Source organism: Triturus cristatus, chromosome 8 (assembly GCF_964204655.1).
Source record: "Triturus cristatus chromosome 8, aTriCri1.1, whole genome shotgun sequence".
NCBI classification, from domain to species: Eukaryota; Metazoa; Chordata; class Amphibia; order Caudata; family Salamandridae; genus Triturus; species Triturus cristatus.
The window spans coordinates 1295125649-1295269827 of record NC_140591.1 but is presented as its reverse complement, the minus strand read 5'-3'; the positions used below and the strand labels follow the sequence as shown (position 1 = coordinate 1295269827).

General features: G+C 46.3%; 1 long non-coding RNA gene across 2 annotated transcripts; it reads right to left on the bottom strand.

The window, feature by feature from the left end:
* Nucleotides 1-27809: 27809 nt before the first annotated feature.
* On the bottom strand, nt 27810-98487 carry LOC146805729 (uncharacterized). 2 transcript variants are annotated; one of them, XR_014967497.1, is made up of 4 exons: nt 98443-98487; nt 97943-98004; nt 90163-90255; nt 27810-29815 (listed from the first exon to the last, which is right to left on the bottom strand). It is a non-coding gene; the product is annotated as an uncharacterized LOC146805729 (long non-coding RNA). The 2 variants fall into 2 exon arrangements; XR_014967498.1 differs by lacking the exon at nt 97943-98004.
* Between the last annotated feature and the right edge of the window lie 45692 nt (nt 98488-144179).

Sequence of the window (144179 nt, the reverse complement as noted above, 5' to 3'; positions counted from 1 at the left end):
CCCCCACACAAGTCACAAATCACACATGCCCTGGACATACCTGACCTGCAGGACCTGGTCACCTCGAGCGGGTGGGGGTGTGTCCAGCAACGCAAGCGTCCGCCACAACGGAAGTGGATGTTGACGCGAATCGGCAACACAACAATACCGGTACGTACCGTACCCATGCCTTAAGAGCGTGGGTACGGGTTGTACCACGCCCACCCCTACGTCACCCCAACAATGGCGGTACGGCCCGTACCCATGTTCTGAAGGCCTGGGTACGGGCCGTACCAGCAATGTTGGGGTGATGTAGGGGTACGCGTGGTACGACCCGTACCCACGCTCTGAAGGCCTGGGTACAGTGCAGACCCCCAATGGTGTGCCGTAGGGGTAGGGGTACGTACCCAGGCCTGCAGATCGTGGGTAAGGGAATGTACGGAGCGTACCCCCACCCGTGTATGAATGGAGCGTACCCACACCCCACCAGTGTATGTACGGAGCGTACCCCCACCCGTGTATGAATGGAGCGTACCCACACTCCACCAGTGTATGTACGGAGCGTACCCCCACCCGTGTATGAATGGAGCGTACCCACACCCCACCAGTGTATGTACGGAGCGTACCCCCACCCGTGTATCAATGGAGCGTACCCACACCCCACCAGTGTATGTACGGAGCGTACCCCCACCCGTGTATGAATGGAGCGTACCCACACCCCACCAGTGTATGTACGGAGCGTACCCCCACCCGTTTATGAATGGAGCGAACCCACACCCCACGAGTGTATGTACGGAGCGTACCCCCACCCGTGTATGAATGGAGCGTACCCACACCCCACCAGTGTATGTACGGAGCGTACCCCCACCCGTGTATGAATGGAGCATACCCACACCCCACCAATGTATGTACGGAGCGTACCCCCACCCGTGTATGAATGGAGCGTACCCACACCCCACCAGTGTATGTACGGAGCGTACCCCCACCCGTGTATGATTGGAGCATACCCACACCCGTGTATGTCCCGAGCCTACATGCCCAGACACAGGAGGGGTGGGTGCCTATCACTCCCAGCAGTGCCCAGACATAGGAGGGGTGGGTGCAGAGTCCTCCCAGCAGTGCCCAGACATAGGAGGGGTGGGTGCCTATCACTCCCAGCAGTGCCCAGACATAGGAGGGGTGGGTGCAGAGTCCTCCCAGCAGTGCCCAGACATAGGAGGGGTGGGTGCCTATCACTCCCAGCAGTGCCCAGACATAGGAGGGGTGGGTGCCTATCACTCCCAGCAGTGCCCAGACATAGGAGGGTGGGTGCCCATCACTCCCAGCAGTGCCCAGACATAGGAGGGGTGGGTGGAGAGTCCTCCCAGCAGTGCCCAGACATAGGAGGGGTGGGTGCCTATCACTCCCAGCAGTGCCCAGACATAGGAGGGGTGGGTGCCTATCACTCCCAGCAGTGCCCAGACACAGGAGGGGTGGGTGCAGAGTCCTCACAGCAGTGCCCATGGAAAGAAAAGGGTGCAGTACCCACAGATACAATGCACACAATTGTCAGTCAGGTGCTCAAAGACCCTGCAGAACACGTAACATGTGTGCGAGACTGGGAGTACACACATGCATAGTGTGTAAAAGGGAACATGTCCACATGAAGTAACTTCAATATACTCCACACACAAGTACAGTGACCACCAAGGATGCCACAAATGATGCAGGTGGAGACATTGCCCAGCATGCATGGCCAAAGTTGAACGGATCCGTCACACACCAAGGATATGTAGACACAGCTCAGCACAACATTTAGGAAACACCCTGCAGGGAAGATGTCAGGGTCCACAGAGGAAGGAACACACCTTGGGACAATGTCACCATTCAGTAAGAGCATACATGAACAAAGTTTTTTTCGCAAATACCTTGTGATGGCACACAGATACCAGGGTCCACCCCATGAGCAGCACACCACTACATTTCCCAGACACCTAACACATCATCCCCACCCCAAATCATGGAGCAGCACCACCAACAGCAATATCAGAAAAGCAGTAGTGTGCAAAGGGAAAAAAACATAGCTTTATTCAGCATTAAAAAAAGAATTGTTATTAAAAGATGCATATGTACAAGGCCCATAGGGCAGTCCATAGTCCAATTCCTGGTGGGGGACACATAGGGATGCGTGTCCCCTAGCTTGCCTGCACAGTTCATACCTCCTTTGCTTCCACAGGGGGGAGGGGCATCATGTGGGGGGAAGGACCAGGCACCGCAGGGACAGGAGGGGCAAGGGTAGGTGCTGTGGGTGCAGGGACGGAGGAATCCACCACAGGGGGTGGGGCAGCGCCAAAGGTGGAGGTTAGAATGGCGCTGCACACGGTTGCAAGGTCCTCCAGCGTCTCCCCTGCTCCCGAAGGAACCACATGCCCCAAGGAAGGGGGGTGTCGGAGGGATGGGTCACAGCGCTACTGGGGAAGGGTGTGAACAGGGGGGGGACTCAACTACCCTGACCGGGGACTCCTTCGACCGCTTGCGGGGTGGTGTCACACTGGGGCTCAGGGACAGAGCGGCCATGAAGGATTCTTTGGTGGAATCCTGGCCAGGAGAGCTGAGGGGAGTGGATTTGGAGGTAGTGGGTTGTGATGAATGTGGACTTCCGTTTGCCCCCGACCCAGTGGGTGTGCCTACTTCACCCTGTGTGTGCGTGACAGGAGGTGTGCGCTTGGCCTTCCCTGGTGGTGTGGTGCCTGTGTCTGGTGGGGTGCGTGCATGGCTACGTCTGGGTGTGCTTTGGACAGGCATGGGAGTGGGAAGTGTGGATGGTTCAGGGGTAGGGGGGGACGTAGCGCTGCAGGAGACCCACTGCTGCAGTCAGTGTCGAGTCAATGGACCTCAGCAACTGGCGTTGGTCAGACTGCTCAGCTGAGATGCCCTCCATGTATGCCTCCATCTGGGTGAGCAATCGTGTGTGGCCATGGAGGACATTAAGCATCGCAGTCTGACCAACCTGCAACTGGCGCAGGATGTCCAGAGACTCGGCATTCACGGCAGCAGTGGAGACAGGGGCAGGGGGTGTGGTGCCTGGCAAGAAGGAGACACGTGGTGACCTAGCATGGTGGGAAGGGACCAGAGCAAGTGGGAGGCCGGTGATGGGAATCGAGGGGGCAGGTAGAGATCGAGTGCTGCTGTCAGCTGTGGGAGCAGCCTCCGCCCTCTCTGGGAGTTCAGCCTCGGACCCGTCAGCGTCATAGTCGGTGGTGGTACTGGACAGGTCCTCCGCCTCACTCCCCTCGGCCTCCGTGCCACTCGATGCGCCAGACAAGACAGCACTGCTGCCACTGGTGCCTGCTCCCTCCTCACGGTCCGTGCCAGTGTCTCCCTCGGAGTCCCCCGACGATGCTGTGGGCAAGGTGAAGAGACAGGAAATAATCAGACACCTGTATACATATGTCACATGAGTCAAATCTACATAGGTCACAGTGCATAGCCTGAAAAGCAACATGAGTAACATCTACAACACAAGGTACATATGTAGGCCCTGCAACACACAGCCGGTTGACCCACCATGCCACTGAGAAACAATGGAGAGCATGACCCAACAGCAAATTACTTGCTATCAAATAGGACAGAGGAGCCAGGCTCTGGGGACAATCGTGCACAGCATCTGTACCACACAGCGTTGACAAAAAAGGGATGAGCATTAACCATGTCTATTAACTTTTAGCACATGCTGCAAAGCTAATACATTAAAACATGCACAACATGACTGGGTCACTGCACCTTGAGTGTATGTCCAGACAAACATCACACACAGGCCAGACCTAGCAGGGAGACTTCAGATTTGGACATGTAGGCCTTGCCCGCACAAAGCACCCCCTACCTGAGACAATGTGATTGAGACAGAGGAAGTACTTACACCTCTTACTCTGGGATAAAAACACATGGCCTGCACTTAATCCTGATTGTACACAAACTACCCCTGGTGCGCCTGTCCACATATATCATTGACAATCAACCATCATCAGATTGTCGTTCCAAGACACACAGGCACTGCCCACTGTGAGTATGCACTAGCAAAATTGGGTCACACTGTACAGTGGACACATGTAGCACAGTTTACGTCAATACAGATGAGGCCAGGGTACAATGCCACAGAGCCCAACCTATGCCGAAGACACAGAGAATGTCCACATTGTTGGATGACACACATGATACGTAGGAAAAGGTGCCCCAGGGCACGGTAGTGGCCACACACCTCCATGTTCCTGGATGGATATGACTGCAACTGAAGCAACCGTCCCTGCACTATGCATTACTCCCACTCATGCACATCATGTCAGAGGGCACAACATTGGACATGCATGCTGGAAGGCATTACACTTTAAAGACACACTCCTATGTTGGGACTCACCATCAGTGCCAACTGACATGGACCCCACAATGACTGAACTGGCCAGGGCACAGCCAAGGTCCCAAAACCTGTTACACTCCACCCCCACACATGATGCTGCAAGCATTGGGCACTTGGATTAACTGCCAGGCTAGATTACCTTGTGCAAGAGTGACTACACACAGACCAGGGAACACATGGCAAGGAGGGGAAGGGAGGAAGAACAGCACCGGTTTACTATTGGGAACTGGTTATGCACTGCACATGTAAACCCTGGCAGTGTATCCATGCAACTGCGCACTTCCAAAAGCTGGTGACACACAACAAACACACATGTACCTACCCCCTTCCTGCTGCTGCTTCTCCTGTAAGTGCCTATCCAATTCGGGGAAGACCACCGCCAGCACACTCTTATGGATGTGGGTCAGACGCCGGCGCCCACGGTTCTTCCGGCTCTCAGATGAGTCCCCCAGCAGGACCCGTGCAATCCTCCTCGTCCAGCGCCGGATATCCTGCCAGCGTTTCCTCACCTGGGCTAGGCGCCGCGTCCGACCCTCCGTATTCCTCACGGCACTGACGGCTTGCTTCCATATCTCCCCCTTGGCATGGACGCCTACCTGTGAGGATGCAAAAGTGAGAATACTTTAATTCACCTGAGCAATGACACAGAGACACACATATTAACAATTTGTCTTCTTTGAACAGGCCATGGTATGCAGGCAACTCATTGCACATTTGTAATAGGGACATAATCCACTGTGGAAGGCAAAATGCACTACGTGGCATTGAAAGTACACAGGTGGCATGAGGGGTGCCACACAATCAATGATCCTGGATCACACTGTGCATCACAAGCTACACAAGGATTATGTACAGCACCTCAAAGCAGTCACATGCCCCAGCCCACTGACGCTACCTCAGCAGAGTACACAGACACACACAGGCACAGGACAATCACCTGCCATTGCCAACTGCGGGTACAAACCTCACTCTGCCCATGTGCCACTAGACTGGGGGGTGTCACAGGTGTGGGGCTGGCTCAGCACGGCAGTCACACAGCACTGCTCCCTGCTCACATCACATGGGCAGGGTATATCCATCCCTCATGCAGCTGGTGTGCAACACTCCCCATATGCACTCACCCACATGACAGGGGACTTACACACACACCAATGTCCAGGGGACAAACACATCATTTGGACACTCACAGCACAGGTACACTAAACAAACACACATCTATGGGTACTGTCACCTGTCACACTGGGGGGACCACAGAATCACATCAGGACTGTTGCAACAACATTACCAGGAGGTGTAGCCAGGCAGAATGTGGCATGCACCATGCATTGATTGTCACAGTAAGCACAATGCAATTGAGGAGTGCACACAGGAACCACAGCATGCTCTGCATGGGAGACATGAGGCCTTCCCCACCCTGGGACCCACTCGAAACAACATTGCATGTCTGTCACACAGGGACACAATGCCAGAAGTCACAGTCACAAAAAAGGGGCACAGTCTAAGCTAGTGGAGTCTGCACTCACCTGCTCCCCTGGTCGACCATACAGCATGGTGTACTGTGGGAGGATCACATCCACCAACGCCATATTCTCCTCCATGGTGAACGGCTGGGCCCTCTCCACAGACCTGGACATGGTGCCAGAGGAATCACGAGCAGCAGCAGTGTTGTGGAATGAAAGGATGTGCAGGCAAGTGCTCTCTCATGGGACCTGGCTGCCTTATATCTGCCTTGCTGGCCTGTTTCATTTACAGGAGTACAGAGTGATTGGTCAGTCACATTAGCATCCTACGTTTCCTCCAATCCCTTTAAACCTACCCCAGTGAGTGGCTTTGCATGGTTTAGAAATTGAGCATGATGTCAAGTCAACAACCACTTTGCAACAAAGTATATTGTTTCCAACCGACTTCTGCTGTCCACCTGATGCAATAATTCAAACTTTAAACTGGGTCTCCATGACAACCAGCATGCATTTAGGCCCTTATACTTGTCCCTCATGTGTCCCCTATGTTTTTTCAATATTTACACACAGGTACGGTCCATTCCATGGCCCTAGGGCACCCCAAATGCAGTGATACGGACCGTACACGCGTGTGTAGGGTCCCTATCAGTATGGGAGTGCTGGCATATGCGTACGCCACAGTGATACGGACCGTACACGCGTGTGTAGGGTCCCTATCAGTATGGGAGTGCTGGCGTATGCGTACGCCACAGTGATACAGACCGTACACGCGTGTGTAGGGTCCCTATCAGTATGGGAGTGTTGGCGTATGCGTACGCCACAGTGATGCGGACCCTACACGCATGTGTATTGTCCCTATCACTATGAGAGTGCTGGCGTATGCGTACGCCATAGTACTATGGACCGTACACGCGTGTGTAGGGTCGGTCTGTATCACTATGGCGTACACATATGCCAGCACTCCCTTAGTGATAGGGACCCTACACACGAATGTACGGTCCATATCACTATGGCGTACGCATACGCCAGCACTCCCATAGTGATAGGGACCCTACACACGCGTGAACGGTCCGTATCACTGTGGCGTACGCATACGCCAGCACTCCCATACTGATAGGGACCCTACACACGTGTGTACGATCCATATCACTGTGGCGTACACATACGCCAGCACTCCCATACTGATAGGGACCCTACACACGTGTGTACGGTCCGTATCACAGTGGCGTACGCATACGCCAGCACTCCCATACTGATAGGGACCCTACACACGCGTGTACGGTCCGTATTACTGTGGCGTACGCATACGCCAGCACTCCCATACTGATAGGGACCCTACACACGCGTATACGGTCCGTATCACTGTGGCGTACACATACGCCAGCACTCCCATACTGATAGGGACCCTACACACACGTGTACGGTCCCTATCACTGTGGCGTACGCATACGCCAGCACTCCCATAGTGATTGGGACCCTACACACGCCCTCAGAGCGTATGTACGGTGCGTTTCACACCTGACAGTGGTGACAGGCGGCACACAGAAAGGAATTGAGCTGTCATACTTGGCCAAGGCTGGACATCAAGGCATTGTCTGTGCAGTACTACATGTGTCGGGCACAGGTGGGTCAGGCTGTGATGTGGCACTATACTCCTGAGGTGTGAAGCTAATAAAAGTATGATGAGCTGTGTACACATGTCATGTGTGATGGTGCCCTATGTGCCACACATCCCCTTCACTCCTTTGACATGTGTGCATGTAGTACAGACTTGTTGAGCCATGCGTCACTGGCATGGCACAGTCACTGACACCCGCAACTGTCCCCTGATGCCAGGTACACGGAATACTACCCCTGACATGTGAATGCCCGCGTTGCACGCTGTAACTATGTCATGTGTGTGTCATGTGTTCCCGTAGGTTTGCTGTAGGTGTTTGGTCAAATGCATCTGCAGTTGCTGCAACCAACATATATCTGTGTGTAGATGGGCATGGCACACTGTTACGCACACCAGCCCACATGTGTAATCCGACGTAAGGTGTGTATGTATGCATCAACACGGAGTCTGAAAACAAGGACATATCTGCATACTCTCAATGTATGTGTGATCAGTCTTGACATGTAATCCTTCATGGCAAGGTGTGTGGTCTGTCCTTTTTCTATGACATGTGACCTGTGCCTCTAGTGTTCCGCAACCTGTCTGTACGATAAACATCCTTCTTCTGCACATATGTGGATGTCTGTAACTCCTGTGATACGTCTGCCTGTTCACTTACACTGGCCCACAGCTAGTTTCATGGCATGGCATATTGAGGTTGAGAATCAACGTTTGTAGCTGGCTCTTGGTAGGAGTGTCACCTGCCTGGCATACGTGTCCAGGTCATATTGCACAGACCTGACTCTGTATGTAGCATATGTGTATTGCCTGTTGAACATGTGCTCAGTACATTGACATTGGTGGTGTTCGGTACTCACTCTTCGTTGTCCCTTCTAATTCACTGCAGGGCTCCGCCTCTCCCTCGACCAATTCTGGACATGGCTGACCTGAGGGAACATGACTGTATACGCCGCTACCGCTTCCCCCAACATTTGATTGAGGACTTGACGACACGGCTGGCACCACACCTCCAACCGCTACACAGGTATCCTACTGCACTGACACCCAAGATGAAGGTGATGGCAACCCTACATTTCTTTGCCACGGGTACCTTTCAACATACCATTGCCCATGTCGGTGGCATGTCCCAAACCATGTTCAGCCGTGTTCTGCATGAATTTTTAGAGGCCATGTTGGATCACCTGGATGAGTTCATAAGATTCCCAACTCCTGAGCAGTTGACAGGTGTCAAGCGTGAGTTCTATGCCCTGGGAGGGATGCCCCATGTCATTGAGTCCATAGATGGAACACATGTGGCTTTGGTACCACCACAGGCACAGGAGGTAGCGTATAGGAACCGCAAGCATTACCACTCCATTAATGCCCTTGTGGTGTGTCTTGCCAACATGGTGATTTCACATGTCTGTGCTCGTTTTCCAGGATCAGCACACGATGCATACATCATGAGGCGTAGCAGGGTGCCTGAAATGATGCTGCAGCTACGCAACGAACGAGCAGGTATTGTTGGTGGGTATACTTTGGCAGTCCTGTATTTAACGTCATCTTCCTGTCTTACTGCTTCTCCTGACCCACTGTTGTCCATGATGTTTCCATGTAGGGGACGCTGGCTATCCCAACATGCCATGGCTGATTACGCCTCTCCGCAACCCCAGCACGGCTGCCGATCACCGCTACAACAACGCCCATGGGTGGACCAGGCGAGTGATAGAGAGGACGTTTGGCCTCCTGAAGAGCCGATTCCGTTGCCTCCACAAGACCGGTGGCGCACTCCCATATGCACCGGTGAAGGTCTGCAAGATCTTCCTCGTGTGCTGCATGCTGCACAACATGGCAGTGGAGAAAGCTGTGCCACTCATCCTGGATCCAGATGAGCAGGACCATCCACCCGTGGAGGATGAAGGGCTTGGTCACGAGGCAAGTGATGTGGAGGAGGAGGAGGCGGTAGAGGACATCCGGAGTCGGCTCATACGCAACTTCTTTGCTTAGTGGTGAGTTCCAGTGTCTGAGTGTGCACACATTGGGCCGTGTGTGGCATGTGTTGCAATGTGTGTGTCCATCTGCATGTCTGCCAAGTGAGTCAGAGGTGTGTTTGGATGTGTCACTCGAGTGATGGTGCAATGGAAGAATGTTTTTCCAGAGTCATCATTGTCACCCAGCATGTTGACAACCTTATACGTGTCGAGTACATGCACATGCATGCGGATGTGCTTCTTTTGGCTGACTTCTGGTGTGTCTCTCATCCACAGGTACTTGCGCATGCTGTCTGCTGGTGGCATTGTTGTGCTCCTGCTATTCCTCATGAACACAGCAACATGTGCTGAATCAGCGTTACATGCACGGACAAGTTTGAAAATCTCCTTAGGGTAAGGGATGCAGCACGGCTTTTTGGGAGTGGTATTTGTTTTGAATGTGTGTGCACTGCTCCTGTTCATGTTTGGATACTTTACATACATGTAGAATCACCATGGGGCACATGACATGGAGCTGAATTCACCTGAATTGATGGTCAGACTTGGTGACAGTCATCTGTAATGGGATTGTGGATTGTGATGAAGCCATCAATGTGTGTAACACTGCCCTCGGAAACATACGGGTTGCACCGGGTTGACATGGTGTGTGAATTCCCCATTAGGGGCTCAATGGTGTATAGCAGCCTCTCCTTGAGCAGCAGGGGGTGTTTAGCTGTAACCCGTCACTTGTGTGCCAGTGCTATGGATATCCAGCATCTGTGGTGCAAAGGGGGGTGCCAGTGTTGGTCCCACGTGTTCATCCACATGACCTGTGTATGTGTTGACAGAGTTGCATTAGCATTCCGACACACATGAGTAATAAAGGTGTCCCTCTTCCTCCAAGGTGACTCATCTCTGTCAATGGTGGTCTGTTGCCACTGTGCATGCGGCATGTCTGGCATTGTTCTCAGAGATGGTGCATATGAGTCTATGTGTAGAGTAGCAAGATGCAAGCTGTTTGTCAGGGATTAGAATCTGTATTGTGCATGATGTCCATGGCTGTGTAGGTATTGTGGCATGTCAGTATCCACGACGGCCACTGTGCTGCATGTGAATCCATTGTGTGTGTGTGCCATGTTGAACCAGACATTTCTTCCTTGATATACACCTTTTGCATAGTTCCTTCCTGAGATCCTTGTCTTTGTGTGCTACTTGTGGCATTGTTTTCTTGACATGGCGCATGCTGCTGCAGGCCTTGCAGCAAGGGCACCCAGTCCACGCAAGCAAACGAGCTGGTGTTCATCATGGATTGCTTGCTGACATGTGCTATGCTGATCAGTAGCATCTGTGCCTCATGCGGCAGCACACTCTGCATTATGCACAAGATCCCCAGTTCCATCCACCTCAAGGCAAGAGGGAGACCATCCCCCAGGTCAACTACGATATCCGTGTCTAATCCTACCCTGCACTCTACGGACATGTGCGTTACAAATCCCACGATACTTGTCCACATCCAGGGTGCATCTGCACAGCTCTGCTTCTACATCCTGCGACCAGGCCACATCAACGTCCAACAGAGATGGGGGGAGTGGATCACTGCCAGCTGCAGGATGACCTTCTCAATCCACGCACACACTCAGGATGCAGCCCACAACCACAACACAACCTTGTGGCACTGTGATCCAACACAGCTGAGTAGTGTCTTGCAGAGATCTGCAAGTACATCCCCTGGGTAGGCACTCCAATGGGTAATCAAACTAAGTTGATTCATGCAAAAGTAAATCCTTTTAAGATGCGTGTTTTTAAATGCTTTTATTCAGCAAGTTAGTTCAATTCGATATTGTTTGGCATATCAAATGTTCATTTGTACTCCATACTAGCAGATCTATGAATCTTGATCTCCTATGCATTTCGGGCTGGGACGCCCTTGGTCACGGAGCACTGTTGAGGAAGGGAGGGAGGGATGAGTCAGTGAGGGTATACCGCCTGGATTTACACGTGCTTAATGTGACTAAGTGCAACAATGACTAAAACGGGTGTGTTTGCTAACGATTTAGTGACTAAGTGAAGGTACTGGGTAGTGCAATGGAAATTACTGCGTGTGTTGGTTGAACGCGCGCTGCGCAATGACATGCTGGGTTCTGTAGCGCTGTGGGCGAAGAACACTTACTTCATAGATACCGGTGGCAGAGCGTGCCGTCCATCGCTTAGTCGAGGGGTCTACGTGTGGTGCGGGCGGGTGCTCATTATGTTTAAACACTCGGTGATGTGACGTGAAGAAACGTAAACATAAACAAAGGACTACTCGGAAGTATGCACGGTGGCGACCATCTTAGAATGTGGGGAGATAGAGTACAGGTAATGCAAACTGGGGAGAATGCAGGGAGACAATGTAAAAAACAGAAGTGGTATTACATGAATAAACGGTAACATAATAAGCAATGCATCATATTAGTATTACAGGTAACAATTATACTCAATACGGTCATTAAGACCATGCGGCTTCAGAGTCTGTAACAGATAAATCCATTCAAGTTCTCTTTTTAACAAGAGTTTATGATTGTCAATCCCTTCTCGTTTGGTGAGGGTTTCAAGTACTATGAATTTTAATTGGGCGATGGAATGCCGAGCCTCAGCAAAATGCATGGCGATGTTGGATTTCTCAACTTTCAGCCTGATGTTAGATTTATGCTCGTTGAGGCGAGTTATAATTTTCCGTTCGGTTTTACCGATGTACAGCTTTCCACAGGGACATTTCAAAGCATATATCAAATTCATCGAGTCACAGGTAGCATCAACTTGAAGTTTAATGTTGTGACCTTTCATTGGGTGCTGGATACTGTTGCCTTTGATGACACTATTGCAGTGATTGCAATTGAAGCAAGGTATGGTGCCACGGTGTTGTGTGTGGGTTTCAGTGGGTTTAGACAAAATTTCCTTGAAATTTCTGCTTCTTGTGTGTGCAAAAATTGGTGGTTTCTCAAAAATGCCCTTGAAGTCGGGTTCACTTTGTAAGATGGGCCAGTGCTTCCGTATAATCTTCTTGTATGTAGGGCTGGCTGTGGAGTATTTGGATACTATCACCATACGTTGTTCTTGCACTCTATTGCTTTTCAAAAGGCTATCTTCTCTGGTGATGAGATCAACTCTAGATTGTGCTTCATTCAGAGTATGTTCAGGATATCCTCTAGCACGGAATCGTTCACGCATCTCATTAATGCGCATAATATATATCTGTTCGTCTGAAACGATGCGTTTAACACGCAACATTTGCGAATATGGCAGGTGTTGCTTCAGGGACCCTTGGTGGAAGCTGGAAAAATGTAAGGTATTGTTTCTGTCTGTGTTTTTTCTGTGTAAGTCGGTAATGAATCCCTCTGGTGTGATCTTGATATTGACGTCAAGGAAGGAGATATCTGTGTCACTTATGTGCCATGTTAGTTTTATTCTTGGATCTTTGCTGTTGATTTCTGTTAACAGATCCTGAAGAGACTCTTTGGTGTTGGACCACATGAAAAACAGGTCATCTATATATCTGACGTACATTTTAGCATGATCTTTGAACTTAGAGTTGGTATATATGTACTGTTTTTCAAAGTTCTCCATGTACACATTTGCATACGTTGGGGCAGCACAATTACCCATCGCCATTCCGGATAGCTGTAAAAACCATTGATTGTCTAGCTTGAAGTAACTGTGATAGAGAATAAATATCATCAGTTCCATGAGGAAGGCCTGCATGGATGTCTTTATCTCACTGTTAAGCAAAATTTGTTCGATGGCTTCAATACCTCCAAGGTGAGGTATAGATGTATAGAGAGAACTCACGTCTGCAGTGCATAAGATCAGTGGTGGCATATTGTTGACTTGGATGGATGATAGTTTCACAAGGAAGTCTGTAGTGTCTTTGATATAACTAGCTGTGTTAACAATGAGAGGTTGGAGGTACTTGTCGAGAAATTTGCCTGTATTCTCATGTATGGATCCTTTTGTTGACACTATTGGTCTACAGGGTGGGTCTGTAAGATTCTTGTGTATTTTGGGACACATGTGGATCGTTGGACTTCTTGGATGTTCTGTTATCAAGTAATTTTTAGTTCGGTCTTCAATTGTACCAGCTTCATGGGCTCGATTAATGATTTCTTTAAGTAGATTCTGGAACTCAATGGTGGGATTATTGTCCAGTGCCTGATAGGTCTCCGTGTCTTGTATATGTTCCCATAATTTTTGTATGTACATACTTGAGTTCATAATTACTAATGCACCTCCCTTGTCAGCCTTGGTACATTTTATTTTGGGGTTGTTGGCCAGTGCTTTAAGTGTGTCATGATCCTTGTTGGTAAGGTTGAATGCTCTCCTTGGTGCTTTGTAATTGATCGTCTGTATCAATATCGAATTGAACTAACTTGCTGAATAAAAGCATTTAAAAACACGCATCTTAAAAGGATTTACTTTTGCATGAATCAACTTAGTTTGATTACCCATTGGAGTGCCTACCCAGGGGATGTACTTGCAGATCTCTGCAAGACACTACTCAGCTGTTCATTGATGGTGTTAGGACGGATAACACCACCCTGATTGCGCACCCAGACCTTATTGAACGAAAATACCTTTCACTTAGCTTATGCAGTGCACCACCCACGCCTCTTTCTGTATTCTACGTTTGTCCGCCCCGGGTGGTTTAGCACGCACTTCAAGCACAATGCAATTTGAGGAAATTAGTAAAAGCACCGAAGCGAGAGCCCATACATTAGCATATGATGAAACTGAGAGACAACGAATATATTCACTGATTGAGGAAGACATCACCCCTGCTCCTACCAGTCGTAACAAGGAGCAATGCATTAAACAGTTGTTATACCTATCCAAGCGTCATATCAACCAAAAGCTCCACGCGAGCACATTACTGAGATACCACCGGGCACTCAGAATCCCACGTGGATTGCGCATAGCATTGAAGCCTTCCCTTTGCAAAAATTCGAAACCTTTCCTAGAAAAATGGAATGGAATATTGAATAAGTGCAGCCTGGACTTAATACTCTTGATAGTGGAGGAACTAGCCGGCATTCTAAAAGAGTTGGAAACAGAGATGAAAGAAATTGACAATGAAATGAAAAATCTTCTCACATCCGAGGAACTATCGTCTACCTTAGAAGACATCAAAGGTATTCTGGACAAACACCAAAAAGACATCAATGAACGCAAAATTAGAAAGTTCCGACGGGACACGCTTGATTACAAGCTTGATGAGGTTTACTCCTGGGCCGACGTGTACGCCCAAAGGCGACGCAACAAACCCTTTAATGCTCAAACTGACACATCATCCTCTGACTCCGATACCACTAGCCGCACTTCAAGAAAATCCACCACTGGCCCAAGACCAGCACCAAGTTCTGAAAGAGCTAGCACCTCAACCACTAGTCATGAGCAAACATCGACGAGTCATTTTTTAGAGGTGGACACCACCGAACTCGAAGACTCAGGCGCAGCCAGGCCAAAAGACAAAGAAAAAAGCCCACCCAACACCCGAAGCATGGTAGCCAAAAAGGACTTGAAACCAAAAAAGACAGTCTAGTGATTAACATCTCTGACATACAAATCTCGAGCCATGAAATGAACCTGCTTGAACGAGGTACCTCGTTCATTCCAACCACTGTGACTAATTTGCTTGAACTAGAGGTCAGTACCTTTAAGTTCACAAGGAAATTAAGACTTAGACATTTCTTTGACAATGTCTTACCAGTAACAAACACCACAACTAGCACAAGAGAGGATGAGCTTAAAGGCTTAAGACCCCCCAGCACCTACCAGGCTCCATGTAGTCATAAATGTATTGATTTATTTGAAACACTAGTACGCAACGATCTACAGACGATCAATTACAAAGCACCAAGGAGAGCATTCAACCTTACCAACAAGGATCGTGACACACTTAAAGCACTGGCCAACAACCCCAAAATAAAATGTACCAAGGCTGACAAGGGAGGTGCATTAGTAATTATGAACTCAAGTATGTACATACAAAAATTATGGGAACATATACAAGACACGGAGACCTATCAGGCACTGGACAATAATCCCACCATTGAGTTCCAGAATCTACTTAAAGAAATCATTAATCGAGCCCATGAAGCTGGTACAATTGAAGACCGAACTAAAAATTACTTGATAACAGAACATCCAAGAAGTCCAACGATCCACATGTGTCCCAAAATACACAAGAATCTTACAGACCCACCCTGTAGACCAATAGTGTCAAAAAAAGGATCCATACATGAGAATACAGGCAAATTTCTCGACAAGTACCTCCAACCTCTCATTGTTAACACAGCTAGTTATATCAAAGACACTACAGACTTCCTTGTGAAACTATCATCCATCCAAGTCAACAATATGCCACCACTGATCTTATGCACTGCAGACGTGAGTTCTCTCTATACATCTATACCTCACCTTGGAGGTATTGAAGCCATCGAACAAATTTTGCTTAACAGTGAGATAAAGACATCCATGCAGGCCTTCCTCATGGAACTAATGATATTTATTCTCTATCACAGTTACTTCAAGCTAGACAATCAATGGTTTTTACAGCTATCCGGAATGGCGATGGGTAATTGTGCTGCCCCAACGTATGCAAATGTGTACATGGAAAACTTTGAAAAACAGTACATATATACCAACTCTAAGTTCAAAGATCATGCTAAAATGTATGTCAGATATATAGATGACCTGTTTTTCATGTGGTCCAACACCAAAGAGTCTCTTCAGGATCTGTTAACAGAAATCAACAGCAAAGATCCAAGAATAAAACTAACATGGCACATAAGTGACACAGATATCTCCTTCCTTGACGTCAATATCAAGATCACACCAGAGGGATTCATTACCGACTTACACAGAAAAAACACAGACAGAAACAATACCTTACATTTTTCCAGCTTCCACCAAGGGTCCCTGAAGCAACACCTGCCATATTCGCAAATGTTGCGTGTTAAACGCATCGTTTCAGACGAACAGATATATATTATGCGCATTAATGAGATGCGTGAACGATTCCGTGCTAGAGGATATCCTGAACATACTCTGAATGAAGCACAATCTAGAGTTGATCTCATCACCAGAGAAGATAGCCTTTTGAAAAGCAATAGAGTGCAAGAACAACGTATGGTGATAGTATCCAAATACTCCACAGCCAGCCCTACATACAAGAAGATTATACGGAAGCACTGGCCCATCTTACAAAGTGAACCCGACTTCAAGGGCATTTTTGAGAAACCACCAATTTTTGCACACACAAGAAGCAGAAATTTCAAGGAAATTTTGTCTAAACCCACTGAAACCCACACACAACACCGTGGCACCATACCTTGCTTCAATTGCAATCACTGCAATAGTGTAATCAAAGGCAACAGTATCCAGCACCCAATGAAAGGTCACAACATTAAACTTCAAGTTGATGCTACCTGTGACTCGATGAATTTGATATATGCTTTGAAATGTCCCTGTGGAAAGCTGTACATCGGTAAAACCGAACGGAAAATTAAAACTCGCCTCAACGAGCATAAATCTAACATCAGGCTGAAAGTTGAGAAATCCAACATCGCCATGCATTTTGCTGAGGCTCGGCATTCCATCGCCCAATTAAAATTCATAGTACTTGAAACCCTCACCAAACGAGAAGGGATTGACAATCATAAACTCTTGTTAAAAAGAGAACTTGAATGGATTTATCTGTTACAGACTCTGAAGCCGCATGGTCTTAATGACCGTATTGAGTATAGTTGTTACCTGTAATACTAATATGATGCATTGCTTATTATGTTACCGTTTATTCATGTAATACCACTTCTGTTTTTTACATTGTCTCCCTGCATTCTCCCCAGTTTGCATTACCTGTACTCTATCTCCCCACATTCTAAGATGGTCGCCACCGTGCATACTTCCGAGTAGTCCTTTGTTTATGTTTACGTTTCTTCACGTCACATCACCGAGTGTTTAAACATAATGAGCACCCGCCCGCACCACACGTAGACCCCTCGACTAAGCGATGGACGGCACGCTCTGCCACCGGTATCTATGAAGTAAGTGTTCTTCGCCCACAGCGCTACAGAACCCAGCATGTCATTGCGCAGCGCGCGTTCAACCAACACACGCAGTAATTTCCATTGCACTACCCAGTACCTTCACTTAGTCACTAAAACGTTAGCAAACACACCCGTTTTAGTCATTGTTGCACTTAGTCACATTAAGCACGTGTAAATCCAGGCGGTATACCCTCACTGACTCATCCCTCCCTCCCTTCCTCAACAGTGCTCCGTGACCAAGGGCGTCCCAGCCCGAAATGCATAGGAGATCAAGATTCATAGATCTGCTAGTATGGAGTACAAATGAACATTTGATATGCCAAACAATATCGAATTGAACTAACTTGCTGAATAAAAGCATTTAAAAACACGCATCTTAAAAGGATTTACTTTTGCATGAATCAACTTAGTTTGATTACCCATTGGAGTGCCTACCCAGGGGATGTACTTGCAGATCTCTGCAAGACACTACTCAGCTGTTCATTGATGGTGTTAGGACGGATAACACCACCCTGATTGCGCACCCAGACCTTATTGAACGAAAATACCTTTCACTTAGCTTATGCAGTGCACCACCCACGCCTCTTTCTGTATTCTACGTTTGTCCGCCCCGGGTGGTTTAGCACGCACTTCAAGCACAATGCAATTTGAGGAAATTAGTAAAAGCACCGAAGCGAGAGCCCATACATTAGCATATGATGAAACTGAGAGACAACGAATATATTCACTGATTGAGGAAGACATCACCCCTGCTCCTACCAGTCGTAACAAGGAGCAATGCATTAAACAGTTGTTATACCTATCCAAGCGTCATATCAACCAAAAGCTCCACGCGAGCACATTACTGAGATACCACCGGGCACTCAGAATCCCACGTGGATTGCGCATAGCATTGAAGCCTTCCCTTTGCAAAAATTCGAAACCTTTCCTAGAAAAATGGAATGGAATATTGAATAAGTGCAGCCTGGACTTAATACTCTTGATAGTGGAGGAACTAGCCGGCATTCTAAAAGAGTTGGAAATAGAGATGAAAGAAATTGACAATGAAATGAAAAATCTTCTCACATCCGAGGAACTATCGTCTACCTTAGAAGACATCAAAGGTATTCTGGACAAACACCAAAAAGACATCAATGAACGCAAAATTAGAAAGTTCCGACGGGACACGCTTGATTACAAGCTTGATGAGGTTTACTCCTGGGCCGACGTGTACGCCCAAAGGCGACGCAACAAACCCTTTAATGCTCAAACTGACACATCATCCTCTGACTCCGATACCACTAGCCGCACTTCAAGAAAATCCACCACTGGCCCAAGACCAGCACCAAGTTCTGAAAGAGCTAGCACCTCAACCACTAGTCATGAGCAAACATCGACGAGTCATTTTTTAGAGGTGGACACCACCGAACTCGAAGACTCAGGCGCAGCCAGGCCAAAAGACAAAGAAAAAAGCCCACCCAACACCCGAAGCATGGTAGCCAAAAAGGACTTGAAACCAAAAAAGACAGTCTAGTGATTAACATCTCTGACATACAAATCTCGAGCCATGAAATGAACCTGCTTGAACGAGGTACCTCGTTCATTCCAACCACTGTGACTAATTTGCTTGAACTAGAGGTCAGTACCTTTAAGTTCACAAGGAAATTAAGACTTAGACATTTCTTTGACAATGTCTTACCAGTAACAAACACCACAACTAGCACAAGAGAGGATGAGCTTAAAGGCTTAAGACCCCCCAGCACCTACCAGGCTCCATGTAGTCATAAATGTATTGATTTATTTGAAACACTAGTACGCAACGATCTACAGACGATCAATTACAAAGCACCAAGGAGAGCATTCAACCTTACCAACAAGGATCGTGACACACTTAAAGCACTGGCCAACAACCCCAAAATAAAATGTACCAAGGCTGACAAGGGAGGTGCATTAGTAATTATGAACTCAAGTATGTACATACAAAAATTATGGGAACATATACAAGACACGGAGACCTATCAGGCACTGGACAATAATCCCACCATTGAGTTCCAGAATCTACTTAAAGAAATCATTAATCGAGCCCATGAAGCTGGTACAATTGAAGACCGAACTAAAAATTACTTGATAACAGAACATCCAAGAAGTCCAACGATCCACATGTGTCCCAAAATACACAAGAATCTTACAGACCCACCCTGTAGACCAATAGTGTCAACAAAAGGATCCATACATGAGAATACAGGCAATTTTCTCGACAAGTACCTCCAACCTCTCATTGTTAACACAGCTAGTTATATCAAAGACACTACAGACTTCCTTGTGAAACTATCATCCATCCAAGTCAACAATATGCCACCACTGATCTTATGCACTGCAGACGTGAGTTCTCTCTATACATCTATACCTCACCTTGGAGGTATTGAAGCCATCGAACAAATTTTGCTTAACAGTGAGATAAAGACATCCATGCAGGCCTTCCTCATGGAACTAATGATATTTATTCTCTATCACAGTTACTTCAAGCTAGACAATCAATGGTGTTTACAGCTATCCGGAATGGCGATGGGTAATTGTGCTGCCCCAACGTATGCAAATGTGTACATGGAAAACTTTGAAAAACAGTACATATATACCAACTCTAAGTTCAAAGATCATGCTAAAATGTACGTCAGATATATAGATGACCTGTTTTTCATGTGGTCCAACACCAAAGAGTCTCTTCAGGATCTGTTAACAGAAATCAACAGCAAAGATCCAAGAATAAAACTAACATGGCACATAAGTGACACAGATATCTCCTTCCTTGACGTCAATATCAAGATCACACCAGAGGGATTCATTACCGACTTACACAGAAAAAACACAGACAGAAACAATACCTTACATTTTTCCAGCTTCCACCAAGGGTCCCTGAAGCAACACCTGCCATATTCGCAAATGTTGCGTGTTAAACGCATCGTTTCAGACGAACAGATATATATTATGCGCATTAATGAGATGCGTGAACGATTCCGTGCTAGAGGATATCCTGAACATACTCTGAATGAAGCACAATCTAGAGTTGATCTCATCACCAGAGAAGATAGCCTTTTGAAAAGCAATAGAGTGCAAGAACAACGTATGGTGATAGTATCCAAATACTCCACAGCCAGCCCTACATACAAGAAGATTATACGGAAGCACTGGCCCATCTTACAAAGTGAACCCGACTTCAAGGGCATTTTTGAGAAACCACCAATTTTTGCACACACAAGAAGCAGAAATTTCAAGGAAATTTTGTCTAAACCCACTGAAACCCACACACAACACCGTGGCACCATACCTTGCTTCAATTGCAATCACTGCAATAGTGTCATCAAAGGCAACAGTATCCAGCACCCAATGAAAGGTCACAACATTAAACTTCAAGTTGATGCTACCTGTGACTCGATGAATTTGATATATGCTTTGAAATGTCCCTGTGGAAAGCTGTACATCGGTAAAACCGAACGGAAAATTAAAACTCGCCTCAACGAGCATAAATCTAACATCAGGCTGAAAGTTGAGAAATCCAACATCGCCATGCATTTTGCTGAGGCTCGGCATTCCATCGCCCAATTAAAATTCATAGTACTTGAAACCCTCACCAAACGAGAAGGGATTGACAATCATAAACTCTTGTTAAAAAGAGAACTTGAATGGATTTATCTGTTACAGACTCTGAAGCCGCATGGTCTTAATGACCGTATTGAGTATAGTTGTTACCTGTAATACTAATATGATGCATTGCTTATTATGTTACCGTTTATTCATGTAATACCACTTCTGTTTTTTACATTGTCTCCCTGCATTCTCCCCAGTTTGCATTACCTGTACTCTATCTCCCCACATTCTAAGATGGTCGCCACCGTGCATACTTCCGAGTAGTCCTTTGTTTATGTTTACGTTTCTTCACGTCACATCACCGAGTGTTTAAACATAATGAGCACCCGCCCGCACCACACGTAGACCCCTCGACTAAGCGATGGACGGCACGCTCTGCCACCGGTATCTATGAAGTAAGTGTTCTTCGCCCACAGCGCTACAGAACCCAGCATGTCATTGCGCAGCGCGCATTCAACCAACACACGCAGTAATTTCCATTGCACTACCCAGTACCTTCACTTAGTCACTAAAACGTTAGCAAACACACCCGTTTTAGTCATTGTTGCACTTAGTCACATTAAGCACGTGTAAATCCAGGCGGTATACCCTCACTGACTCATCCCTCCCTCCCTTCCTCAACAGTGCTCCGTGACCAAGGGCGTCCCAGCCCGAAATGCATAGGAGATCAAGATTCATAGATCTGCTAGTATGGAGTACAAATGAACATTTGATATGCCAAACAATATCGAATTGAACTAACTTGCTGAATAAAAGCATTTAAAAACACGCATCTTAAAAGGATTTACTTTTGCATGAATCAACTTAGTTTGATTACCCATTGGAGTGCCTACCCAGGGGATGTACTTGCAGATCTCTGCAAGACACTACTCAGCTGTTCATTGATGGTGTTAGGACGGATAACACCACCCTGATTGCGCACCCAGACCTTATTGAACGAAAATACCTTTCACTTAGCTTATGCAGTGCACCACCCACGCCTCTTACTGTGATCCAACACCCCATTGTGCCATTTCCATGCATCCAACCTTGGCCGGCCCACCATTCTCCACATCCACCTGACTCAAGCATGCAGGACATGGTTCTGCCACGTGTCTCCACATACCTGGGACTCCCACCCCAGGACACTCCACATGATCCCTGACCTCTGCGCATGACTGTTGCTCTTCTAAATAGGTCTGTAGGCACAGTTGTGTGGGCACCCCCTCAGCTGGTTGGGCCCATCACGGGTGAGTATGGTGCTCCATGTCTGTATTGGATGATACATTGTGACCCATGTGTGTCCTGTGACAGACTCAGACCCCAGGGTATGGATGGTTGGAGTTACTTCTGAAATCAGGCATGGTTTGACTTTGCAACACACACATGTAGTGGAATAATGCAAAATGATGGCATCATCAGGTGATTGTGATGATTTTTATTTGTGGTGGGGCACGTGTTTGGGGGGATGACAAGAGGTGCTTGGTGGGAGTGTAGAATCCAAAGTTCACAGGGGGAGTTGGTATCCTTGCCATTGAAAGTCATCAGAGTCTATGCCACAGTCTTTGTCTACATTGGTCAGACAGTGACCAGCAAGGCCATGTGGAAGAGAATGTCATTTGCTGATGTGCTGCTGTTGGGCCAGAGGGCCAGGTGCCAGGCCAGGTGACCTGGGAGATGGTGATGTTCTGCTGACTCTCACGGTCTTTTGCGTGGACGACCCACCCTCCTGCGGGGACCCCCCGAAGCAGGCCATGACGATGCTTGTGATGCTCCGTCGGATGTTCTTCGCCTGGTGGCACAGGGAGGGTTGCCCATGTTTTCGGCAATCCGACGGAGTACACGGGTCATGTCCGTTTGCACTGCCACGAGCTCAGCCTGTCTTGCCTCCATCCGTCCTTGGTGTCGCTGTTGACAGTCATGTTGCTCGGCCTGCAGGGTCTTCATCTCCTCGATGGTCCCCTTGATGTCTGTGAGGGTGGACGCAATCTGGACCATGCCCCTGGCGTCACGCCGGTATGAGTCGAGGATTTTGCTGACGTGTGACATTACCGGTTCCTGAGCCAACTGGTCAGGTTCGCGCCTCCGCCGTCCTCCACTCCCACCACCCCTGCCCACTTGCGCCTGGCCTGCCGTTGTGGGCACATCGGGTCTCCGGGACCCCTGAGGGATGGCATTTTCGGTGTCTCCTGCCCTCTCCTGGGTACCCGGAGCACCTTGTCCCTCCTAGACAGACTGGCTGTCTTGTTGTGTGCGGGCAGGGCTCCTGGGTGTCTCCTGGGATGTGGCAGGAATGGGGGTGGTGGTTGGCACAGTTGTACCTGACGCAGGTGCTGCAGGTGGTTGGACACCAGAGGGGCCAGGTTGGTCTGGGTCATCCACGGAGTGGTGAGAGTCGTCGCTGCCGGTGGGGTCCTCTTCACGCAGAGCCTGGTCCTGTGAGTCTTCCCCCCAGTGTTGGGGGGAGATCTACGACGTTGACCTGTGTGTGAGAGAGACAGTGTTAATTGTGTTACATGCGACATCCATGTTTCATTCATTTTTGAGTTGGCACAGTTCCTCTGGGTGGTTGGATTTGGCTAGCATTCCTATCACAGTGCACTTGTGCATGGGTATGTCCCTTGGCCACAGCTTTCGACACTTTACCTATGTGTGACACAATCTTAGTTGATGCATCTTTTGGGAACGCAGTCAGCAGTGTAGTGAGCGGGCGTAGCAAGCCATGCAGAGCCGCCTTACGTGTTGCACTGTACGTGGCCAAATGGTGTTTTTTCCATGCTAGTTGAGAATGCAGGTAGGTAAATTAACCATTTGTGACAGGGTTCTGACAAACACAGTGGGTGGGTATACTGGGTGTAAGCTTATGTTTGTGCCTGCAGCACGGATGTACTCGTGCACAGATTGACACATGGCCAAACCTTGTCTACATGCACACAGTCCACCTGCTGACGAGCGGACATGGCCACACCACCCAAGGGTTATTTGGTCTCCCTCTGTCTCCCTTTCTCCCTCCCTCTGTCAGACTCCTCCCACTGTCCCGTCTCCCTCTGTCTCCCTTTCTCCCTCCCTCTGTCAGCCTCCTCCCACTGTCCGTCTCCCTTTCTCCCTCCCTCTGTCACCCTCCTCCCACTGTCCGTCTCCCTCTGTCTCCCTTTCTCCCTCCCTCTGTCAGCCTCCTCCCACTGTCCCGTCTCCCTCTATCTTCCTTTCTCCCTCCCTCTGTCAGCCTCCTCCCACTGTCCCATCTCCCTCTGTCTCCCTTTCTCCCTCTCTCTGTCAGCCTCCTCCCTCTGTCCGTCTCCCTTTCTCCCTCCCTCTGTCACCCTCCTCCCACTGTCCGTCTCCCGCTGTCTCCCTTTCTCCCTCCCTCTGTCAGCCTCCTCCCACTGTCCCGTCTCCCTCTGTCTCCCTTTCTCCCTCCCTCTGTCAGCCTCCTCCCACTGTCCCGTCTCCCTCTCTCTCCCTTTCTCCCTCCCTCTGTCAGCCTCCTCCCACTGTCCCGTCTCCCTCTATCTCCCTTTCTCCCTCCCTCTGTCAGCCTCCTCCCACTGTCCCGTCTCCCTCTGTCTCCCTTTCTCCCTCCCTCTGTCAGCCTCCTCCCTCTGTCCGTCTCCCTTTCTCCCTCCCTCTGTCACCCTCCTCCCACTGTCCGTCTCCCTCTGTCTCCCTTTCTCCCTCCCTCTTTCAGCCTCCTCCCTCCCTCTGTCTGTCTCCCTGTGTCTACCTCTGTCTCCGTCCCTCTCTCTCCCCCTCTCCCTCCCTCTGTGTGTCACCCTCTGTCACCTCAGCCCAGCTTCCTGGGCACACACAGTTTGCAGGTCTTTCAAAGGCCATTGGCTTGTTCATGTGGGTTTGTTTCTTATCTCCGGGCACCTATTGGGCGGAGTGTCTGTGTCTGTGCTGCTGCTGTTGCGGTGTGTGCTGACACTCTTTCAGAGTGATGCGCCTTCATTAGCTGCTGTTATGTGCAAATTGTGCCTTCATACCCTTGTAATCCTGCAACGCAGCCACCATTAGCAGGCAACACAGTACTGTGTGGGGACACACTGTTTGTATGGCTGTGCCCTAGGCCATATGGGCTGAGGGCAGTGTTGTGTGCTTCAGAGTTGCTCTATGTTAGTTTTGAGGCCCACCCTCCCGGCATCGGGGACATCCTGTCTTATGTTGGTGTTTTGTGTGGCCTGTGACTTGGCATGGCCTTGCTTGGGGCATGGGGCATGGAGGCGCTAGTGGCATTTGTGTGTTTTTGGAGTGTGGTTGTGTACGGTGCTGGCTTTGGGGGGGTTGCGTGCATGATTGGTATTTTGGTTGTGTATGGCGTTCCCCCCATGTGAGGTGAGTTGTTTGTGTACTCACCAGGCTCTCGGACACCTTCTACTCCGTCTACTCCCACCGGCGGCAGCGTGGCCATCACCTTCTCCTCCCAGGGATGGTAGTGTACCAGTCTGCGGGGCGGCCCTCCTCCAGTGATATTAGCCTGGTTGTGATCGTCCGTCATTTTTCGGCGGACTGTCCTCCGCAGATCATACCACCTGGCTTGGCACTCATGCCTGGTCCTTCTGGTGGACCCAACAGCATTCACAGAATTGATAATCCTTTCCCACATGGCTGATTTTTCGGATATGCTGGTCCGTCTGACCAATGTTCCAAAGAGCTGTGGCTCGACTCTGACGATTTCGTCGACAAGGACCTCCAGCTCCTCCTTTGTGAACTTTGGATTCTTGTTAGTGGGCATGGTGTGGGGTGTGGGTGTGGATGGTTGTGGGGGTGTGGGTGTGGATGGTTGTGGGGGTGTGAGTGTGGTTGTGCAGGTGTGTGTGTGTGTGAATGTGATGAGGGTGTGTGTGTGTGATGGTGGTTGTGTGAAGGAGTGCAAGTGTAAGGTGTATTGATGTATGTAGTATGGTGCAGTGCGTTGTCTCTGTGGTCTGGCAGTAGTGGATCTGTTGCAAAGGATCATGGTTCGTGTGTGCTGGGCCTTTTTATTGGTCCATTTGTGGGTGTGGCTGTGTTTGAACTTTGGGTGGGTGTGTTATAAGGAGTCGTAGTGGTTTGGGCCTCTGTTTAGCTGTTTGTCAGTTGCAGGTCAGTTTATAGGATGTATTTGGGCCTGTTGGACATGTTTTGTGGTGTCGTGTGCATCGAATTGACTCTCCTTGTGTTTTTTTGGTTTGTCCTGGTTCAGTACGAGTGTTTTTTGCGTCTGTACCGTGCGTACATGGGCCATGTTGTTGTACAGTGCTGTCCTTTGCTATGGCTTGGTAGGACTCGTACATGCGCGATGTTGGGTGAGGGTGCTGGTGTGGGGGCCTGGGGTAGGGTGCGTACAGACACGGGCAGGGTGTTGGTCCGCACCGTCCATCGGTGGTGGTGTTTTGCACCGTACATACAGGGGGGTCTGGGTGTACGCTCCGTACATACACTGGTGGGGTGTTGGTACGCTCCATTCATACACGGGTGGGGGTACGGTCCGTACATACACTGGTGGGGGTACGCTCCGTACATACACTGGTGGGGGTACGCTCCGTACATACACGGGTGGGGAGTTGTTACGCTCCATGCATTCACGGGTGGGGGTACGGTCCGTACATACATGGGTGGGGGTACGCTCCATACATACACGGGTGGGGGTATGCTCAGTACATACACGGGTGGGGGTACGCTCCGTACATACACTGGTGGGGGTACACTCCGTACATACACTGGTGGGGGTACGCTCCGTACATACACTGGTGGGGTGTTGGTACGCTCCATTCATACACGGGTGGGGGTACGGTCCGTACATACACTGGTGGGGTGTTGGTACGCTCCATTCATACACGGGTGGGCTTACGGTCCGTACATACACTGGTGGGGGTACGCTCCGTACATACACGGGTGGGGGTACGCTCCGCACATACACTGGTGGGGTGTGGGTACGCTCCATTCATACACAGGTGGGGGTACGGTCGTACATACACGGGTAGGGGTACGCTCCATACATACACTGGTGGGGGTTCGGCGCGTACATCCGCGGCCGGGGGGCGTTTGGCGCGTACATGCATCGGATGGGGGGGTTCGGCGCGTACATACGAGGGCTGGGGGGGTTTTCTGCGCGTACATACGGGGTCTGGGGTGGGGTGCTCGGCGCGTATGCGGGCACATGTCTCCATGGTTGCTATGGGAGTTCGGTCCGTATGGTGTTTTTTCCATACAGTTGTAAAATCGAGTGGACGGGAGTGATCGTACTTGCGCGGTCGGACTTCAGTTTTCTGATTCGTACGGTAAATCGTCTGCGGATGTGTCGGACACATTTCCCGACCCGAGGACGTGTGGGGGAGTGTTCCCGATGTGATTCGTATGGAGTTTTTCCCATGCAAATCGTACTTGGCAGTTTGTACGCTACTTGTACGATTCGTACGGAAAAAAATCCGGATACGATTCGTACGGGGGAAATTTTTCCAGGATCGGAATCGGCCCCTAAATGTTCCCAATATAGCAAAATAGTAGCAAGTAGTCCTACTATGTGCATGGGAACTGTTTCTCAGAAACATAGTTTCATTTCACATTGTGAATTCACTACGATTTTCCATGAGAACAGACTCAAGCAAATAAGCAAAATGCAGGCCTAAATTGAATTTTTTTAATGAAATGCAGAATATAAAACAATGAAAATATGCATTACATTTTGTGTCTTTTCATATTTAACTTTCAATTCAGTACACTCATAAAGTAATTTGTTTTTATTGTAATTTTCACGTGCAAGTATGGGACATCACTACATTCCCAAAGTACCCACATGTAGTTTTAATTCAAAACACAGAATTCTAATATTGCTTCTAGTAATTGTTATTAGTATGTATCTGAAGATCATCTGTAGAAGTTCCAAAGTTATTGGAATTAATATGAGCATGTAGAATCACTTCCTTCTTTTCCCCTTGGTGCACATTTTCATGTATGCAAAACATAGGGCCTCATTATGATGTTGTTCGCACCGCAACCAACCGGCCATCGCTTGTGGTCCAACCTATCTCAGCCCCTGCACATTACCATGTGGCGGTTGGAGGCAGCAGGCAGAAGGGCTAACAGCTGCTATTCCAACAGGCTTCCTACAATAAGGGCAGTGCCTGCTCAGGTACTGCTCTAGGCATTTCAATGTCCCTTTCAGTCTGCCGTTCTATGACAGACACCGACGTTGGGGGCCCCTAGCAGGGTCCCCGTCCCTCTGCGGCCTCCACTATGATGCCTGGGGGGCACCTGTGTTGCCCCTTAAACATACCTGTACTGTGTGGCATGCATTGCATGGTGCCTACCACACGGTGCAGGGATGTTTAACAAGTGCATGTTTACTATTGCTGCTTGTGCTGCGGCCCACAGCACAAGCCTCAATAGTAAAATTCACTTAACGACCGCTGTGAAAGCAGTCGTATCGTACTTTGGAATGCGGGACCTCCAAAGGCTTGTCGGGCAGTCTCGCTTCCGACATAATACCGGTCAGACGCTAGTCCGACTGGCATTGTAACCGGGCCCATTGTGTACTAAGCTGATACAATACATGTAATGTCATCGAGATTGCATTATTTTCATTAAGTCTTTACACATATCATTGATAATGGAAAAATGAATAATAAACCTCTATGTATATCAATACCTTCACATTTCTACTCCACGTTAAACAAATGCACCATTGCAATTTAGTATAACACAAACCTATGTTGTTTCAACAAACATTTTCATTTTCATTTAATATACACTCTTCTGCATGCTTTTTCAATGCAGTAACTAAGGGACCGATTATGATGGCAGTCGGAAAAGCCTTTCAACCGCTGTGATGTCGTCAAAAAAATGCCTGCCGGGTCTGGGGAATATCCAACAGTCAAACTGCAATACATGGACTGCAGAAATGCCTGAAACTCTGACTCATGTGGAGGGAAAAGCATTTTCTCGATAACCAAATGCCGATTCCTCAGCGGTTCCAGCGCAGAGGAAATTATGATGTCACTGCAGTCCTGTCGCAATGAACTCTGCGTTCCGACTGCTGCGGTCCTGCTAAGATAACATAAATATAGGCCCAAAGCAAACTCAGCAAGTGAAAACACAGCTGATGGTCATTCCTTAGGTGGACACACCCACATTGCTGAGTAGAAAACACAACCCTTCCTTGACCAGCATTCTTTGCCAAAAACCAGCATGCTAGGCCAACACAACTACTAGGAGAGGCGATGTTTCACACTGCGCATCATCTTACCTACCTATATCCACACATGAACCCTCATTAAACGCACACCTCACACACTTCTTACACCTTCACCACCACATCCACATTTGCTCTAGTTTTCCTTTTATTAACACCCTTCACCATGTCCCAGAAAAAAAATGTCAACATGTTTTTTACAATGAGTTGTCAGTGATGGTAGATGAGATCATAAGAGTTGAGCCACATTTGTTTGGTGACCTAGTCCAACAGACCCCTCTTACCAGGAAGAATCAAATGTGGGAGAGGATAGGAAACAAAGTCAATGCTGTAGGTACCACTCTGCGCACAATGCGTGACATCAAAAAGAGGTGGCATGACCTCAAAACCTGTGTCAAAGAATGGGCCAACAGGAACCACCTGGCGGCTCAGAGGACTGGTGGGGGCCCTTCCATTCCACCACTAAAATCCGCTGAATGGGGGTGAAGGTGTTTGCCATCCTGCATCCAGAGAGTTCCACAGGAATACTCGGGGAGAGCAGACTGGTAGGTAACAACTACAAAAAAAACACTACATTGTCATGTCATTTTTTACACACCAATTGAGAAAGACTACAACTTTCAATTATCACATATGTTGTTCCCACTGCTCCCACCCCATCACCCACTGGACAGCCATTTCACTCCTCTGATTTTGACCTTACAGGTAGGTAGCAATCTTACTAGGGAGGGGGTGGTTGGAACAGGAGAACACCACTACAACTCACACCAGGCCATCATGCCTCACTATCAAACACCATGCAACACTCCTCCCACCCCCGTGCCATGTTGCAGCAATCGCACCCCTCTGATTCACCTCACAGGTAGCTAGCCACCTTACTAGGAAGGGGGATGTTGGAAAAGGAGAACACCACTACAACTCATACCATGCCATTTTGCCTCACTCTCAAACAGCATGGAACATTCCCCTCACCCCAGAGCCATGTGGCAGCCATCTCACCCCTCTAATTCACCTCATAGGTAGCTAGCCATCTTACTAGGGAGGGGGGTCTTGAAAAAGGAGAATAACACTCCAACTCCCACCAGGCCAACATGCCTCACTCTCAAACAGCAAGGAACACTCCCCCACCCCAGAGCCATGTGGCAACCATCTCACCCCTCTTATGCACCTCACAGGTAGCTAGCCACCCTACTCGGGAGGGAAGTGGAGACAGGAGAACATAACTAAAGCTCCCACAGACCATCATGCCTCACTCTCAAACAGCATGGAACACTCCCACACGCCAAAGCCATGTGGTAGCCATCTCACCCATATGATTCACCTCACAGGTAGGTAGCCATCTTACTCGGCAGGATGGTGGATACAGGAGAACACCACTACAACTCCCACCAGGCCACCTTGCCTCACTCTCAAACAGCATGGAACACTCTCTCCACCCTAGAGCCATGTGGCAGCCATCTCACCCCTCTGGTTCACCTCACAGGTTGGTAGCCATCTTAAGCTCTCTTGACTCACCCCTGAACAGCATAGCAGTGACATTTCATCTATTGTGCACAATGTTATGTGTACATACAATGGATGGTAATCATGAAGGTGACGCAGCAACAATGCATGCATCGACACGCATCCAAAGTACAAAGTACATATGATTGTCAATGCAAAACGGCTTAAATAAAATTTGAATATGCCCACAGATTGTAAACATGTAATTGCTAAATGACTAATACACATGCTAGAAACACAGTGGTTGATCAACAATTTGCCAGGTGATGAGATGTCTACTTTAACAGGCAATGTAAATATGTATGATAATCTTCAAGTACATAAAAGTTCACAAACAAATAATGGTTGTACCACTGTTTAATCTACTACAGGTAAAGCGCATGGATAATGTCTGGTATATACAAATACAAGTCTTTTGTTGCATTACTAACATTACTTACTATGTCATTTATTTTTGGGACTGAACTCAACATCCTGACACTGTAACCTTTCTCCAACAGGCGAATCCCAATCATCATCAGTTGAGACTCAGAAAACTGAGCAAACCCAGTCCACACCCCTGGGTCAAGAACTCTTGGATGCTGAATCTCCCCAAAACATGGACGTGGAGGACCAACCCGGGAGGTAGGGCTGGTGGGAGGGCCAATGGGGGCCAATCATGGGAGCCCAATGTCGAGACTGAAGCCCTGGCCACCATTAGTAAAGTACTCGGGCCTATGAAGGCAACCAGGGACAGATGGGCCAGGTCTTGGAAGAACTCCGGAATCAGGCTGCTGCAGCGGTCCATGGACACCATATTTGGTCAACTCATCGATGTCATGGGCCAGCTCATTGTGGTTGAAAAAACAAGGGTTGCGGTGGATACATTCTGACCTCAGCGGTGTGTTACCGCCGATGTGCATAACATGGCAACCAATGGGACATGCCGGAGCGGACAGGATGCGAGGACTTGAACATCACGGTAGGGGTGATCAGCCACTGCAGTCACTGCCATTGGAGAGATTTGGGAAAAAACTGTGGTGCGGTGGAGACATACTGACCTCCGCTGTGTGTCATCGCCTATGCGCAGAAAATGGCAGCCAATGGGACATGCTGGGGCGACCAGAATTTAAGGATTTGATCCTCATGGTAGGCATGATCAGCTACTGCAGTCACTGCCATTGGAGAGATTTGAGAAATGCGTTCAAGGCGGACCAATGGCAATGAAGGAAAAACACTGAAAACACCTCAGTGATCATTATAAGTAGGGCTCCCGGTTTTATGGTATTTATTTTTTTGCCATTTCCGTCATTTTATCAGTATTTATCCACATTTATTTTTGCCACAAGCAAAAGTCGAAGCTGCATCTATGTTTTTTTCCGCGTTTATGACAATGCACACATGCACTCGGTTGTTATTGGTCAACACTATACATTCATCTGAAAACGTTGCCATTTGCAGAATGTCCCAAATGCGCTTAAAAGTGCTATCACAAGCCATTTGTCTCAGAGCCTTGCAGTTTCTGTTATGTGCAGAGAGCCACATCCTCTCCCCCACTTAACACCATACTGCCCCACTGAGAGAAACTCACACTGCCTTCAGCTACAACCCAATTGTGCACCGCTATAAACACCTGGAATCAATTCAATTAAAATTATGCGCTAGACTAGGCTAATATGCTGCCTGAAAAAGTAAGCCACAACAAAACAGCAAAAACCTTACAAACACTCTAGAGTGTATGTGACGCACCTCGCTCTGTACAGAGGACTGAAAAGCCCTCAGTACCTGTTCCTCTTATATCTAAATCGACATCGAGCAATATGCTCCAGCGATGTGCAACGCCAATGCCCCTCCTGTTTCAAAGGGACGGTCTGAATGACCAACATAAACTTTTGCCAACTGTGGGTTGCACCACCAAATCAAAGTGTCCACAAACTCAAAAAAATAAGAATATCATGATTGTCCATCCAGTGATGATACGGTTCACATTTCTTTATTCTTCAATCGATTAGATACTAAACACTAAGCAGCCAACGCGTTTTGTTCATTCAAGAACTTCGTCAGGGTAAATTTGTTATTTCTGTCAGGTACAGCCTGGATAGAATATCGTAGGAATAAAGAAATGTTAACCGTATCATCACTGAATGGACAATCATGATATTATTATTATTTTTTTGAGTTTGTGGACAGTTTGATTTGGTGGTGCAACCCATAGCTGAAAAAAAAGTAACAACATACTGGAAAAAAGAAAACACTCATAGGGAATACAACTTAAAGCTTTCACACTCATTATTCAGAAATAAATGAGTGTTTTTGCTTGAAAAACTAACAACATGAAAAGAAAAGTAGTTCTTTACTGCCAAATTTTGTAAGGTGGCGCTAATTTGTTTAAGTGTAAATAGAACCAATCTGGCCACTTTACGACTACTCTGTCTTGTTTTATATAGTTATGTATTTATTGTTCATATTTTAAAACCTTTTTTCTCTCCTCCTGAGGTTGCATTTTGGAGTCGAAAAATGTCAGACTAAGTCATTTACAGCAAAAGTGTTTCTTCTTTTTTTGGATCCATTTCAAAGAGGAACAAATGACGGAGAGGAGAGGAAAGAGCAATCACGGTTTTCCACAAGTGGGGAGCAGCGCAACAGAAAGAGAGAGAAGAAGAGGAAGAAAGAGTGGGGGCAGCGGAAGTGGACACTGTCCTTGACCTTGTCCGTGAAAAAAGGAAGAGACCGTAGCGGTTATGGGCTATGCAGTCATGCCACAAACTCTGCAAACACTCCAGTCAGTGGCGTAGCAAGGCTTTGAGTTTGTGCCTGGATTGTTCTTGCAGCCACACATACACAGTGTACTGTTCTGCAGTCCGGCGACACACTCGGCAAAACTCCACTGACGTAGCTAGGCTTTGCTGCCCCAAGGGGTGCTGGCATTCGATTCCTGCTTTTGTCGCCTACAAAACTGCACACACCAATGATTCCAGCCCCCCACCCACTTCCTTGAGGGCATCTACTTTTGTTTTGAAATGGCTCGAGGGGCGGAGCAGAGCCCCGAAAATGGCAACTCTGCTGAAGCATGGCAGCTAGTATTTTCTCGTTTTAATATATAAATACAGACAAAGAAAAACTTGTTTTCCATCTGTATTTATATGTAAAATCTGTTTAAACGGAAAACCGGGAGCCCTAATTATAAGGCTGGCATTTGTGCATACTTGCCACTTGCCCACAGACACTGCTGCCTGATTGACCTCCCCATCACCTGCTGCTGTGTTTGACTCTCTGGGAGCTCTCATGGCCCATACTGAGAACATCATGGCCCGTCCCTTTACCCCAGAGGAGCTGGATATCCTGGTGGATGAGGCCCTTGCCGAGTATAGTTAGCTCTTCAGTGCACCAGAGGTTCTGGCAAGGGAATGTATGCATATTTTAAAAACTGTCAATGCTTGGCTTGTGTAATTGTACAATAGTATGTGCCTCAGGGTGCATGACAATGTGGATGCCTAGTTTTTTGGCTGAATACATGGCCCATACATTACAATCCAGAAGTTGCACTTAAGTCTGTGTAGGATATGGCAATGTTCCGGGCAGTGAGCTCTATCTGTCACTTTTGATGCAGATTTTTAATAAGGCGTGTTTCTGATTTTGTTTTGCATGCTGACTTCACACTTATAGTGCAATAGTGTGTTGACACTCCATCCCCATGACCCCTGACTGCATGCAATGATGATCTGGACAGGATGGCTTTTACAAACTGTACACTTACACGGATGACTGGGCCAATTCTCACTTTATGCAACACTTCCCTGTGTGCTGTTTAGCAATCTAGATCATACTTAGCATGTCAACATGAATGTGATGGGTCATGTCTACTGGGCTCAGAGAGCAAGTAAGTTATGTATAGATGTATACAGGGAGATAATGGAGATGAGTGTTGTCTGCCCATGAGCTCAAGGCGTGTTTCTGCATTGGCCAATGTTTATCTCAATTCACCTCTGACACATCTGAGGCATGCACAGTGTAGACAAAATCCTATCATTATGATCATTATTAGGTGTGGGACATTTACTTGAGACATGCAGCTGAGTATTGTGATGAAATGCCAGTGTCAGTGTACCATTTGCCTAAAGGGATGTCCTGTGAATGCACAATGCAGAAAATCATATTCTCAAAACTGACTATTACAGCTATCTGAGTAGTGCACTCTAATATTTGGAAGAAAATGTCATGTAGATCAATTGTACACATGACTGCCCTTAGCCTCGTCACCTTAGAGATTAAATGTTGTGTCATGTACATTACTGTGCCCTCTGTACCATGTGATGCAACATACTGAGCCAGGATTTAAAGGTGTCTGTGTGTCAGATACAGTGAGCATTTATCAAAGGCTTCAATTACTGTCTAATGTTTGTCATGGTCACTCAGATTACGCACCACAGAAGATGTCCATGCTTAGCCTGATCTAAGTAGCCAGCCTCAAAGTGTTAATGTAATGATCAGTTAGTAGGGCTATCCTCACAGACATTAAATTGTACCGATCAATCTTGATCAGAGCATGCTATGCTATGTTTGTGTTCTATGTAGTATTGCGCTCAGACTGACACAAACATTTCCACCACATATGAATGTAAACTTGCACTACATGTCTCCCATGCCTACAGCTCAAAGTCCTTTAGTGCAATGCCATCTGGAGGGGCATTGCCGAGAAGGTGCGGGCCCTTGAGGTCTCCAACTGGCACACTACCCACTGCCAAAAGAGGTGGGATGACATCTGCTGCCTCAGCAGGAACGTCGCAGAGATGAAGTTGAGGCTGGCCCCTTGAACTAAAAGATTGGCACACGGAGCTTGACTCCACTAATGTCCCGCATCCTGGCGGTGACCCAGCCTGAGTTGGATGGATGCTTGAAAGCCCATCAGCATCAAGTTGGAGGTGAGTATTAGTCTGAGTGTATCTTTGTGCATGATTAACCAGCTTAATTCCAGACATTATCAAAGTCAGAGATGTCTCATGTGTGATGCAATATTTAGTCTTTTTTAGTGTGGGTTAATGTCATGTGGTGCCAGCATCATGAACGTGTTTCTATATTAGGTATCATTGACCTGACCAGTGTCAGCCCAAATGTCCTTAGCATGATTGCAGATTCCATCTTGGAACTGATGTCTGTCGAAGCCATCTGGACACATGAATGTAGGTCTGTAAATTGGCTATCACAGTACCCTTGCCATCCTTGTGTGTGCATTGTGACTCACAGACTCTTGTGACTGATGGGATGGGTGTAGCTTGAGTTATGGCCACTTGAGCACTCAGGGTGCTATGAGTTAGTGGTGTATAAACGTGACCCATGTGTTGTGTAAAGCCAAATGATACAAATAACAGTGCTCTCCCTCTCCAGTCCAGTGCACCCACTACAGCATCTAGCCCTCCCCCTCCCAGTTCCAGTCCTCCCCAAGTTTGAGCCAGCCTCCCACTTCATACCCATATGCCCCCTGAACTGTGCCAGGAGTGCCCCTTTGATGGCCCTATCCTAGGGAGGCTTCCCTGTCAGTAATCTGTATGTCACGTTTTCAGGCACACAAGTGCTTAGTTGTATTTGGACTGGCACTTTGCCTTGACATTTTTGCACTATGTCCAAGAGATGTTCTTGTTGAAAAAAAAACAAAATTGTGGATGACCCTAGTGGCTGTGCTTGCTAACGATGCTGGACAATGTCGGTGTATAGTTTGTCAAATCAAGTTAATTGGTACCACTGTCACTGTGGCATGTGAGTCATTTGCAGGTGTGGAGGACCTTCAGAAAGTTGAGCAGGTAATGTGATTTGTGGATCATAGGGTAGGTGGGTACATGATACATATCTGTGATGGGCAACTCTTGGCCTCTACATTGGCTTGTTTGGGCTCAGCTTTGAAACACATAAACACCTGCAATTGTCCGTACTGCATGACTTGTATGGTGGACAGGGTGCATAATATGTGAATGGATAGTTTTATGTGTAAACACCTTGTTAAGTAGACAGTTCTCTTTGATGTGTAGTGTTTCACAGGCACATGGGTACATTTCCATATTTGTACTTGACAAGCTAAGCATATTGATTGTCATGTTTACTGCAGATGTGGTAATGTGTACTGTGGACTAAGTTCAAGCTCAAGCATTCGCACATGTACATGACAGTTGGTGACAGCATGAGCAGTGGAAAACTCAGACACATGCAACAGATTGTGTGCACAAGGGAACATTGCTGTAGGTTTTATGTGCGGTGTGTCGTTGTGACCTTGGCTAACTAGAATCAAGCTACTTATGGGCCACATCAGCTGGGATTAGGGAGAGCATGTTGATCTAATGTGTGAGACAATGGTTTCTGGATATCTCAACTTTCTTTCGTAACCGTGAATTCACTGTGCTGCATAACTCTGCACAAGATATTTGTACTTGCTGCGATTTCTCCGACATTAATATTCCATGGCTGTTTCCACTCAGCGTAATGCTAATACATTCTTTGCCAGTCCTGTATACCAGGCAAGTGTACGCCACTGTACTGTATGCTGTTATGCTGTACCTGCCACCACTATATGACACTACAGTCTACACAACTGCATTATCCAACACCACAATTTTCTAACCTCCAATATTTCATGTAGCACTTGAAACCAATCCAATGTGCAAAATTCCTCTCTACGCTACTCCACTCTACACCATTACACTGTATAGCATTTCAGTATATGACACTCCACTACCCACAACTCCAGTGTGTGCCGCTATACTGTGGCACAATCCATTCTGACCTACTCCATTGTGCACATCACCAGTGTTTGACACTCCAACGTATCCTATGGGACCCTATCACATGCCAGTTACAACAAATCCATTGTAGTACACTTTACTTTTCAACACTGTCCTCTACGCTGATCCCTTGCATGTGTAGTTGCTTATGTTGTATAGCAGTATGTGACATCCACAGTGTTGATGTGTTTGGTGAGCCAATCCCAATCATCCTGACATTTGTTGTAGATGAGTATGTGACGTATGTGGGGATGTATTTGAGGTAGTGGCATGAGATGCAGATGGCGTCATTTGAGAGGATGTGCAGTCAGTGAGGACTGTGGTCTGCAGACTGTACAGAATGGGCATGTGGTATGTGAGAAGTAGTTTGAATGGTTTTTGTAGGCCAGTCCATGTTGATTTTGGCCGCCACAGGGCAACCAACTTACATGTGAGTGGGGGTGAGGGTTGAGATGTTGCATACATGATCAAAGTTGCTTGTTTTTTGGTATGAATGTGTGAGTGAAGACCTTTGCCACTGTGTTGATGCTTTCGGTTGGGGGTGGCATGTGTGTTGAGAACACCTGCTTAGATGTTTTCTGTATACTATGTATTTAATAGCCCTTCATGTATTGTTATTGAGTGTATGTGAAAGCTCATTAAGTATGTGTTTTTGACACCCTGACATGTACAGGTACTAGCTGTTTGCTCTACTGTGTTTTGAGTGTACATTGTGGGCATGGTAATGTTCCTCCTAGTAGCAGATGTGCTGTAGCTGGTGACCTTCATTGTAATGCATATGGAGGGTGGAATGTGAAAGCGATATGAGGGGTATTATGCTGGTCAATCATGGATAATGCAGATTGCAATGTACGCTGTGATGAATTGTGATGTAGTTGAGCATGCTCTTGACATTAGTTATCTGTGCCCTTTGTTGTTGTGGTGTTGGCCCACTGCTGTGCGCACATGCAGTGCTGTCAGTTGCTGAACCATGCCCTTTGATAGGTGTGAGATCCTTTCTTGTCCAGCTATGTTTGTTGTGGGATGTATTTGACTGTGAATGGTTATGAGTTCGATTGGGATGAGTGGAGTGTATTTTGTGTATTGGCCTTTTCCACAGAGCAATGCATGTGTGTTCTGCTGTTATTGTAGGAGTCTGTGTAAGGAGAGTGTGTCAATAAGTGCACTCAGATGTGTGTTGCTTTTGTATTTCTTTTGTGCACGTCAAATCAGACAATCTTGAATTTTGCACAGTTTTATATGTGAGTGTTCCCATTTTTGCTCTGGCACTCTATCTGCGACAAATCTGCTGTCAGGAATATGTCTGCTAATGCTTGGGAAGTGTGAATGACAGAGTGGCACCTTTGTGACCAGTGGAGTCCCTGCAGCAGTGTTGCCATATTGGTCTAGATCATGCCCATGAGGGGTCCAATTCATCGGTTGTCCTGTGAAGTAAGGTGTTTTTTGGTTTCTGGGGTTTATGTGGTTGGACAAATAGGAAACTGGTATGTGTTCCAGGGAGAACTATGGGTATTTTGGCCTGTCCCTCTCTCTTACTACACCTCCCCATAGTGTGTGAATACATTTCAGATGTTGTCAATGAGGGTGATCCTTGGGAATTACCTTGTGTGCAATTTAGATCTGACATGCTTGACCTGGGCGCCCTAAATATGGTACACCCTCCAGTCTGAGGCATTCTGGTGTGGCACCTGTATCAGAGACTGAAGAGGGTGTATATCTGGAAAATTGATGGCTGGGTAAGTGAGAGCTGATGTAAAATTGGATTTTACTTTGTTCATGACAGGGCTGAGCACAGAGAGCCAGGGGAAGGGTGACAGTGGCATACTGACATTGGAATCATGTAGGCAATTATGTTTCATATCCCTGCATGCCTATTGCCAATGTACAATCATTGTGCTTCAAGGGCTTCCTTGCATTGCTGGACCATGGTGATACTGCATGGATGATATCTTTCCTTCTTATTCCAGCTGTGTGCCACACAGAGGTCAGTAGACGACAAGGTGTGATCTCAAGAATGAGACCTCTTTACTTACAGCAACATATGCAGCCAATCATTTCTACAAACAGTTATTGCAGTGCTTGATCAACCTTGTACCAGTTTATTGTTCTTATACTGTGTTTGAGATTTACATAGTGTGGACGAAGCAGGGGAAAGTGACTTAGAGGCTGGCAGAGATTGGACTATGGAGCTGTAACATGCAGACTGACCAGTGCAAGGTCTAGAATCTGAGCAGTCAAATACTCATAAATCAGTTCTGCAACATTATTCACAGGAGGGTAAGGCAGGGGGGACAATGATGACTTTTGCCAGGGTGCTTAGGTCATGTGTCACCATTTTACTAGTGGCCTATTCATTACACATCAGCAATCCATTCACCTTTTGTGCTTTATGCTACAGTTGTACATGTTAAGTACTGGGCTGGAGCAGTTAAGTTGATTAGATGCATAGTCAATGTTTTTGGGTGCCGGTACTAACACACATGGGAAATTGTTGTGCTGCTAAACAGATAGGAGTCAAAATGTCCACTGTTGATGCCATGAAGTTTACAGAGCAGGGCAGCAATACGCTGGTGTGATGAATGGCATGTCCTGTCATTTTGCTGTATGTTCTGCCATTGTATGGTATGTGCCTGTCATTGGCTGATTGTGGTATGATATGGCCAGTGATTGTATGGCATGGTACCTATCTTCATTTGTCATCTACCTCCACTATGTGACGCATGTCAGAACTCATTGTACTACTGTGATCTCCAATTTAACATTTGGTTTAGTCTCCCTTCCTCTGGTCCTCCTTTGATCAGTCCAAGCCTCATTTCACTAGCATGAGCTCCCTAATCCCTTTCAGGAGACTCTGCCTTCCTCCATCTTTTGTATTGCTCATCCCAAAACTCATATTCCTATTATGATCTCACAATGTAAACTTCCTGGACCTTTCTCTCTAACTCCCTCCACTATCGTTTTAAATCCACTTCATATACTCACATGGCCACAGTTCACATTAAATGAGATATCACTAAACTATCCCATCACTAATCCTTTATGGGTTACAGCATGGCCTGCAACTGACCAATAAGCTCTCCATCGCCTATTCAGTAGGAGTAGGCTAGATATGATCTCACAGATGATGTGCCTGCACAGACTGTGACCTTAGTGCAGCCCAATGAGTAGTTTGTGCAACCCACTTGTAAGCTGAAATTACTACACATGCATTGCAAGAGACAGAGCCTACCTTTCCTCTTTGCAAACTTAGCAGGTGCATACATTCTCTGCAGGCCACTTCTTGGAAATAGTCCTGACAGGTTTCTTCATTTACTTCCTGCTTGACGCTGTTCCTGCCCCTCCTTCATTACAGTAGCTACGTAGGGCTACTTTGGGATATCTCTGGCAAAATCTTTTGTTTGCCTGTGGGCCAGGGAATCCTGTGATGATATGGCAACAACAGGGTTTTGAGTGTGCTGAGTCTTGTCGGTGCTCAGCACCAGCAGTTCGATGAAGCAGGTGACAAAACGTGCCTCTATTGATCTCTCCATTTTTGCACTCAGCCTTGTGCTTGTTAGATAATCTTCTTTCTGCAGCAGGAACACCCTCCATTTCCTTTGAGGTTACTTCTGAGAGACTCGTTTTGAATAGTTTACTGTGTCATCATCATTTAAGTAAGAAAGTATTTTCAATGACCTATGTCACAGAGACAAAGGCATTGTTGTTGCTTATGTATCTAATGCACTTATCACTCAATAACATAGCCAATGGCCCGAGCTTGGCAATCAGGCAGCACACCATGATGAGCACAGATTTACTGCTTAGGCATTCTAATCCATGACCTTCACTGCATCTGTAATGCTCCTTTGAGAGCCCCACCAGTATTTTGGGATACCACTAAATGCGTTGGGGGACACTGTCCTCATCTGAGGAACATCTGCATCCATGTGGCTATCTTTGTCCACAGCTTTGCCGCTGCTGTGCCGTGAACGCCCCAGCCAGACCAGTTGCCTGCATTGTGTCTACCAATTGACCCGGCCGCAATTGAGATGACAAGCTGACAACTGACAGACAGGTTAGTACTCCCAGAGCTGGGTTCGTATCTGATTGTAGTTGATCAGGTAGATAAGCAGCAGGACTTGTAGTGCAGTATCCATGACGTGCAGGTACATGGAGGGGTGTGTGTCAGAAAGTTTCTTCTCTCTAAGTTCCTGTTTCTGCCATCACTGATGGGCAGGTGGGTGGCGTGATTGGTGCATCGTTATGCAGTAAGCGGTCGGATCGCTTTACCGCCTGTGTCGTACTTTAGAATTTGGGACCGCGTAGGAGGCAGGGCCCTACCCCTGTCTATCCCGGTATTAGTGAACCGCGAATGGTTAATGCGGTATGTACAAGTGCTTTGTGTAACGTTTTAGCTATGAATGCACTGTGTATACGCTATTATACATCACTACGCGGGTTCCATTTTAGAGCAGTGGCCATCTTATGGTTGCCCTCACATAGGCTACATAACATGAAGCAAATACGGGCCTTTGTGAGCACATGTGCCTTCCTTTGACTTCTCTGTGACCTGGGCAGCTGGCTCCGCTGCCCCAGGTCAGTCCGGTCTCACGAGTTCCCCGTCCTCTGGCCACCTGTGATTAGCATCAGGGTTTGACACACCATAAAGTCTTTTCATCCTACACGAGCCTCCAGCTAATCTCTTTCTCACCTGACTGTTCCTGCTTTATGGCTTGTTTTCCAAACAGGAGATACTCATGTTTATTGGGGCCTATCGATATCTGATGTGGGATCTGAGCCTTGCTGTGTAAATAATTGCGGGCTGGCTTAACTGGAATGTGGGATGGTCATCATGACTCTGCCTTTTCGTTTGTAATGTATACTTTAAATGACCATGCCATAAACCTAGGAATGTATGCCTGAAGCAGGATATTCTGTATTTAAGAAGAAGCCCATTTCTGTGATTTTCAGCAGTCTCCTGAGAACATACACGCTGTTGTACTTCTAGGACGCCTGTAATTGGTCTGCAGCCAATAAACTGATCTTTGACTTCACCCAGAAGACTCTGTGTTTCTGTAGGTCTGAAACAGGAAGAACCCGAAGTCATAGGGTGTGTTCCCCTGCACCGCTGGGCTTAAAATTCCCAGTACTTCAGTTGGCGCCCAACTCGGCGCGATTTCAGCGGTACCGGTCCAAGCCAGAGGTTCGTGAGGAGCTTCGTGTGGAAATTCTGGAGGAAGGCCGCCACTTCATCGACCTCTGCATGTCGACATGGTCCGAAAGTCTTTTCTGCGAGGTTCTCCGCGTCCCGACGGCTACGAAGGACTGCTGCCCTGATTAATCGCACTGTTTTGGACCCTTGACGATTTTTTGGTAGAGCGAAACAATCGAGAGAGTCTTCTGGTGACGCCATCGATCATCAATATTCAGTTAAGTATAAGTGGAGCGTCTCCTAGTTTGAATTTGGTATCCTTCGGGATCATTTTTGATTTGGTGCTTGCAAGTCCCAAAGCCAGAGGACTCGTGTATTCACGAGACTATCATATTCGATAATCCTTTGACGTTTGAAACTAGACTAGTGAGCGAAGATGCCTGGTTCTAGTGTATTTTGTAGATTGTTTTGTTTGGGTTGTGGAAGGGATTTCCAGTTAGAGGATTCATGTCCGGTTCCTCCAATTGGAACTCCAACTTATGAACTTTATGTAAAACATGGCGTGGGCCCCATTGCATATAATGAAATATGGATCCGATACACCAGAAAGGACGGTGTTTTAAAATGGCCCCAAAATGGTAGTTTCGATACAGATATCTTAGATAATTTGGAAGTTAAATTGTTTAAAAAGAAAGCCCGGCCGGCGATGTTTGATTCTTTCCGCCTATGGCGAAAGGAAGCCAAACAGAAGGAAATTAAGCTAGCGAAAAGAGATAAGAGAGAGAGATGTATGTCAGTGATGCAAGCAGCTGTGCAATTTAAAGATAATGAGGAGGAACAAATGGAGGAACAGTTACATAGACAGCGCAAACTAGGGATTGATAAATGTTACCCTGTTTTGTCAGCCCTTGTGCAAGATGAGACAAAAGAGAATGAGAAAGATTCCCTAATGTCCCATTTGTTAAGTTCGCCACCCCCATATGCGCAAAATGCCACAGCACCTCCACAGCTTGTAAATGTGCAGCCTCCAGTAAATATGCCGCAAGCCTTCCCACAGCCGCCAGCTCCTCCTCAGCTGGCTCCTATCCCTGCAGTGCAGCCCTCTCAAGGGCCGCCAGTTTTGTTACCTGTTACCCCCGCGCTTCCTGCGACTTTGCCTAGCACGCCAGCGGCTTCCTCTGGCGCTCCTTCTTACACTACCCAGGTACCTGTCTCTGAATCTGTTTTTCTTCCCTCTGTCTATCCCCCCGTTTTCGCCTCAACTTCTCCTTCAGCACGACAACGACTAGCTAATGTAGTTACTAGTTTAATGTCGCCTCTCTTTGGGTCATCTAGTGCGACTCCTGCCTTACAGCGTAAGCAATTGCGCAGTCAGCTGCCTGGTCCCGACGAGAAAGAGGTGTTAGATCATCTGGCGCGTAGGTGGATTGGTTTCCCTTCACTCTATGATGTGGAATCAGTTGTTAACGTTTTTCACCAATGGGATGCCCCAAAACAGAGGTATGTCTTTGATAAAATGTGTGAATTCCTCTGTGAGGAATTGGAGGATAATGGTGCAAACCCAAACCCACAGGAATTGTGTCGAGTGCGATTTGATTTTGAAACAGGTATAATTGTGGGCCCCAATGTAGATAAAGCAGTTGCGACTTTACTGTCCCTCAGAAATGGTGATTGCCAGCAATCATTGTTCGAACAGGAACTCAATGTGGGGAAAAAGGTAAAAGCGCGCAAATATCCGATGCATGAGGTTCCCCCAGTTTGGAGACCTGCTGATCCAAATGCTAATCCACCTGTCTTAGCACATTTTCAACGTGTTTGGGTGCATGTCCCATGGAAGCGATCTGAGGTGTTAGCGCTCAAGCAGACATTGCCTGACCCCCATAAGAACCCTACAGGATATTATAAGGAGTTATCCCAAACTGCAGAATCGTGTGTCATGAATTTGGCTGACATAGATATGTTATTCGGGAATGTTGTTCCACAGCCTTTATGGGGATCCATCCGTAATACGGATCATGCTGCAGAGCTAGGGGGTACATGGGCTAATATCGTTGCTGCAGACGCTAGACAAGTTGGTGGCGCGAAGCCTGACCCTTTGGTAGCAGAACTCCCTGGTAGAATTATCACATACATGAAGACTATAATGCCCGCGATGCGCGTAAATTGGGATAAACTATCCGCATGTAAGGAGAAGAAAGATGAGACAGTGTCTGATTTCTTCACCAGGTTTGAAGAAACGTTTATCGACCACAGTGGTCAAGACATGAGCACTGAAGGTGGCCAACGGTTATTTGTTGATAAATTTGTGCAGAATCTACTCTCCGAGTTGTGTAAAAAATTAAAAGACTCAGAAAGTTCTTGGGCTGTTTCCTCTTCAGCGCAAATACTGGCTACTGCACAGTATTATGAGAATAGAGACAAAGATGAGAAGGATAGAACAGATAAGAAAATGAAAGAACTAAAGACAAAGGTCCTTTTGCAGCAGGCCTATCCGCCACGTGGAGGACAGAGTAATTATAGGCAAACACAAGGTATCTATCAGCAACCCCAACTATTTCAGAATAGTCAGCAAATGAATGGGTATTATCAACCACGAATCCCTGTAGGTCCCAACCAATGTTCATATTGCAAAGAGGAAGGTCATTTTAAATATAGTTGCCCTAAATTAATGCAGCGTAACAGTAATGCATATGGCGCAAGAGGTAGAGGTGGTCAGCAAGCTCCTAGAGGCAGAGGGCGTGGAAATGTTCCCCAGAACGCGCGTCCTCTTCCGCCTCAAAGAACCATAAATAGCTTTGATCAGCAAGCCAACGCGACTGGCAACACAGCTCAGTACTACAATAATGATTATTATGCAGAAGATGACAATGTAGAAGATAATGATTACTAGGACAGCCATAGACAGAGAGAGGGAGTTGTTTCAGTGCCAGTGGATCAGAGCGGACCTTATGTTAAAGTAACTACAGCAAATGTAACGGAGCCCTTTCTGCTGAATACTGGTGCTGCAAAGAGTTCAATCATCCATTCAAAACTCCCTGGCGCGCCTTTGTCTGGCGAAATGAATGTCTCAGTAGGTTTTTCTGGCGCCCCAGTTAGGAATCCGATTTCTAGTCCTATGTCACTTTCTGTTGAACCTTGTGAGCTAAAAGCACCCCTCATCCTAACAACAGGTTGTGGTGAAAATTTGTTAGGCTTAGATTTGCTAAAAAGATTGCATGCAACACTATATTGTTCTCCCTCAGGAGTACAACTTACATTAGGCAAGAAAGTGATTTCCCCGATGTATTTGTCTAAAAATGCAATGCCACCTGAATTGTCATCCCTTCCGGATGTCCTTTGGGCTACTGGTCCCAATGATGTGGGTCTTTTGGAAATACTGCCATATGTGGTCACTTTAAAAGCCAATGTCAGATTGCCACGTATTCCCCAGTACAAGATCTCCAATGAAGGTCAGAAAGCATTATTAGCAATTGTCAGTGATTTGATTAAAAAGGGTGTAATTGAAGAGACAAGAGGCAACGTTTGCAATAGTCCTGTTTTACCTGTCTTAAAACGAATGGACCCTTCACAGCCACCTGTTTACAGATTTGTGATTGATCTTAGAGAGGTTAATAAGATTGTTGTGCCACAGTTTCCAGTTGTCCCTGATATAACTGCCTTGTTAACTATGATTCCAGCCTCCGCTGCATGGTTCTCAGTGATCGATTTAAAGAATGCCTTCTTTAGCATCCCAATTGCAGAGGAGAGCAGAGACATTTTTGGCTTTAGTTTAGGAGGTCGAAGCTTCCGCTTTAAACGCGATCCCCAGGGCTACTGTGAGAGTCCATCAATATACAGTCAGGCTTTAAAAGCGCAGCTTGATGCACTGGTTTTACCTAGTGGCGCTATCCTCATTCAGTACGTCGACGATTTACTAATCGCCGCGGATACTGAAAAGATTTGCAAAAACGCTACCTTGTCATTGTTGCGTCATTTGTCTGCCTTCCATCACAAAGTGTCTCTCTCAAAGCTGCAATATTGTCGACAAGAAGTGACCTACTTAGGTCATCTCTTATCGAAGGAGGGAAGGAAACTGACCCCAGAAAGAATTCAAGCCATTGCACAGTTGAGTGTGCCAAGAACACAGAGAGAAGTGCGTGCTTTCTTGAATTCAAGCCATTGCACAGTTGAGTGTGCCAAGAACACAGAGAGAAGTGCGTGCTTTCTTGGGCATCACTTCATACTGTAGGCATTGGATTCCTAATTTTTCTTTGTTGGCAAAACCTTTGTTAGCATTAACATGCAAAGACACACCGAATCCTATTCCATGGTCTGAAGAGTGTCAGAAAAGTTTTTTGGAATTGCGTAATGCATTGTGTTCAGCTCCTGTGTTGGGTACCCCTGACTACAGTAAGCCTTTTACATTGTATGTTCATGAGAAAGATGGTTGCGCATTATCAGTGTTAACACAGCCTTTTGGCGACAGACCGCGTCCATGCGCATATTTTTCGTCAACCTTGGACCCGGTAGCGAGGGCATTGCCAAGTTGTCTGAGAGCCACAGCCGCTGCAGCTATGTCTATTCGACAGTCTGCTGGCCTAGTAATGGATAATACATTGATTGTTATGGTTCCACATGCTGTGGACACATTGTTAAACAGGACCAAGACACAACACTTAACTATTGCGCGATTATCCGGTTATGAGCTGACACTGTTAGCAAACCATATACACATAAAGAGATGCAACACACTGAATCCAGCTACACTATTGCCACTTCCAGCAGACCTAGATGAGATTGAGCAACATGATTGTCTGTTCAGAACAGAAGAAGAGACGAAAGGAAGAGTAGATCTTAAAGATACTCCCCTGACTGAGTGTGATGGTACTTTATGGGTGGATGGTTCGTGTTTCAAGCTTCCAAATGGTGATGCGACTGCTGCATATGCTATCACGACTTTGCACACGATTGTGGAAACTGCGCGTGTGCCACAAAATTCGGCTCAAGCAGCAGAATTGATTGCCCTTACGAGAGCATGCGTGTTGTCTGAAGGAATGAAAGTGAACATATATACGGATAGCCAGTACGCCTTTGGCGTGGCTCATAGTTTTGGGCGATTGTGGAAGGAACGTGGGTTCCTGACTTCGCATGGAGCTAAGATTCAGAATGGCAAGTTGGTGAATGATCTCCTTGAGTCACTGACCCTACCGTTGCAAGTTGCGATTATGAAATGCAGTGCGCACAAGAAAATCACTGATGATGTTGGTCGTGGTAATGCGTTTGCTGATGAAGTCACGAAAGAAACAGCAAAAGATGTAAAGACTCAAATGTATGTTGCAGGCCCTGCCAGATGGGTTGGTGATGTTGGAATGTGTGAAAACACAATAGAAAGTGTAAAGTCCCTTCAAGCTGAAGCCACAGAGAAAGAGTTGAGCAAGTGGAGAGAAGGTATGGGTAAGTTGGATGAGAATGGTTGTTGGATTGATCTGTCAGAACATAGGCGATGGTTGTTACCTGATGCATATGTGCTTCCAGTGGTTACTATGGCACATGGAATGGCACATATCAGTACGAAAGGAATTTGTAAGTTGTTGGCTCCAGTATGGCAGAATGCTGGAATTCCCAAGTGTGCAGAGAATGTGGTCAAGAATTGTATGGTATGCTTGAAGTACAACCCTGGTAGGGGAACCCCAACTCCAGCTGGTCATTTTGCACCTCCATCATATCCATTTGAAGTTTTGCAGTTGGATTTTATCCACATGGAAAGATGCAACAACCTGAAATATGTATTGGTGGTTGTTTGCGCTTTCTCAAAATGGATAGATGCCTATCCTCTAAAAGATAACACTGCCCTGTCCACAGCCAAAGCCCTTGTGAAGGAATTTTTCCCTAGGTTTGGAATGCCAAGAATGGTGTGGAGTGACAATGGGAGTGAGTTTGTGGGTCAAGTGATGAAGAATGTGTGTGAGGGACTAGGTATAAAGCAGAAATTCCACGCTGCAAATCACCCCCAATCAGCTGGATTAGTGGAGCGCTACAATGGCGCTCTAAAACTCAAACTGGCCAAAATCCAAGCGAGCTCAGGTCTTAAATGGCCTGACGCTCTGCCTCTAGCACTCCTGTCCACCAGAATGACTGTGCATTCACGAGTGGGACTTAGTCCCTACGAGGTCGTTTTTGGCCGCCCGGCCAATGTATGGGGTGTGCCAAGACCGGCGAAATTCAGTGAAATCGAACACCCAGTACTGCTTGATTACTTGTATGATTTGACGGTTAAACTGCGTGTTTTACACCAACAGGTGCACGATAGTCTTCCCCAGGCCTTTTTCTACATTACTTGAATGTGAAGGAGTAGACCAATCTGCATTCTTGTTTAAATTTGGTGACCCCAAATTCTTCAAGAAAATAAAATTGAAAGTTTTACAAGGGATTGCATCTACTTGGTATAAAGTGAGGCATGCGATAAATGTTGGATACTATTCTGGGAGGGCTCCCATATGGGATCTACCCGTCCCTCCCGCATGGACAACAGATGCCCTGACTAACCCGCTAATAGAGGCAGGTATAAATAGGTGGGATGACCTATTTATGGATGGGACATTACTTCCATGGGACTATTTAACAAACAAAGTAGGCACAAGTTTCTCGAGATTTAAATATATTCAGATCTCCAGCTGGTCACAGTCATACAAAGAGCAGCCAGCACGGATTAGTAAGCTGCCTATAGGTGGCAATAGTGACTTGGTAACTTGCCTCATGGAAAGCCCCGCCGCAAAAAAAGAAATTTCATGTTGGTATAACAAAATAATCGATGAAATAGATGCTAACTTTCATCTACCGACGTCACTATGGGCTGAACTAATGCCAGGCGTAGATGTTGAAGAACTTTGGATAGCCTCTTGCTCAATGCTTTGGGACCTAGTTAAACCGGCATGGCTTCGTAGAAACCACTTATTCACTATACATAGGGCATACTTTTCCCCTCAGAGGTTGACTAAGTTTTCTTTAACAGGCCCAGTCTTATGCCCAAGATGCGGGTTAACCGCAGCATCAGACACTCATATGTTTTATGATTGTCCAAATTTATCCGCTTTTTGGGAAGCCATTAGTAATAAGCTTTCACAATTTCTGGGTGAACGTATCTCCATAGACCTAGCTCTTGTTATATTTGGTCTCAAGAGTAAAATCCGCAATGCCGCAACCAATCTAACATTCTACTCCATTTTAGCGGCGCGTAGGGAGATATGTAGGCATTGGAAAGATGCTCAACCACCTACAGAGCATGAATGGCGAGTTTCACTTCTTCAAATTTCCAAACTCGATCTCGCCAGAGCAGGAAACCCCAATAGGAGAGCTTTTTGGGCAATGCTCGGATAGCAGCGATAAACCTGGTTTTTTTTTTTTTTTTTTTTTTTTCCCAGGTCCTATGATTAACACGTACATTGCTTATCCTCGCTGCCATGACCAACAGTCTTGGAGCTATGGGGGTCTCGATAACTTGGGCACTATCTCCGGAGGCACTTCCCTAAGGAAAATCATGTTTGGCTGTTGCGATTGTTGCTGTGGGGAACCGGTCTTCTTCCCTCCCGAATGAACTTTCTCCTACCAGCTATAAGCTGAGACAGCACTGCACTCGACCACTCTTTCCTTTGCTCTGTGGCGGTCCTTTGGTTTTGATAGATTGGAGCTAAGCACGTAATATGAGGACAAAAAAAAAAAAAAAAAAAAAAAAAAAGATAGTCTTCCCCAGGCCTCTGAGGCTCCAGGACACCCTATCGACCCTGGCACGTGGGTCTTGGTGAAAAATTTTCAGTGCAAGAGCAACGATGAGCCTCGTTGGATCGGCCCTCATCTCGTGCTCCTATCTACAAGATCAGCTGTTCGAGTAAAGGGGAAAAAGAACTGGATCCACGGCGCCCACGTGAAGAGGATCCCTTTGCCTCTGCCGTATGACCAGTGGGTCCAGGAGGGTATCGCAGACTCTGAAACAGACACTGTACCTCGTTTTGTGCCGTTCAGTGATGCACGCATAAAAGGCACAACTTCAGCACAGGAGAGTGACGATATTTTGCAAGAAGCTGTGCCACCGTCAATTCGATTGGACACCACAGAGCCTGAACTCTTGTTTCAAGATCAGACAGTACCTGGCTGTTTTCATTATAATCTAAGACCAAGGCATATGGAAAATAAATATTCTTTTTCTTTTACCTTTTTATTTTTTGATAACCAGAGCTCTCCCATCTGAAGGACTTTCTTGATTTTTGTTTTTCGAACCACCATCCGGGTTCAGCCGCAGGGTCGCGGTGCCAAGACTTTGGGGTACAGGCCGAAGACGTTAGGTCGACGGTTCTGGTTGGTCTAGGGCGTTCCCTGGACTGACAGGCGTACTCCTTAGCAGAAGATACTCACCCGCCGCGAGCGGCACGATTAGAGGATGGAGATTTTTAAGATGGAGAGACTCACTGAGGAAATGAACTTTAAAGCAAGAATATGTAAAATAATGAAGAGCAAACGTTTTGTATTTTTATGCCTGTTTGTATTATGTAGTATGGTAGTGTTTACTGTAGGATTTGTATTCTTCTCCTCTCAAGAGCCCATTGCACCCACTGTACAGCCTATACCTCCTCCTACTGTCTCCTCACACTCTTTTCACCCACTGCCTGAACATGAACAAGCTAGACGGTCCGAATTTGTAAACAACTCATTTATCCAGCTCCTGCACCAGCACCAACTAGTCATGAATACAACCAATTGCTGGGTGTGTGGTTTAATGCCACATACCATTAATAATGGTATTCCTTACCTAGTGCTGCCGTATAGTTACAATGGATCGTCATGGGCATTCCAGACCATGTTTCTCTTTGCATTAGACGCCTACTCCCCGCGACAACCGCGTTCCATCAGACCTAGCACCAATAACAAAGCTTTAATGAAAGGAGTTGCCGATATGAGCAGAGATATCGACGCATACTCATCTATTCCCAAAGAAGAGTTGAGAGCTTATGTAGGGTGGAACGCGACGGGGTATAGTATTAGTCTGGGTGAAAGACAGCGAAAAATCTCATCCCCAATCTGGGTCGTACCCCACATAGGTCGGTTCTGTTTGCAAGGTAATGGTCAGAATCCTAGAGCTCAACTGGGAAGAAGTGACTGTACTGAAACGTACACTTTTCCGTCACAGTTTTCCCCTGCGTTTTTGGCTGCCAAGGGTACATATTTTATCTGCAATGACCGAGCATATACATGGTTGCCCCCTGACTTCTCGGGCACATGTTATATTGCAAATCTGCTACCGCCAACATTTACTGCTGCCTCCGACTATCACAAGACCAGAGTTGTGAGAGGTGTGATTAGTAAGGAGGATACTGCCGGTCAGGAAGCGGGAGATTTCTTTTTGGGTTTCCTGCCGTTTTGGGGACCTATGGTTAATAGTAGGAACCTGAGACAGCTGACTCGTGTGGTTGAATCCACTGTTAATGTTACGGCTGGTGCCCTTGGTAACTTGACAGCTGAGCTCCAAGCGGATCGCCTCATGACTTTGCAGAACCGCATGGTTCTAGACGTCATACTTGCAGACCGCGGTGGGGTATGTAAGGTTATCCAATCTAGTTGTTGCATTTTCATACCAGACAACGCTCCAACAGTTTATCAAGCCATCTCCAAACTACATAAAATATCTGAGTCCATACACGTGGATAAAGGAGATTGGTCACTGGTGGGGTGGTTCTGGGAACTGATATCTGCCTGGGGTTGGAAAGTTCTGATGGTCATTGGAATGATCTTAGCCATCCTTTTCCTGTTCTGTCTGTGCATACAGTGTGCTCCTGCGATATGTGGCCTCTGTGCTACATTATGTGTAAGGAAACCTGTATTGAGGGACGAGCTAAGTAATAGGATGATGCTACAGCAACATCTCCATGACTTCATGAATATTGACCTAGACTCAGATTGAAATGAGTATAGTTATTGCCTATGTAAGGGCAAAAGGAGGGTCTGTCGTACTTTAGAATTTGGGACCGCGTAGGAGGCAGGGCCCTACCCCTGTCTATCCCGGTATTAGTGAACCGCAATGGTTAATGCGGTATGTACAAGTGCTTTGTGTAACGTTTTTAGCTATGAATGCACTGTGTATACGCTATTATACATCACTACGCGGGTTCCATTTTAGAGCAGTGGCCATCTTATGGTTGCCCTCACATAGGCTACATAACATGAAGCAAATACGGGCCTTTGTGAGCACATGTGCCTTCCTTTGACTTCTCTGTGACCTGGGCAGCTGGCTCCGCTGCCCCAGGTCAGTCCGGTCTCACGAGTTCCCCGTCCTCTGGCCACCTGTGATTAGCATCAGGGTTTGACACACCATAAAGTCTTTTCATCCTACACGAGCCTCCAGCTAATCTCTTTCTCACCTGACTGTTCCTGCTTTATGGCTTGTTTTCCAAACAGGAGATGCTCATGTTTATTGGGGCCTATCAATATCTGATGTGGGATCTGAGCCTTGCTGTGTAAATAATTGCGGGCTGGCTTAACTGGAATGTGGGATGGTCATCATGACTCTGCCTTTTCGTTTGTAATGTATACTTTAAATGACCATGCCATAAACCTAGGAATGTATGCCTGAAGCAGGATATTCTGTATTTAAGAAGAAGCCCATTTCTGTGATTTTCAGCAGTCTCCTGAGAACATACACGCTGTTGTACTTCTAGGACGCCTGTAATTGGTCTGCAGCCAATAAACTGATCTTTGACTTCACCCAGAAGACTCTGTGTTTCTGTAGGTCTGAAACAGGAAGAACCCGAAGTCATAGGGTGTGTTCCCCTGCACCGCTGGGCTTAAAATTCCCAGCACTTCACCTGGCTGTGTGTCTCCATTGGCACTCTCCGACACCGGCAAGGTGGGATTTTTCTGTCAAATCTGGTAGCACCGTGGCAGAAGGTAAATCCACTATATTACCCCATTTTTAATTTGGCGGTCGTGATGACTGCTTCCGGAGTAATGAAAACTTCTTTTTCCGCCTCAGACAGCACTGCCTCTGGCCGCCATCATAATCCGGCCCTAAATCTTTTATGATCTATCTCTCAGGATTCTCCAACATAGAGTAAACACAAATTGTGTACGTTTGTCATGTTTCTCTAAAAAGGTGTCAACATTGGTTTTAAGACTCAAATAAGGGAATTAGCAGTTTATCTAATTCATCAATCCCCCATTTGACGGCGAATTAAGCCATCACAAAAATTCTTTTCTGATGTCACACATTACAATTCTGTAGTCTTCATCATTTTTTATCTAGATTTTTCTAAAGCCTTCATCTCATCATTCCTGTCTTCCAATTCTATTTCAGATCTTTTGCTTTTCACTCCTCTAGTCTCTTTATTAATTTTCAAATGTCTATAGTCCTTAAAGATACTACCCAAGCTCAGTATACATGAGGCAATTGTCAAGATGAGCTTCACGACTTTTCCCAACAATCCACTTCCCAGATTTGTAAACCATCAACCTATAGAAGAAAATCCATTTCAAATTGACTTCAAAGCACCATCAGCTTTTAAATCTTTCAAATCCTTTCCAAGGTGTGTGATGCTCTGAATGCAACCTTTCAAATCTGTACTTTTGTCTGGAATATACGTGAAAAAATGATGCACCTTTAGCATTCAACAGACTCCGCCTTCATTTGTGAGAAGGGAGTCTAAAGCAAGCAGATTTTCAATAACCATAGATCACATCGCAATCATTTCAGTATCTATTGCCAAAAATCCTCCAGCAGTATCAGTAGACCACGTACCTACCACAGTAGACAATGTTCTTATTTTGTGAGAATTCAATGTCACCCCAACTGATTGTATTAGGGCTTCAAAAAAATCCCCCACTATCTATCTGGCACTTGCACCTCTCTTCAGACTCCTTTGAGAACCTCAGTTGGTTTCATCAGATTGACCCACATGATACATTTTCGGAAAAACTATCCCCATGTAACAAGAACACTACAATTTTTTTAGCCAACCTGTACTAGGCATTTTTCCCACAGATGTAAGAAACCCCAGGAAATACAGGGTCAATAACTCCTAGAAACAGTAACCAATTTTCCAGAACTTGTAATGTATGGTCACACTTGCTGGAAGCAACAAAATTAGTATCAGCTTCAGTGCTATGCTTAATATAGATATCTTCCCTCTATGTTGCCTATCTAGAGCAATAGCTGTTTGGTTTCCCATCGCATAGAGATCTGGTTCCCTAAGTGCCCAAGATGGTACTCTAGAATGATTTGCAGCTTCAGCCAGGATCTCTCTTTTTCTACCTTTTTATATTTCACAAATTCTCTTTGTACATTATGCAAAATGCATGTTAGATTGTGTCAGTGTGCATATGCTGTATCCAAACTTTGTGTAGGGTTACATAATTCTCCCATCATTTCAGCTGTTTTAGTATTAGGCATAGGATTTAAATGTTTCCTCACATGCACTTCAGAAAATATTAGATCATAGTTAGAATAAAAGTATTGAAATTGTCCCTTGCCATAAAATAAGCTTGTTAGCACACTGCAAGATATACCATGTGTTACAGGTAGGTGATGGTTGGTCACCCCCTCAGAAACTGATGTATCCAATTGTAAACATACTTAACGATTTCTATCTTCCATGGTGTTAACATATTCATACAATAGTTTTGTAAACACATTTGTTGAAAAAAACTCCAATAGACTGATCTCCTCGCACTGCCTCATCATCTGAAAGGCTTAGTCCGTCATGATTTACTAAATTATTTTTAGTGGCAGAAGTAGGCTCAAGTTTACTCAGATAAAGATGATGGGACGAATTCAGAAGTAAAACAAATGCTACAAGCAAAACCGAAAATATAACAAGTATACAGGCACATATACGTTTGCGTTTAGTTGATAGTGCATTAGGATCCATCGTCTCCTTGGAATCAGACCCAGTGACTTTTATTCATTTTAGATTCGATGTTAACAGCGTTAGCAGCATAAGTGTGTTTATTTTGACGCACAGCAGCACGGCAGGAAGGCTCGCTGTGCTGCAGTGCATCAAAAGTTGCAAACGAGGACCTGGAAGTTGCCTAAGTTTCTTAGCTTAACACAAACACAACTGAGGGCCTCATTTACGAGGACCTTAGTGGCATTTTTACGTCACCGAAGTGTCACTTTTTTGATGCACCCGTGGCACAGCACAGAAAAGTGCATGTTCACAATTTAAGATAATACTCAAGGACCCTTTGACAGAGGAAATGTCTTTCTTCTGATTTCAGAGCCCTTGATATGGCCTATATTGAGGGTGGTCATGCTGTACTTACTGACACCCTAAGAACCAGGATGGAATTATTTTTTTCTTCATTTTCACAAGGATCATATACTACCTCTGTACTAAAACATAAATTAGTAAAAATAAATAATAACTTTACTGCCCCTTCCACAGTCCAAACAAAGAAAATTCTTCCTACTCCCTCCAAACAAATCACAACACCGTAATCTATCTTGGACGTCTACCCTAGAATCCGTAGGAATCTCCCCAAGAATTGAGATGATTCGATAACTCTTGATTTTAACCTAAACTCTATTATTTGACTTACGCCAACCTTGATCAGTATAGTCTACGGACACACAGAAGTTACTCTGCTCGACCGGTGTCAAACGGGATCTTTTACTTCTGGTATCCAGTACAGTATCTACTAAAGGACGCAAAACTGAGCACCAATTACAGCTCTTTAGCATTCTTTCCTCAGGATAGTGATGGATAGTGATCCAAGTTTTCTCATAGAGGTTGTGAACTGTGAGAGTCTCAGAACTCAATACCTCACACCATAACATGCAATAAATCAAGGTCCAAAAAGTGCTTTGTCTTAAGATAGAAGGAAATTAGACGTTATTATACTTACAACACAATACTGTACATCTAATAACACAGAATAAAGTATCTATAGTGTATGTCTAACTATCAGAAGTCTGTAGTTATCATAGTAGAATATCCTCAACGAAAGGGGGAAACCTTGGCCTTTGCGTTATTAGGTCTACCCCCACAGTCTGCACCTGCTCAAAATCTTGAGATGCCCAGGTGCACTCTGGTATTTAAAATCCAAGCATAAATCTTCCCCCAAGGTATCATGTCTTTTTCACCTTTTTTCAGGCACTCATTGCCCACTTCTGACTAGTGACGATTAGACTCAACTAGCGTTTTACCTATAGGTTGTCTGATAATTTACTCTTTAAACTCTCATTATAGTGACTCCATTCAGAGGTGCATTTTTGTCGCAATCGGTTAGTCTGTGGTTTTGGCCCAAGTATCCAAGTCATTCTCTTCAGTGGTCAGCCGATAATTGAAAGCAGTGGTCAACGGCAGCTCCAGCAGCAGATATATATATTATTTGTCCCCAGTGGTATGGAGAGCTAGACCGACTCCTAGCATCTTCTGAGAGTGTACTGTGATCCTCCAAGGCAAATAGACCCTCGCCAAGTAAGGCTGATAGTCCTCCCTTATACAGATACATTGTCAACACAGATCTACTGGAGTCTGTGGGGGGGAGTAAGAGGTGCTTCTCAATGCCTATGCAGCAAACTCACTGGGCCTTGGCAACAATTAGATAAGAAGGCCACTGTTAAAGAGCATTTCAGAGCATATCTTAGACTAGCAGCACAATACGTGTTGCTTATTGTCGTAATTCAAGATGTTGTCCAGGCATCATTGTCAGTGCAATATATGGTAGCAAGGCACATGTCCACCAAGCGTGTTTTTCATAAGATAGCTGCTCAGGGTTGACAAAATCAAGGGTATGTCTGCAGTGTATAACTGAGACATGGTCAGGTTGCAGTTTATCAAAGACTGGAGAGCAATAGCTCACCACAGCTCAAGGTGGGCAGATTCCTTCCTGATAGTTCATGCAGAGTTCCCTCCTCCAGATCACCAGGCCGAGTGTTACTTTACGAGGCAGCTGAAGACTTTAGGAATACCCCATGACCACCATGTTCTCTCTTGTAACTCCTTATTTCAAACCTTCTCTGAGACCGTCTTATAGCAGGATAACAACAGAACATGCACCAAAGCTGTTTCGATTCTGCTGTCTTTAGAAGGTCACTGGTGTGGGCTAACATTTTGTGTTGAAATGTGAGGTCCCACAGAATTTGGGAATATACCCATGCTTATGATGGGCTGTGTAAATTCCCCTCACCTGCTGATAGTTGAGTTTGGTCCGGTTTCAGGGGTGCTTTCACCAGTCCCCATTTTCTGTACAGACGTGTGCCAAGCAGCAGTTTGACTACCTGGGTGTTTCTTGAGAGGAGCTTGTAAGGTAATAACACAAAATAGCAGGGCCTTTCCCACCTACCTAGTCCACAAAAACATCTATAGCACACCGCGAAAGAAGAAGAATTAATGAGGTGATGGATGGAATGCTTGAAGTAATCTCAGCCACTGGCAATCACTCAGAGCCGCACACCGCTCCAAGGCAGGAGCAGAATGAATCAGGAAAGAGGCAGAGGCTGATTCTTCAATTCAGAGAGAGGCGTCTTTCTTGCTCCTGCCTTCTATATAAGCATCTTCCACTTGAAAGGACTCCAAGAATGCTCTGGAAATTCTTACAATTCACATTCATGTATACTAGGCTCTCCCCATCGACCTAACCTGAGTACCATCCACACACTGGAGATCCAAAATGGAGTCCTGGCTCCCTGCAATCACACACCACACATGCATCACACTGCCATACCTTTAAATAGCCACCCATGTGGCACATGGAAGAAGTGAAGGACTCATTAGAAAGAAAACTGCCAAACTCCTTTTGAACTGTAGAAGGCGGTAAGCTACACTCGTAATGCAGGTAACGGGTAAAAAGGTATGCTCTTACAACATTAGTTGTTTGTTCTTGTCACTGTCAACTCTTCTCAGGCTGGTGAGAGGAGAGTAGTGACTCTCGGAAAGGAGTGCACTTGTGGTATTTTATTTTTCTAAGAACAAATGCATGAGTCATGTTTTCGCTGTGGCGACAAGAAATACATATAAAATTGCAGAATCAAGAACCCAATGGTGTATGATACGCTGAGAAATGCAAAAGAACCCTACATTATCTAAACCGTTTTCACCAATCAAACCATTCGCTTCTGGTGACTTGCATTGACTGTCCACATCTTAATGCCATCCTGCATTCAGCACTGTAATGCTCTACAAATGGAGGATGACATCTGGCATTAAATCCTTCAAAGTATTAAGGGGCAGATTTATGTTTCCTGGCGCATCCCTGCAAATCAGCAGGGATGCGCCAGGAAAGATGCGTCACGCAAATTTACCCTTGCGCCACCACAGATGCGCCGCATTTACAATGCAGCGCATCGTGGCGCAAGGATAAGCAGATGAGTGACGCATCTGATGGCGTAAGGGCGGCGCATTGCTGGAGTCGTGTCGCAAGCACGACGCAACTCCAGCAATGCTCAGGGGCTGCCCACACCTAACATGCTGCATCGTGCCTTACGCCTGCTTCAAGCAGGCGCAGGGTTTTGACGCAGCAGCGTCGGAAAAGTGACTCAGTGAAATCTTGTAGATTTCACTGCGTCACTTTTCCGAGGCTTTTCCCGATGGAACGCCCACCCTGCATACATTAAACCTGACGTAGGTTTAATGTAGCGCAGGGCTTTACAACGTGACGCATCTCCGTAGATGCGTCACGTTGTAAATAAGGCGCAACATGGCGCATGGTTTACGCCGCCGCTGCGTCACAGAAGTGATGCAACGGCGGCGTAAATGTCTCGCAAGGGGCTTGTAAATCTGCCCCTAAGAGTGAGACATTCATTACGTGTTACTGTTTCAATTTGGATCCTTGTGCAAACACGTGCTTGCACACGGATTGGAATAATGATTTGTGTGACATTTATCACACCCTTGCCGCTATCCTCTAATAACTGGGAGGTCAAATTGCCACCATTACCAGGGAAAAAGACTTTGACAAATGGCAAAACATTCAGGGGCAGATTTACAAGCCCCTTGCACCACTATTGCGTCACTTTTCCCATGTTAAAGTGACGCAAAAGAGGCGCAGGGGGTTTATAAATCTGCCCCTCAGAAATCTTTGCATTAAAAAAAATAATACACATTGTATTCCCAATCAACATTTTTTTAACTCAAATTAGATATATTTAACACACATGGGAAATACCTCAACCTGCGGGATGGTATTTATCATGCGTGGTGAATACCCCACTCTATCACGACAAACTCATAATGAGGGCCTTCGAGTTACCCGCCTCATCATTGGAACATCGCACAGCAGCAGTATAATGAAGATGCCAATGGCCTGTGGGCACACCTGCAGCCTCTGGTGGGGTTTTAAAGACAGTGATAATTCGGAGAGAATGAGCCCATCTTGCTTCTGGGCCTTGCCCTTTCTGCATTCACACAATGGCACCACTGCATCTAGAAACACGGTATCAACATAAGGGCGCTTGTGTCGAGTACAAAGTCCTGCTAGGTGAATGTTGGAAAGTGGGTTGTTAATAGTGTATATGTATATCTACCACTGGAAACAAGGCCACTAACACAAAATAGGGTTCAGTATAGGTCTTAGAAAATTATTCCCAAGCTCACCCTTGGTAGCTTGGTTGCGAGCATGAAGGATTAACTTCTAAGACAGATGTGTAAAGCATTTAAAAACACCAATTCAGTAAATAATTAAGACACAACTCACTATAAAAATCGAACACCAATTCATAAAAATGGGAAATATTTTAATCTTTAAGATGACACCAACACAAAAAAAAGGGGGATATTTTATTTATCATTAGTTTTATATAGCGCTGGCTAGAGCCGGAGGTATCAGAACGCTTTACATAAGGCACAGTGAGTTGCAAGTTACGAGTTTACATGGGTTTCATAATGTTGCATAGTAACGACAAGAGTACAGTCAAGGTAAAATAAATTAAAGAAAGTTGCATGGAAATTAACAAGGGTAGTGGAAAAATCAAAAAGGGGGGAGGGAAGGTAGAGGGGGAACAAAAGTAGAGTTATGAGAGAGGGTGCGGGGCTAAGAGGGGATGGAGTTACGGTAGACCAGAAAGAGGGAGAAACGTTTGAGGATCATCAGGGGAGAGCGAAGGAAAGGGGAAAGGACAAAGGTTCAAACAAGATGGCGGGTCCGAGGAATCGGCGGAGATCAGCAACAAAATGGCGGGCAGGGCAAAAGACAAAAATTCCAAAGATGTGAACCAGGGAGCATGAGTTAAAGTGCAAAAAAAAAGTCAAAGGGGGGTACGCAGTTCCAAAGTCAAAGGCGGGAGGAAGGGGGCAGAGGCGTGCAGGTTTCGGGACTGCTGGGGCATCCGTGTAGTCAATCAGCCGGTCGTGGCTCCCGCACCCCCATAACTGGGAAAGATCTCTCGGGTCTCCGAAGTCGTGGGCTAGGTGGAGCATATCCTCGCATAATATGAAGATTTAGCATTATACAGCACATAGAAATCTATGGTGCCTATTTGGACATCTGGTTGCACTAGAGTGGGTGAAAGTCAAAGTTACAGTCTGACTGTGATGGATCCCTGCATGGCTACCCCTCGTGGTAGGACTCAGTCAAAATTTTTACCTTCTGACTTAGAAACTCTTCAGGAGCTTTTGTTCGAAGCTCTCAGCCAGTCCGGATTCGTGAGGGTTTGCCGGCTTGCCTTGTGATGAGCTCCTGGTCAAATTATTGGAACTCTGACCTCCTGAGCTTTCCAGCGGGACGAACCAGGGATCCAGGCCAGCTCACAGTTGAAAGTGGCCTTCGTGGTTGGCCACAGTCCCTTTTTTTAAGCTCGGACTTAGGAACATTTACAGAGCTTTTTTGTGCTGTGTCCCTTGATGCTCTTCACCAGGCCAGATTCGGTGAGGGATCGTCTTCTGGGGTTCCTGCCTATTCATGGTCAAACTCTGGAAGTCAGACCTCCAGAGCTTTTCAGTGGGACAAACCTGGACGGCAGGCTGGCTCGTGGTTGAGGGTTGTCGTCTTGGCTGGCCAGGTCGAATCAGTCCACTTATGGATTTTTTTTCAAAAGTTGCTCCAAACATCTCCAAACTTTTGAAGCTTATTCCTTAAGTTCACCAAAGGGTCCCAAAGTGTCCAACACTTACTCCAATGGTCTGGAAGCTCCAAGATGGTCCGTTTAGGACTGCCTTTAAACTGACCTTAGGCTTCAGCAGTGCACACATCCAGGTGCAGAAAGGACTGCTGGCCTCTAAACTGCCATGTCCTATTATATACTAGGGATTTAAAGGTAGTTTCAATTCCCCTGCCCTATTATGTACTAGGGACTTCTAGGGGAGATCATCATAGGGGTACCCTAACCCAAAGTATACCCTAGTGTATGTAGGTGTTTTCACTGTATTCTAATTGTCTCTTTCAGTATAGCACTGGCCCGGGGCCAGGCTAGGCAGAGCACAGTGTCAGAATCTGTTACCACCACTACCAGTCGGCAAAACAGTTGAGGGGGTGCCCAGGGCACAGGATGACTTTGCAACAGTGATTATTATCAAAGATGCAAAAAATTACAAGGCCACATTCTTTATTTTTTTGTCAGTTGCTTCATTATTAAAGTTTCAACAGAAGCTTGTTGTGTCAGCTATCTTCGTGTTTGTTTACTATGTAACATGCTTCCTCCTATGTACAGTGTATCAACGCAAATGTTGAAAATATATTGATTTATTTCTTAATCCACTTAATCTTTTTGTAGATGCAACCCTATCTATCAATGACTGAACCTCTGCGTGTTCACGGGGAAAAATAATATTCTATTCTATTATAAAGCACATGAAGTTCTCAATTTTACCAATACCATTTCAAACTATGATTTCATCTGAAGTGCACGCATAAAGGACAGTTTAAAAGAATTGAAATAAATAATACAATGAAAACAGAACATTTCTAAAACCACCTTTTATATAGAGAATAATAAATGTCTAGAGCAGCCTGGTGGTGAAATTGCAAATTAAAAAAAAATGCTCTAGTGCCACTCAATAAACAATTATATGCCATCCACGGAGAAACAGACTCTTGAAACGTGTTCAGCTTTATGGGCCAAGCGACCTTTCTTTTAGTCTTCAAAAGTCTCTCATTTTTTTTGTAACTGTGAAAAATAATATTTTAGTATTGTAGCATCTGTAGCTACGCTCTTTACAACATATCCACTGTATTCTTCACATCATTAGACAAGTAAAAATTATCTTCTATTTCACTACTCGAACTAATATAAACATGACATAAAATGTATTTAAATGTGTTTTTTCATACATGAAATTCACTGTTGATGTACTGAGAATACAGATTGACTTAATATTTTTGAAAACTCAAGCGTTCCTTTGGGTTTTGTTGAAAATATAAACAGATAGTTTCAGTGAGCATATCGAATTTATTCATATGGGCAACGACTATCATTGTTGAATGATTTGGAATGGCATATTAAAAAATCATCTTGAAAATATTGTTATACCTGGCCCTCTATGCAAGGCCACCTCCAACCGTTTTGCCTTTCTCCCTCAGTTTTTCTGCTGCAATCTTTTTGTGTGCACTTTACCATGACTAACAAGGGCTAAAGTCCTTGTGCCCACTCCTCTAAACATGGTAAAATTGGATGACAGCTGATTGGCATATTTAATTTACTTATAAGTCCTTGTAGAGTGGTATACCATATCCTAAATGCTACTAGTGGGCATGCAGCACTTATTGTGCCACCCATTTAAGTAGCCCCTAAAAACATATCCCAGGCCTGCCACTGCAGCCTGAATGTAGTTTGAAACTGTCAATTTGGCTTGGCAATAAAACCCTCATTCAACGCCTTAAAACTCCTATTTAATTGCCTGCAAGTCACACCAAAGGATGCCCTAAGTAGCCCATAGGACAGAGTGCATTGTAATTGAAAGCTTAGACATGTACTTTCAAGTTTTACATGTCCTGGTAGTGAAAAACTCCTAAATTAATTTTTCAGTACTGTGAGGTCAACCCACAACCCAATTTCTCACAGCACTGCCTTGAGATACTCCAGAGGTGGCTTTGTGCGACTTAGTAAATGTCACTAAAGCCCTTGCTCTCCCTTGCACCACCTCGTGTGATGCACTGGGAATACAAGGGCTTTGAAAATCTGGTCTTCAGATTCCCCATATCAACACTCTCAGGGCCCAATTCACAGAACTAACTTAAGACAAAATCCTAAACTTACTACCATTTACTCATTTTGGTATTCACAGATGGCACTTACTCATTGATGAGTAAGTGCCTTCTGTGAATACCAAAATGAGTAACACTTACTCATTTTGGTATTCAGAGAAGGCACTTACTCATCAATGAGTAAGTGCCTTCTGTGGATACCAAAATGAGTAAGTGCCTTCTGTCAATACCAAAATGAGTAAGTGCCTTCTGTGAATACAAAAATTGTAGTAAGTTTGGGATTTTATCTTAAGTTAGTTCTGTGAATCGGACCCCCAAAGTGCACTGGCAGGGGAAACATCGTTTACCACGCAACCATTACAACGGTGTATGGTTACATCGGGGTTTTGACAACGCAAGTCGTTACACCGACTTGCACTGGAGGGCGCTATAGACTAAGGAATAGTGTGAATTACTATTCCAACACCTTCCCTACGGTACGTAGACTGGAGTTGGAATAGTAATTCACACTATTCTTAAATCCAGCGCCCTCCAACGCAAGACGATGTAACAACTTGCATTGTCAAGACCACAATGTAACATACCGCGTTGTGATGGTACGCGTTGTATCATCATACATTCCACTGGCAGATATAGAAAATCTGCTTGCCTAGTGGATGGCTGCATTTCTATGTTTAGAGTTGGAGGCGGTAGTATATCAATTCCATGAGGATGGCCTTACGTACTGCAGAGAACACTTGGTATTCTCTGACAATTATCAGACAGTTTACTACCACCCGGAAAATACATGTTATTCTTCCTCTGATACAGGCTGAACTAACTTAGTTTCTGGTCAGTGTGGGGAAGATCAGGTGTTTTCCAGCAACCAGTAACACTTAAAACTACCATACACTAAATAAGTGTATAGCAAATAATGGGGAAAACATTTATAAAGTGTCAACCTACTGGCTTTGACACACAGCCTTGCCCATACATTCAATAAGAAGAAAATGCTGAACCTGAACATTTGGTTGCTGTTTCACAAATAAGTGTGTATTGTACCTTTCACTATTACCTATTGGTTTTGTCACATTTTCTGTTGTAGCCATCTAAAGCAATAACCACTTCAAGGGAAGACCATAGGACTACTGTAGAACCAGATTGCTTAAGAACATTTCAAGACTCAAACCTCAATGAGTTCCTGTCAGAAATGGGGTTATTTATTTGGATAGGAGTGCCCCAACCAATTTAATAAACATACCCTGGCTAGCTCAAAATTAATTTCTGATAGAATCTCTGTACAACCTTGGATAGCTATTGAAAGCAGCAGGCAATCCACAGAGAAGCGCAAGTGATGTTCAAGCAGTCCCAACAATCATACATTTTAGAAAACAATACATTCGCAAACTAAGTTAGAAAAATAGAGAACGTTTTACTGAGCAAAAATGCACCAAGATCACAATGGAGCAGAGGTTGGATCCACCAAGTAGGTTGTCCCTGTCAATGTTTACCTTCTCAGTTTCCAATTGCTGTGAAAGCTTCTCCTGGGCTGTCCTGCGGCCCCTAACTCCTCTGGGTCTCAGGGCACGCTTCTGGGCACAAGGTCTCTCTACAGCCAGGTCTCCTGCATTGTCTAGTCTGTTTTAGTTAACTGACCCATCTTGAAGTCAGAAGCCATTCTGCTTTTTGTATCCCTGAAGCAGGTGAACAGAAGGCCACCCACTTGAACCTTGGAGAGCAGATTTAGTGCTTGGTGCCAGGAGGCATCAGCAGTCCTTAAGACTGCTTCTTCCAACTGAAGTTAGGATTTATTTTTTCAAGAAGGACTTCCTCCTCCTTAGAGTCTTCTCAGGTCTAGGAATGGTCTGATGAGATGTTGATTGAAATGCCCCATTTCCACTGTGCACTACCCAGTGATTGGAAGAAATGTAGCACCCAATGCAGTCCCCCACCTCCATTTGCAGCACTTCCTCTTTACCTTTCTGTAAAATTACCCTGGATCCCCTGTTTTGATGTGGTAGATTTTACCTGTCACCAGTCATGCCTGTCTGCAGATTCTTGGCCACTCCTCTACCTGCCCCAGGAGGGGGCGTCTTTTTTGTGCATTTTGGCCAATGAGTAAAAGTACAGTATTATTGGTTCTTTTGTTAGCAGGTACTCTGCTTCCTTCTTTGAAATCCAGCAATTGACGCCGGCTTCATCAATCATATTTTCTATGGTTCTTCATAGTCTGGCTGTAGGTTCTTCATTCAAGGGTCTCTAGTATTTTGCGTCTGAAAGTAAAGTGGTGCATTAAGTGGGCTAGTCAGCTAATTTGAGTAGGACGATTCCAACACCTTTATCAGTCAGTTTTATCACCAAGTCCAAGTTGTCTTTGAGTTCCTTCAGCGATATCTGTTCCTTGTAAGTGATATTAAGGAAGGGTTTGAAATGAAAGGTGTCAAAAATGTCAATTCCTTTGAATTGGACCTGTTCAAAGCCCAAAACTTCCACATGCATTATTGTGTTGGCAGGGCATACAGTAGATTTGTTCCTTAAGTTGGTATCGCCCTTATAGACAGGATCTGCTTTCTTTCTGAAGAAGGCTTTGAGTTTGATTTTCCTGCAGAATTGTGCTATCTCTGTGTGTAGTTGGAACTTGTCGAGGGTAGGGGTGGGGACGAATCCCAATCCTTTCTCCAAGATGGACAATTCTTCTTTTAGGAATGTGTTGGTCAAGTTGAAGGCTAGCGATTGTTGGTGCTGGTCCCTGGTGTCTGGTCTTATGTCCGGCTCCTGGTCTGCATACCTTATTCTGTATCTTCTCATCTTACTTCTTCGTTCTTTCTTCCTCGTTGGAAGTTTTGGCCCTTCCCTAAAAATTAGGCCTAAATATGGGAGGATACTTTGGTGGGTGCCCCGCCATGTAGGGGTCCATCCACCCTCCAAACTGAGGTGAAAAAAGTTGAAAAAGTGGGACTGTTTGTTCTTCATAGTTTGTTCCTTGTCAAAATGGTTGCCAGCCCCAACCCCTTTCTCCACCTCTTCCTCTGCATTTGTTTATATTCTCGTCTCCACTATTTCATCCTGTTGAGTCCATAGAGCCACCTCCAGAAGAGTCATAGTCCAACTGTCCTGGTTACTGGTCTTTGGGTGGATTGTAATCACTGTTCGTGTACAGGTAGAGTTTCTCTTGTGAGAAACGTTTTAGAACTTAACTGAGTTTTTGTATTTTGGTTTGGGTCAACAAAAACATTAATTTCTGCCATCTCCTTGTTAATTTCTTCAAGTCATTTCTTGAAGACTGTCATTTGAACCTTCATCTTAAGTTTTGTCTCGCTGATTTGTTTTTCGCATAGGGATAGTTTCTGAGAGTCTAGTGGCAAACGTTATTATTAGGATGAGCCTGTCTCGAGTGCAATGCCATGAAATAGAGGCCCAGTCCTTCCTAAAGCTGGTATCTTTAAGAAATATTTGTGGGGCGTTTCTGGCCCAGAGGCCTATGGGTTTATCATTCACGCTTAAGTATACTATATCATTATCCCATGGATAATGGTCTTGATTTGTTCTCCTTTTATATCTGCCAGAAATTCCCAATCATTACTTTGGGTCATGGATAATATTGATGTAGCTAAGAAGAGGATGAACTGAGAGGATAGAATCTATTTATTTATCTGTATATTTCAACCCTTGATTCTCCACCATGGTGTGCTGTTAAGTGTTGGTGGGGGGTCCAAGTGGGCCCATCTTGTAATCCACGGGTTGAGTGATCAGACTACTGAGTGGTAAGTGCTATGAGGAATACGGTTTGCAAATATCCCAACCACAGGACAATGACTGGGCATAACTATTGCTCTATCAATCAAAGCGGAGGTACTAGGTATTTCCTTATTCAGGGGTTCTACGAATAAAGGATATAAATACTCGCACAGCTGTGTGATGCTAATACTTGTAAACCAAAAGGAGGGAGACAGAAGAGAGGTTCACTCAGCTTCCATACGCAATACTTCACAAATTAAAAAATGACTGAAATAACTGATTGACAGCTCACAGGTCAGGGGACACATAACCCTTAGACAAGCGCGCAAACAGGAAAACCCAGATCGATCCCACATATAGGCAGCAACACTACAATGGTCTCAGGAGATTGGCCCCAATAAAACACGCTTGGCTAGAGGGGCAACCTTTCCCAAAAACACCCTCAATTCAGATGTCACACTAAATTAGGAACACACAACCAATCAGAACACAGCATGCACATTACACGCAGTGATCAAGTTCTCCCCATGCTAGACATCTGGACATGTACACAATGGCTCTGCATTGTGTCCAAGCGAGGTCGAGGCCCACCTGTGCTTCTTATCAAATGACAAGATTTATGGCCCCATGACCAGGCCTAGATTTCTATATCCAAAGGAATATACAAATCGTTTTATGATGTTTAATGCAATGTATAAAATTATGGCTGAAACCAATGTAATTTGAGACAGTCATCCGACCACTACTCTTTTGCCTGATCTCCTGGCTGTTGTGTTTAATTAACCCATCTGTTTCTGTTTTGCTAAACGCCTCATGTCTTGCATTTTCTCAAGGTAAATTTACATTTGAACAAGATTTGGGTGAGCGAAAAAGGAGACATTGTATCTTCGAGCCCAAGTGTAGCCGAAGGAATATGACCCTGCCTTTAAGGATTCACATCTGCACAACAAGAACGGTTAGCATATGCCTCAATTAATTGAAAGTTCTGCTGAATCATAAGGGCTGAGGTCTGTCCTGAGCCACCATCAGTGGGCAATAGACTACAATTGTTCCTTACACCCATCATTAGGTGTATGGCAAACTAGGAAGAAGCATCAAAATCTAATCTGAGTGCCCTGCCACTAACAGAAATCTGACATATTGCCTATTTTATGTGTCCGAGTGGAATAATCACAATGCGACCTCAGAGGCGATTCCACGGAGGTCACTTTCTTTCAATAGCCAGCACGCTAGGAAAGGTGAGGGTTGTTTAGTCGCTTGGACCAGTGGAGTGGCACAGAAGGTACACATGTCTATGGGTGTGATACAGTGATCGCTTGGATAGCTGGGTGACACAAAAAGGGCCAGCTTGATCCCTGGGTGTAATACAGGGGTGGGGCCCAACTGCCAGGGCCACTGGGCATGGCACACATGGTACACATAGGCTCTGGGTGTGATAGAAGAGCCAGCATCTCTGTCTTATTTTTTAGTCTAAAGTGGTTTTCTCAATATAACAGGCCTCTTAATCGTTATCGTTATGAATACTTTATTCTGTTTTTGCAACCATAAAAGCAGAGTCATCAAAATAAGCATCACAAAATGATATCACAAAAAAAATATACATAAAAGCAATATTTGTAGAATCATTTACAATGCGAGAATTGGTAGTAGTGTTTGAGGGGTCACACCTCAGAGAATATACAAGTAAACTGGTCAACCAAATGTGTAGTAAATTCTCCAAGTATATCAAACAGTCAAGAAATTCTAACAGTGCCACTAAGGGTAAAAGTGTACCCTACTACCTTGGGTGCACAATACACAAGAGCCAATCACAGTCACTGTGAGACAAGTTACAACATCATTATAACCCAACACTCTAAGGGGTCGATTCCTATCCTGGATTTTTTTTCCCGTACGACTCATATCCGTATTTTTTTACGTACGAATCGTACAAGTCCCGTACAAACGGCGAAGTACAATTCGTACGTGGAAAATACATACAAATCGCCTCGGGAAAAGTCTACGAGACGTCCCCGGACAGGTTTACTTACAACTCGTAAAACTGAAGTCCGAGTGCGGAAGTACGATCCGTACCGCCCGTCCAAAAACACAAGCGCATGGAAAAGGCCCCGTACGGAGCGAACTTTGTACGACCCCTACCCTGAGTACACTTGTGCCCGGGGTACGATTCGTACGGCCCCCCCAGCCTCCCACACCTCCCACGTACGTCCGCTCCGTACCCTCCCCGTATGTACGGACCGTACCCCCACCCCCGTATATACGGACCGTACCCCCCACCCCCGTATGTCCGCACCGTACCCCAGGCGTACCCCCCACCTGTGTATGTCTGCACCGTACCCCAGGTGTACCCCCCACCCGCGCATGTCCGCACCGTACCCCAGGCGTACCCAATCCTCACGTATGTACGGACCGTACATACGCGAGGATTGGGGTACGCCTGGGGTACGGTGCGGACATATGCGGGTGGGGGGTATGCCTGGGGTACGGTGCGGACATACGCGGGTGGGGGGTATGCCTGGGGTACGGTGCAGACATACACGGGTGGGGGGTATGCCTTGGGTACGGTGCGGACATATGCAGGTGGGGGTACGCCTGGGGTACGGTGTGGACATACGCGGGTGGGGGTATGCCTGAGGTACGGGGGTGCGGTGGGGGTACGGTCCGTACATACGGTGGTGGGGGGTACGGTCCATACATATGCAATGTTGGGGTACGCACCGTACATGATGACACGTACGATGTGGGAGATGGCGTGTACGTCGCGTAGCGGGCCCCCTTTTCCTCGTGCATCGCAGCATACTTAGCTTTTCCGGCACTTTTTGGCTCCCGTAAAAATATAGCCGTGCAGATTGCTGTAGGTACGAATCATACTTGCTGGTCCGTAAAACGTTGCCTGACTCCGTGCGGATGTCGCGTACGTGCTGTCCAGGATCGGAATTGTATGTATTTTTTAGCCGTACGGTGTTTTTTACGATTTGTACGGAAATGATATTTCTGTACGAATCGTACTTGCTGTTTTGTACGGTGGAATTCCCGGGTACGAGTCGTACGGAGAAAACTCTCCGTACGACCATTTGTACCTGGGTGTTACAGGATCGGAATCGGCACCTAAATGTTATATAGATCCAAATGTATAACCTTGATAAGTTGGTATCATAAAACCAAAAATTCAATATTGCACAGGCAGACAAGAGAGATGAGTTTGTACAAAAAATATTTTTCTTTCCTCTTAATTTATGCAGGTATTTTTTTATAACAATTTTAAGTCAGGACTCTGTGTACCCCCATTACCAAACAAATACAAATAGGAAGATATTAAACAGAGATCATAGTACTACACGGTCCTGATCGGTGTGCACGAGAACAGCCGACACCTTTTTCGTGATATCCAGCGACTTCCTCAAGGCTTTCAAAAATTAATTCAATGGTCGTAGTAGTGACCAACCGTGCTTCTTCATAGACTGCACAGGACACGGTTATAACATCAAAATCCAACAGTGTTGTGAGAATTATGTGTATTGCCCATAGGATTTACACATGTTGGACCCAAAAAGTTCAAGAGATCAGGTTCAGATGCAGCCACCGATAAGTTTGCCGGAAGTCCAATATAAATCACATCACGATGTAAGGTATTATTAATATTCATAATCTTCATGGTAGTGGCTGATGTCCCAATGAAAAATCAAGGATGTCGTGGTCCCAAAAAAGTAGTTATACATCCCATATTTACATGCCAGGGAATCCGTGTATCCTCCAAGGTATGCTCACAAAATCGTAACAGTATTTGAGGTCTGACCGGGCTATGATAGGCCCCTCAGTTTTTAAACCGGCCGTCCGTAACCGAAGACTCTCAATTCCGTAATCAGCAAAAAGAAGAATCTGAATATTAATAATACCGTACATGGTGATTTGACTTATAATGATGATAAGACAGGAGCTCCAGTTTGAACAGAAAGATAATAATGGTAGAGTTCTATGGTGAAACTTAAAGTACAGTTGTCTGGAGTCTCGGCTTAGGAAATAATTAATAATGGCTCAAATTCAGAGTGAGGTTTGAGATCAAGAAAAGTGCACGAGAGAGAGCCTTGAGAGGTATTTCTTATTTCCTGTCCATATTTCAATCCTCAAAATGCATCTTTAAGAGCTTCCCTAAAAAGTTGAGGGGGATTGATGTTACTGGACCAAAACTCACCAGGCCAAGGGTAGTCACATTCTCTTTACATAACCTATCCATTTATTTAGCTCAGTTTATCAATGCAACTATTTCCCTGAGGCCATTGTAGTCGACGTCCAGAGCAGGTGTGTGCTTCAGCCTGCACCAATATAGCAGGTGACTTAGCTGAGCTTTATGTGTAAAAGGGGTGAAACCCATGTCCGTCATAGTGGTAAAAGGGGTGTACTTTTAAGGAGGCTAACTATGGCTCTCCAAAGTTGTTCTCTGCAAACGTCAACAACCCCTAAGCCGAGAGACCCCAGACCTTAGCTCCATATAGATCACTGACTTTTGCCTTGGCCTATATAGTTTTAATACAGGTGAAATGCGCTTAGTCTTGGAAGCTTTAGAGCATTTTAGGATTGCGGCAGCCTGATTTGTTAATTTTGAACCATTTTTTTTTAACTTGGCCGACCTGCTCATGTTCCTAGTGAAGGATTTTCCTTTATAGGTAATTCATTAACTCTCTTTAGAGGTTGCCCTTCCAGCACTACAGAGCCCCTGAAGGTCCTCTGGGGATTGATGTTCATAAACTTAGTCTTTGAATGGTTAATGACCGGCCCCCGATTGTCGCAGACTGACACAAATCTTTTGACAAGATTTTAAAGACCAATAGAGTGTTGTCTGCAAACAGAAGTAGGGGTCTCTTGCTACCTATTACCTTGGGGGAGTCATTCTCACTGCTCTTTAGGTAAGTAAGCACATTGTTGGATAATGTGGGAGCGAGGACACATCCCTGACAGACACTCTTGTTCACTCCTATTCACTCAGTTAGTTTCCCTCAGTGGCCCCATCTAACTTGTGCATATGTGCCCTGATGTAAACGGATGAGAATATCCAGGAGAGGGGCGGGCACCCCATTGGCCTTCAGAACCTCCCAATGTTTGTGTCGGGGTACCAAGTAAAATGCTGAATTCAGGTCCACGAATACAAGGTATATATGGGATTTTTCAATAATTTGCTAATAGATAATCAAGAACCTCAATGTCTGGTCAATAGTACTAATCTGGCTCATAAACTCTGCAAATATGATAGGGCCCCAGTCTCCTCAATCCAGTGTTTGAGCTGATACAGGATCTGCCTTTTAAAGGCCTTCTGTGTTACATCGATTAGAAAAATAGGGAGGGGGGGTGGAGTCTTAAGATCCCTTATAGACAGGGCTGATCTTGGCTACCTTCCAACTAGATGGAATTTACTTCGCCCAATATTAAATTGGTTAGTCTGTTTATATATTGAGACCAATTCTTGACATCTGCTAGTGGGAGATTCCCTGGGACCCCGTCTTGTCCCGTCGCTTTGCCGCCCACTATGGATTTAATAGCCCTCCCAGTATCACTATTCAAATTCGTTAACGTGGTGGAGGGGGCTTGAGCTGCTGTAAGGGGAAATGTCATAGTGTCAAGACTCCTTACTATCGCCTGGGGAAACAAGTCAGAGAAATGTTCGTGAAAGGCACTTACTCACTGACACTAGGAAGTCAGTTGCCTGTGCCGTCGCCAAATTCCTTCTTTGGAGCTGGGCCATTAAAGTTAAGGATATGGTGAAACTCCTAGCCAAGCCCTTCTTATGTCGTTTTTAATCATACTGTGGTATGTGCTCCTTGTATATACTTCCTTTATATTATTCAGGGTGAATAGAGCGCACCAGATGGGATGTGGGGCACTGTCCCTGGTTTGCGATTAGCCACCATCATTTCCTGGTATCTTTATTAACCACAGCCACATGCATGCCTTCCCATAGTTGTGTATTCCACTCGTACCGCGCTTTCCTTTAGGCTAGTTTGTACTGCTGCCGCATAGCCCTAATACCACAAGGGTCGCCTCTTTTTGAAGCTAAATGCAGTTCCGATTTTGCCCTTTTGCAGTCAGCGTTGAATCAGGTACAGCCCTGCTTAGGGGTCTTGCGGATGGGCGCATTATGACCTGTGAAGCACTCGACCAAAGTGTAAAATAGTGATGTGGAGGCTGCCTAATACGGGAATAAGGTGAGGTGTCTAAGTCAGAAACTGCATTTAGCAAAGCACAGTTCATTTAATCCTCAGATCAAGGTGTGTTTCTACTGTAGCCCATTTTAACCTGCTCCCATAATTAGAAGGCAGTAGGTCCGCAGCGAGTGGAGCAGAGGTGTTTTCTAGTTCCTTAGAAATATCTCGCAGTCAGCAGTTTCATGAGTTGTGTCCACTATCTCTCCTTGATATCACCCTCATATCCACGACAGAGGGCCAGAGATGCAAAGCTACCAGTATATAGTCTAGTCTACTGGAGGAGCCTGATCAATTCAAGGTATCTGCTGTGGTATAGTCAGATATGGTGCTCCCATTGCAAGCCCTCAACCCAACAGATAACATAAATGATAAACTGTTATGCTGCATCAGTCCATCTCTTCACAGGGGGAGCAGTTAAGGGCAGAACACCTCATGCCTCGTCTCCAACGTCAAAGAATGAGGAACTATTAGAGTATGAAAGCTTGTGTGTCATATTAAAATCACCTGCAATAATTAACGAATCGTGCATTGTGAAAAGATGTCTCTGTGCCTTGAGATGCTGTAAGGTCTCCGTTTCTTAACCCCCCTTATCACCTGGTTGTAAACATTATATATGTAGATTGTAAAGTAGTCTTCCCCTGTCATCTTGATTCCAAGGATGTCATCAGAAGCAGTATCAACAGGAAATAATTTTATATTTAGAGAGGTTCGCACCCAGATCAGATGACCACATGTGGGGCGTCCCTTCCCTTTATAGCATGCAGGTTTCAAAAAAAGTTGACAAAGCATAGCGTAAAAATAGGATCAGTACTGGAGGTCTTCTGTAGGAGGCATATTTCTTGCTGATCTATAAAAGTTCCCCAAGCTGGGTCATCAGACATAGATCTAAAACCCGTTCCAGGACAATAGATGAATTAATGAAGAGTGCTTAGGGTGGTTGTCTGGGTGTGGATTCAGAGTCATGCTACTTGAATCCTCGCCAATCTGGGTCATAGATGTTAGGGCACCATCTAGGGATGATATGTCATCAGACTCCGGATGCCTTGCTTCCCTGGTATCATCCAGATGGAAAGAGCCTCCAAGTAAATCGTTCATAGAAGTACCCAGATCATGCAATGTACTGGAAACTTCAGGGGGGTGGGTATGTTAATAGTCTGGTGTCAAAACGTTTTTTGACTCAGGGGACGCAGAGGGAAGGCATATTCGATGGCTGGGTATGAGGAGGGTTTAACCTAAGTCTTATAGTAGTGCCAGGTGGTGGTTCTTTATGCAATGCTAACTCTACTATTCCATCAGCCAGAGTATTAGACTTCAGAATCAACTTAATAAAATCGAAGGAGCTAAGTTGATCCAAGGAATCATGGTACCATCTGACATGCTAAATGTCAGAGCATACAACCAAGTAGCAATTCCACACGGAACTTATATGATGTATACACTTGTTGGTAAGAGAATATTTATCCTTGTAAGCTCCCTCAGGTAGCTTGGGTACCCTTCACAATGTAGGTAGTGCTCGTCCACTCTTGGTTCAACTTCGCTGACCTTCCTAGGGGATGACTGTGGGATAGACCCGTATTGAAAAAATAAGGTTCATCTTTAGCTATGAGGTCAGAGTATCGGCTGGAGGGTTGCCTTTAGAAGGGAGTAAATCCTTGGTTTTCACAGGAGGGTGGTGGGTGGATTGCAGCTCAGGGCATTGTTTTGTGCTGATATTCTTTCTCATATTTCTTTAATCTAATAGGACTCTATAGGTGAGAGGTAGTTTGTGTGCAAAGGTTTTATTTTAAAATTATGCCAATAAAAGTTTCACTTCATCTAGTTCTGCATTTAAAGTTGACGCCTGTGTTTTAAGAGTAGATATCTTAGCCTGGAGCATCTTAACCAATCCAATAATGCTGGCCAGATCCATGTGCTTGTCCTTCCGATGTGCCCCATTACTTTGGATAGTTCTCTTACTTGTTTTATGTCCACTATTAGCCCTAGATGAATCACTCTCCTTGTTAGCGGATGAGGGCAGTGTTGCAAGAATAGAAAATCTATTTGAGCACTAGGGTGAAGGGGTCGGTGCCTCAGTGATGTGCCTAAGAGGCACAGTAGGTGTCATAGAGGAAGGGGGGCATTAGATGTTACATCTTGTGTTGCTGCACCATCTGTAGATTCAAATTGCTTAACAACTGGTTCCAGGGGTCTGGACGTCCTGTAACTAGTGAATATATGGGCAACTTTATTGAGTGCCTTAGCTGAATCCCTGCTGTTGGCATTTTTGGCAACCAATAAGGTCTCAATCTCCTCTGTTAAGGTATCTATATGCTCTAATGTAGTTTGAGACTTGCCAGAGGTTGGGGTGGGGCAGTGCTTAATTTGTAAAATATTAAGTGCCAGGGCTCTGGCCAGGAGGCCACTGCAGCCTCCACCAGGGCCGGACTGGCTACTGGGCGTTTTGGCATGCTGCCGAGCTGGGGGCTGATTTCCTTGAAGGGGACCTGCATGTGCTGAATGAAATTCGTTTTGCTTTGTTTATTTCGAAGCACACGCAGGTCTCCATCAACGAAATTAGCCCCCACCGCAGTAACATCAGCCCCCAGCTCGGCAGCATGCCAAAATGCCCGGTAGCCAGTCCGGCCCTGGCTTCCACCACCCATCGCCCTTGTCATTGCTGCCAAAACAACTACTAACCATCTCTCTCGCATGTAAATGCGACAGTTCAGATTATTCCAGGTCCCCAAAGCTGAAGGAATGGCTGCGTGGGCAGGTATTAGCAATGTTAATGTATATTGCAGTCCTAAACTACCGTTGTTCTGCTCATCTCTAAATTAGATGAGCAGAGCCAGCATGTGGTGAACTGTTTCTAAGTAGGGTGTTGACAATTAGGTGCCAGTGCCGAGCGCCGTAAACCAATTAAGTGCCAGTGCTGAGCATCGGAAAGCACCGGCTCAAATTAAGCACTGGGTATGGGTAAGTTTAGAACTTTAGGTTTTCTTTCCCAATAGTGTTTATGAGGCTTTACATTAGCCCATATCCATTGTGAAACTGTACTTAAGGCCAAACTAAAAGTGCTCTTTAACTAAATGTTGATGGCACTAACGGTAAGAAAGCCAAGTATAGAATGTAGAAGAAAAAGGGAGTCAAAGTCATAGGGTGCATAGAGCTCTAGCCTCCAGTATCACAAAAGTGCAGCAAGTGAGCAGACTAATAAGAACCCCAAAAACCTAGGGCCAAGCTAAATTTGCTGCGGCTAAACGGTATGTAGGCCCCACCCCAAAAATCTCCTTCAGGCACACAAAAATAGAGAGATACAGTGGCCAAACAAGCAATTAAATAGGGGGGAAAAAAACAACAGTCACAACAGTCACAACAGTCAAATGATAAACAACACCTTGATGGCCTGTGCTAGCCAGGGACCAGAGTTCCAAGTTCAACTCCACGAAACGTCTCAAGGTATCAGAATTTGGCTTATTAATTTGTAGGTGTAATAATTACCCGGTAATAGTGACCCACCAAGGTAAAAGCCACATATACACTATCAGTCAAAATTGTCCAACTGTAGAGCCAAGGGAGGTTGCCCTGCCCTGCCTCTTCCTGTCGCTGACCATCATGGGATTGGCCTGCCCTTGGCCTGGGTTTCACCTGGGCATGGCCCATGCTGCAGGACAGCAGCACACTTTAACTGTCTGTAGAATTACCTTCTTAGGGCAAACAGAACAGGCAGAATAAGGCTTGCCCGAGCACAATTGTTGAAAACCAGCAAGCACAGCCCCACGGTCTCTGAAACACTGGTGGTGTCTGAAAGAAGTCAGAGGTGTAATTCGCTTGAACCACTGGGCATGATAAGAAGGTATGCTAAGCCCCTGGGTGTGAAACAGGGTGCTATTCAGATGTTAGGAAAAAAGTTGGACCTTGGAGAGTAAGGTGCGGCTTGTGCTTGACCAAGGAGGGCCTATAGTTATAGAGTTGCTCGTTCTTCTCCATGTAAATTGCTGATATCTTTGTCCCTGAGCCTATACTGACAGACTATCAGGCTCACTTCGTTCTGTGTACCATGCAGAGCCTTCCCTCGTCATTGAGCGGTATGCAGTAGGAGTGGTCTACATTTTTTTTGACAAAGTCACAATTATTTCCTCTGCCATGTTTTCTCTTCGATTTTTTCAATTGATGCTATTTTTCTTGGTGTTTTGGTGTTGCTAAATTATTGCAACTGTGTTATATGCTGAATGTTATGTCCAGTTAACGGTCCTATGTGTGTATGAAAATGTTGTTATTTGTTTACATTTTGCCATTCCTCTGCGGAAAGTACTATTCATAATGTTTTGAGCTAACCAATGCACTTTCTTACTATTTATTTTTCGTATGTGTCGTTTAAGTACTTAGTTTGTTTGATGCATCTTTGTCCTAAGCTGAGCCCATAGTAAAAGAAGTTACTGTAAGCATTATCCCTTGTACATATTTTCCCCACTATTAGAGTAGAATTTAGGTTTATCTAAAATCCTTGCAAAGTTAGAAGTTCACTAGTCCCTTGAAAAGTTCCCAAACCTTCATGGAGTCACCTTTAAACCACAGGTTCCCCATGCAGGCTAAAAAGCTAGATAAATTGTACTGTGAGTGATACTTACAATACAAGACACATGACACTAACATAATAGAACAGACGAGGGCGCGCTTCTGGACCAAATGCACAGGGCAGAAATATACTAAAAGAAAGGCACTGTCAGAACCATGGGCCATCTTCAAGGTGGCCCGAACTACAATCCTGTACCAGAATCCGCAAGCAATGCAACTGCACCTTACACTGGCGTGGAGGCGCTCTTTCTGATGCTGACCACCCCAGCCATTCCTGCACTAGGTTAAGCCTACGTGCCGGGCTGGGAGGTAACCCAACTGGCTAACCCAAAAGACTTAAGCCTCACCCCAGTTTGGTGCTAGAATCCCCCAAAACCTGACTCCCCATCCGCTGCATTTAGCCCAAAAAACCGGTAACCTCAAAGCAGGTCTACACATTAACATGACTAGCAAGAGCAAGGAAGAAGACACCAGTTCCCCGGGATCTGACAGTGAGGGTGAGGATGCCTAAAAGTCACGCCAGAGACAGACAGGACATCTAAAGGCACACACCCACTACTGTCCAGCACAGGCTGCTCTGAGGAGACCCCCATGATTACTATGCTGTTAAAAGGGACACTTTACAACTTTCTGCTGAACATGGGACAATGAGGTGGTGCTTACGGGAGGGGACAGTCCCCCTATCAAAGAACACTGCAACCAATCAAGGAGTCTTAGGCACGGTGGCAGGGATCCCCTTCACAGAACCCCTCGAGCTGAAGATAGGGGGAAGAGGGTGAGGGAACAGTTGTTGTACTTTCCTCCTAATGCTGGGAGACATGGGAGCCAAGCAGGTTGTCAGAGGGGTGGGACCTTTGGAGTACGTTTGACTACAAGGCTACCCCTTCCTGATCTCCGTGAGAAACGTGTATTCCACCACATTCGGGTGGAATTTTTGAGTTTATTTCAGATGGAGAGATAAGTATACCCTCCATACAATTTTCACAGGGGTGCAGCTTTCTGTTCCATCACAAACAAATATATAGGAAAATTCCTTAACCGACACCAGGGAGGGAACCTTGTTTAGCCCTGAAGAAAGACCAGGACCGAACAGACTAATTTACAAGGGCTGAAACATGTAGGCACGTCTTTAGGGTCATAGGACCCTTACCTCCAAAAATACCCTTTTTATAATTATTTTACTATCCACTACATCCCCGCGAATAAAGGGATACCTGGGGAACACAGTAGGATTTTTATCTTTAGAGCCCCTGACCTACATCTCCTAACTGCTCCCTGAAACACAGTCGAGCCCACCCTGGCTTTTAGGAGCCGGGGTGAACCCGATGATGAAGCATGACTCCAATAGGGTGTGTGAGGGTTAATTAACAAAAAAGGAGTTGCCTCCTTTTGCGCATCCAGTGGAGTACGCCAGGTAAGATTTACTTTGAGCTTGATGTTCTGGATACCTTACGGTTGTTATAGTTGAATTGGAGGGTGTATCCACTTCCATAAAATACCTCTCTTACCCCTCGGTGCCGGTGGAGCACACTCCTCCGTTTCTTGTGGTTAGTAGTCCTTTCCTTCATCCTAACTAATATCTTAGGATGAGACCTAATGACCAAACTGAAAATGTCCATCCAATTTGCAGAGAATGGGACTATAGCCTATTCTTCCCCTGGAGCTTCCCTCTCAGAGTACCAACTAGTGAGACACTCCCACTTAACATGGATATCAGCCAGAGTGGCTCCTTCCAGTCCTACCCCCTTCATGGGGGCTGTCCTGAAATATACAGGAAATTTCTTTAACCTATGGGAATTAGCTCAGTGGTGGGCACACCAGCTCTTAGTGGAAACCACCAAAAAGACAAATACATTGTTAGCCAATAAGGTACACAAGGAGGAAGACATCAGGGACCTCGACTCATGCAAGTTCCCTGAAGCTAGGTGGAGAGCCGGTCAAATGCACATTGGGTCAATGGTGGTGGCAAACAGACCTTGCGTACCACTGAGTTTACCAAGCACAGCTTCTGTCACCATACTCGCAGCTGCTTGAATGAGGAAGTGGTGCAGACAAGGTTCCCCGGTGCTATCTGGTATATTCCCCATGCCTAACACCTCCTACCTGTTGCCAAATACAGTGCCCAAGCAAGTGACAATTGGAGGGAACGCAACACACCCAGTAAATGATACACCACCCCACCGGCCACATTGGGAGAGTCCCAGAGCCAGAGGGAGGCTGGCCACCACATGCACCCTCCACACAATGGCCCACTAAAAAGTGCCAGAATGAGGAGGAAGCCCGGAAAAACTCCACTAAGCAGAGACCCCACAAACTGAGTAAAACCACTCCCAAGTCGGCCACTTTGACCCCAAGCTTGGACAGGGCACCAGTCTTGAAAGGAATTCTACTGCAAAACTCCAGTTGGTTCTGGCCCATTTATGGCGGCAAGGGCAGGGAGGATGGCGGCAGCCAGACCATAGAGAATGTTACTACGGTCACCGAATGGGCCACATGGCCGATCGATGCCGCCTGAAAGCTTATAATGAGCAAAGATCGATAGGCCTGGACCAGTCCCCCCCCCCCATAAAATCCACAAAACCAAGCCCAGATCAACCTGAGTGTGCAGCACATCCAGCCACATGGTAATCAGTCAGCAAACACACTACCCCAACAAGGACCAGGTGATTGGTCAAACACATGGCAACCGCATTGCATCCCAACAAGCACTAGGGCCACAGCACGGAGGGGTAACTGTATGGGGAGCCAATGCCTTCATACAATTGTCCAATACAAATATGCGATAAATTCAAACCCAAAATATGACACATCCCCTTCATACCCACTTCAGAAAACTCACCACAACAATAAAGACTAGTGACACAGCATTAGGAGAAAACTCAAGTCTTTACTTGCATTCAGGAAAAACTCTGGCATTGCCGTATGTTCAGTCAATTGGGAATCCATGCTAAAATCTGTCATTTTAGGTGCCCACAGGGACCTAGGTCCCAATCTGCTGTTAGTCCTCAAGGGCGGAGGTGGCCAGTCACGCCCCAGGGTGAGGGAAAGTCTGACGAGGGGATAAGGTGGCCCACGACCAGTGTATAAATTAGGCCTGGGCGAAGCACTACGCTACGCTCGCGTAGTTTGCGAAGTTCGCGCTACTTCGCGCTACGCGAACTGCACGTAGCACAGTGCGAACACGCGTAGCGTAGTGTTGCGTAGTGCTGCGGTCATTTTTTGCTTGCTCGCGGTCCTCAACGTCAAGTTGGCGACCGCGAGCAAGCAAAATGACATCCTGGCGAGACTTTTTCCTTGTTCGCGACCGCGAGCATGGAAAATAAACCTCCCGGCGAGATTCCCAACGCGAGAAGGTCAGGTTTCTCATTGCGAGGGGTCGCGTATGCTCGCGACCGCTCGCGATGAGAAACTACCAGTTCGCGTTGAGAAAGCTGCAGCTCGAGTAAAAATCTACTCGAGCAGCAGAAAACTACAGCTCGCACTGTGCAAGATGCCATTTTCAATGATTGCACAGTGCCGGTTGCTTGTCCGCACTGTGCAATCATTGAAAACAACATCTTGCACAGTGCGAACATGTTACTTCGCAGTTCGCGAAGTGCTACGCGTAGCTCGCGTAGTGCGAACTTCACTTTGCGTAGCTTCGCGAAGTGCTACTTCGCGAACTACGCCCACCCTTAGTATAAATGCAGGCACGCAGGCCCCCTCACCCAAGTCATTAGGGCACATCCCAGATCGAAAGAAACCCATTCTCCAACATTTTTAGGCCTCCAGCTAGTGTAGGCCCGCTTTCAGTTCCAAAATGAGGCGACTGTTCAACTGCCAGAAGCCAAGCTTTTCAGCACAGACGGATGTCAAGATGCCCCATAGTCCACGCACAAATAAGTGACAATTTGCACCAAGCCTGTAGGGAAATGGACCAGGGCAATCAGCCATCTAGTTCTTTACTCATAGCACAACACATCCCAGCCACAATCTTGACTCCCATCGTAAGCAAGATATTTGCCTGCTCCTCCTCTTCCCTAATGCTTCCAAACATTCAAAGTCTGCTCATCGGGTCATGTCCTTCCAAAACAGCAGAAGAAGATTGTGACTGGGTAAGAATTCCATGATTCCCGCCGAAGGCGGCAGACCCAAAGCATCCTGGATCCGAGGAAGAGGGGGCGCCAGGAGCGAAAGGGGTTCTGCAAAGGACCATCGCAGCCCCCACATAAACTGCACGGATATGCTCACCACCACACAGGTTGTCGAATAATAATACACAGGGCCTTGTGAACATCGTCCAAGTGAGCAATGGATCTATCCCTGTCATTGCCACATCTGAATCACAAGTAGTCCACAGAGCAGCTTCTCAACCCTCACTGACATGCCACAATACTACATGAGCCCTTAGGAAAGCACCCAATGACCTGCAGAAAGCAGCCTAACGGTAGCCCAAAATTACATTTCCCAAAAATGGGCATAGAAACAACACCCAACTCCATTAGTAAAAATGTCATTACACACCAAGTGCAGGGACCGGAAGGGCATAGAAGTGTCCTCAGAACATGTTGCAATTACCCACAAGCCCCAAATTATGACTAGCCCCCTCCCTTTCATAGTGCATTACACAAGTGTAGGTCAAAAGATACCATCTGCATCGATAAAACTACACACACTCACGTTAGAGACTGTATGGTATTAAAGGGCCAACAACATCCATAAAATGATGGGTAAAACAGTCATCCACACACCCATGAAGATCACCCCACTGAAACACTCACCTCTGTCATGGCGAGGGGGGATACCAAATGACGTACAAAAATAAAACACAGGTGCTCCTTGACTAAATGTACACCATCTCCTAAAATGATTCCCCAACTGGAGCCACCTTCCAGTACGTTATATTCTGCTTAGGTTAGCATGCATCTCACTGTTATCTTGGCTCCTAGCTGCTCAGCCAGTGTGAGTGTTCTGAGTGGAATTTTGGTGTGATGGAGATGATTGAAATGTTTGGGTGCCTGTGTGGTAAGATGTGACAGTTGAAGTATGGGCTGAACAGCAGGCAGGCTGCTCCTGATGGAGCTGCTGTACTTAGATACCATCCTGCAACTAGGACTAATAAAGAATCTTCAAAGATACTCTTAGGCTACTTGTCCTACATCACAACAAATACCCCACTAAAAGGTTGCACTTAATGGATGTAATTTCAAGCTTATTTTATTTATGATCACAGAACTCCGAAGAGGTCCACATAAAATCACAAGATTACGTACATGTACTTAACATACCATTCTAATTTACAATTAATTACACATAATAAAATATTCCACCCCATCGTAAGATCAAACAATCATCTTCAATAGCCAAGGTTCAGAAAACTTTCATTTGACAGGAGTCTAAGAAACAACAGCATAATTGCAGAGCATAGTATAAAGTGACTTTCCTGCCATGAGTGCTAGGGTCTAAAAAGAAAAAAACAATATATAGCGAGAATAATAAATTATATAACATAAAGATACAATCCGGCAATACAAATGACTAATACATAAAAGATAAAGGCCTCCCATATCAGAAACTATCAGCCTCTACAACCTACAGACAGATGCTCCTTAATATAATTTTAAAAAGCACTTAAAAAACTTAGGAGCAGATTTACAAGCCCCTTGCGCCACTTTTGCGCCACTTTTAGCATGGGAAAAGTGACTCAAAAGTGGCGCAAGGGGCTTGTAAATAAGCCCCTTAAAGTCCTATCAAAAAATATTCCATTAGGAGGATCAGAAAGCGATTGTAATGTGTTGAGCCTGAGGCGATAGATAACTGTAAACAAATGGGCCTTATCCATTTCTGCTGATGCAATAACAAAGCAGGACAGATTAAAAAAACATGGTTAATAGCTTTAAGACCATTTTTGCACAGGTTACATATCGCTAAAGAACCGTTATATTTAGCCAGGAGGGGATTTAAAGGAAGCATGCTCTGCCTCAACAGTAGCCAAAAGCAGCACACTAGATGCTGCAGATCCCATAAAATATCAGTCTGCACTTTATTTATAACACAGGAATCAATAGCCGGATGGCATTTACCATGAAATATAAGCATGTACTTTATTTATCAAACAGGAATCAATAAATGGATGGTAATCCTTCTTTAAAGTATAGGCTCCGCTGCCCATACTAAAACTTAAGAACCAGGTGGCCTGTTTCAAAGTAGCTTTTAATTGGTGCGGCGTCAAAGTAAATATCTGAGACTGGTCTAATTGCAACAAATCTATCACAATCATTAAATGTTTACAGATTAATGATTTTTCTTTTAGACCATATAAAATTCCTTTTTGCTACCAGAATCTGAGTGTACCATATTCACTCTTTGCTGGATCCACGGCCCAACGCACTACAATTGCAAGGTCCTGTGTCCAAGTGCTTCTCAATCCAAATTCTAGCCAATGAGAGGCCACAAATGCCAGATTGACTGAGGCTCGGCCTCTAAGGATTTTCTCAGTGGCTCTGTAAAGGGTGCCCAGATATTTAGGGTTCTACTAGGATGGCAGGTGAAAAAGCACCCCGACCGACATGGAAGCGGAAAACAACCGCCGGCTGGCACCGTGGAAAAACCGGAGGCCAAATTAGGATCAACCGCCAAAAAACTCAGACCGCGGCGGAACGAGTCAAGATAAACCGCCCATAGCAGGCGGAGATGGCCAAAATCCGTCTGCGGCGGTTGGATGCACAGCAGAAAAACACCAACCCGCCACAAGTATAGCGGAGACACCGCTCTGGAAATTAGGATATCCCCAACGGTCCCGGGGTACATACCGCTGTCTCCGACCGCCGCGGTCGCACAATGGGATGAATGGGAGACCCAGTGCAAGAGCTGCAGCGCAGCCACCGCAGCAAACACACCGTGACAAATATGGCGGACGAAGCAAAAAATCAACAAGGCCAAAAAGTAAACACAGCAAACTAGCCATGGCCCCCAAATACGCAAAACACACCCCACTGACACAACCACATGGCAAAAGAGAAATACACAAATCCCAGGACAACACACCTGACAGCAATACCCCAATTGGACACACCCACATACCCGAGTATAAAAACAGCCCCTTCCCTGACCACAATCCTTTGCAATACTCCATGAGAGAAGGGACACACCCCCCAGCTGAAAGGAGAGGCAAAGAACACAACATCACTCGCCACACCACACACAGCATCACCACCACTTCCACACCTGCACAACTAACCCCCCTGCACAACACACACCATACACATCACAACCACACCCAACACTCACACTCCTGCACCCCCAATCACATTGCACACCACACACCATGGCCACATAGAAAATGCCCAAATTAATAAAGCGTGCGTTGACAGTCATAGTATGTGGGCAAGGATAGTCCAAAGGGTCAATGCAGTAGAGACCACCCCAAGATCCAAAAAGGAGATCATGAAGTGGTGGCATGATCTGAAGAGGGTTGTCAAGGAGAGGAGGAGCAAGAACCGTGAGCTGGCTCAGAGGAAAGGCGGTGGCCCTCCCATTCCACAAAAAACATTCACACCATGGGAGGAGAAGGTGCTTGCCAAACTGCATCCAGAGAGTCTCACAGCTGGGGGAGTGGAGGCTGGTAAGTACAAACAAATGCCTACCACCACTCTGTTATGTACTGGCTCGCATAACTACAAAGCTACACCACCTAGGACAAATCCCATCCATCTGCACCACACAAAAACATGTCTCACAGATCCAACATTCACCCACTCCCATTCTCCCCAAATGTAGCTACCAACATTATCATGGGGGCATGTGTACAGCCAGACAGCACTACAACTCCCACCAGGCCCCCTTGTCCCACAGCATCTGCAAGATGGAGCTCTCCACCCAACCCATCCAGAAGCATGTGTCAGCCATTACATTACCCTCATCAAACTTACAGGTAGGCAGACATCTTCCCTGGGAGGGTGTTTGGGGGTGGGAGGCATGTACCACTACTCCCACATGCCCCCGTCCCACACCTCAGCAGGATGGAGACCTCCCCACCCAGAATCAGTTGGAAGCCATTGCAGTACACCAAACAAACTTACAGGTAGGTATCATCTTCACAATGAGGGTGTTTGTGGGTGGAAGGCCAGCACTACAACTCCCACTATGCCCTCTGGCTCACACCTCAGCATGATGGAGCCCTCCCCCACCCCACCCAGAAGCATTTGGAAGCTATTGCAGTACACCACACAAACTTACAGGTAGGTAGCCATCTGCACAATGAGGGTGTTTGTGGGTGTGAGGCCTGTACCACCACAGCTCCTGGCCCACACCTCAGCAGGATGGAGCCCTCCCCCCACCCCACCAAGAAGCAGCTGGAAACCATTGCAGTACACCAAACAAACTTGCAGGTCGGTAGCCATCTTCACAATGAGTGTGTTTGTGGGTGGGAGGCCTGTACCACCACTCCCACCATACCTCCTGGTCCATACCTCAGCAGGATGGATCCCTCCCCCCACCCCACCCAGAAGCAGCTGGAAACAATTGCAGTACACCAAACAAACTTACAGGTAGGTAGCCATCTTCACAATGAGGGTGTTTGTGGGTGGGAGACCTATAACACCACTCCCACCATACCTCCTGGCCTATACCTCAGCAGGATGGAGCCCTCCCCCACCCCACCCAGAAGCAGTTGGAAGCCACTGCAGTACACCAAACAAACTTACAGGTAGGTAGCCATCTTCACAATGAGGGTGCTTGTGGGTGGAAGGACAGCACTACAACTCCCACCATCCCCCTGGCCCACACCTCTGCAGGATGGAGCCCCCCCCCCACACCCAGAAGCAAGTGTCAGCCATTACATTACCCTAATCAAACTTACAGGTAGGTAGCCATCTTCACAGTGAGGGTATCGGGGGTGGAGGCCTATACCACTACTCCCACCATGCCCCCTGTCCCACACCTGAGCAGGATGGAGCACTCCCCCCTCCCCACCCAGAAGCAGTTGGAAGCCACTGCAATACACCAAACAAACTTACAGGTAGGTAGCCATATGAATCTGTCATGTGACCCCACTGAGCAGGATGTAACCCGCCTCCACGCACACACACATGTGTGACATCACAAACACAAATGTAGGCACATTACAGGTGTGAGAAGGTGGCCTGATATACGCTGTCCACTAGTTCTAGTGGGCACCTTTTATCAGTCCAAACAACCCCTTATTGTGATAGGTTAAAGACAACCTTTATTGAAAGCTATCCTAGTGGTAGCTATGTAGAGCAGCCTTCAGGCTAAGTCTTGAAGGAATATAAAGCAGCTTGTTTTACCAGTCTATAATCTCTTGAATGATCAAATCAAAAGACAACCACAACAGGTATATATTCAAACTATATGTATTTAGGATAAAACACACCCCTCTAGTCTCTTTATGAGACTGGAGTTCGAAGTACTTAGTTTACAAGTGAGCAAGCATCAGTAAAAGCACAAATACACGTTTGGGCCCTAGGGGTGTACCAAACCATATACCACAAAAGTGGTATAAGAACCACGATTGGAATAGGCACTAGGCCTATTGACTCTAGAATCGCTGAGACCCCAAGGAACCACCCAAGGTAGTGACACAGGGGACCCACAGGGACTGTATGCAGTGTGTAAACACAACCGCGGGTTCCTATTATCTTCTATGGGCAATGTCGCGGTTGGAATTTTAAAGATTAGTGACACTTCTAATCGAGTCAGGACCAAACCTTTTTGGACTTAAGAAGTTCTAGGGTTAGAGTACCAGAGCACCGGAGTACTCGAGTTACCTCACCAAGGGAAGCCGGGTGCATAGGTGTCTTTTGGTGTTGGGTTGCGTCGTCGATTTCAATGGAAGCCTGCAAAGAACTGCTGCTGCCATGAAGAGGAGAAGTGTCCGGAGAGATCCAAGCCTGGATCTGTGATGTAAGGAACCTGAAAGCAGAGGGGACAGAGTCTGGGTCACTTGCCAGTGACTTAGGGCAGGATGGACCAATGCCCACAGATGTCGGGTGTGGGTGCTTCGGGTGAGTTGATGGGTGTATTCAGCCACGAGGTCCAGGAGGTGTCGATGAAGTCCAGGAGCCGGATTCAAGCTGTCCCATAAAGTCTGTCAAGTGCTGCGGTGTCAGCGACAAGAATAGACCCAACAAGCCTTGGCAAAGGCAAGTCACTGGAATTCAGAGAAAGGACTGCGGTAGAGACCAGCAAGGTCTGAGGGATTCACCCAGCAAGGGTAAGTCGGGGCACATCTGGAGCAACCAGGTAAGCCCAATAGGAAGCGGAGTCACCTTCGTGGAGACCTGCTAGCCAACGGGCTAGTGATCATGAAGGAGCCTCAAGCGGTCGCACTGGAAGCTGGCCGACGGGTTACTCGTGGAGTGGAGGCCAACAATCTTCGGTGCAGGAGGTGCTCAAGGATGGGGCTACTCGGAGCCCAAAGGGCAACTTCGAGGAGGACCAGGAAGATAGTGTTGCTCAAAAGTTCACGGTGTTCATGTCACCCACGATAGCCACGGGCCTCAGCTTTGCTGTGGACTCAGGGTAGCCACGGGGAAGTCTGGAAATCCACCTCTGGGGATGCAGAGACTTCGGCGTCCGGTGGGAGTTTCAGAATTGCAGACCGGTCAGTTGCTTCTTTGGTGCCTGCCAAGCAGGGGAGTCACTCCTTAACTCCAAGGGACATCTCTTCAGTCTTCTTGTCAGGATAGAATGTCGAAGGTCCAGGATGTACGTTGCAGAGTTTCGTCCAGGGTAATCTAAAGTCCCTTGGATTCCTATACTTCTAGTGAGTTTAGGGGATGGACTAACTCTAATGCCCCACCTATGGGTGGGCCAGGAAAGAGGGGTGGTTACACCCATTTCCTTTGTCCAATTTTGCACCACAGCAGGGGCAGGTAGCCGGTTTGAACTGGAGTATGCACAGGGACACCAAGTGTGCCCCCAGTGCAGGACTTCAAAGCACCAGAGAGTGCTCCCGCCCAGCCCCAATACACATCAGCCTGTCTGGGGAGGTGGTCACACCTCCCTTCGACAGGAAACTGTAGAGAAATTGATGGCTGACATCATGGAATGTATGATGTCAGCCTAAGGTGGAATGTTTGTGATCAAACTAGAGATACTGTTGAGCTGGGAGCTCAGCTGGATTGTGGCCGGAAATAAATCTTCTTATTGAATCAAACTACTTCTCATGAAATCTTTACATTGGCGACGAGTTACGAGCCTGTGCAGGGGACAGAGAGCGACAAATCCACCCCTGGAAGAAGTAAACCTGCGTGTCAAAACGTAAGGCAAGTGTTCACAGTTTAATTTTAAAAGAAGAGAAAGGACTGCAAGAAAAAGCAGAAAAGCGGAAAAGCAATGCTGCGCATATTTTTAAAGGCCACTTTAATGAAAAGGTGTTAGCTTGCCTATTTTCTTGTCTTTCTTGGCACACCGGCGCGATTATCGGCGCGCGTCCTACCAACTAGACCTACTGGATTTTTTGGAAGCGTCATCTAATTGCTATTAAGCGTATCTTATGCCGATAGTTTAACTGGCTGAGCTTGTAAGCTCAAGTGTATGCGGCGAACTGTTGCTAAGTTCAAGAGATTAAAACGCAAGATATATGCAACGGACTGTTTAGTAGAACGAGACGAGACCAGAAACTGTTCGAGAGTGCCAGTGTCCTCTTTTATGAAATATTTTGGCTTACATAGTGATTTTTTGTGAAAGACAAGCGTGTTATGAGTGGTGAGGGTGAAGATTTTCAAACAACATCATGTAACTGAATAACACGCTAAAATTTCTTCACGAGCAACATAGCGCGTGATCACAGCACTGCATGCGACTCGCGCTGAAGTTTTCAGAGAACTGTGATCACATCGTTGCATGCGACGCACACTGAGGTATCCAGAGAACTGAGATTACATCGCTGCATGCGACACGCGCTGAATTGTCTATTTTTAAATATTATTTTAAAAGACCTTACCTTGGAGAAGTCTTGTGTTGGTCTATCGAGTGAGGGAGCACTCGTGTTTCTGGCTTGCTGTGCATATTTTATACACGAAGAAGCATTGTGTTCCTAGAAACAAAGGAGGGACAACATTTTTTATGAAAAGCACTCGAGTTTGGAAAATGAAGGAAGGACTGTTCCCTTAGGTGGAGATGGTAAAAACTGACAAAGGACATCGATCTTAAGTGAACAAATTGGATAAGAGAGGAAAAACACATTGGAAACAAACAATATAAACAGTGGAGTGTACATAAAATTTTGTTTGTTTTGTTGTTTTAGATTGTTATATTAATTTCTTGTATTGACTTATTATTTTAGGTTGTTATTTTATATTTCCAACTCAAAATGGGGGATCAGAGCATGGCGTCACCTCCGCCCTTTTTAGCTTCTCCTGGAGATCCTCCAGTTCCGTGGAAGCAATGGAAAAAATTGTTTTTCACATATATATTGGCTATAGGTGGAGATAGGTATGGTCCACTTAGGCGCCAAGCCATTTTATTGCATCATTTGGGTATAGAAGGGAGGAGAATCTATGAGGATTTACCTGAAGTGTCATTAGGAATGGGAGATGGGCAACCGAACAATGTGTTTGAAATGTCTGTACAAATGTTAGACATACAATTTACTCCTAAGACGAACTTGGTATTAGAACGTCACAAGTTCTTTTCTAGGGTACAGAAAGCTGAGGAAAATATTGCGTCTTATGTGGCTATCTTAAGGGGATTGGCATTATCATGTCACTTTGAACAATTAACTGATTCTTTGATTAGAGATCAAATTGTACGTTGTACTAATGATAAGAGGATAAAAGAAAGGTTATTAACGAAGGATCCTAATTTAGAAGAAACTATAAAAATTGCTAAAGGGATGGAACATACGGCCATATGGTTGAAAGAAATAGATAACACTAGTTTGGAAAAGAAAAGCAATGTTGTAGCTGAGGTAAATGCTCCCCAAGTAGAAAAGAAGAGTGTAGAAAAAAGTACAGATACTAAAGTAATAACTGACAACAAGAAAAAAATGGAATTTGGAGCAAGGCAGAAAAGTACAAATTGGAGAGAAATAAAATGTTTCAGATGTGGCACTCCAGGGCATCTTGCATCTAGTACAACATGTGCAGCCAGATCCACCTTATGCAGGAGGTGTGGAATGAGAGGGCATTTTGCAAAGATGTGCAAAACCAAAATGGGAAATAGTGACACAAAGAAAGTTCAATTAATAGACCAAGAGGTCGATGACATATGTGTGAAAATGTTCAAGAAATAACTCTGACGGTGAATGGAGAGCAAGAAAGTTTTAATGAGAATGGTGTGACAGTAGTGAAACTGTGGGGTGTGAAACTAGAGAGTAGTAATAAATTGGAGAAGCCGCATAGTGATATTTTATTTGATGGATTTCCTATAAGAGTGTTAATAGATTCAGGGAGCTTATTCACTCTTATTTCTAAAGAGACCTTTTGCAAACTCAATGATTCTTCGTTAATGAAGTCTGACATTAAGGCTGTGGGGTATGCTGGAAGGAAAATAGAGATTTTGGGCTTTAGATGGACAACAATAAGTTTTAAAGACAGGAAAGTTTTTGGGAGAATGTATGTAACTGATTATGGCTCAGATCTCCTTGGTTGGCGACATCAATATGATTTAGGGATAATCATCAACCCTCCTGCTAAAGAGCCAATATTGTTAGCCGAACAGGACAAAATAGAGGAAGTTTCCTCGGGAAATTGTGAAGACTTGATGAAGAAGTTTCCTAAGGTGTTTTCTGATGAATTAGGTCTGTTGAAGGGGTTCTCCCATAAAATCATTTTGAAGCATAATGTTGTACCGGTGGTACATAGAGTGAGGAATGTCCCTAACTTGATGAAACAAGCCTTGAAGGAAGAACTAGATAGGCTGTTGGAACAACAAATTATTGAACCAATAGAAGCCTTGGAGTGGTTGGCTCCTATCGTTGTGGCACCCAAGGGGGATGGGAAGATTCGCTTATGTATTGACTTGCGAGATTTAAATAAGTGCATTTGGATAGACAGGCAACCATTACCAAATATTTCTGAGATGCTAACTATGGAAGGTAAGGGCGTTATGTTCAGCGTGCTGGACATGTCCTCTGCCTACCATCAAGTGAATTTACATGAGGAGTCATGACATTTAACATCTTTCGTTACTCCGTTGGGGACATTTCGTTACAAAAGGATGCCTTTTGGATTAGCATCAGCATCTGCTGTTTTTCAGAGAGTGATGAAAAACATTTTTGGGGACTTAAAACATGTATTGTGCTTTCAAGATGATGTGCTGATTGTAGGAAGTAGTGACCGTAGTCATGATGAATTGTTTGAAGAAGTCATGTTTAGGTTAGAGAAATATGGATTGACTGTGAAGAAAGAAAAATGTCAAATAAGAAAAAAGGAAGTTACTTACCTGGGACACACCATAAATGCCAAGGGAATTAGTCCTAAGAAAAGTTTTATAACTGCTGTGGAAAAGGCTCGTAGACCTGAGTCTAAACATGAATTGAAATCATTCCTTGGTTTAGCGGAATATTGCTCTAAGTATGTGAAAAACTTCACAGAAATTGGTGAACCCTTAAGAAAGTTGATGAAAAAGGGTGTGGGGTATAATTGGACAAGTGATTGTGAGAATTCGTTTTTTAGAAATTAAGAGATCTATTGTGTGTGCCCGGACGTTGGGCCATTTTGATGTGACAAAAAGGACATATATAACTACCGATGCAAGTGGAGTTGGTATTGGAGCTGTACTAACTCAAGTTCATGAAGGAGTAGAGAGTGTCATTGGATTTGCATCAAGGAGGTTACAGGGAGCGGAAATTTCTTATTCTGTAATTGAAAGGGAGGCCCTGGTTTGTTGTTGGGGAATTAACCATTTTAGATTTTATGTGTGGCGAATTCCTTTTAAATTAAGAACGGATCACAAGCCTCTGACATATCTTCAAAGGTGGGCGAGGTCTTTAAGGGAATGTCACACCTCGTATTACAAGGTGGTTATTGGGTGTGTTGGAATACAATTTTGAATTTGAGTTTGTTAAAGGAAACAACAATGTTGTTGCTGATTTTTTGTCAAAGATGCCTGAGGAGGGCGTGGTTTCAGAAATACAAGATAGTGAAGTGTTATCAATTGAAGGAGAGTTATGTATTGCTGCTAGTGAATGGACATCTGCTAGAGAAAGTGATGATATCATGAAGGAAGTTGAAGGAAAGGTTGTGCATGGATGGGATATTGGAGATACCCAGAGAGCTGATTTAAGGGAATATTTTAAAGTCAAAGAAGAGTTAAGTATTGTATGTGGAAAACTCAGTAGGAGGAGTCAGATTGTTCCTCCTATCGCCATTCGACCTAGAAATCTCAATATTATTCATGAAGGTCATTTAGGATGTAGCACCATGAAAAGAAGAGTCAGGGAGGTGTTTTGGTGGCCAGGGGTTGATCATGATGTTGAGGAAAAAGTAAAGAATTGTATAGCGTGTGCTAATAGTGACAAGTCCAAGGTAATTAAACAACCACCATTTGAAATGATGAAATTTCCTGGTAAGCCTTGGGAACAATTGGCGATTGATTTTTTGGGGCCTGTGGCTAAGTTAGGAGCTATGAACAAGTTCATTATTGTACTTGTGGATTATCATTCCAAATGGTTTACGGTCAAAGTTGTGCCAGAGGTAACCACGTCTATAGTTATAGATTTTCTGGAAGAGACCTTTATGGATGAAGGGTTGCCAAAAGTCATTGTCTCTGATAATGGGGTACAATTTGTATCGAAAGAAATGGTGTCTTATTTAAATTGTTTAGGTATTGTGCATGAAAGAGTGGCGTTGTTCCGTCCACAGGCGAATGGTCTTGTGGAGAGGGTAAATAGGCTGATAATGGAGAATGTTCAACTATCATTAGCAAATCAGTTATCATGGAAAAAGGAATTAAGAAGATTGATGTGGTCGCATAGAGTCACACCTCATTCTTCGACCGGGATTGCACCGTTCATTTCTCTCAAGGGGAGGAATCCAAACTCTAAGGAATGTCCTGTGTGGTTGAAGGAAGATGTGGAAGTTGAGGTGGATAGAGAAAAAATAAAAAGAAAAGTAATGGAGGAAAGTAGGAAAAATGTTTTATACTACAACAAAAGAATGGGTGTGAAAAGATCTTTGCTGATGCCGGGAGATTGGATTGTGGTACGGAAGAAAGGTTTTGTCCATAAAGGAGAAAGTAAATATTCCAATCCTTGTAGGGTTAAGGAAGTCAAACGTAATGTAGTGATTCTAGAAAATTGAACTATTAGAAGTATGGGTGACGTATGTAAAATTAGAAGAAATTTGTAATGCTTATGATTTAGAGTTCAACCAGGCTTGGTTGTGTTAATTCTAATGGGAACTGTTTTAAAGGAAAAAAAAAATGTGTTTATTGTAAGGGGGGAGATGTGAAGAGAAATTGATGGCTGACATCATGGAATGTATGATGTCAGCCTAAGGTGGAATGTTTGTGATCAAACTAGAGATACGGTTGAGCTGGGAGCTCAGCTGGATTGTCGCTGGAAATAAATCTTCTTATTGAATCAAACTACTTCTCATGAAATCTTTACAGAAACCTATTGTCCTGGCCTCCTCTGCCGGAGTTTCGGTCAGCAGCAGGAGGCCAGACCTGTGTCTGTGGCAGAGGCATTCATTTTGTGATGCCAGGGCTCAGGAAAGTCCTACCGGGTTTAGCCAGTGTGAACATGTCTCTCCCTCTAGAAGGGTGGAATGCTACCCCCGCCACCAGAATTTGCGGGGGGTAGTATTCCAAAGCGTTTGACACCAAACACAACATGTTTTGATGCAGTCATTCCAAAGTTAGCATTGGAATTCAGAGAAAGGACTGCGGTGCAGACCAGCAAGGTCTGAGGGACTCACCCAGCAAGGGTAAGTCGGGGCACATCTGGAGCAACCAGGTAATCCCAATTAGAAAAGAAGTCACCTTTGTGGGGACCTGCTAGCCAATGGGCTAGTGATCGCGAAGGAGCCTCAAGCGGTCGCACTTGAAGCTGGCCCACGGGTCACTCGTGGAGTGGAGGCCAACAATCTTTGGTGCAGGAGGTGCTCAAGGCTGGGACTACTCGGAGCCCAAAGCACAACTCCAAGGAGGACCAGGAAGATAGTGTTGCTGCAAAAGTTCACGGTGTCCAGGGGTCACGGTTCCACATCACCCACGATAGCCACGGGCCTCAGCTTTGCTGTGGACTCAGGGTAGCCTCAGGGAAGTCTGGAAATCCACCTCTGGGGAATCAGAGACTTTGGTGTCTGGCGGGAGCTTCAGAATTGCAGACTGGTCAGTTGCTTCTTTGTGTGCCTGCCAAGCAGGGGAGTCACTCCTTGACCCCAAGGGGATCTCTTCAGTCTTCTAGTCAGGATAGAACATCGAAGGTCCAGGATGTACGTTGCAGAGTTTCGTCCAGGGTAATCTAAAGTCCCAGGGACTAGATTCCTATACTTATAGTGAGTTTAGGGGGTGGACTAACTCTATTGTCCCACCTATGGGTGGGCCAGGAAAGAGGGGTGGTTACACCAGTTTCCTTTGTCCAGTTTCGAGCCAGAGCAGTGGCAGGTAGCCCCTGCAACCGGTTTGAAATGGAGTATTCACAGGGACACCAAGTGTGCCCCCAGTGCAGGACTTCAAAGCACCAGAGAGTGCTCCTGCCCAGCCCCAATACACCTCAGCCTGTCTGGGGAGGTGGTCACACCTCCCTTAGTCAGGAAACCTATTGTCCAGGCCTCCCCTGTTTCAGTCAGCAGCAGGAGGCCAGACCCGTGTCTGTGCCAGAGGCATCCATATTGTGATGCCAGGACTCAGAAAAGTTCTACCGGTTTTAGCCAGTGTGAACATGTCTCTTCCTGCGGGGGGGGGGGGGGTTAGTATTCCAAAGCGTTTGACACCAAACACGACATGTTTTGATGCAGCCAACCCAAAGTTAGCATTTACAGTGAGGTTATAATGCACTTAAGAGTATATGGTATGGCTGTATCACAGAACAACCATAAGGAAGTATTTCCGAATGCCGCAGAGGGGCTCAGCTCATGCTTGGGCACCCTCTCACATAAAACCAAGCACTCTGCCTTCGGGATTGTCAAGGCCTTCCATAGAAGTGGCTTATAGGTTTATATGTGTCTGTATTAGGTACTGATATAGGTAGCCTATTCCACAGTAAGGGGTACAAGCGCACCCTTACCCAGGCTGCAGTAGCAGACCTGTGGTGTCATTTTGGATGCTTCCCAGGGGTGGCATAATATATGCTGCAGCCCCTGGTAGGCCTCTGAGGTACCTATGCCCTAGGTACATAGTATACCATATACTAGGGGCTTATAAGGCACTCCAGAATCCAATTAGATATGTACCTAATGTACATGCAAACCATTTTACAGAGAAAACAGATAGACTGGGGCCCTGAATAGCAGGATCCCAGTCCAACTAAGTCATAAACCAGCAAAACACCAGGAAAAAAGTGGGGGCAACCATATAGTCAGATTCCACCTTCCTACAACAGGCAAGTAGCCAGTACGTGCACCCACCCATTTGTCACAAATTAAATGGTGCCATATGACAACACCAGCCCTCTCATTGCTCAAAGTGGCACACCTACCCTATTGCCAAGCACAGTGTGCATACAGGTAAGCTAAGGAAACTGTCACAGCTACCAAAGTGTGACACACCAATGCACAAGTAGAAGAAAGTCAGGGAAAAATCATGCACAGCACCTATTTACATGTGCATCACAATAGGGCAAGTGCAAGAAGGACCATTCGAAAAATACGAAAGCATGTGTGGTGGTACAAATCAAGATATGCACATGACAGGACAAAGGTATGCAGGAGATGACAATGGCCAGTCCATGCCCAGATGTGACACCTGCCAGGTCAGACAAATCAACAATGAGTCCTCAATGAAAAACATGTTGTGCCAAGCCCTAGATGGCAACAAGTCCCTGTAATCATTAATTGTGCACGGGTCGCATGGTATGCCTTGACACTTTATCTATATCACACTAAAGGGTTCAAATGGTTGGAGTAAGTCAAAGCATCCATCATCACCTACTCCTAACAATTATATTACTCACAAAGAATAATGGGATGCTGCTAAGCAAAAAGGTGAAACGGGAATCTATTCATATAAAGACGAGAACCCTCACTCACCCAAGGGTGACATGCTTCATCATTGGGTCCCCTCTTACACACTGCAACCGCAAGGTATACAGTGTGGGCTACAACTCTCAAAAACGGGGAAAGAGAGGAGCGTGAGGTGTTCGATGAGGATACCAACTTAGGCAAAGGGAGTAAGGGGCAGAGTGAAAATAAAGAAAAAAAGTGTTTATAAAACTAGCTACTGGGTGACAGAATTCAATTTACTGTTTGTCCCCATCGGCTAGGGTTAAAAAGAGGTGATATAGGATTGAAATAATATCCTAATCATTAATGGTCATGGTCGACATGTTTCTGCCAGATGACTACAAGTTCGCGGCATTCATCAGGACCTCCAATGTTATCACTCTGCTTCAAAAATAGTGCATAAATGAAGTAAAAACCATACTCAATATTATGATGGTTGCGACAAAAGAACCAGCTGCAGTCCGGTCCAGTGTCTATAAAAATAAACATAGATAACAGATTCATTATCAACTCAGAACATAATAAACTCCCTTCAAAAACACCACACACGTGATCTTGAACTACACATGTGATTTAAAAACTAAACAATGTTCAGGTAGGTATCAAATAACTCACCTAAACAATTAATATTAATTTACTTCCACCTTTATGGGGATGATGCCTCAGATCACAGATCCCTGAGAATAAAAACAAAAAAAGAGAAAAACAACTCAGACTGGCTCTGCCAAAATACACAGAGCTGAACGAACACGATAAAAGCCCAGCGCATCCAAAAATGTGCCAGGTAAGTGGAATGTGTTTAGGACAGAAGGTATTCTAGTCTGTTCCAAATCGGACATAACAGAAGAAAATGGGTCTACAATAATAAACCCAAACACATTCCAAAAAAATAATAATAAAATCGATGGCTGTGTGCCTTACGCATCCAGAACAAAAAAGTGGATCACCGAGCCTGCAATCCAGCCCTAGGTACTGAAATTGTGGAGCGTATGATGATGTATAATATCGGAAAGGCATAATCAAGTCTTTTAAAATACAATAGTAAGATCTCATTAAACATGTCACTATTAAGAAGTAAGAGCACCGAAAGCACCAACCACTCTCAACCCAAATACCTCAAGTCATTCTGTGTCCTTCCGTTAACGGCACCAGCCAAAGGGGAGAAATAGCGTGTGTCCGTGTGATTTTATCACCGATAAACAACCCCGTGAGTGTGTCTGACCCGGAAGTGACACAGTTTACATCCGGGTAAAGGGGAATCAAGGGAAATGTAGTTCCTTAAATCGGGATCGGTATATTTACCCCCTTAACTTAAATATAATCAAGACTGTAGGGCTCAATTTCGCGATGAATTTACAATACACAGTTATAGGGAATATCCCTGGTATGTCTGAAAAATAGAGCAGTTCTCAACACAGATCGAACTGTCAAATTGTGGAGACAAAAAACGGAGCTGTCGCTTTCTCCATCAAGAATGTCAGAATATGTAGGTTAGTAATTGCATCATATAGACGCCTCCCACAATATATAAATATGCAATCAATCGCACTCATTCTAAAGTGGGAAGTTATCTGATGATAAAAGGTGAGGCTAGCTCATATAAGATGCATTTAAGAAGCGGGGCAAAATTATATTGAACCCCAAGGAATATCTTGATTTAAACCTGTCACATGACTCTTGGTACGAAAAACCCTCCGCTGTTCGCGGCGAAATAGAACCCTATCCAGAGGTCCCATATTAACATCCTAATGGGGTTTATCAATGATGACCCATTGAAGGTCATTCTCTGTATGTCCCTTTTCTAAATAGTGTTTAGTCATACGTGTATTCGATTTTTTGCACCGGAAAGTACTCCGGTGTTCAGTAATCCTGTGGCGTATTTTGCGGCAAGTCATGCCAATGTAAATTAAAGAGCATGGACACGCGATCATGTATATCACCCCACTAGTGTTACAGTTGGTGTGGCTATTCAATTTCCATGGTGTCTCTGGTAAGATGTCAATTTCTGTTAGGTGGCATGTAAAAGGACAACATGAACATGATCCACAAGGAAAATGCCCAGTCACAGGGTCCATATTCCACAGTGTTGATTGACTATTAGGACAAGTAGTAGTTCTTGGTCTTGTGTGTACCGTTAAGTCTTGTAAATTGCTGCTACGTTTCAGTGCAAAAAGGGGAGAGTCTAATGTCAATTTCCCTGTATTAAGTATATGCCAGTTCTTGTTAATGGCCCTTTTAACATTTGTAGTGAAATTACTAAAAGTAGTAACACACACCAATCTTTCCGATTTCTTTTTGGTATAGGTTTCCAGAAGAGCCCCCCTGTCGTTGTTGCGTGCTCTTTTTGAAGCTCTTCTAATCAACTGTGTCGGGTAATGTCTGGCAGACAATTCCTCAGTCAACTTGGTGGCACGTTTATGATAATTAACCAACTCAGAACAATTTCTCCTCAGTCTGAGGAATTGGCCTACTGGTAAATTGGTAAGTAGGGCCCTTGGATGGAAGCTATGGAAGCTCAACAGGGAATTTCAGGCCATCGGTTTTTGGTATAATTCAGTGTGAATCCTACCATCCTTAGGATATAGTCTTAGATCCAAGAAAGGAATGGAAGAGTTGTTATTTTCACCACTAAACCGAAGGTTCACGTCCGGTGTGTTGAGCCAATCAGAAAAATTCTCTAGAGATTAACGGAAGGACACAGAATGACTTGAGGTATTTGGGTTGAGAGTGGTTAGTGCTTTCAGTGCTCTTACTTCTTAACAGTGACATGTTTAATGAGATCTTACTATTGTATTTTAAAAGACTTGATTATGCCTTTCCGATATTATACATCATCATACGCTCCACAATTTCAGTACCTAGGGCTGGATTGCAGGCTCGGTGATCCACTCTTTTGTTCTGGATGCGTAAGGCACACAGCCATCAGTTTTATTATTATTTTTTTGGATTGAGTTTGGGTTTATTATTGTAGACCCATTTTCTTCTGTTATGTCTGATTTGGAACAGACTAGAATACCTTCTGTCCTAAACACATACCACTTACCTGGCACATTTTTGGATGCGCTGGGCTTTTATCGTGTTCGTTCAGCTCTGTGTATTTTGGCAGAGCCAGTCTGAGTTGTTTTTCTCTTTTTTTGTTTTTATTCTCAGTGATCTGTGATCTGAGGCATCATCCCCATAATGGTGGAGGTAAATTAATATTACTTGTTTAGGTGAGTTATTTGATACCTACCTGAACATTGTTTAGTTTTTAAATCACATGTGTAGTTCAAGATCACGTGTGTTGTGTTTTTGAAGGGAGTTTATTATGTTCTGAGCTGATAATGAATCTGTCATCTATGTTTATTTTTAAAGACACAGGACCGGACTGCAGCTGGTTCTTTTGTCGCAACCATCATAATATTGAGTATGGTTACTACTTCATTTATGCACTATTTTTGGAGCAGAGTGATAACATTGGAGGTCCTGATGAATGCCGCAAACTTGTAGTCATCTGGCAGAAACATGTCGACCATGACCATTAATGATTAGGATATTATTTCAATCCTATATCACCTCTTTTTAACCCTAGCCGATGGGGACAAACAGTAAATTGAATTCTGTCACCTAGTAGCTAGTTTTATCAACACTTTTTTTCTTTATTTTCACTCTGCCCCTTACTCCCTTTGCCTAAGTTGGTATCCTCATAGAACACCTCACGCTCCTCTCTTTCCCCCATTTTTGAGAGTTGTAGCCCACACTGTATACCTTGTGGTTGCAGTGTGTAAGAGGGGACCCTATGATGAAGCATGTCACCCTTGGGTGAGTGAGGGTTCTCGTCTTTATATGAATAGATTCCCGTTTCAACTTTTTGCTTAGCAGCATCCCATTATTCTTTGTGAGTAATATATGCCTTGACACTTCACACCATGGACAAGTAGTGCATGTACCACTGCATCATGTCAGGAAGCACAGTAGTGCACATAGTAAACAATGTGATGATCTGTCAATTGTGCAGTGTACAAACAGTGAATGAGACACAGCTAACACAAAGCTTGCCGGGAGCACTACAAAGACCATTTCCCATCTGACCCACAGGTGACCAAGAACTCACTGCAGAGGACAACATCAGCAACCTGCAGAGCCAGTCTCCCCCCGGTACATGGACTCTCAGATGTTGACTCCCAGGATTCCATGGACGATGAGCTTGAAGCCGGCCCATCTGGTCCCAGGACCCCATCGCCCCCCACCACATCTGCGGCAGTATCAACTTCACAGCAGACCCCTGCTGTCATGGCCTGTGCGGCCACTGCCACCACCACCACCACCAGTGCTGCCTGCAACACCCTCCCTGTCCCAGAGGATGACCACCCCACACCACCGACAGAGGAGGGCAGGGAGAGGATGCGGGTGCCCACAGTGGTGAGGCAACAGGTCCATGGCAGCAGGGTAGGTGGGAGGGGCAGGGTCACCCACAGACACCAGGAGGCCCGGACCCAATCCCTGGAACACATCGCCAGAGTCCTTGGCGCATACGAACAGGCCCAGGGATGAACGGGCAGGTCGGACGAACTGTTGCACAAGGTCATCCTGCTGATGAGGTCCATCAACACCCTCATGGGACAAATCGTGGACCTCCTGGGCCAGCAAGTGGCGGTACTGAGGGACAGGTCTGCGCCACAAACAACACCTCCACCTCCCTCTGGTGGGCCGCAGGATGGCAGTTCACCATCCTCCCCTGTGCCCACAGAGAGGGGTGAGTCCTCAGACCCCACTGGCCCTGCAGCACGGACCCCTGCCAAATGACGAAGGGGCCGTCCTAACAAAACCCTGGGGGTATCTGGAGGAAAAGCACCTGCTAGATGCCAGTCACAGAGCCAGCCATAATGGCAACCCTCTCCACCACTGCATTGACATTTTGGACTGTCCTTCCCCATACTGCCTTGTGAATGGCATCTGTCTGTTGAACTGGGTCACGACATCAATGTGCTGATTTCTCGATTATCTCATTTACCACAACTGTCAACTCACTGCTCCACCCCCCCACAGTGGAAATGTACATGCACCCTCGCATATCACCATTGAAAATAAAATATCCTTACACACATGTTGTTGTGTCTGCTCCGTCTTTATTGCAGGATGTACAGTCTTCAACATGATCATAATGTACCAGGAGCATGGGCTGTATGTAGGCAAGGAGAAGTTGTAGGCACCTAGGGAAACACAACAGAACTGGTCTGGGTGTGGCATCACATACATCACACAACCCCCTACCATCAGGATAACCCAATATGCACACGTCACAATGGGCAACAAGTGTCAACATACACGTCCTGTAGATGTTCCCAAATAATTTGTCCCAGAAACATTGCCAAACACCGCTGAGTCTACAACTGGCTGCTGTTACATTTCTCACATGCCCCTTCACGACAACAGCAATATTAGCAGACAATGGGTATGTTGCACATAGTCACCCACCTTCAAGCGAAGTAGCGTGTGATGAGCTGTTCATGCAGGTCAACACCTTCCTCCTCTCCACTGTCCTCATCACTGGACACAGGTTGGTTTGCAGGCTGGGGCCTTGGGTCCTCACCATCATCCAGGAGCAGGGGAATCTCCTTGCGAATGGCTAGGTTGTGGAACATGCAGCATGCCATTACAATCTGACACACCTTCCCGGGCGAGTATGCCAGTGCACCTCCGGTCTTCTCCAGGCAGCGGAAATGTGACTTGAGCAGACCAAAAGTACGCTCCACCACAAGACGTGTCCTCCCATGAGCCTCATTGTAGTGGACTTCAGCCGGGATCCTGGGATTCCTCAGTGGGCTCAGCAACCAGGGACGGTTGGGATATGCACAGTCACCTAGGTATGAGAAACACAAATAGACATCGCAATGTGGCAGAGGCTGAGGGCAGCAGGTCACACACCCAGCACACCACACGACTAGGCATACTCACCTACAATATATGCATGCTCGGGAAACAGATTAGCCATAAGCTGGGGCACAATGCTGTTCTGCAGGATGTAGGAGTCATGGGCCGAGCCTGGAATTTGGCACACATGTGGGAGATGGTTATATCTGCCAGGCACACCTCTTGCACATTTATGGAGTGATAATGCTTGCGATTGCAGTAAATGTGCTCACTTGCCTGTGGTGGCACAAGCACGAAATGGGTGCAATCATTGGCACCAACACCATTGGGGACAGAAGTCACACTTCACAGCTGGCAATTCAGCATCCTTGGAGAAATGGATGTATCTGTCCCTGTATATCATCATGGCGGACAGTACATCACGCAGCACCATGCTGAACATCCATTGTGACATCCCACCAGCGCTGGCCACTGTCTCTTGAAACGATCCAGTGGCAAAAAAATGCAGGCGCACCATCACCTTATAAGTAGGGGTGAAAGGTGTTGGATATGTCTGGCGAGGCTGCAGGTGGGGCTCCTACAGATCACAAAGGGTTTTCAGGGTGGCTCTGTCCAGACGGCATTTCTGTATGATCGCAACATCCTCCATGTCCTCCAGCACCATTAAGTGACGAATCAAATTTGGCCTCCTATTTGAGATGATAGTGAACACATGTCAATGCAATACATCACAAGATGTGCACAGCATATCACGTTCTGGATGACACAACGACAACAATGACTGACATCAATCTTGACTAACAGACCAGCTCACATGTAGGGACACCTTCACCTACACAAAGGCCACACCTGTCAACTTACACAAGACAAGTACCTCAAACACCCCCTTGGTCAATGTGAAAGCACATAGGGATATGGCCACATTTCACATGGGCACACCTGCGAGTATAGCATCCCGCATATGTGTAACTAATCAAAACCACTGTCTCATACCTAGCTGCTGTACCTGTCACACCTCAATGCGTCATTACAACATGGCACACACCACACAATGACCACAGTCAGAGCCGGTATGACAAATGTGTGCATGAGCAGACATGAGAGGCAATGCAACATAGTTCATCATTCATTGAGATGGCATCGCTGTGATTGTCACTGCACCTCAACACATTGACATGTGTACACATTGTAGAGTCCAGAACAACACTGTCCTGCCTACAACAACATCAAATCCATAAGTGACATGTGAGTGGGTACAGGCCAATCTACGGAACACACACACAAACATGAGTGGAGTAAAAGTAAATGGAACATTGGCATCGTGTGCACGATGATGTTCCATTGGCACTGTGCCCTGTTGATGTTTGACAGATGGCCATTGCGATTGTATGGCACCCAAATCGCAGTAGCTACTGCCTGGCCCAGCGGTGTGTCACCAGCACCCCCATTCACACAAGTGCGGTACTGATAGGCATGGAGATATGTGGAAATGGCGGTTGGCATGCCCCGCTGCCTGAATGGCGGAGCCTCGTGTCAATGTATGGCACCCAAATCGCGGAAGCTACTGCCTGGCACCAGCGGTGTGTCATCAGCACCCCCATTCACACAAGTGCGGTACTGATAGGCATGGAGACATGTGGAAATGGTGGTTGGCATGCTCTGCCGCTAAATTCGTGGTAGTGCACACCGGGCCCCTGCGGTGTGTCACCACCATGGAGCTTGCCCTAGAGCCAATGCAAAGCTCGATAGCGGTGGCATGATGCAATTTTGAAGATCGCTGTAGGCATACTCCGCCACCACGGAGGTGGTCATTGGCTGCATTTGAAAGATGCAACATCGCGGTAGCGCACACCGGGCCCCTGTGGTGTGTCACCGCCATAGAGCTTGCCCTAGAGCCAATGCGAAGCTCGAAAGCGGTGGCATGATGCAATTTTGAAGATCGTGGTAGGCGTGCTCCACCACCACGGAGGCAGTCATTGGCTGCATTTGAAAGATGCACCATTGCGGTAACATACACCGGGCCCCTGCAGTGTGTCACCTCCATGGAGCTTGCCCTAGAGCCAATGCGAAGCGCGATAGCGGTGGCATGATGCAATTTTGAAGATCGTGGTAGGGGTGCTCCGCCACCGCACAGGCAGTCATTGGCGGCATTTAAGAGATGCTGTTGCAGGGATTCTGCTTATACACAGAACTATGCGTAGAACCCCAGGACCTCAGTGAGTTGTGGTGTACCAGAAACTCACCTCAGAACCCAGAACCCAGTATCCGGCTAGCATAAGTGTCCCATTCGTTATCCGAGATTTAGCTCGGCGGTCCCAATGAAAAGACAACCCAGAACACGCGACTCAGTATATACTCAGGAATGGTGGGAATCGGAAATACCTGTTCGTATATTATTCTCACATCAGTCCACAACAAGAATCAACAGAGACACGGTGAAAATAAAAAGAGTTTATTTTTATAGACCACGTGTCCTAATATGCAGTACTTTGGCTAATACAAGCAGACAAATGATTAAAATCAAAACCATTAACATAGTTACAATTCCATAGAATATAAAAGGGGTGATCATGTTATAATGACAGTGGATACTACCACTTTCCCTTTACTAAGAAGCTAATATTATTATTAGTCTAACAGAAGGTCTCTTAGGCTTGAATAGGGGACCCCATACCTCAAAGATCAGCTTAGTGAAATCACATCACAGGAGCATCAGGAGACTTCTCGCAGGAAGGCTCGTCTTCGGTCTGAATAATAAACATGATGTCCGTGATATTAAAAGCACCAACTTTCAGGTATGTGCAGCTGCTCATGTGTTATGACTAAATAGTGGGTCGATCAACCTAGAGTGGAAAACATGCATTGTCTAACAACTCAGACTGTTTGTCACATCGTGTGCAGACCAAGGTCGCTTCGCAGAGCTCGGGATGGTAACAACAGATTGCTCTCGTGTGAGGCAAAACTCGAGTCAGCAGCTCGTTTAAGCAATAACATGTAAATGCAGTGTCGTGTGCAAAAGCAGCAAGATGGCTTTCTAACTTCTAACGTGGTTATGCTAACTTAACAATGTATGTACGTATTAAGGGAGTCCTTACTACAATGCACCATCGCGGTAGCGCACACCGGGCCCCACCGTTGTGTCACCACCATGGAGCTTGCCCTTACAGCCAATGGGAACCTTGATAGTGGTGGCATGATGCAATTTTTAAGATCGCGGTCATTGGATGCATTTGAAAGAGGCAGACCAGGACCACCAATTGCTGCAGCTTGGCACCTTTGAACGACCCCAGGGGGCTGTTTATGTGTAGGAGTGAGCCTCACATTTCCACTGCTCCCAGAGCCTGCTGCCTGAGACTCCTCACCTGCTGGTGCTCCGAGAGCCTGCTGCCAGATACCCCTCACCTGCTGCTGCCTCCAGGGACTGCTGCCTGAGTCCCCTCGCCTGCTGATGCTCTCAGAGCCTGCTGCCTGTGACCCCTCACCTGCTGCTGCTCCCAGAGCCTGCTGCCTGAGACCCCTCACCTGCTGCTCCCTCCAGGGACTGCTGCCTGAGACCCCTCACCTGCTGCTGCCTCCAGGGACTGCTGCCTGAGACCCCTCACCGCCCAATTCCGCTGCTGTTGTCTCATGTGCACAGTAATGGCAAGGACTGAGAAGATCTGTGCCAGTCTCTTCACAAGCGAGGAGCTGGAGGTCCTGGTGGACGAGGTGCTCACACAGTTCCCAAGGCTATATGGTGCCCCAAATGTCGTGGTAAGTCTTTGACAGTGGTGGGGTAGGGCAGGGGGGCCACACATGTAGTTGGACCGATGCAGTATGTGCCTGGGAGTGTGGGGTAGTGTCATGCACTGCCTGACATGCTGTCTCCAGGGGGTGGGTGTGTGCACCCAATGCCACAGGTTTGCCTCCCTGCACATGTATGAATGACCTGTGTTGTGTTGTCAGCCATACAGTGACACAGAAGGTTGTTCATGCTGTAGTCAGGACAGTGATTGCTTGGCTGGATGGCTGTGTGTGCCCCTGTAGTCCATCTCAGTGTGAGCCCAGCTGGCCTGCACAGTCCACCGCCTACAAAGACAAGGACACCTCACTTAACTTACAGAGTATGACATCAGTCTTTTTACATTGCACTCCAGCTTTGGGCCATCTCAGCACTGCAGTTTGCACACAACCGCCCTTGTGAATGGCATTTTGTATTTGTGAGATCATGTCCCTCAATGTGACCACCATGACACATTCATCTATTCCCAGGGCAGGGACATTGATGGCTGCGCAGTCTTGGACACAGTGAGTCCACCCCCAAACACAGGTTGACATGGTGTGTTTGTGTTGCTCAAGCCAACAATGGACTGGAGATATGGGCAGACTACATAGGTGTTGCAGTGCTGGCATCCTGCATGTGCGTGAGATGTGCAGGGTCTGTGTTCCCCCTCACATCTGCATGCTTTAACATCAGCTTGTCCCATGCAGGTGTACCATGTGAGCTGTACTATTGTCTCTGATTGACATATCGTTGGATATGTGATGATTTTGTATCTTGCTGCTATACTGATAGATGTTGGTACATGACACTGTGTCACTGATCATTTCCCCCTCTTGTCTCTCATGCCTGCAGCTCAAGGTACACCAGCGTAAGGCCGTGTGGAGAGCCATTACAGCAAAGGTGTGAGCTCTGGGGGTCTCAATCCGACGGCGCACCCACTGCCACAAGAGATGGGACGACATCAGCCGGCTGGCAAAGAATGTGGCGGAGATTACCTTGGGGCTGCTTCCTCGCACTGGGCGTTTGGCACGGCGCAGCATGACACCACTAATGGGGCGCATCTTGGCAGTGACACAGCCTGAGCTGGATGCACATTTGAAGGAGCATTTGCAGCAAGCCAGGGGTGAGCATTTGTGGAGTCTGACTTTAGCTGGGAGTGGCTGCATATGTACAGAGCCTGCGCCAGTACTGGCCTAATTGATGTTGGTAGTGTGATGCTGTGGCATGTAAGCGGCTGCTGGCCTGGGTGCCGGTGGCACGCATTTGCCTTACCTGTACTCACACAGGTGATTTGGGTGCTGTCCCTTCACATTACATTCTGAGTTGTGCTCTTCAGGTTTCTTCTGCATTGGGGTAGTCTTGGGAATTCCATGGGAGGGAACGGCAATGTGCCCAATCTGACTGTGCGTTCATTAATGCGTCCATTGCATGCACCCAGATTGGGGAGGCCTACACATCTGACAACAATGTGCACCATTCTATAGTCCCCAAGGTACGACATGGTGGGTGGCATGGGCTAATGTCCATTGTGGACTGTCATGTTGTAGTCTGGGTCTGTGTTGTCCCCTCCTGTTCCATCCAGATCTGGCAACAAGTACTGTGCCCCCATCATGCCCCTAGGTGTGCTCAGAGCTAGTTGTGTGTCTGTTTGAACAGAGCCACAAGCAGCGTGTTGTGCTTTGTGGTCATCACATGGCTCACTCATGCCTGAGTTTCCAGTTCCATGCACTGCTTGAGTCAATATAGTGAGTTTGCATGATGTGATTGCACAGGGTGGTGTGCAACATGTAGATGTGGTCATCTTTTGTAATGCATTGCTTGCATATGTTTGTTCTGTTGCTGTCACTGACCTGACCCTACATCTCTTTCTCTCATGCAGCATCATCTGTGGTCACGGAGGGACAGGAAACGGACACCAGTGGGGGTGAAACTAGCACAACAGCTGCCCAGGAGCACAGTGACACAGATGTCACCAGCACCTCAGAGGGGGACAGGAGACTGCTGGAGGAATCCCAGCCTGAGACGCAAAGCACCATATCATCCAATGCCAGTGGGGATGCCTCCATGCTGGAGGGCACAGGGAACGTGAACTCTGCATCGTCTTCCACCACACAGCGGCCAGTGCCCACCCTCCCTGCCACTTCCTCTGGTGCTGCCAATGTCTGCCTCAGTAAGAGGGGAAGAGTGTCCTTCACCCCTGGCACCGCTGCCCCTGCCCTGTCCCCCCTGCTGCCATCAGTGCTGAGTCTGTGGACCTTTTGCTCCAGCTGTGTGTAGGCCAGACAGCTCTCCTCAATGCCTTGATTGACCATGACAAGAAATTGGCCCAGGTGGTTGCTTTCAAGGAGGTCATACATTCAGACGTGGGTGGGCTGCACCGGACAGTCCAGGCTTTGTCATCAACAGTGACATCTGCCCGCAACAAGCACATACTCACAGTCCAGCTCCGGTCCCTTTGTCCACCCCCCTAGCAGTGGCCACGTCTGACGGTAATGACCACGGTCCACATACATCAAAGTCAAGATACAGCACACAAAGAACACAGCAGCAGCAACCCAAGCGGTCCCGGGCGCAGACACCATCCCCACAGAAGACCAGAGCTACCCCAGAGCGCAGGGAGAAAAGCCTGTCAGGCGACACCAGTGGCCAAAAAGCAAAGCAGCAGACCTCAGGCACACATGCCTCAGTGGCATCCCCATCCAAGAACTCTCCTGCCCCTAAAGCATCGCGTAAAGATAATCATACAGTGTTTGTGCCCACCAAGGAGGTGGTGCATGCCAAGGGTATACCTAGGAAGGGCTCCAAGGCAGAATCACCAACCACCTTGACTCCCATTCCAAACCCAGAGAAGCAGGGGCCGGAGGGCACTGTAGGGGTAACACTTAGTAAACAGGGGAAGGGGGGGCAGAGGCGAAGCCAGGCAAAGCATCCCACTGGGTCCACCACACCATCAGAGGGGCTGCCAGCGTCTGCACCTGCTGGAGCTGTTGTGGTGAGTGTGCCTGTTGTGCCCACACCACTTCCATTGATGCAAAGTCAGGCAAGTCATTTAGGGTCCCCAAGAAGTGGAAGGGCACCCCTCCACAATCTCCGAGCCACACCGTGTCTCCCGTTTTCATGACTCCACCTCCAAGTGCCACTACACCACCTGGTCCAAGGAGCACTCTGGCTTGCCAAGCCACTGATAGCTCTACCTCAGCTGGTCCGCTCTCTCCCTGGTCAAGTGCCCCGACAGTCCCCGAGATACAGCCAGATCCCAGTCTGCCTGACAGCCAAGTCTGAGTGGTATTCACCCTCACACACCTGTCTCTCACACAGGTGGGCCTGTATTGCACATTGTTGCCCCCTGACTGTGTTGCTGACCATGGAATGGTACAGTCGCACACAATCCCTGTGCAGCTTCCCATTGACTCACTCTGCACTTTGTCCTGCCCAATGGCCTTGTTGTTCACTGCTGTGTGCCCTCTGCCTGTGCAGCTTCTCATGGACTCACTCTGCACTTTTTCCTGCCTACTGGCCTTGTCGTTCACTGCTGTGTGGCCTCTGCCTGTGCAGCTTCTCATGGACTCACTCTACACCTTGGACTGGCCACTGGCCACTGGCCTTGTCGATCACTGCTGTGTGCCCCCTGCCTGTGCAGCTTCTCATGGACCCACTCTGCACGTTGTCCTGCCCACTGGCCTTTTCGTTCACTGCTGTGTGCCCCCTGCCTGTGCAGCTTCTCATGGACTTACTCTGCACTTTGTCCTGCCCACTGGCCTTGTCATTCACTGCTGTGTGCCCCCTGCCTGTGCAGCTTCTCATGGACTCACTCTGCACTTTGTCCTGCCCACTGACCTTGTCGTTCACTGCTGTGTGCTCCCTGCCTGTGCAGATTCTCATAGACTCACTCTGCACTTTAGACTGGCCACTGGCCTTGTCGTTCACTGCTGTGTGCCCCCTGCCTGTGCAGCTTCTCATGGACTCACTCTGCACTTTGTCCTGCCAACTGGCCTTGTCGTTCACTGCTGTGTGCCCCCTGCCTGTGCAGCTTCTCATGGACATGCTCTGCATCTTGTGCCTTGCTCTTCTCTTCTCATGGTACCTATCTGTGCAATATGTTAATAAAGACAGTTGCTCCTGTTGTCTATTTTGTCAGTGTCCTTACTGAATACAATTATGCTGTGTGTAAATGGTTTACTGTGCCACATGGTCTGTGTGCCACTTCAACATAATCAATGTTTGGGCTCACTTACTCTCTTTTTTTCAGGGGTGACAGGGTCTTCAGTTCTTCTTAACCCAGATACTTGAGTGGGCAATGATGCCAATTTACAATGGATAGCAGTAGTCATTTACTTAATTTGTTCATGTTGGCTATATTGTACACACCAGGTTGGGGAGCACTGCCAGCACACAGTATTGCAGGCAGGCTGGCCAGGGTCATCATGTATGTGTGTTCATCCTTTATGTGTGCCCAGTGGTGAATGTGTGTGGTCATCTTGTGATGGCCAGTCATCCTGGGCCCATGGCTTACTTTCCATTTGTGCTCTTGGATGGCCAGGTAGTGTGCAGTGTGAAGGGGGTGAGTTTGTGGGAAGTGTTGATGTGTACAAGCCTCTGCACTGTCAACTACACACGTGTCACCCAGGAGTTGTGTGCCTGTTGTTTTGATTGTTCATCCCTGTGGATGTGGTTGTATGCCCATGGGTGAGTTGTATGTTGTGCACTGTGCAGTTTGTTGGTGTGTCCTTGCAGTTCTGTCTGACTCCTACTTGTTGTTTTTGTCACTTGTGAGTATGCAGAGCGTGTTAGTGGTGTTTTGTTGCACATCCAGGTATCTTGTTGCTGTTTGTGGAGACTGTGCAGACCTGCTGTTCCACACTGCCATTGTGGTTGTGTTTTCTCATGCATTGCTGTCCCATGGTGCCTTCTTGCCTCCAGTGTGGCATGTTGTGTGTGTTGTCATTCCATCTCCTATCTGTGCTTCAGCTGCCTACCCATTGTGGGTCTGCACTCCCTCGCTTTGTGTATGGTACACTCCTGCCATGTCCCCTACTGACATGCAGTACACTTCACTTTGGTGTCAGCTGTCCCCTTGGTTTATATGTGTGTGTGCCTTCCCATGACTTCATTTGTGACACTTTGCTTTGTGGTGCAGTTCTTTGGCTAGGGTCAATGTGTCACTCAGGGCATTTCCCCAATGGGCAGTGTGTGATGTTCTGGTGCTGTTTGCTCCTGTGCAGTTCAACTGTGTGTGCTGCCCAGTCCTCTGGTCAAGTTATTTCCACCTTTGTGTCCCAGACTTGTGCATCTGTTGGGTGTTTTGTTGGATGCATGTGTGTTGGCTGTGTTATTGCTTCACTTTCTGGGTCTGCTGTTGTCTTTGTGCTGTGCTGTATGGTGTTGTGTGGGTTGCTGCTCTGTCACTGATGTCTGTGTGTGGCTGGTATGTTTGGTGTGCACACACTGCTTGTTGTGCATGCAGTGATGTGTGTGTATGTTGCCTTGTGATTGCCTGGTGTGCATCCCCTGATGTCCTGCTGTGTTTGCTTTGTGATTGTTGTGCCTGTGCATCTGTTGTTTGTTTGCTGTGGCAGTGTTGTTTTGTGATGGTGCACTTCTTGTGTGTGTTGTGGTATGTTGTATGTGCATTGTTCCTGAGTGATGAGGTTGTGCACTCCTGTTGTGTCTGTGCTCCCATTGCCTTTCCACAGTTTAGCTGCACATGGCATGTCTGTTGTTGTTGTGGTTCTGGGTGTGTTTCTGTTGGGTTATTTGGTTGTCTGTTGTATTTGTTTAGACATTTGTTGTGGCATCCCTGTGTGTGTGTGATGTTTTTGGCTGACCCCAGGGTGTGTGGTTGTTTGTGTGTGTATTGGCTGGCAAGTATTTACCAATAATCGAGAGGTGCACCACATGAAAGGCTTGAGAACAAAGGAATCCTTTGTAATTATAAAATTTCTTCAAAGATCATTCCTTATATTCATTTTATTTTCATTTATATAATAGTTCCAAAAGACATAAAAATCAGTTTATGTAACTCTACAAACAGATCAGCCGACACGTTTCGTCCTGAAACAGGACTTCTTCAGGGCTGTCAAACAGTAAACAGAAAAATACATATAAATAACACACATATAAAAATACATATACATATATAAGAACACTTATACATAAATATAAGCACCATAAAAACACCAAAAAGACAGAACGACATTGTTTACTGGGAGAAAGAAGAGATAATTCCCAGTTCTAGAATGCATTTACACCTAATAGTAATTTTATTCCTACGTTGAGAGTTCACTCTAAAAATTCCAAGCAGTGCATTGTATTTGATACAAATCCAAAATCGTTTTAGGGGCCAAACAAAAGAAAAACGACTTGCATTAATTGTTAAGTGAGAAGATAAGAACAGATAAGATTAGTGAAATAAAGACAAAAAGGGAAGTGAAAATGAAATAACAGGGAAAACAAAGGAGGAGAAACCTAACCTACCACTAAATCGTAGCGTAGATCATAGACGGAAGTATCTTTGTGAGTGTTCCCCAATCCTTAAATTGTTCATATTGAAAGGCAGAGTTCCATCCAATCAGCTCTAAAGTAGAGACACAGATAAAAGGGCACCTAGAGTCAATAGTGAGCCTAGGGTTACAGAAGTAGTGGAGGAAAGTGCTGACACAACAACGTATATGTACCAGACAACCTGCGTGTAACTCACAAATGAACGCCAAATCAGAGTTATCAGTATCACAGCCGAGATCCAGTGGGTTACCGTCGCAACAGTTCCACAGTCACAGGAACCAGACACCCTTAAATGATAGGGATGTTTATATTTAACATCGTCCCAAAGTTCTAAAAGGAAAGCGGGAATACATATCTTCAATAAGGAGAAATAAATATCGAACATGATCTCAGTTTTCTTAAGCTGCACTTGAATATATAATTTTAATTTTAATCGACAGTATGAAGATAGCGCTAAAGGGAATTATACAAATAATGAATGGAACACGGAGGGAAGAAACGACCTGAATCGGGAAGTGAGAGAAATGACCAGAGAAAATAAGGGGCTGCATTGAATTAGTTACACAATACATATGAATAAAACTCAGTCCTGCCTCCCAAGTCGTAATTTCAAACCCAACGCCCACGTATAGTGAACAGTATACATTAGTACAGAGATACAGTCAGAAGAGGGGCCCAAATGCATAATAACTAATGGCTAAAGCCCGTAATAAACATAGGGAAAGAGGGCCGTGCTCATTAATCAGTGCATAGTAAAAAGGGTCCGGCATAAGACTACGAAGCCTAATTAGGCTACAGCGAGCGGGGCGGTTTGTGCTTCTGAGACTTACCGCAATATGTTAGTTGCAGGTGAGCAAAGCAAAGAAGAGTCTCCAACGGACAGATTCAAGGTCCAATACCCAGGCAAGAAACCTGACCCATTTACCCACGAACTTTAAATAGTGCGTAAGGGGACAAGATGAGAAAACCACGTGGGTGGTTTCCATGGCAACCTATATAGCCGGGTCCTACTCGTTCGTTGCGGCAGCCATACTGGCATTACCTATACTCTTGTTAAAAGTATCTGAAGAGCATTTGATATCCATTTATAAGAGCAAACTAAGACCGCACGTATCGTTAAGGTGTATTATTTTTTTAGGAAAGAACACGAGTAAGGTAGTCAAACTTTGCAGTGACCCATATGCCCGCGATCTTCGAATGGTGCGTAAGGAAATAGAAACCACGTGGTTGGTTTCCATGGCAATATATGTAGCCAAATCCTACTCGTACGTAACGGCAGCCATATCAGAATTCCCTGTGTTTATGTAAGTGATATAGTGAGCATTGAATAATCGTTAGAAAAAGCAAACTAGAACCGTATATATCATTGAATTCCAATCATTTTTACAATTTATAAATTTTTACGCAAGAATGAAGCAATAATAAGTCTGCAAGAAAAATTCGCAAATTATCCGCTTATAAAGTTATTGAATACAACTACAGCCAAAACGACATTACCGTATATTCAGAAGAGTTATATCCCTCAGTAGGAAATATAATATGACTTATCAAAATTCAATCTCCCACCTGGGAGAGCAGAGAGAAACAGAAAAAGAAAGGCAAACACCATAATGCGCATATAAATAAAGCCCTATTTTTCAGAGTGCTTTTTAGGAAGAATTACTAGACAGTCCCCCTCATAGGGAATCATCCTTATCTCGATGTAGTGCTCAAATTCTAAAAACATAAAACCCCACTATGGAGCCCTAGGGGGATTAATGGCAATAAAGAAAACTTAACAAGTGTAGCAAACACTTAGATACACTCAAAGCTGTTTGAATTGCAGGCTTCAAGATAATAAATCATTGTACATATGGTCATTAGAGATCGGAGTGGACACTTGTGAATAATAGGTACAGCTAAACATAAGGCAAAAAAGGGAAGGAAGCGAGGAGGAGCCTAGCGCTTGACCAAGATGGCCGCGTGAGCTCTGAGCTCCCGAGACCCTCGCGCCCTCCGTCGACTATCCTGTCTCTAATCCTGTCTGCATGCACGGCATCGTGTAGATGACTTGTCGGGGAGGCGATTGATGCTACCCGAGGTCGGATCGCCCACCGGGAACCGGAGTTATGCATGGCGGAAGATTGCGGCCTATCTCCGAGGGATGCCAGGGGCTGGAGTTGGCAGGATGCCCGACCTCTAGTTGAACAACAGCGGCCAGGCGAGGTGTGAACTGTCGGATGGAGGTCCCCGTCCTTTCACTTTCACTTTCTCTCCCTTTGTCTGCCCTGCCCCTGGAGAGCCCTTGGTGGCTTTATTTTCCTTTGGACGCTCTACATGCTACTCTGGCGGCCCACTGCAGACCTGATCACTCCTGATTCCTCTTGCTGAGAGAGGGCCGTCTTATCGGAACCGAACTGCTTGGTGCCAACCATGTCGGGCAAAGCAGAGGTGGATCGGCTGAAGCCTAAGTCAACCAGGCGGGGAGCCTATTCTCAAGCTAATAATATAGACCGCTATGCTCTGCAGAAGGGGTCACCGAGTGGGTCGAGCCAGTCGCCGGATACCCAGAAGGAGGTCTCGCCCCTGGCCCCGGAGCTCTCGCTGCAGGATGTCATGGGGGCGCTCGAGGGGATGCAGACCTCGATTGGGAGACAATTTGATGCCCTGGCGCATAAAGTGGATACCATCTTGGTGGACGTCAACCTGATCCGTGCAGAATTGGGCAAAACCAACGAACGGGTTAAAACCCTGGACCTCAAGACCACGGGCCTCGCCGATGAGGTTTCGGAACTGCAGACCGAGGTTCGTAAGCTGAGGACCGAGAGTGATCTCGCCGCCCGTCGGCTGGAGGACTTTGAGAGCCGGGCCAGGCGCAACAACGTGCGCGTTATCGGGGTCCCGGAGTCCTCGGATGAGGCTTCGGTTGACCTGCTCGTGGAGGATTTGGTGCTTAACCACCTGCAGCCTAAGGGTCTTGGGAAGTTCTTCGCGGTTGAAAGGGCCCACAGAGTGCCGGGTGGGAAGCCCAGGGTGGGAGCCCCGCCGAGGCCGATCGTCGCCCGGCTCTTTCATTTTCGAGATCGGGACGCTATCCTGCAAGCATCGAGGGTAACGGGCCCGGTCCCCTTCCAGAACGCGTCGGTGAATTTCTATCCTGATTTCACCCAGCAGGTGCAGAGGCAGAGACAGGGCTTTCTGGGGGTGAAGAGGCGCCTTCGGGAGAGGGATCTGAAGTATGCCATGCTCTTCCCTGCCAGACTACGTGTGGTGTACGAAGACCGGACATTCTTTTTTGAGTCTCCCGCCATGGCCGATGAATGGCTGGACGCTTTGCCCCGACGACGGACGGGAGAGGACACTGCCGCGGATGGGGACAGTGGCCGGGATGGGCAAGGGTGATGTTTTCGGAGCTGGTCTGACTCGATTTGATTTTATCTAATGACTTGAACAGAGTGCAGTAAATGCGGAGGGTTGCGGGAGGACGAGGGAAGCTCTTTCCTCCCTTAGGGTACTTTTTGTAGATTTGGGTTTGGTAGGGCGACAGGCACACTGCAAGTTGGGGGGGCTTTGTAAGCTGCAGCAGGGGTGCAGGGTGGGGGGATGGTTGGGACTTTGGGTTTGTGGTAGGGGGGTTTGTTTCTGCAAGGCGTAATGATCATTCTCGGGATTGTTCCATGGTGGCTCTTCGGGTGGGGGGTGGGCCTCTTTGTGTTTGGGGATGGGGGGTAGAGGTTTAAGTGTTATTAGCTGGAATGTTAATGGTTTGGGAGATCGCATTAAGCGCGGGATAGTTTTGCAACACTTGAAACGGTCAATGCCAGATGTTGCCCTACTGCAGGAGACACACCTCATAGGTAATACGTGTTATGCTCTCAATAGGAAGGGTTATAAATTCATAGCTCATTCGGGATTTTCCTCCGGGTCCAGGGGTGTGGGCATCCTAGTCAGGGCCTCGCTACCATTTGAGGTGGACTCCACAATTGTTGACGATAGGGGGAGGTTTGTGGCGGTGGCGGGGAGGTGGGAAGGTAGAACTTTGGTTTTGGTTTCGGTTTATGTCCCTCCAGCCCTGCAGGCCTCCACGTTTACAGATCTGGGTAGGGCCTTGCTGGATCTCCCGGGAGGTATGCTAGTGGTGGGGGGGGATTTCAATGCTGTCGGCTCTGGGCTGCTGGATAGGTACCCGCCCAGAGACACTGGGGGGGCTCAGAAGTGGCTCCCAGACTTACTAGACACACTCGGCCTGATAGATTGCTGGAGGCTCCGGCACCCCACACAGCGTCAATACACCTTCCACTCCGGGGCGCATGGTAGCCTCTCTAGGATTGACTACCTGCTCACTCTGGCTGCGCACGCCCCACTGGTGTCTGAGGTCAGGCACATGGCGCGTGGCATATCGGACCATTCGCCAGTGTGGGTCAGGCTGGACATAAGCCGCGAGGGAGGGGGAAGGGTGGCTCCTATTAACCCCTGGTACTTTCGAGATTCTAAGATGCGCAGGGGAAGCATTTAAGACCGTGCTGCGAGGGGAGGCCCTCTCACTTGTAGTGGCGGCCAAGCGGCGGAGAGATGGCGAGGTTATGCAAGTGGAGGAGGAGATCGGGGCTTTGGAGGGAGCGTTAGAGGAGGAGGTAACAGCGGCCTCACTGCATGAGCTGAGCTTGAAGCAAGCCGAGTATAAGGACCTTGTGACAAATGCCGCTAAGACCCTCAGTAGGGAACAGCAGGGCCGCCTGTATGATGTTGGTGACAAGGCCGGGAAGCTCCTAGCTTGGCTGGATAAAAAAGAAAGGGTTAATAGAGTAGTGCCGGAGTTGACGGGAGAGGGGGGAGAGGTGATTGTGGAACCTGTGGGGATTGTACAGTCTTTCTCGGACTATTTCTGTAAGGTTTATGCCTCAGTGTCGGATAGGCCGCCCGAGGACTCGCGTGACCTCTTGAGGGATATCGCTCTGCCCTGTCTCTCTGATGTAGATAGAGATGATCTTGATGGAGACATAACGGTCGATGAGGTGGCGGGAGCTATTCGCGCGCTGAACTCGGGCAAGGCCTTGGGCCCGAATGGCTTGCCAATTGACCTGTATAAGCTGTTCCCGGATAGGGTAGCCCCTCACCTGCGCGCCATGTTTGTGGAGGCGCGGGGGAGTGGGACCCTCCCGTTGGACCAGAGGCTGGCGACAATTGTTGTGATACACAAAGATGGTAAACCCCGAGATAAGTGTGCCTCCTATAGGCCCATCTCACTCCTCAACGCCGAGCCGAAGATTCTGGCTAAAATCCTGGCGGGCCGATTGGTCAGGGTACTTGGAGACTTGATTCACCCGGATCAATCCGGTTTTATTCCGCATCGCAACACCGCGTTAAACCTTCGGCGCCTTCATGGTGTGATCGCCAGGGCTGGCACGCTGCGAGAACCGGCTATTGTGGCGTCTCTTGATGCCACGATGGCCTTTGATACGGTGGAATGGGAGTATTTGTGGGCTGTGCTAGCCAAGTTCGGCTTTGGCCCTGGTTTTGTGAGTTGGGTGAAGTTGCTGTATGAGGGACCCCTTGCGAGTGTGGTGGTAAATGGCCGAGCATCGACTCCGTTCCGGCTTGGGAGGGGGGACTCGGCAGGGCTGCCCCCTGTCGCCTCTGCTGTTCGCCCTTGCCCTTGAACCGCTGGCGGCGTGGATACGATGGCATCCGGACATACGTGGCCTTCGCTGGTCGCCCGAACACGAGGATCGCATTTCGCTATATGCTGACGACATCCTGTTGTATCTTGCCTCGCCCAAGAATTCATTCATAGTGGTTTGTGACGTTCTTACATCTTTCGGTAGGAACTCGGGTCTCGTCATCAACTGGAGTAAATCGTATTTATACGTCCTTAGTGGTGAGGTTCCACCGGTCCCGCGAACTTGTTCGATCCAGATTGCTCAGCAGGGCTTCATGTATCTGGGGATGTTTATCTCCATGGACCCCGCTTTGCGGTATGAGAGAAACCTGCTCCCCCCCCTGGCGCGTCTGCGGCGGGATGTTGAGGGCTGGCGGAGGTTGCCGCTCTCCCTCGTCGGGCGCGCTGCCTTGTTTAAAATGATGTCCCTTCCTCGGTTCCTCTACGCATTGCAGAATACTCTGGATTGGGTGCCGGCCAGGTACTTTCGGGAGGTCGAAAGCCTCCAACGAACGTTGTTGTGGGATGGGCGGCCGCGGATAGCGATTGCTAAATTGACGCTTCCATGGTATGACGGGGGTATCGCTCTTCCAGACATCCGACGCTATTACTGGGCCACCCAGATGTCCGCGATTAACCATGGTCTTTATGGCCCGGCTATCAGCCCTGGTTATGCCATGGACAGATGGTTGCTGCGTGGTGGGAACTATCTTAGGGCATTGTATTCGCGGTCCCTCGACTCGTCCCTCACGGGGCCCACTGGGGTGGCGGTGCGTGTATGGAAAATGGCGACTGACTCTCTGGGCTGGAAGGATAGGCTCACCCTAGCTACCCCGTTGTTTGAATCTGAAAGGTTGGGTAGGCTTTGGCATACGAAAGGGTTTGATGAATGGGACTTGATCGGCATCTCCAGGGTTGGAGATGTGCTGATTAAGGGGAGGGTGAAGTCCTTTGAAGAGTTGCAGACAGAGTATGAGTTGGGGGCATCCGAGTTTTTCAGATATGCTCAGGTGCGTCATGACCTGCGGTCAGTCCTTGTGGAGGGTGAGAGGGTGCCTGAGTCCTCTCCTTTGGAGGACCGGATCCTTGATGGCCATATGCCAGAGAGCACGATCTCGCTCATCTACAAGAAACTGATAAATGTTCGGGCTGATATGCTTCTGGGGCTGCGGGACCAGTGGACCAGGGACGGACTCGAGTTGGATGATGAGGACTGGCAGTCTGCTGTTTCCTCTCCTAAGGAGGTTGCGATCCCGTCGCGTCTGAGGCTGAGATATTGCATCGAGTGTATGTGACGGGGCCGCGACTGGTTCATATGGGATTCTCCGAGGAAGGCCTATGCAGGAGGGGATGTGGTATGGTGGGTACTTTCCTCCATATCATTTGGGAATGTGGTGTCATCACGGAATTCTGGAGGCGAGTCCATGCGGTGATGGGGGAGGTGACGGGCATTGCTATGCAGCCGGAAGCGCGGTGTTGTCTCCTGAATGTCTGGGGGCCCACTGATCATGATGAGGCGCAAACCCAGTGGGTGACTCTGGGTAACATGGTTGCTAAGAGGGACATCGCGCGCTTGTGGGGTTCCGCGGGGCCCCCCACGTTAACCGCGTGGAAAGAAAATATGGACTGGAGCATGCTCAGGGAGAAGACAGTCTATTGCGCTAGAGGCCGCCCTCGGAAGTGGCATGCCATCTGGGGGAGGTGGAATCAGTACAGGGGGGGAATATGTCTTGCCCCTGATCTGGATCCCCCCCGAGGAACAGCTTTCTTCTTGATCTTCTTTCCAGCTTAGTATGCAGATGTGATGGTTAATTGACTTCTTGGGCCTCTGCGTTCCCCCCGTTTTCCTCTTTTCACAGTACTGTAACTGTTAGACGATTGGGGTCCGGCTCCCCCCTGAGGGGCTAACACCGTGGGTATTCAGTGTAGTTGCCTTGCTGGGGTTTGTTGTGTGTTTGTAATTATTTAAAAATGGAACCTTTTCACTGCTCCTTCAATGCACTGTGGACGCTTCTTTGTCCTCTCCTACCGAAGCTGCCGAACCTCCGGGTTGTCGGCTGAATAGCTGTGTCCAGATTCTTGAAGAAATAAAGGTTTTATAAAAAAAAAAAAAAAAAAAAAATATGTAAAAAAAAAAAAAAAAAAAAGGGAAGGAAGCGGGAGGGAGCCGTATGGTCTGAATCTGAACTTGCCTACCTTAGAATGATGTCAGTATGATTCAGCACATGAGCGATAGTAGTGGCAAGGTCCACAAATTCCCTCTCAGTAACCTTAATATACCTTGTATTGCCAACCTTCAGTGTGTTTGGCACTGGTGGTGTGTGCTGCTGGTGTCAGGGGGGTATGTGTGTAGATTCCTACTGGTGCTTGTCATTCCTGAGGTGTGTAGATGGGCCCTGTGTGTAGTGCTGCTGGTGTACTCCTGTGAAGTAGTTGTATGGATGTGTGGCTGTTCACAGTTTGACTTCAAGGCCTTCCTTTCATCCTTGTGCCTATACATGGTTTGCCTTGCTGTCTCCCTGTGTTGTTGCACAGAGATGTCTGTGGTTTGAGTTCACTCACTGTGCTAGTCATGTGTGCTTTGATGGTGTGAGGGTGTTGTTCTCTGTTCCTTTTGTTGATGTGATGTACACATGCTTGTTGTGTGTCTCCATGGCCTTCCATTTGTGTGCAGCCCACTTTGGTTTCCCTATTTGTTGTGCTCCAATGCTGTTGGCATGTGTGGTGTGTATGTGTCTGTGTGTCAGTCTGTGGTATGTATCTATGTGGATGTTGATTCCTTGTATGTGTTCATTTGGTGCTTGTCCTCATTTCTATTTCCTTGAGTGTGGTGTGGTGGTGGTGTGTGTGTTTCTCTGGCCCTGTGCTACTGTGCTGTGTGTTGTGTGTTCCTGTGCAGCCACTGTGTGCTGCAGGGTGTGTATTGACCTGCTTGTTGTTGTGCATTGGGTGCACAGGAGGAGCACATGGCATGTGCCTTCAGGGGGTGTGCTAGTATGTGGTGGGTGTAGGTGTGGCCCTGTACTCTTTGTGCCCTGCCCATGCCTGGCACTGGCCTTGCCTTCTGCATTGTGCGTATGTATTCCCTTGTGTTCGCCGCTGCGATGACGTGAACAGAACATTGCTGCATGGTGGCGGTAGCTGTGTGTCCAGGATGCAGAGGGGTGACTTTGTGGCAGGTGGGTGATGTGTGGGTACCCTTGTGGATGTGTCCCTGTCCCCCCAGTGTGTCTGATGTGGATTTGGACCCTGTGTCTGCCTGTGTGTTGTGTTTGTATTGCGTACCTGCGGCGGCATCCACGGCGGTCCATGAGTTCCTGGTGATGTAGCAGGTACAGCACCGAAAAGACGTGTAGAGCTGCGTCCATGGTGGTCGTGACCGGGACTCTGGTTTGCGCTCCGCTGTCGAGCTTCCGCCTTCTCTGGTAGGGCGGTATCTCCGCTGCAGTGCGTCTGCTTGTTTGAGTCGTCCTAATTTGTGGAGCGGGCGGACTTCATTCCGCACGGCGGAGAGTCTGCATTGGCTCCCACCGCCGCAGTGACGGGCGCACTTTGATGGCGGTGCACGTCTCACCGTGGTGGTCGGGAAATGGGCTATGTTTGGCCATACTAATATGGCGGATGGGAGGGCCGCAGCTCGCAGGTGGAAACACATTTTTCTGCACCGCGGTGGTGCCACCACCAGACATCCTAATGGGCCCCCTTAGCCTGAGACATATAATTTTCAATATAGGCTTAATCGCTAAAGTTACTGCACACTATCTTCCCCAAAAAGGTATACGATTTTACAATTTAGAATTTTTGACCACCTAGCTACCATGAAAAGTTCCTATATTTTAGCTTCTTCCTCCAATGCGAACACAGAATTAACTTTTATATACATTGATCTTTTCGTTGTGAGTCCCAGCTATTTTTTGGAGGGCCTGCAGATGGCTATTTAAACCCTGAGGGGTTAACTAAAAAAATGATTATGTCGTCTGTATAAAGTAGGTACACAATCGGCTTTCCCCCAGTTGTCGGGGCAATGACCCCTCTTCGGACTAAATGATCAGGGAGGTCTGAAATATATAGGGAGAAGAACAGGGGGCAAGTACGCATCCTTGTTTTAATCCATTTGCAGTAGGGATAGCTTGCAATAAACTTTAAAAGGGTGCCTGGCACCCCCAAATGTAAAAGGTTACTCCTCAGCAAAGCATGATCTACTTTATCAAATGCTGTGGAAAAGTGAATAAAAACCATGTATACCTTTCCCCCAATAACTTTAAATACTTTTCATTTATTACCTGAAGGACTGTTATATTATCGATCGTTGCATGTTTCACGCTGGACCCAGTTTACTCCATAGGTATGATTTTATGAACATCTGCCGATTCACTAATCTGGGTCAGTAGGCATTTGGCAAAGTTTTTATCCACCACTTCAAGAAGTGCGAACTGATGATAGTTTTCTGGTAGGTCACGGTCTTCTTTCTTGAATAGTGAAACTATGATACTCCCCTTCCAGGAAGGGGAAACCATTTTTCTTTCATAACAACATTTAAAAACTGGGCTGAGAATTCTACTACAGATAGGACCATTTTGCTTTATAACAGTAATTAGTATTTCATTGGGCCCATTGCTGCCAAAGTATGCATCCCTCGGATAACAAGTTCTATTTCTTTTTCAGGGGGCAGTCCATACGGAGCAGAATCTCCCTTTAATATAAAATACTTGGTAGCACACTCATTTGCTGCATATAGTCCCTGGATAAAACTGACCAACTTGAGTTCTTCAATAGCAACAGTGATGGGTCTAACTCTGGCTCCACAACACTCCTCAACGAGAGACCAAACTGCTTCCGTCCGTTTTATCCGGAATCTATCTTCCTGTTCCTTTCTTAACCCAGCCTTCAACCGGTTCCTCCTCCTTTCTATTAGCAAAACTATGGAATATCTTTCAGGGGTATAATGCAAATATTGTTCCCTGACTGCAGCGTTCATTTCACGATTTAACCTGTTAAGGGGACAGGAAACTTCTTTCAGATTTTCCTTTGGATTCACTTGCTTTATAGTTTCAGCTCATTGCTGCATAAGACTATTAAAACGTTCTATTTATTTTCCTGCCCAACCAGACAACTTTTGAAAGGGGTCTCTAGGGTACCTCTAAGGCCTAAAATTGCCCTATAATCCCAATGACTTCTCCCTGTTTTCATAACAAAATTTGTGGACTGGCAATCTAGCACCCAAGAACTGATGGGAGACATATTAAAAGAAGAGTTAGAAACTTATGATCACTGAGAAAAGAAGTGGAGAACTTTGAATCACCAAGTAAAAGCAAGGAAGCACATCCCACAACCACATAGTGATATATAGACTCACCCCCCTGGAGTTTTAGGTGTAAAAGCTGTAAAATGTCGATGGTAACCTCCCATTTTCAATGACACAATCGACCTGCGTCTAACATTTTTCCCTCTCTTATTCGTTCTTATTTTTTAGGGTAAAAGACAGTGTGGTATCCACATGGCTTTCTCTTTACTTACTCATATAACCTATCTAAAGTAAAATTGGATATCTTACAATTCAGATCCCCTACTAAAATGACATGTGGATCAAACTCCTTATCACATACTATTTCAATATAGGAAACATTTCACTTAAGGGAACATCATCACAGGCCTCTGGCAGAATACAAGCATTTATCAACAATGGTGGAGTCATTCTCAGATTTCGATCAGAATTAGTTAAAGCTACTGCCAAAAATAAATTACTCACATCTTTATAACATTCATATCTCCATTGGATCCTATTAGTCAGTAAACAAGTCATCCCCCATTTGCACTTCCCCTCCTTGATGGTGTTCCTTTGCAATATAAAAATGAAAGAATCATCACAAGTCAATTTACCCATGCACCAGGTCTCCTGGAGTTACACCACGTTTGCCTCTAAAGAACTCAGGTAAAGCAGCTTCTCCCTACTGTTCTTTATTCCTGCTACGTTCGAGGATATAATTTGTAGCTCAATGTTAAGTCAAGCTCCTGTAGGTACTAACCAATATGCAACAGAGGTGCTTAACAATATGAATACTGATTGGCTGTGGTTGCCAGCAAGTCTTTCCGGAAGACACCATGACTAAAATAGTGCTCAATCTGGACATTCAATGTGCTCCTGGAACATCAATGGCCTCACTACAAAACTTCAGTCATTGGATGTGATAAAGTTCCTAAAAAACCATGAGGTTATACTTCTTCAGGAAACATGAACCGTGGTCAGCTTCCCAATAGAAGACTATTTGGAATTTAGGTCCCCTGCTTCAAGATCACACCAGTTTGTTAGACTCAGGGACGGCCTCTTAATTTATGTAGCTGGCAAGTTAAATGTGAACATCAACCGACTACAATTTGAAGAAGATTGGATCACCGAAATAAGGATCTAAAGCTCTAAATCTAATAAACAAATGCTCTAGATTAATGTATATATTTCACCAAGTGCCAGGGGAAAAAGGCCCAAGTTCGATCACCTGACCCTGATCATGTGTAACCTACTAAGCGATAATGGAAGCACAGCCTGTTTGATAACCACTGATTATAACAAAAATCTCTTCTAAGAACCCCCAGATGAGCACGACGCAATAAGCCCACTCATCCCAGAACAAATAAAGCCTACCGGTAACAAATATAGACAACTTGGTGAATATCTGGCACTACTGTTCAACATTCTGGGCTATATAACTTTAAACTGTCGTTTTCCTATGGGCAATCCCCCAAACTGGACAAGAACAAATGGCTGTACTTATTCCTTTTTAGATTATACCATATGCTCCCTCTGATTAGAAACTATACCATCGCTGCACAAGGTGATAGTGACTATCGACCCCAAGTAATCACCTTGACATTCATTATAGCTCGGCACGTCATGACAAGTCTGACAACAAAAGGAAACTTTACAGAGAACCTCAAAAGGCTAAAATGGTCAGATTATTTGATATCGACAATAATGACAACATGCAGAGCTCAGTTAGGTACAAGGAGCCTCGATGTTGCTCCGCTCATTACATCATGGGAGATCTTTGCAAGCCAATTCCTTAATTTATTTTCATACTTCTCACAAAAAACCAAAAGAGGCAACCCAACCACTACATCTGATGAAATTAGGAAATTACAAAATCTGTGCAAATCAGCACTGAGACAAGTAAGGTGGTGCCTGGGGAACGACCAGTTATTTAATACCTACAAACAAGCGCAAAAAGTACCCAGGCAAGCAATATTTCATGAGACACAGAATCGCTCTGACAAGTTCTGGATAAAATTAGTCCATGCAAGCAAAAACCATATCCCAAAGACTTTCTGGTTCCTTGTGAATGGGAGAATAAATAGGCAAAGAGGACAAAGCAGCTCTAATATTCGCAAAGATGAAGGGGTACCCTTTCTAACTGCCCACTTTGAAGTGTCTGACAAGGAAGAAGGCCCATCAACCAAACCCTTAAAATTGGCTCCTCCGATTAACCTATGTCAACCGCAGCTCTCCCTAGGCACAATGCAAGCTGGGACAACAGATCAATCTGTAAATATGGCTTTTCAGATGCCATTAGCAATTGATACTAAATCCTCGCTGATCCCCTTCAACGGGCATCATATGCATTAGAAGCACTGACAACTCGAACGGCACACATTGGGGCCGATTCCGATCCGGGTCGGAAGGGCACCAAACGCGATCCGGCTGGAAAAACTATGAGCCGTACGCGTGTTTTCCGCCCGACTCGTACAGCTGTATGAGCGAGCAGGTATGATGCGAGCTATGTGAAGTTCCCCGACCAAGTCGTTTTCGGGTCCGAACTGCTCCGTACATCTTGGTCGGAAGCTAACCATGGCGTGCAGTGGATGCAAATTACGACCGAGCCAGTACGATGCATGCGTCAGACAGCCTGTGCAAGCCGGAGTGTCCGGTTCGCAAAACGGTTGCATTTGGGAGTCCGCGTCAGACCCCCTGTCACCCGCAGTCCTACGACTCGGACCCAAGGGTCCCCCCAACACTTGCATGTACGGTGCGGATGGCACCGATGCGTACCCACTGTAGGGGGCGCCCTTGCGCGAGACGTACCCATTCAGTCAATGGAAGCCCATGTACGCGTCGTACGACCGGCTCCCATTGACTTCTATGGGAGTCCGACCGAACCGAGTCTGGCAGCATACTTCCGCATCGTACTCGCTCGGTCGGACTGCAGGACTCCAGCTTGGTCAGAAAATACTCCGGATCCGGCTCGCTCGGAGTGCTTTCTGACCCGGATCAGAATCGGCCCCAAAATAATCAAAAACCACCCAGATGGAGCTCCTAGGCCAAATGGCCTTCTATAGGCATTGTTCAAGCAGGATACCGATTTCTGGGCCGAACAACTGGCGCCCTTATTTGGCTACTGTTGGATTAACCAGCTCATACCAGAGTCCTGTCACGGAGCTATTATACATCCAATTTATAAAGGCAGCATGATATCCGATCTGAGAAACTACAGGATGATTGCACTTTTGGACGTCGAATTCATATATTACACCAGTTTGCTGCTTCAAGACCTATGGTTGTGGGCTACAAAAAAAATCTTATACCTTACAGCAAGATGAAATTTGTGGCAAAATCAGGAACTATCACAAACTTGCTTGCGATATCAGTTTTGCTGGACAAAACTGTGGCCTCAAAAATGTCAATTCATTGCTGCTTTGGTGACTTCAAGGCAGCTTTTGATTGTGTGCCTAGGGGACAACTATGGTCCAAAGTATAGAAATGGGGGATTCCACCCGCCCTCTTAAAGGCCATAATCCAGCTACACAAAAATACATGGATCCATTAAAAACTGGGTCACGCTTCCCACATGTCTAGAAAAAAAAACCAAGGCTGTGTGTTGTTGCCCCTCCTCTGCAACCTCTTCATCTCTGATCTATCGCTGTCACTTGAAGATGTTAACTCCCATCCTCCAAAACGTGTTGGAACCAGCGTCAGTAACCTTTTGTTTGCAGAGGACCTAGCCCTGTTTAGTCACACCAGGGTTGGCTTGAAGAGGCTGCTTGATTGGTTGTTCCTTTACACCACCTCAAATGAGTTGAAATTAAACCTATCAAAGAAAAGGGTAATTACCTATGAGTTAAGGATATATGAAGTAGTTGGATGGCAGTTCAATGGAAAAACCATTGAAAGGGCCACCTCTTGCAAATATCTACGGGTCCACATGGATAAAAGTTACATCTTCTCAAAACATAGGGATTAGGTCAGAGTTAAAGTTCTGATCATCCAGGCAGCACTTATGAAACTTGCAAGGCAGATATCCGGTCCAAGTATGTCCCCTTTAATAACTGTTGAAGGCCAAAATCTCTAATTATCTTTCTTACGATCAGGAGATTATGTTAGATCAGGACAACAGTTTGTTTAAACATAATAACAGCAAGGATTCTTAAACAAGTGCTGAGCCTACCAAAATCTTCATCCCCATGCAAAAATACGACTTGAGTTTGACCTCCAAGATCATTGAGCAGTTGGGGCCGGAGCATTTATCAAGTTGTGCAACAAGCTACGCTCATCCAGAGAACCAAGCCTGGAGGCTATGCTGTTGCAGGAAATATCACTTGGTCAACAGGGATGATCACACTGATGATACCTAGACGATTCCTTACAACTTCTGGAAACAAAAGAAATTTGAGACACTAATCCATCCCAGCAAGCCCTCATAATATTTACTAAAAATAATGTTTGTTGCTGGTCATATATTTCGGGCAGAGCACAATTGGCACAACGTAAACATGCCTGGATGGTCATATCAGGGGTTAAGCCAGGGATTGAGGCCTCATATCTGTTGTATACCTACGCAGTGTACTGGTAAAAAATATTTCTGGATCTCAGAATGGGCAATTGGCCCCTCCTCCATCACCTACCCGGGTGGCACCATACAAATGATATTACAATGTGCTGGGGGAGTGGGAGTAGTAAAGAATCAATTGAGCACGTGGTTTGTCTTTGCCCTGTATTTCTCAATGATCGAAAAACATTGCTACAGGTCGAATGGAACAAGCATGATGTTTGCTCCTGCTGACAAGCCATCTTTGCATCCATGAATCCAAAGAACCAGATGCTTAACATTTGGTTCTCCAAGTTTGTTACAAGAGTAGCAAAAAGGCTTACCCAGTGTGCGAGGCAGTAAGTCAAAAATTACTAACAGGCACTGGGCAGCTCTAATCCCATTAAAATGCTAATTCGCACATTTTCCTGCACCCTTTGAAGTCTACTTGTACAATGTAAGTGGGGTTGCACAGACAGAATATCGAGTTTTTTATTTCAACCTACCATATTTTTGAGTAGGTCAAGAATATCGACATCAAGAATATTGTGGTACAGAATATCGACAGTAAGGTAAGAAATATTGTTTTATTTAATATCAAAGACAGTAATATTGTTAGTGTTCTGTATCTTGGCATGTGTGTTAAAAATCTGTGAGGTAAGTTTTTTGGTATAAGTGTAGCTTTTTTAATGTATGTGTTAAATGTTTAGGAGTAAATATTTGTATGTAAAATAAGTTTTGAGTAATTTAGTTCTGTAGCAGGTTGTGGGTGTATAGGGGAATAGGGTGGGAAGTAATTTAATTGTAATACATTTATTATTAATGTTTATTTATTAGTATATATAATTAATGTAGTATTATGTAATTATTAATTGGTTATGAATTAATATTAATTAATTATTAGATAATTATGTAAATTATGTATTTTCTTTTAGGAGCGGGTTGAGGGGAATAAGGTGGGAAGTAATTTAATAATAATAAAGTAAATATTAATGTTTATTTATTAGCAATTATAATTACTGTATTATTAATTATTAATTGATGAATAATGAATATTAATTAAATATTAGATCATTGTATTAATGTTGTTATTTTTGTTATTTTTATAAGAGTGGGTTGAGGGTTTATAGGGGAGTAGGGTGGGAAGTAATTTAATTTTATTAAAGTAATTATAATATGTATTTATTATTATTTATAAATAATATATTATTAATTCATTAAACATGTGGTTATTAATTAGTATCAATTCATTTATTGATAATTATATTGTGTTTTTTTATGAGTGGGTTGTGGGTTTATAGGGGAATAGGGTGGGAAATAATTTGAGTTCTAAAAAAGTAATTATTCATATTTATTTGTTAGTATTTATAAATAAATAATTATTAATTGGTTATTTATTTTTAAGAATTATTTAATTGACAAGTATGTAAATTGTAACCCTCTGGTGTCCAACACTTTCCCCACTGTTGCACTCACTAGAGTGGGAATAGTAATTTTTCCCCTATGCTATCCAACACTTTCCCTACTCTTGCACTCACTGGAGTGGGAATAGTATTTTTTACCCCTACGCTATCCAACACTTTCCTTACTGTTACACTCACTGGAGTGGGATTAGTAATTTTTACCCCTCCGCTATCCAACACTTTTCCTACTGTTGCACTCACTGGAGCGGGAATAGTAATTTTTACCCCTACGCTATCCAACACTTTCCCCACTTTTGCACTCACTGGAGTGGGAATAGTAATTTTTACTCCTACGCTATCCAACACTTTCCCTACTGTTGTACTCACTCGAGTGGGAATAGTAATTTGTACCCCTACGCTATCCAACACTTTCCCTACTGTTGCACTCACTGGAACGGGAATAGTAATTTTTACCTCTATGCTATCCAACAATTTCCCTACTGTTGCACTCACTGGAGTGGGAATAGTAATTTTTACCCTTAGGCTCTGCAACACTTTCTGTACTGTTGCATTCTCTGGAGTAGGAATGGTAATTTTATTCCCTCCGCTATCCAATATTTTCTCTAATGTTTTAGTTAATGTAGTGTAAAATGTATTTTAAAAAGATAAAAAATATTGTAATAATTTAATTAGTTATATATATATATATTTTTATTTTAATTTATATTATTGGTACATGTGTATATATATGTATTATCAAGTAAGTATATATCATATTTTATAGAAATCTATGTTTAATTGATTTTTTCATTATATGTATTTCTTATAATTTTAAACATGTTTTAATATTTTTAACTATGTTTATTTTTCTTATATTTTACATTATTTTTTATACATTAAAAAAATGATATTTTTAACAATGATATTTTTAACAACAATATTTGTTATCGATATTTTTCTACTTACCATTATGTAGATAGGACTTCGATATTCTGGACGTCGATATTATTGCGTCGATATTTCTGTAGGTGGATATTCTGACTCTCTATATTCTGTCAGTGATCCGTAATAGGGATTGTTAGTAGGCTTTTAGTAAGGCTAGAGTTCTATCCCCTCCTCTTAAGCATGATGCTAAAACTCAGCAAATTATCATTCTCTTTTGACTGTAAGGCATTAAAAGGGTCTTTTGGTTTAGAACTTACCCTATGATGCAGTCTTACTTGAAGTAGAATGAACCTAGAGACCCTATGCGATTTTAACAGGTGCAGGTCAGGTTTTATGTAATTATTATTGTGGAAAATCACAAGCTTCTATTAATTGCTATCACATGTGACACCATTAATGATCCAAGGGCTGCACTTAGGATTTTAAAGATTGTGAGGAAACCAATGGGCCAATTCCGACCCGGGTCGGAAGGGCACAGAACGCGATCCGGCTGGAAAAACTACGAGCCGTACGCGTGTTTTCCGCCTGACTCGTACAGCTGTACGAGCGAGCAAGTACGATGCGAGCTATGTGAAATTCACCGGCCGAGTCGTTTCCGGGTCCGAACCGCTCCGTACGTCTCGGTCGTAAGCTAACCATGGCGTGCAATGGGTGCGATTTACGATCGAGCCAGTACAATGCACCCGTTGGACAGACGGTGCGAACCTGCAGCCCTACGACTCGGACACAGGGGGAGACCCAAGGGTCCCCCCAACACAGGCATGTATGGTGTGTATGGCACCGACGCGTACCCACTATAGGGGGCGCCCTTGTGCAAGACGTACCCATTTAGTCAATGGGAGCCCATGTAAGTGTCTTACGACCGGCTCCCACTGACTTCTATGGGGGTCCGACCGAACCGAGTCCGGCAGCATACGGCCGCATCGTACTCGCTCGGTCGGACTGCAGGACTCCGGCTCGGTCGGAAAACACTCCGAATCTGGCTCGGTCGGAGTGCTTTCTGACCCGGATCGGAATCGGTACCTTACTAGCAGGAATTTAGAAATCTGTGAGTTTCTCTTTTATTCTTTTTATTGTGTGCAAACATCTTAACCATTAATTGATATATGTTTTATTATTCATACGTCAATATTGTAATGATTTTTATTAAACATACAATAAAGCAAACTGGCCATAGCTCATTGTTTATAGGAGGGACAATGCAGGTGGTTACTATAAGAAACGTTAGATAATGCACCGGGCAACCAATTCCATTTAAGGGTTCTCATGTTTAGAGTTTCTCTGTGGGGAAAGAGCTAGGGATTCTCTGATTGACACTTGTCCACCACGTTTATCTAACTTGATTTTTATTCCTTTTACATTATTGGTGACATCCTACTGATAGACAGAAATGTATATTTCAAAGACTTTTATCCTCAGCACAGTCTCCATCCTCTTCTAAAATTGGTATGACAGCAATCCCCCTACTTTTTAAACCTTCAGAAAATATTTATATCAAATTTCCAGTTATTTTAGAATAACAAGTTTCCTTTGATTTATAATCCGCTTCAGAGGGTAAAAGGATAACCAAATGTATATCACTACCTTGAATGAGCTTCAAAATCTCAATCTCCCAAAAATATTTTATGAAGCGAGACCCTGTTTAATATTCGATTTCCATCAAACAATGGAATAACATTCAACCAATCAGTGTCCACATTGCTCCAGGAATGCTCTCCACCTCTTAGCTCTGGAGGGCTTCTCATTACCAGGATTAAGAAAAGAGACAGTCCTTGGGTTCAGTACGGATTGGAATATGAGAGAGGAGTGCCCTTTGATGTACCATTGTAGCCACTACAGGCCCCTAGGCTAGAGCATTAGCATAACTGCTTTCAAGAGCCGTTGGGTTCAATAAAAATAAAACAGAGAGGGGAGACACCTCATATTCCATCATTGACTCCTTTGTCTCATCCGGTAAGTTCACAAGGCACTTTCCGGGTCAGTACCTTGAGGAGGTACTTGTTAGAATTGGATTAAATCCTCCATACTAGAAGTGGCTACTATGGCCACTATAGATTCTCTAAAACGTAGTCTCCTTTGACTCTTCATGGCAAATCTATTCACATTTCTTTTTTCTTTTTTCCTCTTTGCTATTCATTAGACTCATTCTCCTTTGACCATGGGGCACCTAAATCACCCACAATTTTCTACGGTTAAACTGGGTTTTAAAAATAGGAAACACTTCCTGTTCTATCCTTTTAGAAGTGCTCTCCAGATTCTTCATATTAGGAGTAGTGTCTGAAATAGATTGTACAGATTCAAATGTGTTTTCAGGAAAACTCTGAAATAGAATCTTTTTGCACCCTCTTCTTAGCTGCCTGAGTATTAAAGTCAATTTGACAACCAACATCTACATGAGCAGACCCTTTACAGCCCTTTTCAAAAACCCCTTATATTTCTACTTGTTCAATGAGATATATTTCCTTTTCCTTTTTACTTCTTAACAATTACTTTAATATCTGATTTACCTTTTTCAGGAAAATAAGCTCTGCGTCTTATGGTTACCTCCACTTTTTGCTGATGTGATGCTGTTTTTGACTATTCTGACTGGGATCCTGCTAATCAGGAACCCAGCCTATCTGCTTTCTCCTTAAATGTTGTGTTATGTACTTAGGTACACCCCAGATTGGATATTGGGGTACTCTTGTTAGTCCCTAGTATATGGTACCCATGTACCCAGGGCATAGGTACCCCAGAGTTCTCCCATGGGCTGCAGCATGTATTATGCCACCCATGAGAGACCATTCAAAATGGAGCTACAGGTCTGCCATTGCAGCCTGAGTAAGTTGGCGCATGCACCACTTACTAAAGATATATGTTTACTATATCTAAGGGTCACAGCACTTAAAACCTACAAGTCACCCCTATAGCAGGCCTTTACAATCCTGAGGTCAGGGTGCTTGGTTCGCCCGGGTTGTCAGTGAATCGGCCATCTACTATATAGAGGGGCATCGCGTAATCATGCGATGACCATCTCGAAAACGGCTGCAATGAATCCTATCATGTTTGGTAACAAACATCTGGGAATCATACCCCCACACCATAAACGTGGTGGGAGGTATGATTCCAAGCACCAGGAGAGCCCTCCGTTAGGCTCTCAGTGTTCCCAGTACCAGCCTTCTAGTCCAGGCCAGCACAAAATGGTTGCTGCAGACCAGAGTAACATTTGTGCACTCCTGCTGCTGAGCCAAGCTCGAGCAGGGGAAGGCAGAACAATAGGCATCCTGTCACAGAGAAGTGTGACCACCTCCCAGACAGGATGTAGGGCCATATGTATCAAACTAGAATTTTGCGAATCTCAAATTGCGATTTTCAGCGAATCGCATTTTGAGAATCGCAAAATGCAATGTATGTGGGATTTGCTAATAATTTTGCAAATCCCACATATTCCTTATTTGCAAATCGCAAATTGAGATTCGCAAATAAGGAATACCTTCCCATTCATTCCTATGGGCTAGGAGGCCCATAGGAATGAATGGGTGGACACCCTGTTGCACCCCTGAAATGTGCATGTGTGCACATGTGACACACATACATGTCCTAAGAGCATGTATGTGCGCCAAATGGCACTTTAAAAAATGGAAAATAGTGCATTTTTAAATGAAATGGCAATTTACCACGAACTTGAAGTTGGTGGTAATTTGCGATTCCTTAAGGCCAAATCGCACTTTCTTTTGTGCTTCTTACATTGCATTTAAGGAATCGCAATTTGCAATTCCTTAAATGCAATCGCAAAATAGGGAATCGCCAAGTTTGCGATTCCTTATTTTGCGAGGGGGTTTTTGTGTGATACATTGCACACTGCTAATTTGCAATCTCAAACGCTGAAATTCTGCGAATGTCAGCGTTTGCGATCGCAAATTGGCTTCATACTTTCTTACTTTATAATTTCTATGGGCCAAGAGGCCCATTGGAATGAATGGGAATTGCGCATGCAATTTGCGAGTACCAAATATGTACTCACAAATTGCGTGCGCAATTTCAAGGGTGCAAGGGTTCCAGAGGGACGCCCTGTTGCACCCCTGAAATGTGCATGTGTGCATATGTGGCGCACATACATGCCCTAAGGGTATGAATGTGTGCCACATGGCACTTTTAAAAAAGCAAAAAAGTGCTATTTTGAAGGAAATCGCAAACTACCACCAACTTGAAGTTGGTGGTAATTTGCGATTACTTAAGGCCAAATCGCACTTTCTTTTGTGATTCTTACATTGCATTTAAGGAATCGCAATATGCATTTCCTTAAATGCAATTGCAAAATAGGGAATCTCAAATTTTGAGATTCCTTATTTTGCAAGGGGTTTTTGTGTGCTAAATTGCAGACTGCTAATTTGCGATCGCAAAAGCCGAAATTCTGCGAATTTCAGCTTTTGCGATCGCAAATTGGCTTTCTACATCTTGCTCTTAGTGTATTAGGGCTGGGTGTGTGCGCTTGCCAGCTCCTGAAAGTCTGCATGAGGGGCACATTTGGTGTCCCTGTGCACATCCAGTTCAGACCAGTCCTGGGGGCCGTTGGCTCCCGCTTTGGCACAAAACTGGACAAAGGACATGGGAGTAACCTCACCTCTGTCCAGACCCTCCCCTGGGAGGGTCCCCTCAATCTTCCCAACCCTTTTACTAGGGTACTTAAGGGCTTACCTGGGTGTAGGTCCCTTATAAGGGAAAAGGTGAACACCGGGCACAGTGTCGGGTAGATACTAATTGCAAATTGACTCCCAATTAGACAAGGATATCTCACATTCCACTAACAGATAGCAAAATATACCTAACACACATAAATCTTAAAATGGATAAACAAACAGGCTAATAAGTGTATGATATATCTCTTTAATTAATACAAAATATAAATATATATTTTTTTTGTTTTTCGTTTTTCAATATCTTTTTTTACAATGAATTATTTTCTTCGTCAACATATATATTTTTGGACAACAATGTATCAATACGTCATCATATCACTAATATATATACAAATTAATTCCTATATACAAAATGTAGGTTCTGATTAGACTGTGATTAGTTTTTCATAATAAGTGTCCATAGCCTGCTGATGTTATCACATTAATTTCTCATTTCTTTTACTATGATTGTTTTTCCTCACACATTCAATATACAGAAACAATATTCAAAAATCAGTGAAAACTTATTTTTATCAGATTTATACTCAATTGTTGTGAAATGAGCACATAGGCGGTCGATTGACACTGGGTGTAGGTCCCTACATTCGTCGTGGGCAAGATTCAGAACAGAAACCACTGCACTTCTACAGTCTGGGCACTCTGGACTTCTCTGGACTTTGTTTGGGCCTTACTTTGTCTCTCTTTCAGTCTGTTGCCTCGTCTGAGCCTGTGCACCATACAGGATCCATGTAGAGCCTGTGGAGCATCCAAGACACCTGAAGATAATCTCCCTTGGATTGAAGGAGTCACTTCCCTGCATTCGCAGGCACCGCAACACTGCTGACGGGTCTGCTGATCCCGAGCTACTACGGACTCCGAAGGGTTCAACAACATAGGAAGTGGGTTCCTACGTCCCTTGAGGCTCGAGCTGCCCTCTCACTCAGTTTGAGGCCAGAATCCCCTCATAGATACCCGATCCCCTGTGCTTGTTGGCAATTCTGCAGCAAATACATTGGACTCCAAGTAGCCCCAACATCTAGCAACTTCTCCTGCAAAGATCTTTAAGCACATCACACTGTGTTCTCCGTGGTCTGTTGTTTTTGAAAGCTGCACAAGGTCCTCCTGCGACTAAATTGTCTTTGACCTGTGGGTCCTGTGGAGGGTCAACTACATCTTCCTTGGGCACCCTTGATTGCTCTGGGTTTTCCCTAACTCCCCTGCTTGTGGTGAGTCTCCTGGACCTTTCTGGTCCTCTTCCTGCAACTTCTTAACTTCCTGCGTGGGTTGCATTTGCCAAGGCTCGTTGGTGCTTCCACCAGACACCGACCCCTTAGCACTCATCATACTTTGTGGGACAGCTAGAATTCTGCTCCTGGTCATCCTCAGCATCGCCTGGTACCCACAGCTGCAGAGTCAAGGTCATTGACATCTATCCTGAAGCACCGGACATCAGTGGGCATTCGTCCCCTCTGCTTTTCGGTACCCTTCATCAAGTATCCATGTTTGGATTTCCACAGACGCTTTCTCCTCTTCCAGCAGGGGGACTTTTCTGAAGTCAGTCATTGGGCTTGGTGGCAGTTTCCGACGCCACTTCACACCTATGAACATGGCTTCCCTGGGATAGGTAACTTGGGTACCACGGTATCCACTGGTGGGGTGGCTCTCCAACCTTCTGTCTTCCACAGGGTTTCTTCAGGTTCCACTGGGAAGGGCCCTTAATCTTTAAAAATCCAACTGCGAATTGTAAATAGACTTGTACGAAGCATGGGGTTGTGTACTCACACTGCACGATCTCTCTGTGGGTCCCTATCTACTCACCTTGGGTGGTTCCTTGGGGTACAACACACACAAGGAGGGCCAAGAGGAAGTTTAAGGACCAATGTGGGTGAGCTCCCCACTCTAAGAATCAACTCACACAGGAGCCCACGGGTCCGAATTGTGTGAAAATATTCTAATGCAATACACAAAAATTGACACCTGAAAAAAAAGAAGCTGACTAATCAGGGGAAGGTTTCTCTTTTAAGGACGACTCCCCTAACACACCAGAGGTGTCGTGCTTTGTCATAGGGGTGCCTCCTTGCGTTAGGAACCTAGTCCTAACGAGGGCTACAACCCCCTCTACGAGGGAGGAGCTCAGGGATGTTTTTCAGTGTGGGCACATGGGTTGTACTAAAAACCCTATGTGAGCGTGGTGTGTGAATGGGTGGAAAGGGCAGTCCTAGTGAATGTAAGATAAAACTGCCTATAGAGTTAGCCGGCAAAGCTTTACTTAGCTACCCTATGACAGGATTAAAAACAACAATGAGCTGAATGATGAGACTGTCAACATTCAAGACAGGTACATCAAGGGGATTAACATGTTTCGGCCATCGTTGACCTCTAAAAGTATCTAGGCCTGCGTCAGTATCCCAAAAACGATAACAGCTACTGCAACGTGTTTAAAGTAAAAAAAAAGAAGAAACAATTGGTGTATACTGAAGCAGGAATTGGTATGTTCAGTACGATCTACCTGCAGTGAAAAAAAGAAGAGAAAGACAAATACAACTGGTGTCAATGCTAGTTGAGTATCACATACTGAATAAAATCAGCATAAACACACTTAGGTGCCGATGGTCGTACGGAGCGTATTCTCCATATGACTCGTACCCGGGTAATCCTCCTTACAAAGCAGCAAGTACGACTCGTATAGAAATACCATTTCCGTACGAATCGTAAAAAACTACGTGTGGCGCAAAAATACCCACAATTCTGATCCGGGACATCACGTACGTGACGTCCGGACGGAGTCAGGCAGCGTTTTACGGACCAGCAAGTACGATTCGTGCCTACGTCACTCCGCATGGCTAATTTTTTACGGCAGCCAAAAACTCCCGGGAAATTGAGGACGGCGCGAAGAAGGAGCACCGGTACGCAATGGACATCCATGGACCCCATCCTACGTGTCATCCCGGCCCTCCTAGCCTACGACCTGGTGCACCAAAACTGCCGCACATGCCACAGAAGGTCACAACACCCAGGGGCAAAGGGGGGGGGGGGCGAGGGGCAGGAAACATAACCCCTACCCAAAGTACAAAAAATATATCCTGTACATACATTACCTCCAGGGTCTGGTCACTTCGGGGGGCGTGTCCACCAATCCCTGCGTACCGCCACAATGGAAGTGGACGTGTACGCGTACCCATCACCACTACAATGGTGGGACAGACCGTACCCACGCTCTAAGAAATCAGATCCTGTTGACGCCAAAAGGAAACTCTGCCTGAAGAGAAGGACCTGGGAAAGCTACATGGAGGACTACTGTCTCTAGCCTGAGAGACTGGCCTGTGGTGGGTGCCTTGCTGCAAGAAGGAGAGAGGAAGAAAAGACTGAAGGACTTTTTATTTCACTTGTGCATCTTAAAACAATCTCCAAGGGCTTGCTTGTGAACTTGCCTCCTGAACTGCGCCCCAGGAACAGTGGGCGCTACCCCTCCCTTGAAGAAGGAAGCTGCTGCTGGTGTAATCCCCCCTTCAGCTCTGACTCCGGAGACCTGAGTGCAACTGGGAACCTGTCCCGCACTCTGAGAGTATGTGCGCCCCATCCCGCCAAGCAAAGTGACCTCTGCCTGACTGTGCCTCATCTAGCACCATAACGGCCTGCCCCACCTGACCTGAGCACCGCAAACTGCTGCCCCCTCGAGCCGGAGCTCGCACCGCAAGAACGGACCGTCCGGTCCAAGCAACATGAGTCTGTGGCCCCCGAGCTAGAGAACACACCGTGAAGACCGCTTGCACCGGAGCTCGCCTCTCCAGGACGACGCCCTGCTGACAGCGCCTCGCCGCTAGATTCACCTCAAGCCACCGCCCCCCCCTCTTCAACATTGCGACGGACGTCGAAGTCAAGAGGCGCCCCACAACGCATCGCTGCCCTCCGTAGAACAGGACCGCACCGCGACGTGGGACGCCCCCCCTCTAAGACTGCTGGTTCACCTCAAAACCCCAAGAAGAAGCAAGGTACTGTGCGCTTCCCCAATCCCAGCGTACAGGCAGCGTACGGCTGCCTCGCATAGAACTGTGCACTTTCCAATGTCCCAGCGTACAGGCAGCGTACGGCTGCATCGTGGAAAGCTGTATGCCTCATCGTAGGCGAACCATACGGTGCGTACTGCCCTGAGATCATCGGCCCCGTACGCTGGCTCATGCGGGAAGCGTGATGTGTAGTGGGGCTCTTCCGGTAAAGTGGTACGGTGCATACGAAGAGCGCTATGAAGCGCACAGACCTCGAGGAAGTGCAGCCTGCACCCCAGCCTTGCATTTATAAGAACTGTGGCATCCTAATACCGAGTTGGAACATTGTGACAAGTATCTGGAACCGTTTTTAAAGCCTAAAAGATTGTAACTGAAACCTGATGAGGAAATCCATATAAAGAGATATATTTTTACAGATACAGTCTTGTGCCTCTGTGTGGTGGGTTGGTGATTATTGTGGGACATTACAAATGCTTAGCCATATGTACTCTAGAGTTTAGCCTGACTGCTCGCGCCACACTACCTAAAGGGTGAGCCAGGGTTATTTTCTGAGAGTAATCCTTTGCCCTGACTTAGAGGAGAGGATCCCTGCTTGTCGCAAGTACATACCTGTGCCAACCAGAGACCCCCGATTCTAACATTGGTGGCAGCGGTGAGGATCACGGATTTGCATTTGTGGTGTCTGTGCAGTGATTATTGACCATTGCACAGTGAGTACAATCCAGTAGCTTGAGCCACAGACTTTTAATTTTTACTTTTAAAAAAAAAAAGAGGATCCCTTGTGTTTGAAGTCAGACCTGGCACAAACAGCATAGAGAGAGCAGTAGCTGAAACCTCTGAAGTAGGAGAGGTAGAATGGGATGAGTCAAAACTGAACAGCTACAAGAAATCCGAACTCAAGTACTTCTGCAGGAAGTTCAAGGTTCAACATGTAGGATGCAGGATCAAACCAGATCTCTACAAGGCGCTGAAAGCCTGGATTGAATCAAGGAATGCACCTGAGGAGGTTGTACCAGTGGAACCAGCGGATAGCGTTCATAGCTTTGGCAGAGGCCTGTCGCCAGAGGAGCTGGCAGACAGACAGGCCACCAGGGATCATGAAATGAAGTTGGAAGAGCTGAAATTAAATGGCCAACTGGAGCTGGAAAGCAAGAAGATGGTTCTGGAAGAAAGGAGAATTCAGATGGAGCATGACATGAAAATGAGGGAGCTGGAGCTAAAAGCCAAAAGTTTGGAAAACACTCCCTCTGGTGGCAGCGCAATGCCGGTGCAGGTAGAGTCAAGGGTGTACATGCAAAAGATGTAGTAAAAGAGTATTTTAAGAATGATGACATAGGGCAGTGGTTTAAGGCCTATGAGGTAGCCATGTACTCCCACCGGGTCCCTGAGAGAGATTGGGGAGCGGGGTTGTGGGGGCGGTTCCTCAGTGAGGGGCGGGACACACTCTTAGATTTGCCCTTTATAACTCTTACCCTCACATGAAGGAAGGTTTATTGACCAGGTATGGGCTAACTCCTGAATTATATAGACAGAGGTTCAGGGGGTGTACCAAGATTGCTGGGAGTACCTATGTGCAGTATGTAACCTTTTTCTGCAGAGCACTGGGTGGTTGGTTGAAGGGTAGCAAAGTGAATGATTTCCAAGGTCTCTTTGATTTAATTGCATGGGATCACTTGTCCCTTAATTGTTTTCCTGAGCTACGCCAACACCTGATTGATAGCAAGCTGACTAACCCTAGGAAGCTTGCTGAAGAGGCGGACCGCTGGGTCAGCACCATGGTCCACAAGGGTCATGTGGGAGACTCCGCCAAGGGTGGGCAGGGTCCCCAGAAGAAGAGTGGGGGGTACAGGGGAAAACAGAAAGGGTTCCCAAAAGCCCCCAAAGTAATACCCAAGGGAACCAGCAGAAAGGTTCTCAGCCTTCCCCACCCCCGAAGCAGGCAGGGGCCCGACAGTTAAACCTGTTCCCAAGGGGCCCCCACAATGTTATAAATGTGGTGAGATGGGTCACTTTGCCAGTGATCCCAAGTGTCGCCAGTATGTAAAACCAGCACCCACTGGTGCTTCACCCAGGCAGGTGGCTACAGTAGCCTTTGGGGAGGAGGTAGAAGTCCCAGGTGGGTGGGACCCCGTTCAGATGACCCTAGTCTCACTAGGAGACAGTGAAATGGTCCCTGAAACCTACTTGCCCTCTAACACTAAGAAATATGGGTAATTGGTGACCGTCAATGGGAGGAAGATAGAGGCTCTTCGAGACACAGGCGCCAGTGTGACTGCAGTCCGGCAGCACCTGGTATCTCAAGAGCAGGTTGTACCCCATGCCTATTGTCGGGTTGTCAATGCTGACAACACAGAGAGCCGTTGTCCAATGGCTCAAGTTCCCTTTGAGTGGGGGGGTCTCTGGTACTCTGCAAGTCGCTGTGAAAACTGCCATGCCTGTAGACTGTCTCCTAGGAAATGATTTGGAGAGCTCCGCTTGGGAAAAGGTGGAGAAGACAGCTCACCTGCGGATGGTGGGTTTACCTGACTGGGCGTGCGTGACCACCCAGTCAATGGCAGCCAGTAGGGGTGTTCAAGAGATCCTGGAGCCTGAGGGAGAGGCCCAGGAACCGGCCTTAGGGAGGGGGCGCAGGAGGCATGGGAAACCGGCCCCTAAAGTTCCCATGGCCCAGGAGGAAGCAGACCTTGAGGGGGATGCCCTGGAGCCTACCGGGAAACAGATAGCCGAACTGGGGGACCTGCCTGAGCTGACCCATTGGCAGCAAGAAGGCGGCCCCTCCAGAAATTCTACAGGGAGCAGAGAGAATGTCCCTCTCTCATGGGTATGTGGCAGCAGGCTGCAGCCCAGGCCAATGGTGATCAGTCCGGTACACATTTCATTTACTGGGAGAATGACCTCCTGTATTCAGAGCCTAAGGTTGCTGAACCTGGGTCAGCCCGTGTGCTGGTGGTACCCCAGAAGTTCAGAGCCTTCCTACTGGGGCTGGCTCATGATGTGCCATTAGCAGGGCATTTGGGGCAGGACAAGACCTATGAGAGGCTTGTCACCCACTTTTATTGGCCTCAAATGCACAAGAGCTCAGATGCTCATTGTAGGACCTGCCAGACTTGCCAGTCAAGTGGTAAGAGTGGAAGGAAGCAAAAGGCTCCACTCCAACCTTTCCCCGTGGTCAGTACCCCATTCCAGCGAGTGGGGATTGACATTGTGGGGCCACTGGACCCCAAGACAGCCATGGGCAACAGGTTCATCCTGGTCTTGATGGACCATGCCACCCAGTACCCTGCAGCCATCGCTCTGAGGACAGTGACGGCCCCCGTGGTGGGACGGGCACTGACGGGAATTTTCTCCCGAGTGGGATTCCCTCTAGAGGTGGTGTCTGACAGGGGCACCAATTTCATATCGAAATATATGAAATCCCTTTGGCAAGAGTGTGGTGTAACCTACAAGTTCACCACCCCTTTCCACCCCCAAGGAAACGGGTTGGTTGAGAGATTCAACCGAACCCTAAAAGGCATGATTATGGGTCTTGAGGAACCCATGAGGCGTAAGTGGGACGTCCTCTTACCATGCCTTCACTTTGCGTTCCGTGAGGTGCCACAGAAGTCTCTAGGGCTCAGTCCCTTTGAGCTTCTGTATGGCCACCCAGTACGAGGACCTCTCAGTCTGGTTGAGGAAGGCTAGGAGCAATCTCCCATGAAACCTCCCCAGAATGTATACAGTTACATGCTGGCCTTCAGGAACCAGACTAGGCGTTTCAGGCAACTTGCTGAGGCAAATCTGGAAGCCAGCCAGGAGGAAATGAAGCGGTGGTATGACCAGAATGTCACTCTGGTTGAGCGTCAACCTGGACAAAAGGTGTGGGTCCTAGCCCCTGTGGAGCCTTGTGCACTCCAAGACAAGTGGACCGGACCCTTTGAGTTTGTGGAGCGCAAGAGTCCTGTCACCTATTTGGTGGACTTGCAGTCCCCCAGGAACCCCTTGAGGGTCCTACATGTCAATCGACTAAAGCCCCACTTGGAGAGGTCCGAAGTGGGCATGCTCTTGGCCACAGATGATGGGGCGGAAGAGGAGTCCGAGCCTCTTCCTGACCTCCTGGTAGCCTCAGAGCGAGACGGGTCAGTGGATGAGGTTAATCTCTCACCCACCCTGACCCCTGAGCAACTGGATGACTGGCGCCTGCTGCTGGGGCAGTTTCCTGACCTGTTCTCCCTGGTTCCTGGTGTAACAGATTGGTGCGCCCATGATGTGGACACAGGAGACAGCTTGCCTGTGAAGCACAAGGCTTACAGA